At 52.2% G+C, this 113,559-nt stretch overlaps 8 protein-coding genes and 1 non-coding gene across 13 annotated transcripts; 6 read left to right on the top strand and 3 right to left on the bottom strand.

Moving 5' to 3' along the window:
* Window positions 1–3,858: 3,858 nt before the first annotated feature.
* Window positions 3,859–16,622, top strand: PLAUR (plasminogen activator, urokinase receptor). The gene is given in 8 exon segments (XM_045845304.1): window positions 3,859–4,051; window positions 5,695–5,805; window positions 6,888–7,031; window positions 12,650–12,802; window positions 13,788–13,922; window positions 15,074–15,220; window positions 16,230–16,392; window positions 16,394–16,622. Coding segments are annotated over 8 exon segments (999 nt in total). The 5' UTR covers window positions 3,859–3,993; the 3' UTR covers window positions 16,482–16,622.
* On the top strand, window positions 15,615–15,805 carry LOC123823071. The gene has a single exon (XR_006786478.1). It is a non-coding gene; the product is annotated as a U2 spliceosomal RNA (small nuclear RNA).
* A 7,127-nt stretch (window positions 16,623–23,749) lies between the features above and the next one.
* CADM4 (cell adhesion molecule 4) lies at window positions 23,750–37,261 on the top strand. The gene is made up of 9 exons (XM_045845296.1): window positions 23,750–23,877; window positions 33,395–33,541; window positions 33,876–34,028; window positions 34,281–34,415; window positions 34,787–34,951; window positions 35,082–35,172; window positions 35,320–35,492; window positions 36,250–36,378; window positions 36,818–37,261. Exons 1-9 carry the CDS (start codon window positions 23,814–23,816, stop codon window positions 36,925–36,927), a joined length of 1,167 nt encoding a protein of 388 aa, XP_045701252.1. The 5' UTR covers window positions 23,750–23,813; the 3' UTR covers window positions 36,928–37,261.
* Window positions 37,262–40,068: 2,807 nt separating this feature from the next.
* ZNF428 (zinc finger protein 428) lies at window positions 40,069–49,481 on the top strand. Of its 2 annotated transcripts, none has more exons than XM_045845290.1 (3): window positions 40,069–40,511; window positions 43,735–43,933; window positions 48,820–49,481. In XM_045845290.1, the coding sequence occupies exons 2-3, from the start codon at window positions 43,858–43,860 to the stop codon at window positions 49,317–49,319; spliced, it is 576 nt and encodes a 191-aa protein (XP_045701246.1). In that variant the 5' UTR covers window positions 40,069–40,511; window positions 43,735–43,857; the 3' UTR covers window positions 49,320–49,481. The 2 variants fall into 2 exon arrangements, with proteins under 2 accessions (XP_045701246.1, XP_045701245.1); XM_045845289.1 differs by having other exon boundaries at window positions 40,070–40,492.
* A 1,542-nt stretch (window positions 49,482–51,023) lies between these two features.
* IRGQ (immunity related GTPase Q) lies at window positions 51,024–68,983 on the top strand. 4 transcript variants are annotated; one of them, XR_006786448.1, is made up of 5 exons: window positions 51,024–51,110; window positions 59,701–60,072; window positions 60,378–60,909; window positions 62,129–66,728; window positions 67,667–68,983. XR_006786448.1 is itself a non-coding variant. In XM_045845074.1 (4 exons), exons 3-4 carry the CDS (start codon window positions 60,380–60,382, stop codon window positions 63,441–63,443), a joined length of 1,845 nt encoding a protein of 614 aa, XP_045701030.1. In that variant the 5' UTR covers window positions 51,024–51,110; window positions 59,701–59,825; window positions 60,378–60,379; the 3' UTR covers window positions 63,444–66,744. The 4 variants fall into 4 exon arrangements, 3 of the variants coding, with proteins under 3 accessions (XP_045701030.1, XP_045701029.1, XP_045701028.1); XM_045845074.1 differs by lacking the exon at window positions 67,667–68,983 and having other exon boundaries at window positions 59,701–59,825; window positions 62,129–66,744; XM_045845073.1 differs by lacking the exon at window positions 67,667–68,983 and having other exon boundaries at window positions 59,701–59,924; window positions 62,129–66,744.
* Window positions 56,372–59,792, bottom strand: ZNF576 (zinc finger protein 576). The gene is given in 7 exon segments (XM_045845083.1): window positions 56,372–56,786; window positions 56,788–57,028; window positions 57,031–57,066; window positions 58,847–58,903; window positions 58,906–58,935; window positions 59,560–59,666; window positions 59,746–59,792. Coding segments are annotated over 7 exon segments (774 nt in total). The 3' UTR covers window positions 56,372–56,530.
* Window positions 68,984–69,218: 235 nt separating the features above from the next.
* On the bottom strand, window positions 69,219–72,915 carry LOC123823037 (phospholipase A2 inhibitor and LY6/PLAUR domain containing). Its single transcript, XM_045845341.1, has 5 exons — window positions 72,769–72,915; window positions 71,692–71,808; window positions 69,996–70,148; window positions 69,636–69,779; window positions 69,219–69,450 (listed from the first exon to the last, which is right to left on the bottom strand). The coding sequence occupies exons 1-5, from the start codon at window positions 72,836–72,838 to the stop codon at window positions 69,296–69,298; spliced, it is 639 nt and encodes a 212-aa protein (XP_045701297.1). The 5' UTR covers window positions 72,839–72,915; the 3' UTR covers window positions 69,219–69,295.
* A 1,167-nt stretch (window positions 72,916–74,082) lies between these two features.
* XRCC1 (X-ray repair cross complementing 1) lies at window positions 74,083–102,007 on the top strand. Its single transcript, XM_045845367.1, has 17 exons — window positions 74,083–74,271; window positions 74,692–74,784; window positions 85,363–85,473; window positions 94,053–94,211; window positions 95,114–95,188; window positions 95,286–95,391; window positions 95,552–95,661; window positions 95,735–95,846; window positions 96,002–96,260; window positions 96,612–96,728; window positions 99,064–99,157; window positions 99,318–99,450; window positions 99,835–99,889; window positions 99,982–100,121; window positions 101,211–101,301; window positions 101,663–101,738; window positions 101,826–102,007. The coding sequence occupies exons 1-17, from the start codon at window positions 74,221–74,223 to the stop codon at window positions 101,937–101,939; spliced, it is 1,896 nt and encodes a 631-aa protein (XP_045701323.1). The 5' UTR covers window positions 74,083–74,220; the 3' UTR covers window positions 101,940–102,007.
* Window positions 102,008–105,815: 3,808 nt separating this feature from the next.
* On the bottom strand, window positions 105,816–109,103 carry ZNF575 (zinc finger protein 575). Its single transcript, XM_045845060.1, has 5 exons — window positions 108,936–109,103; window positions 108,567–108,811; window positions 108,184–108,289; window positions 107,552–107,659; window positions 105,816–107,044 (listed from the first exon to the last, which is right to left on the bottom strand). The coding sequence occupies exons 4-5, from the start codon at window positions 107,628–107,630 to the stop codon at window positions 106,386–106,388; spliced, it is 738 nt and encodes a 245-aa protein (XP_045701016.1). The 5' UTR covers window positions 107,631–107,659; window positions 108,184–108,289; window positions 108,567–108,811; window positions 108,936–109,103; the 3' UTR covers window positions 105,816–106,385.
* Window positions 109,104–113,559: the final 4,456 nt, after the last annotated feature.

Below are 113,559 nucleotides of genomic sequence, written 5' to 3'. Positions count from 1 at the left end.
ATCACATGCCAAAGACCCTTTTTCTCTCATCAGGTAACAGTCACAGGTTCCAGGGCTTAGCACGTGGATATCTTCAGGGCCACATTCAGCTGAACATACCTCCCCAAACCTCCGTGTCCTCGGCTATAAAACAGGACACTGTGAGGATTCACCAAGGCATGCAGAGAAGGCACTCAGAACAGTGCCCAGCCCCCCACAAGCACGCAACAAAAACGGCAGGGGAGAGCCTCAGTTTCTCCATCTGGAAAACAGGGGGGAAGAGGGGTACGGACTCTAGGGGTTTTCCAGCTCTGTCACTCCCCAGGGTGGTCCCTCTTCTGTCAGCCCGGCTTGTGCAGAGGGATTAAGCCAAGGCCCTGAGAGGAGATAGACACCAGTGTTGCCAACTAGGCCTGGGGTTGGGGAGGAAATGGCCAAGGCGTCGGCCCCGGCCAAAGGCGGTCACTTCCTCAGGGCGGTGGCCAGAGTCCGAGCGGGTCCCAGGTGGGCACTCGCACACACAGCGTCTGTCTCTCTGCATCTCTACTTTTCTCCCTTTGAAGGCGAGTGGTGTCATTCTCTCTAACTCCCTCTGTCAATCTCTGTCTCTCTGTCCCTGTCCGTCTCTCTCTCTCTCTGTGTCCCTCTATTTCTCACTGTCTCTGTCCTTGTCTCTCATGTGCTGTTTTGTCATCTCTATCTCTCTCCCTCTCTGATTACCTCCCCTGTGTCAGTCTGTCTGTGGCCTCTCCTTCGCTTTCCCGTCCCCTCCCCCCCAGGGCCCTCTCTCCCTTTCTCACTGTCCCTCCCTCCTTCTCTGTCTCTCCCTCTCTGTCTCTGCAGGGGGCTCTCCTCTCCTCAGCCCGGGAAGTCCCCCGAAACCTGCGGGCCTCTCCCAGGACCCAGCAGGCAGGTGGGAGCAGGAGAGGCCCAGGTGAATCACCAGCAGGAAAGGCATTCCTGCCGCTTTTCTGGGATTGTGCACAGCCCTGCCCCCTGCCTGCCCTCTCTGCTAACACAGTCACTGGACTTCATCAGGTGTGTGTCACCTGACAAACAGAGAGAACAAGTCACAGAGAGAAGGAAACAGAGAGATAGTAAGAGACAGAGACAGAGAGACACAGAAGAGAGACAAGGGCTTGGGGGGACCAGAGCACTCTGAGGAGGGGATGGGTGGGGTCTAAGATAATTTCCTCATTCTTCAAATGAAAGAGGAAATTGTAATCGAGTGTGGTGAGGTCACCCAGCCAGGAAGTGGTGATTCCAGACCACACAGCTCCTCCGTGTGAACCCCAAATCTGAACTTTCCTTTCACTGAGAGATGCCCCCCACCCTCCCCAGACCCCTATCACAGCTAGGAAAGCAAGGAACAGTGGAGTGAAGCCACCTGCCCATCATCACCCTGGAGCAAGTGGGGAGCCAGCTCTCAAGCCCACCTAGAGCAACACCCCAACTTTCTATTTCCTCTCACCTCCCACATGTTAGTATCTCCTTCAGCCTTCATCCAGGCCCCAGGAGGGGGCCCCTTCCCATGTGAGTAAACTGAGGCTCGGAAAGGAAGCTATCTGTTGGTTCACGGTGGCCCAGGGAGGGAGTGATCAGCATGACAGCTGATGACCTCAGACTCATGACGTGTCTCCACCTCTCTTCCCACCCCACAGAGAGGAAACTAGGGCCAGAGTCTACAGTTGGGCGCGACCACAATACTGATAACAGTTACAGTTTCTCTGAGAGTACCTACTGTGCGCCAGGCGCTGTGGCCAACACCTTGGTGCATCCATCCTCTTTTGTCCCCAGCACACCGGCCCTCAGAGGGAGGCACTTGTTTTCTCTCCTTTCCAGATGAGGAGTTTGATGCACAGGAAAGTTAAGTAACCTGCCCAAGGCCACACAGCAAAGTGAGTACCTGGTATTTGAACCCTCACAATCTGGTGCCATCCCCCACCCCACTCTCTTAATTAGCAGGATATACTCTCTTAGGAGAGAGGATTTCTTCAGGATTCTTCTACCTTATCTTTATGTTATTAGCTTAAGGCTTAGCTGAATGACTAAGAATAACAATAGTTTCATCATTACTGCAGTGGTAGAGGTAGCAACTACTTACTCACTGCCTATTACTGTTTTCCTTTCCAGTTCTGTTCCAGCCACGCTGGCCTCTCTGCTGTTCCTCGATCATCAGGCACACTCCCACCTCAGGGCCTTTGCACTGGCTGTTTCCTTTCCCTGGAACTCTTCCCAGACCATTTGCCAACTAGTCCCCTGACACATTCAGTTTCTGCTCAAATGCCACCTGCTCAGGGAAGCCCTCCTGGATCACCCCCACTTAAGCTGACTGCACCTTACCTGTACCTTGCACCTCCTTCTACCTGGCAGCCATAGATTAGATAACACATATCTACTCCCCCCGGTCACAAGGGAAGGGACTTTGCTTGGTTTCCTGCTGTGACCCAGTCCTGGACCAGTTCCTGGCACCTAGTAAATATTGAAGGAATTTGTTGAGGCCTCCACGTGGGCCAGCAATTGTCCAGAATTCTCACCTGCATTGATTGATCTGATTGGTCAGAAGCATCCTGAGATGAGGACTACCTTGCCTTTGCATTTTATTTTACTTTAAAATATATTTTTAAAGATTTTATTTATTCATTTTTAGAGAGAGGGGAAGGGAGAGAGAAATCAATGTGTGGTTTCCTCTCACATAGCCCACACTGGGGACCTGGCCCGCAACTTAGGCATGTGCCATGACTGGGAACAGAACCTGCAACACTTTGGTTCACAGGCTGGCACTCAATCCACTGACCCACACCAGCCAGGGTTACTTTAAAAAAAAAATTATTGCCCTGGCCACATAGTTCAGTTGGTTAGAGCATCATCCCAATACACCAAGGTTGTGAGTTCAATCCCCAGTCAGGGCACATAAAAGATTCAACAAATGAATGTATTAAAAAGTGAAACAACAACACTGGCTGGTGTGGCTCAGTGGATGAGTGTGAGCCTGCAAACCAAAGGGTCACCAGTTCATTTCCCAGTCAGGGAACATGCCTGGGTTGTGGGCCAGGTCCCCAGTAGGGGGCACGCTGCAGGCAACCACACACTAATGTTTCTCTCCCTCTCTTTCTTCCTCCCTTCCCTTCTCTCTAAAAATAAATAAATAAATAATCTTAAAAAAAAAAGAGTGAAACAACAAATCAATCTTTCCCTCTCCCTTTCTCTAAAATCAATAAATGAAAAACAATTTATTATAAATCTTTACAAACACACAGAAAAGGAGACAGAATGGCAGATAAGTTACCTCTATCTAATTGATACAAATATTTTGCTATTTTGCCTTTCTTTTTTCCTAAAGTGTATATTAAGTACAGATATCAATGACATTAACCTCTAAATATTTCAGTGAGCTATAAAAATTAAGAACAATTTTCCCATATAACCGCAAAATCATTGTCATAGCAGCACTATCTACTTTTTGGCTGAAGTGTTTTAAAGTAAATTAGAGACATGCTATTATTTCAAGCCCAAATATTTCAGCATTCATTTCTAAATGATAGAGACATTTCCCCACAAAACCACAATATCATTGTCCTCCTAACAAAACTAACAAAAATCCTATATCATCTAATAATCAGCCATCAGTTTCTATAGGGACAAATTTTTATCCGGAGAAGTGAGGCTCCCGGCTCAAGATCCCACAGCAGGAAGAGGGCGAACTGGAATTTACACCCCGCGGTCCGGGGACAGCTGTGACCGTGGCCGCGTGAGTCAGAGCAGAGCCGGCCCCCTACTCCCGGTTGGCCACGCCCTGGTAGAGGAAGTTTGGCCTGCGGGCGGGGGGGGGGGGCGGGTGACGTGGGGGAGGAGGTGGGGCGCCCACTCATCTAGGGCTGACTCGCTCTTTCGCAAAACGCCTGGGAGGAGCCCCCGGGACCACAAAACTGTGGTCTCCTTCCCGGGGCCAGACTCTCTGGTAGGGAAGCTGCGGACAGGAGCCGCTGAGGGACGGAGGAGTCGCTGCCGGACATGGGCGCCCAGCTGCTGCTGCCGCTGCTGCTGCTTGTGGTTCAAACCTGCATTCCAGGTAGAGGCACCTGGGTTGGAACACCTGCTCTGGGAATGGGGCCCCGCAGTGCGGACGGGAGAAGAGGGGGACTCAGTCTGGTCAGTTGGAGCAGGAGGGGAGTTCAGTCCCCAGCCCCTCCACTCAAATAACAATCCTCCTGCTGTCTGCAGCCCCTACACGGCACAGTACCTAGCACACAGTAGGTACTCAGGAAGTCCTAGCTGAGCGGAGGAGGCATTTAACCATTTCCACCGTTTACTGAGAGCTGTTTATTCCAGGTCCTCCTCTAAATTCCTTACTTGCACATTTCCAACTGGGCGGGCAGAACTTTATGTTAACCCCGCTTCACACAGAAGGCAACTGAGGCACACAGAGGTTAAGTGACTGGTCCGAGGTCACACAGCCAGTTCTTGAATGAGTGAGATTCTGATCCCCGCAGGGGCGTTCACTGCTCCCTCCTGTCTGTCGAGCCGCCCCCACCACCAGCCCCCAACCCCAGCCGTAGGGAGGACCGTGCATTTTACGCCAGATCCATGGAGAGCCAGGTGGAGCGTCACGGAGCCCGGGGCTGGGGACCCAGAGCTGCCCCTCCAGGACCCTCTCACCTCCTTTCCCCCGGAAAATTCAAGGGGAAAGGGTTGACAAAACTAGAGAAAATAGAGAAGGAACTCAGCCAAGGCGGGGTGGGAGGGGACGTTGTTTGGGGTTGAGGGCTATTTCGCCAATGAATAACCCGGAAAGCCCTGCCGACCGCAGGAGACCAAGAATGAGTAATGACGGTGGAGGACTCCAAATCCAGGGGAGGCAGGGACGCGCGTGGAAGCCTAGTGGTAAGGGAATAGGCCAGGGGTGTCATACGCATTCCCACCGGGGGCCACATCAGCCTCGAGGTTGCCTTCAAAGGGCCGAAATAATTTTAGGACTGTATAAATGTAACTACTTCTTCTTAACTGTTAAGGAGTTGAAAATACATTCGGCCCATTCGGATGATGTGGCTCCCGGTGTGTCTGACACCCCTGGAATAGGCCTTGCGGCCAGGCAAGCTTGCGGAGATATACCTCCGGGCGGAGCTGGTGGGCGAGGAGAGAACCTCGGGGTGGAGCTGGTGGGCGGGGAGAGAACCTCGGGGTGGAGCTGGTGGGCGGGGAGAGAGCCTCGGGGCGGAGCTAGTGGGCGGGGAGAGAGCCTCGGGGCGGAGCTAGTGGGCGGGGAGAGACCCTGGGGGAGGAGCTAGTGGGAGGGGAGAGAGCCTCGGGGTGGAGCTAGTGGGCGGGGAGAGAACCGAGGGGCGGAGCTAGTGGGCGGGGAGAGAACCTGGGGGAGGAGCTAGTGGGAGGGGAGAAAGCGCGCTGGGGAGGCCACAGTGCGAGTTACTAAGTAGTCGGGGTTCAAATTTCCGAAGGGCTGATGGGCGGGGATAGAACCTTAGGAAAGAGATGCAGGGACGGGACTCTGAGCTAGAGATATACTAGAACTGCCGCTAGCCTGAACCCAGCGTTGGAGCCCAGGGGCTGGCAGAACATGGAGCGCAAACCTGAGTGCACAGGGCTGGGAGACCTGGTGGTCCTGGTATTGGGACATCAGCGGAAGGACGAGAGGGGGGATCCTGGCGCAGAGCTATATAATAAAACTCTCTGACTGTCTCCTCCGTCTTTCCCTAGCCACCCGGGGCCTGCGGTGCATGCGGTGTGAGAGAAACGGGCATTGCCAGGTGGAAGAGTGTGCCCCCGGCCAGGCTCTCTGCAGGACCACGGTCCTGCGCATATGGGAAGGTAAGCTCCCGGACTCCAGCGCCACAGGGAACGCAAGGGACCAAGAAACCTTGTTTCACCAGCTATCAGGGAAATGCAAGCAAAAAGACAAGATGCCCTGTTTCACCCCTGCCAGGCTGACAAGCACATAAAAATCTGACAACACTGGGTTTGGTGAGGATGCGGAGCTGCAGACCCTGCTTTTGGGAGTCAAATGGTGCATCCACCCCACAGAGCTATTTGGTAATATCTAGTATAGATGAAGATTAGAGTACCCCCTACCGCCAGCATTTCAACTCCTAGGAACATAGAAACACCGAGGAACCCTGGCCTCGCGTGCCCAGAGACACACACATTAGAACAATGTTCTTAGCAGCAATGTTTGTGAAATGGAAAATGGGAAACACCCTCAAGTCACTCAGCAGCAGAGGAGAAAATTATGGTGTGATCACATAATGAAATACCATGCAGCAGTTTAAATGAAGAAAGTAGACCTGCGGGCATTAATATGGATACATCTCAGAAACGTGAGGGTGAGAGGAAAGACCATGTTGCAGAGTGTGATACCTTTAAATATGAAGTGTAAAATGTGTCAAACAACAGCGCCTGTTGTACCTGCCATTGGCTTCAGACAGGGCAGAGGGGAGTGTGCTGGGGCAGAGGGCTTTCACTCCATCTTTTAAGGTTCGCTTATTTTTAAAATGTCTGAAACAAATATAGGAAAAATGCAAATACTTTATAAAGTTAGGCAATGAATACACAGTCTTTATTATATCATTGTCTCACACTTTTGAGTAAGCTTAAAGCATTTTCCTTTAAAAATTTCCATTAGAGGTATCTCCCTGCTAAGGTCACTAAGCTGGGGGGACAGAGGTAGATGGATCCAGAAGGCCCCAGGGACGGTGTTGTCACTGAGAGAAAGTGGGCTCCCTGTGCGGGGTTCGTGGGAGGGCGGGTTAACGCTAGAAAAGACAGAGTTGGACCCCAGCAAGAGCAGAGGCCGGGACTCAGCCTCAGGAGCAGGCTACCACAAGGCCAGCAGTGGTAGAGGCTGGCTGGGCCCCGGGGGTGCCTCTGGGGTGACAGAGACACGTTCCTCACAGTCAGTGAAGAGCTGGAGGTGGTGGAGACGGGCTGTGCGCACCCAGAGAAGACCAACAGGACCATGAGCTATCGCACAGGCATGCAGGTCATCACCCTGACGGAGGCTGTCTGTGGGTCTGATTTGTGCAACCGGCCCAACTCTGGTGAGTAGGACAGCCCCTGCACCGCACAACCCTCTGCTTTCTGCACTCAACCCCGGCGTCCCCCCTGTCCTATCCTCGGCGCTATGCAAACCCCAGCTCCACGCCGTACCCCACGACCACCCCCAGCTCAAACCCTTCCTTGTCCCAAACACATGTCCAACCCTGACTCAACCGTGCCTCCTATCCCATCCCCAGATTCACGTCACCCCCAGCGCCCTCCGGCTCAAACTCATCCTTATTCCAAACACCTCTCTAACCCCACCCCTAAACTGACTCATCTCAAATGGTCCCCAATGCCACCCACAGACTCACCCCCATCCCTTAACCCTATCCCATCCCATACATGTTTGTCTTTATGGTTGTTATGCGTGAGATGCAACACCTGCCCTGAAGAAGCTACGCACACATCCACCCACTCAAGAGCTAGATGCGGTATCTCACTGATGATGTGTGACTCCTTCCGTGGGGCAGGAGATGGTTCAGCCAGTAGGTGCTAAGGGACCAGGATGCAAAGACCAGAGATACCAGAGACTCATAAGGAAAGTCAAAAAGAAAGGAGGGGATCCCAGGCTGCAGGGGGCTCAGGAAGCTCCCTAACAGAGGATGGTCCTTGCCTTCGGCAGTGAGAAAGAAAGAATGTGAAGAAACCCTTCCATAAGCCCTTGTGCTGAGTTTTGTGGCTTTAGGCTGTGGTCAGTTTAAGAAAAAGATTCCAATTCCTCCAGTTCCCGCAGGGGAGAGAGGGTGGGGAAGGCATCATCCCCGCTGGAGGCGAGCAGAGATTCCTCTTTCTGGCCCTAATGAGGAAGGAAATTGGCAAAGGCCGGTCCTGTCACAGTGCCGTCAGAAAGCAGAAGCCTGTGTTCGCTCTCGTTCTTCATTCATCCTGACCTCAAACTTTATCTGTCAGTGGGAACTGAATCAGATGTTCACTTTCAAGGAAGTCATGAGAGAGGATACTGGCTTCCTCTCTCGGTTAGATGTGCTTAAGGAAAGCATTAATAATTGGGTCTAAGTAATGCTTCTCACAGGGATAATATTCAAAATATTTAATGATACAGGTCAGGGCAGAAGGCATCGGTCAATTGGAAGAGACCTCAGGGTCCCTGCTGGGCCTGGTACTACAAGCTGATGGGTCCTGGGGACGTGAGGATTCTAAAGGAAAAGTTGGGAGTGGCCGGGGGTCCACCAGAGAGCTTGGGGCAGCAGCTGCCAAGTCAGTAATTTAAGACCTGATGTGCCTCTCTCAGGCACATTTCTAATGCCATCTTACCCTGCTTGTGGTGACTGGAATAGTTGGCTAAACCCCACATCCTGTACGTTAGTAATAGGGGGCACAGACGTGACCAGGACAGCCCTGGGCCCTGCCCCTGTGGAGCTCGAGGCCTAGTGGAAGGGGGAGGGTGTGACAGGCACATGGGGACACAGCGACTGCCAGAGCGGTCAGAGCTGGGATGGGAGAAGCCCAGGAAGAGGCGTCAGAACCATAGTGGAGGAAACGGAGACCAGAGGGGTCAGCGCTGCCGTGGGAAAGCCCAGTCCAGAGTTGTCAGGACTGGGGTGGGGAGTGGGGGGAATGGGGCCGGAGCCATCGGGGCTGGGATGAGTGAGAGCTGGGCTGTGGGGCCCTTGAGGAGATGCTCGACTCTGGTTGGGGAAGCTTTCCTGCAGCAAGCAACCGCTAAGATGGATCTTGTGGGACCAGGAGGAATCAGATGGTTAAAAAGACAGTGAAAGGGTTTCCCAGGGAAAGGGAGCTACAGATACAAAGGCCCAGAGGTGGTGGGAGAAAGGGGCAAATGGGGCTAGACAGCCGGTGAAATTGTCAGGGTCGTGTTACACGGGGCCTCCTAGGCTGTCGTGAGGAACACGGACTTCATTGGGGGCGTGGTGGGAGGTCATGAAGGGGTTTTAAGCAGAGGGTTCCAATCAGATTCATATTTTTAATATATTATTCTGACCTCAGAGTGAAAGGGAGCTTGGAGGGATGTGGTGATGAGGGGGTGAGGCGAGGAGGGACACCATGGTGGAGGGAAGGTAGGAAAGGGGAGGGGACCAGCTTGGAGGTGGATGAGTTGTCCAGGTAAAGATGAAGGCGGTCGAGTCAGACAGTCAGCCCTGTGGATGTAGAGGAGTGGATGAATTTGGGGGCTGTTTACCAGCGGATGAGCAAGGTTTAGTGGTAGATCAGACGTGGCGGTGGTTTGTAGTCCTGGTCATGATGGAGTCCATTCTATAAGGCAAAACCCCCACCAGTGACAGCTAAGAAAGCTGGATGAGTTATAAACAGTTATTTGAAGTCACTGGAAAGCAGCCGATGAAGAGAAACAGAGCACGCACAGAAGCCGAGTTCCACAGACAAGCTGGGGTTTTCCTTGAGTGCACTTTCCAATTTGCCGCTGTGGAGGGGAAATTGAACCCACGCAGAAAGAGATCGTCGCTAGACCGAGAAGACAGAGGTGGCACCTGGGGCTCCCAGAGTGTCTGGAAAATGAGAGGCCAAATCCTGGAGTGCGTGGAACCACAGAAAAGGGAGTCCTCACGTATGCAAATGACTTCCTTCAGTCATTGGCAAGCTGAATGTGCGTACGGTGAGATTCCAAGAAGCTCAGCAGCAAATAGTACCTTGGAAGCTGCAGAACTGAGCAAGGATTCCAGCAGGTGCAAGATGCTGGGAAGACCCAAGTTACCAAGCTGGCAGGAGAGGCCTTGGTAACCTTCTCAGGCTTTTCTCTGAGGCCACACTCTCGGAGGCGGGGCAAAACTGAAATACACCAGTCCTAACAATGCGAACTTCCAATCTCCAGCAGAAAGAAAGTCTACCCCTCTTTGGAAGAGGCTACATTGTTCAGAGTCTTTACAAATTTTCATCTGTAATGTCTGGCATCTAATCAAAACTTACAAGGTAGCCTGAAACAAAGAAAACACTGATTGCCCGGAAACCAAGAGAAAAATCCAACAACAGAAACAGGCTCATAAGGATTCAGATATTGGAATTATTAGGGAACTTTATAATACCTGTGATGAACATATTTGAGAAAATGGAGGAAAGGAGGAGTTTTAGCAGAGATCTGGAATCCGTTTTTTAAAAAAATCAAACAGGATGTATAGGACAGTGACGGAAATGAAGAACTCAATAGATGTGCTTCATAGCGATCAGAAATAGCAGAGCCCAAGGATTAAAGAACTAGAGGACAGGGCAGTAGAAGGTCCAGATTGATATCTAGGAGTAAGGAGTTTGCCAAGTGTCTGCCCTGGAGGACAGGATGGGGCCACCTCAGACATGTGGAATTCAGAAGAAGAGCAGGTCTGGGGAGGAGATGGGGAGTTCCGGGTGTGGCATGTAGATTCGGGTGTTTGAGGGATGGCCCGGGGCCTCCAGGAGGCCGTTGGGTGTGCAGTGTGGAGCTCAGAGAGAAGTCCTGCCTGGAGAGAGACTTATGAGTCCTCAGCAGGTAGGCAGAGATGAAGCCACGCCAGTAGGTAACCTCCCCGTAGGAGAGAGTGTGCACCGAGAGAAATGTAAAGGGCCTCAGACAGAACCCTGAGGATCACCCACAGTTAGAAAGGCAACGTAAGCAGAGTCCCCAAAGGAGACCCATGGGTGGTATGAGACAGCTACTTTGGCAGTGATGGCAGTTTGTGTTTTCATTTTCATGGAATTTCATGTGAGAAGACTTGGATTCTTGTTGGCCTTTTAGTTATTTTTCTCTGGCAGGTGGGAGGAGGGTGGATGGGATTAGGCCTTTGATGTAATTTATTTGCCTAATTACAGCTGCTGGCTCCCCAGTTTCCAGCCTTGGCTGAGATGCCCTCTCGTTTCTCTAAGACTTGGCTCAGACTCATCTTGGATATCTGGGGTCAGGAAGGGGCAGGCATGCCAAGCTCGGGGATGGTGTGAGCCAAGGCCTGGGCAGAGGAATGACCAGAGAATCCAGGGAAAGGGAACTCCTTCACTCGGCCTGACCGGAAAGGTCCATGTGAGAAGCCAAGTTATTACCGTTCCATCAAGTGCAGCTTTGATCCCTGAGACACTTGGGTCGGGAATTAATTATCTGTTGCTGCATTACCCCAAAACTTAAAACAAAAATAAATGTGCATTCTTTCGCAAAAGTTTCTGAAGGTCAAGAATCCGGAGTAGCTTAGTGAGAGGGCTCTGCATCTTTCATGTGGTTTGCAGTCCAGAGGCAGCTGAGCTGCAGTCACCTGGAGGCTCCCCGGGAGGCTTCGCCCGCATGGGTGACCCGCTCTGGCGAAGGCCTCGGTTCCCGCCACAAGGACCATGCTCTGGGGCTGCCTGAGTGCCCTCATGACACGGCAGCGGCTTCCCCCAGAGCAAGGGATCCAAGAAAGAGCTGGGGAAAAGTCACAATGTCTCATAATCTAGCGCAGAAATTGCATGCCTTCACTGCCTCAGCATCCTTTTGGTTATACTGGCAGCCCTACTCTTCATGGGAAGGGACCACACGAGGGCAGGACTATCAGGCAGCCGGGATCACTGAGGGCTCTCTTGGAGACCGGCTACCATGGGGAACCATAGAAGGGTCTTAAGTAATCATTCATTCATTCATTCATTCAATGAATAGTTATTCAATATCCTCTCTGGCTCGGGCCTTCTGCTGGGTGGTGTTGGGGTGCAGTAGTGACCAGATAGCCTTAGCTGTACTTTCCTGGGACTCAGAGTCCACTGAGGGAAACAAGCCTGTCACCAGACAGGGATGACCCAGAGCGAGTTAGGCTGGAATTGGAGAACACAGAGAGGCACCCGATGCAGCCTAAAAGGTCAAGGAGGGCTTCTTGGGCGAGGTAAAGTTGAAGAAGATGAGGCCTGGAGAATGAGTAGGAGATGGAGAAAGTAGGGAGCAAGGCAACAGCAGATGCAAAGGTTAGATGCACTGGCATGTGTATTTGGGAACCGTGGGAAGTTGTGTGGAATAGAGATCGAGGAGCTAGTGGATGGAGACGAGGCAAGAGAGGTAGCCAGGACCCAGTCTTTGATGGGCCTTGAATGTCACGCTGACAATCATGGATTTTATGCTGAGAGCACTGGGGAGCCATGGAAGGGTTTTGAGCAGAAGAGAGACAAGTTCAGAGTTGAGTATTAGAAATATCCTTCTAGGGCAGGGGTGTCAAACTCATTTTCACCGGAGGCCACGTCAGCCTCTTGGTTGCCTTCAAAGGGTCGAATGTAACTTTAGGACTGTAGAAATGTAACTGCTCCTTAACAGTTAAGCGAGAGCTCGGCACTGCTGCTGGGTAGAAGCAAGGTGCCAGGCCAGACAAAACAAGGTGGAGGGCCAGATTCTGCCCTCGGGCCTTGTGTTTGCCACCTGGAATCTAGAGCTATGTGGGGACGCACTAGGGCAAGGGTGGAAGTGGCAAGAATGCAAACCGGGAGGCCAGGGAGGAAGCTGGTATTGAAGGAGGTCTGAGCTAGGCCTGGTCATGGGACCAGAAAGGAGGGAAAGGGTTCTAGAAAGATTCAGAATGACCAGGGCTTAGTGATTGTCTGAAGAGTGAAATAGGAGTGATTGATGTTGAGGCGAGTCTTCGAGGGAGCTGGATCTCCAGGACTTTCCCCATGGACTCACCACCCTGCCCCCCCCCCCCCACACCAGGCCGGTCTCCCACCTTTCCCAGAAGCCGGTACCTCGAATGTGTCTCCTGCGCCTCTTCAGACCTGAGCTGTGAGAGGGGCTGGGACAAGAGCCTCCAGTGCCGCTACCCTGGAGAACAGTGCCTGGACGTGGTGACCCACCGGAGTGTGGAAGGTGAGCTCTAACCTGCCAGCAACTCCTCCCTGCTTCGCCCCGCCCCCAGGCTGCACTTCAATCCCCCACAACAGAGATTTAAGCGAGGTGGAAAAGTGGTTCTTTCACGTACAGAAAGTCCAGTGATAGGAAGTTCAGGGCCACAAGGACAGTTCCACGGTCACCAGGAACCCAGAGGCTTTCTCATTTCTTTTTCTTTTTTAAGAGACTCATTATTTTGTTTTGGTTTTTTTATTTTATTAAACTTTTTTTTTTATCCTCACACATTGATGCTAGAGGGAAACATTGGTTGGTTGCTTTCTCAGACACGCCCAGACCAGGGATCAAACACCCAACCGTTTGGTCTACTTGTTGGCGCTCCAACCAACGGAGCCACACCGGCCAGAGCTGCATTCTCATTTCTTACATATTGCTTCCATTCTCAAGATGGCCTCATAGTCCAAAATAGCTGTCAGAGTTCCAGACTTCATGTCCAAGTTCCAGGAAGAAGGAAGGTGAAAAGAAGGGGTAAAATGGGGACACCTCTCCTTTTGTAATAGTTCTTCTAGAAGTCCCTTAAGCCTTTCTTCTTAATGCCCTGGCTGGTGTGGCTCAGTGGACTGAGTGCCAGCCTTCAAACCAAAGGGTCACCTGTTCGATTCCCAGTCAGGGCCCATGCTTGGGTTGCAGATCAGGTTCCCAGTAGGGGGCGCTTGAAAGGCAGCCACACATGGATGTTTCTGTCCCTCTCTTTCCCCTCCATTCCTCTCTCTAAAAATAAAGAAATCAAATCTTAAAAATAATAATAATAATAAAACCCTTGCTACTTATATCACATTGGCCAGAACTTAGGCACGTGACCTTTGGCTAGATATATGACTGCCCCAAAGAAAATGAGGTCCTGCAACAAACAGTGAAGCAGAGAATGACAGATGGCTGCCACGATGGGCAAATCCAGTCCCAGCCCTCCATCAACAACCTGACCTCTCTCCTCTGCCCCCCACAGAGAGTCCAAGGGATGAGCGCCACTCCCGAGGCTGTGGCAACCTTCCCGGCTGCCCAGGCCCCACCGGCTTCCACAACAACCACACCTTCCACTTCTTGCGGTGCTGCAACACTACCAAATGCAACCAGGGCCCAGGTAAGGGGCAGGGGCCCCCAGCGTGAGGTCTGGGGTCCAGGAGGGGAGGTGCTCTCAGGGACATTGCTGCTCTCAAAGGTAAACCCTTCTTATCTAGGTCTCCATTTCCTCTTCTGAAAGACGGACATAGCAAACCCTTCCTCCAAGAAGGATTTTGTGAGAATTCAATGAGTCTAGCAAACCTGCACTAAGACCCACATTTGATGCTTCCATAATTCTCCTGAGTCCTTCCACTGCTCAGCACCCTGTTCTGAGCCACCTTGACCTCTCACTTACATGGTTGCGATAACCTCCTCTCTGGTCCCCCCGAGGCCCCAGGGCCAATGTTCCACACAGCAGGAAGAGAGATTTTTAAAGATGTAAATGAGATCAGGCCACCGTCCTTCCTCAAGCACTTTAAGGACTTCCCCTTGCTCTTAGAATAAAATCCACATGCCCTATGCAATTCGTCACCTACCTGCCTCGCGGTCTTATTTCGTTTCTGCAATTGCCAAACGCCGTACTGCCTCATGGTCGTTGCACTGGCAGTTCCCTCCCTTAGAAACACGTCTCCAGGAAGAGTTCACCTGACCGGCTATTTCTCGTTCATTAGGTCCCAGTCTTAAAGACTCATCCTCATTGAAACTTTCCCTACCCCTCCCCTTCAGCATAATCCAGATCCCTCGCATTACACTGTCTCGATGACACATTGTCCCACCGGACTTTCCACACTGATGGAAGCGTTCTGCCTCTTTACCGTGCGATATGGTTGCCACTGCCACAAGTGGCTATGGAGCACTTGACGTGTGGACGGAATTTTGAATTTTATTTATTATTAATTAATTTCAATGTAGATACAACCACATGTGGCTAGTGGCTACCATATGGGACAATGTCGCTCTAAATTGTAAGTTCTGTGAGGGCAGGGACTATTTCATCTTAACCCAGCTGCTTACCCGGTGCCTGGGCCGACAGGGACTCAGCGGGGCCTGAGAGTTGGGATTTCTCCCGCAGACCCCAGAGAACCCCTTAAGAGAGTGCCATTCCAATGTCGACCACAAGGGGGCCTCGTGACGTCTCGGGCTGAGAGCGGGGAGTCAATGCAAGGAAGGACACACTTCCCGACACCCCCACCTTGTGCTAATTTCGTTGGTCTCTTGTCTTCTCCCAAGTCCTGGAGCTTCAGAACTTGCCATCGAATGGCCTCCAGTGTTACAGCTGTGAGGGGAACAGCACGCATGGATGCTCCTCCGAAGAGACCTCCCTCACCGCCTGCCGAGGCCCCATGAATCAATGTCTGGAAGCCACAGGCTCTGATGGTGAGGCCATTTGGCAGGTTGGAAGGGGTGGGTGTCTGCAAGGGGTCAGCTTCCAGTTTAGCTGGACATCATTGAGGTGGGTGTTCCTATCCTTCAGCTGGGTGCAAATTCTAGTAAGGAATTAGGACTTGTCCTTTAGGAAATGGATCTTTTGGCCACAGAAACGTGGAATTCTTTGGGGGTGGGACTTCCTGTGGATATCCCGGGCTTCCATCCTGGCACATCCTGGAAAGGCCTCTGTTCCAGTAGCTCTCAGACTTTTTGATGTCAAGATTCCTTCACACTCTTAAAAAGAATTGTGTATGTCAGCTATATCTATAGATATTACTGCATTAGAAAGTAAAACAGACATTTTTATAAGATGTATTTATTAATGTATTCTAAAATAATAATTATCACTTATTGGCCTTTTGGCTAAGATCAAGTGTAGTATCTGTTTTTATCAGTTTAATATCTGATATGTTCTCTATCCGAGGACAGTATATTAAATGGATTTTTGGAATTAGGAGATGGAATAGATGCTTACTTCACCCACTCCACGCATCGACCTGGTATTGCAGTACTTCCAGGAATGGTGCACCCCAAAAAATAAAGAAATAAAATAACAATTAAAAACTCATCACACATGAACATATTTTTATTGAAAAAAACCCCACTATATTTTCCAAAATGAAAAAATTTAACGAGAAGTTTGGCATTGTTCTATAGTTCTACATATAAGTCTCTTCACTGTCTGGCTTAATAGAAAACAGCTGGATCTTCCTATCTGCTTCTGCACGCAATCTGTGGCAAGACCACATGTCCCGGCAGTCTGGAAAACCCCACTGTACACTCAGGAGAGCAAAAACGCCAAATGATGTTTTGGCATTATCATGAGAATAATTTTGACCTCCCAGATCCCCTGCACCACACTTAGAACTTCTGCTTTTCCCACCACAAGGTGGCTTGTTGCCCAGTGAGAAGTTCAGGCCCAAGAGCTGGGAACTCACACCATCTTCTCTCTCCTCAGAGCTGGGGAACCCGCACTACACAGTGAGAGGTTGTGCAACGCCTTCATGGTGCCAGAGCCTCCATGTGGCTGAAGCCTACAGACTGACCCATCTCAACGTCACGTGCTGTACTGGAAATGGCTGCAATCACCCAAATGGGGATAGGCAGCCCCGCGTGGGGGGCGCCCCGGGCTGGCCCTGCCCACTTCAGCCTCACCGTCACCCTCCTGATGACCGCGAGACTGTGGGGAGGCACTCTCCTCTGGACCTGACCCCACACTCCGCCTGCCCTGGCTGGATCCAGGGGGCCCCTTCTCCCTTCTCTCTGCTCCTGGTCCTGCAGATGTGCTGTGTGACTTCAGGCTAGTGTGCTGTTTCCTCCAGGCCTCAGTTTCCCCAGCCGTGAAACCACCTGTCTCACAGAGAACCAGAGAACCAGAGGGGGAAAGCCGGACAAAGGCTGCGGGCCAGCAGAAGAGTTCTTATTATTACTAATATTGCCGCCGCTGTTGTTGTTATTATTAATTAATATTTGTGTTATTTAATATTTTATACTTATATAAAGTTCATTTTTATATCAATGAGCAGGGCCAGATCTGCCCTTGTCCATAATGTCTGTCTTTCAAAGGATGCATGGGGGGGGCACCCGACTTCAGGCTCCTGGAATTGGGGGTCACATGGTAGGACCCAGGTGTTTGAGGCCCCCACTGGGAGCTGTCCCGTGTGGGCTTCCACCCTAAGTCACACCCACATCTATTTCTGAGCTCCAAATGCAATGCCTTCCAGCTGACTCACCTAAGTACTAGCCTTCCAGCATCTTCTCCCACACTCCAAAGGTCAAGGCCACTTTGTTGTTCTGTGGAGACATGCCCGCATTTCCTGCAGACTCTGAGACAGGAGATGTAGGGAGATGACCTGCCTGCCCGAACTCCCTTGATGCACTGCAGTGAGAAGCAAAGACAGGACTACATTTCCCCTGATGCTCTGGGGCCAGGAGCTAAAGGTTGGGCTCTATTTCCTAGGATACCCTCAGACTGACCGACAAAAACAGAACTACCATTTCAGTGGCTCTCTTGGAGCACAATAGTGAAGGGGTCACGTTTTCCAGGGTTCACTGAAGCAAACCCACGGGGACAAAACTACAGGGGGCCTGATGGCAAACGAAGAAAAAGATAATCTCCACAGTATTTGGGGTGAGGTGAGGAGCAGGGTTTCTTTTGAGGAGCTCCTCCAAACACACGTCACCGCCTGTCATTGCAGTGGCTGGAAGCGACGGGGTCTGTGTCTCTACCTCCGGAACGTGAGTGGCTCTGCGACTGCTTTGACCAATAAAAGAATGTGGTGGGAGTTACGCCACGCCATGTTCTGGGCCCAGGCTGTCAGGAACTGTCTGGTTCTGGGGAAGCCAGCTGCCACGTCAAAGTCCTCCTGCACTGAGACTGCCATGCTATGAGGACACCCAAGCTGCTCCTGCACGGATGCCATATGGAGAGAGCGCCACACATGTTCCAGCATCTCAGCCCAGGCACCAGACAAGTGGGCGAAGGCGCTGCCTTGGACATCGTAACCCCAGCAGATGTCCATGTGCAGGGGAAGCAGGAAACCCAGCTGCTTTCATTTCCTAGGGCTGCTAGAATAAATTACTACAAACTGGCAAACTGGGTGGCTTCAAACGACGCAGATGCACTCTCTCGGAGTTCTGGATGCTAGAAGTCCAAAGTCGAGGCGCTGGCTGAGCCATGCTCCTTCTGAAGTCTCTGGGGAAGAATCCTCCAAAAGTCTGTAGGAAGAAGCCTCTTCCTAGCTTCTGACAATCCTTGGCTTTCCTTGGTTTACAGCTACATCGCTCCACTCCCTGCCTCTGTCCTCACGTGGCCTTCTTCTTTGTGAGTGTGGCTGTGGGTCCCCAAATCTCTCTCTCCTTGGAAGGTCACCAGTCATGGATTTGAGGTCCTGGCCTAATCCAGTATGACCTCATCCTAGCTATTTTAGAATAAGTTCACATTCATAGATCCTGAGGGTTAGGATTTCAACATATATTTTGAGGGGGACACAATCTGACCCACAAACCCATTAATAGCCAGAACCAAGGTTTCAGATATCTGGCCCCTGTGAGCTACCCTGCCCCCTCCAGCTGTTCCAGACAGCCCACTTTGGCCCCAGTCCATTGTGGAGCTGATACACACTGACCCTGCTATGCCTTGTTGGAATTCCTGATCCACAGAATCACCAACTAAAAAGGTGGTGTTCTACACCTCTGGGTTTGGGGTTATTTTGTAATGCTGCGATGGTTACCTGGAACAGTCATTTGTTTGTTTGTTTGCTAACTTGTTTGTCTTCACATTATAATCCCCATAAAGAGCGAGGCCTTTTCATTTGCTCGCTGCTGCCTTCCCTGTACCCAGAATAGTGCCTGGAACATGGCAGGGGGTGAAGAAAAGAAGGAAGGAACAAAGGGTTGAAAGACTACATCATCTGTGGTCTCTTACAACAAACACTAGGCTAGGATCTATCTCCCATGATTCCCTGCAGCAGAGATGAGGCCAAGATGACATTCTCTGAGATGCTCCATAATGAAAATTGAGAATAGTATCACCTTCACCGTGATTCCCTAGGACAGAAATTGGAGGCTAGAATTGCATCCACCATGGTGCCCTACCAGAGATTGGAGGCTAGCACCACATTTCCCATGATGCCTTTTAGCAGGAATTGAGGCAAGGACTGCATTTCCCATGAGACCCAACAGCAGAGATTGAAGGCTCGGATTACATCTCCTGTGATGCCCTACAGCAGATGTTGAGGCTAGGGATAAATTTCTCATAATGTTCTAAACCACAGCTTGTAATCAGGACTTCATTGTTAATGGCTCCCAAGATTTTGTTCATGGATCTCGGCTGCAAGAAGTAAAATCTATTTAAGCTGACTTAAGCAAAAATGACAACATTATTAGAAGTTTAGAATCCAGGCAAGAGCTAGGTCTCTGGGCCTCACTGGGAACAGGAAATGTAGCTGAAAATCTTCTTGTGAAATTAAGGTTGCCTCCCTTTTGCAAAATCTGTCTGTCTCTCTTTCTCAAAAGTGTAGCTTTCCTCTTGGGCTTTCATTTTTTAAAAAACATTTTATTTATTTATTTTTAGAGAGATGGGAAGGGAAAAAGAAAGAAAGGAAGAGAAACATCAATGTGTGGTTGCCTCTCATGTGCCCCCTCTGGGGGACCTGGCCTGCAACCCAGGCATGTGCCCTGACTGGGAATTGAACTGGCAACTCTTTGGTTCACAGGCCCAAGCTCAGTCCCCTAAGCTATACCAGCCAGGACATTTCACTTTATTTTTCCATCTTTCCACATACTACCTTCTTTTGCTTCACACATAGTAGCCAAAGATGCCCTTGAAATGTCAAGTACCAAGAACCACTGGATGCTGGTTCTAAACTTTCAGCAGACAGACTCTGGTGGGATCTGGTTTGGGTCAGGGCCCTGCCTATGACCCCCTCTGCTACAATGGTCAGGGAAGTTCACATCAAAGCCACTATGTACCGTTGTTCGGGTTGTAAATAGGCACACACAGCTCCTGCAGTTCTCACAATAGGCAGCTCGCTCTCCAAGAGCTGGGAAAACAACCTCTGTGAGAGAGAGCTATCACAAGGATGGGGGAGCAACTGCAAAAGGAAACTCTGTCTTAGAATGTTTTCTTCTGCAAGCAGGGCTGCCTCCATCCATTCTGTGTGACTCACAGGCAAGATGGTGGCCAGGGCTGTATGTAATAGGACACGCAACTCAAAATGATTGAAACAAAAAGGAAACATGATCTCAGAGAACAAGAGATCATGAGTTAGGGGAGTTCCTGGGTTGATTAGTTCAACGTTTCCACTCTCTCCTAAAGGATCCACTTAGGATTGCCCATCTCCTAGCCTCAGTGTGGCTGCCGAGGTTCCAAACATCACACCCACATTTGCAGACAACAACAAAGGGCTATATGTACTTGGGCCACTTTTTTTTAAAACAAAGAAATATTATCCCAAAATTTACAGCCCAACTTGCCCTCACATTTTATTTGCCTGACTTGCTATGTATACCCATATCTATGGCCACCACCGGAAGGAGAAAAGGAACCACAGCATCTGCAAACTATATTCAGACCCCACTCCTAGGGCTTCCCTCACATCATCTGGCTATTAAAGAAAGGTGGGTGCATGACCCAAATTAGAATTTTTTTAAAGAAGGAACATAGGGGGAAGAATGTGTATTAGGGGGAAAAAACTCCCAGTGTTCCTCCTGCATAGGATAAAACCCAGTTCTTCCCTTCTGTGTCTTTCTCCTGTGGGGGAGCGGGGAGTGGTTCTCCATACTAAGACATTCCCTACGACACCAGCTGGACGTTCCACGATTGAACCCAATTCTGACACTATCAACCTGGTGATGACATGAGACCCCACAGGTTAAGGGCCCAGTCCCACAAGACCACTCCCCACTTCAGAAGGCAATGGCAAGACCAGGTTGTCCCCTGTACTTCTGACCAATAGGCTGTAAATTAGAAGTTCCTGTGACGTCCTCTTCAGGGTGGATTAACTTGCTAGAATGGCTCACAGAAGTCAGAAAACAGTTACATATACTGGTTTATTGTAAAGGGATATGAGGAAGGACAGAGATGAGCACCCGGATGGAGAGATGCAGAGCGCAGAGCATGTGGGGAGGGGTGTGGGGCTTCCATACCTTTTCTGGGCACATCACTCTCTCTGGTACCTGTGTGTGTTCACTGACCCAGGAGCTCTCAGGACAGCATACCTGTGGGATTTTCACAGAGGCATGATAGGTGGCCAACTCTATCCTTCAGCTCCATTTCCTTCTCAAGAGAATGGGGGACAAAGCTGGAAATTCCAAGCTTCTAATCAAGACTTGGTCTTTCAGGTGACCGGCTCTCATTCAGAAGCCCAGAGTCACCTTGTTAAAACAAAAGACACTCTTGTCACCCAAGAAATTATAAGGATTTCAGGAGCTCTGTGCCAGGAACCAGGGAAAACAAAGGCCAAGTATATATGTATGTATGTATAAAATCCCCACCCAAGGACATGTTTCCATGGACTTTTAGAGGGAGAGACAGAGATGAACATGAATGTGAAAGAGAAACATGGATTGATTGCCTCCTGTATGTGCCTTACCTAGGGACCAAACCTGCAGCCTAGGTAGGTATGGGCCCTGACTGGGAATCAAATCAGCAACCTTTTGGCTCAACAAAGCCACATGGCCAGGGCCAAATATGTATCTCTATTCTCTCACAGAATGACACTGAATAAACAACTAACAAAGCTGACACCATCCCAGGCTTCAAAAACTCAGGAACACTCAACTCATAATGTGCAGCCCACTCCCTTCCCCCCCAACCCCCCACACAGCAGGCACAGCAGCCGTCTCCCTGAGGTCATTTCTGTTTGAGAAAGCTGATTTCACCTCTGGCCTGGGGTAGGGGGAGTCTTTGGCTGATGTCTGACTCAATCAGCATAATCTCATCTCCTGGACATTGATATTGGTTCCCTGACAGGCAGGTGGCATCATCTGGACCAATGAGGCACAATGAAAGGTTTTTCTAGGGCCACCTGGGGAAAAATACTTCCCCTCTCTCCTGAGGGGGCTCCTCTCTCCCTTTCTCTCTTCCCACCTCAGGCTCTCTCAGTCTATCTCAGTCTACCTCAGGCTCTTCCCAAATGTGAAGACAAAGTGTGGCCCCAGGGGTATTCACCAGCCATCCTGCAACATGAGGAAAGACATGTATCTTAAGGACAAAAATGGACAGACTGTGCTTAAGCTGGCCATGTCCAAGGCTGTTTCTTTACAATTCTCTTTCCTTTAAGCCAGTGGGGTTGGATTTGCTGTCACTTGTGTGAAAACCTCAATGGATAAAGTATCTTGGAGTAAGATGGGGACAGGACCACCACTCCCATGATGTCCTGAGGTGGAAGAAGTGGTGGGACCCAAAGAAGAGAGATGGGAACCAAAACAACAGCCCTCAGGGTGCCCTGTGGCTGGAGCAAGAGACATTAGTTAGAGCCATGGGTTAGGAGACCTGTGGGTTCTTGGGGACAAAGACAGCTATTAGCTGCCCCCTAACCAAATCCAGGTTAGACACCTCCCTCCCACTTGTTTAGCATACAGTGCTGGACGGATTACAGATGGTCTAACCTGACCACCTCTTTTCCCACTTTCCAGAAGTGTAAACAGAGAATGAAAAAGGAAGGGAGTCACTCAGAGTTGCGGTCCTGGGAATACAGAGGTTGATGGGAAATTTGGTCCAAAGAGCAGAGAGGATGCTGGGAGCTGGGTGCTGAGGACAGAAAGGGTGTCTGGTGCTGAAGTCCCTTGGTAGGCCTGGATATAGAATATTTTGGTAGTGATGGAGATGACAAGCAAAGATTTTCATAGTTGGCATGTCTCAGTTTACCTAATTGTCAAAGGAGTGGAAGAGGTTGAGGTCCCCCTCCTTGTGTGATTTCTCACTCGTCTTGGGTTCTACGGTCGATAATCCTGCACCAGGTCTACAAGGTCCCAGCAAAGTGGGCTCAGGGAGACACACTCCCCAGGAGGGAGAAGGGACCCGAGTCTGCAGCGGTGAGTCAGCACCGAAGAGGGGAGAGAAGTGGGAGGGGCACAGAGAAAGACGGACACGAAGAGAGGCTGGGGCAGGAAGAGTAGGGAAGCGGGCGGGGTGGCTGGACGCTAGGGCCTGGGAGTATCCACAGGAGCCTCTCCCTCGCTGAGACTCAGGCTTCCTTCCAGCTGGTTCACTTTCAGGGGGCCCCTCCCGGTAGTGATGCGGAAACGCGGGTTTTCGGGTCAGGACAGGAGGGAGGGTGGGGTCTGACCCAAGCCGCGCCCCGCCCAGCCCAGCCGGGCCCTGGGAGGTCCTGGACCTGCCCTGACGCGAGGCTGACTTCCCTGTCAAGGTGGCTCCGCTCCCAGCCCTTCGTGGGGGCACTTTCACCTTCACTCACCTGTCCACACAACACTTCTCACACTCACCTCTCCCAGGAAACACGCTCCGTCCCTCAGTGCTCACACCCTCTCCTCACACAAGTCTCCCCTCTACACACCCGCTCACACACCCTAACCCTCCCACAGTTACCGCCCCTCAGCCCTGACCCCCACACGACACCCGTCCCTTCGCACAGCCCTCCAACAACACCCTCACACCCTCCCCCTTCACACGCGCGCTCACCCTCACGCACTAACACTTTCACACCATGCTCTTTCCCTCGCACACACCTACACACTCTGACTTCTTGGCTCGACAGCCACCACCCCTGCCCTCACCCAGCACCGCACACTTTCCCCAGCCGTGTCCCGCTCACACACTCCCCTGCACGCCCCACCGCCTCCCCGCCGGTGTCCGCTCTCCCCCAGGGTCTTGTGGCGAGTCCTGGTCTCGTCATCTGCCCCTCCGCTCCTCGGCTCCGGCTCGGCCCCGCCCCGGCCCCGCCCCGGCCCCGCCCCGGCCCTGGAGCCCCGCCTCCGGGCGGGTAGGGGGCGGGGCGGGGGCGGGGCGGGCGGCGCGGGAGGTGCAGGTGCCGGGCCGGGAGCAGGCGGTGGCGGTGGCGGCGGCGGCGGCGGCACCATGGGCCGGGCCCGGCGCTTCCAGTGGCCGCTGCTGCTGCTGTGGGCGGCCGCGGCAGGGCCAGGTAGGGTCGGGGACCGGGCCGGGGCGGGGGGCGCGCCGCGGTGACAGCCCGGCCGCGGCGGGGCCGCAGAGGCCGAACAATGCGCGCGGGGCCGGGCCGGGCCCCCTCCCCGGGACAAAGCGCAGCGCGGGCCGGGAGCCGCGAGCGGGGGAGGGGGCGCGCGCCCCGGCCGCGGTGCCGCAGCTCCCCCACCCCGTACAGGCCCCGATCCCAGCGGGGACAAAGGGCCGGAGACCCCCCCTTCTCCTCCCAGCCCGCCTTCTCCGGGCCGGTCCCGCTGTCCTTCTGTCCGCTCTCTGCGTCCCCCTGTCCGCCTGTCTCTGAGTCCCTCCGTCTCTCTCCTTGTCCCCCTACCCTTGTCCTCTGTCCCTCAGTCTCGAAGTCCTGACCCTCCCTCTGTCTGTCCCTCTCCCCCACCTCTCTATCCTGTCTTTGTCCCCCACCTCTGTCCCTCAGTGTCTGTTCCTTCCTAATGGGTCACTCTGTCCCCCATCATCCTCTTTATTCCCTCTTCTCTATCCCTCTGCATTTCTGCTCTCCCTCTCTGCCCCTGTCTCGTTGTCACCCTTGTTTTTCGGTTCCTTCTTCTCTGTCCCTCCTCTGTCCCATCCCCTTATTGCTCTGCCCCTATCTTTCTGTCATTTCTCTTTCTCCAGCTCCTTCTGTCATCTATCTCTCCCATTCCCCCCAACCCCCTTCTATCTGTCCCACTGTCTCCCTGTCCCCTGTCTCTGAGCCTCCCCTCTCTACCCTTACAACCTCCATCCTGGGATCCCCATCTCCATCCTACACCCCTCCATCTCTCTATCACTATGTGTCCCCAGAGAGGAATTGAGTCAGGCAGGCATCCTAAAGGGCCTTGGAGAAATGTGTGTTGGGGGGCAGGGGGATTAGAACTGTGTGGTGAACCTTGGCATGTGGGCACACACGTGGATTCAGCAGATGCCTCCCCTGTGCCGCCCATCCCCACCCATTCACACACCCAGGCCATGACTTACAGAGAAGCCCCCCTCCAGGATGCCAGGGCGCCATCCACATACCTTTAACACACTCTGAGAAAAGCTGGAGACTTCCAAGACAGGGTGAACCTGAGACTGGGACAAGGTCAGGAAATGTCACTCACACTTTCACACTGTGTGCCTCCAACCTGCCACAGGCCACCTCCTCCCTGGTGGGGAAAGCCACTCTTGGGAGGAACAGAGGATTGGGAGGTGGCTGGGCAGGAGTGGGGAGGCCTGGAGGTTCTGTGGAGCTTTGGGAGAGGAGTGTAACCAGAGGGCACAGGGCTGGGGGCCTGGGTGTAAATCCTGACTCTTTGCCATTTGCCACAGCAACTGATGGCAAACACCCTCCTCTCTCCAGGGCTCAGTTTCATTCTCTATAAAGTATGGATGTTGAACTCAGTGATCTGAAAGGGAAGGAACTCCAGCTTGAACCCCTGACAAGGTGAGGGGCAAAGCTGACCTTTCACCCTCTCTGCCTTGCTTTCTTCCGTATTCCTCTGCCACTGCTTCAGAATCTGCATCATTACCTCCTTTCTTTGCGACAGACAAACCACAATTTCCCAGACGAGCGCTTTGGTACCTTAGCTACATTTCCATTGAATTTTATTTTCCTTTCTTCGTTTTTTAGACCCTAAAATCCAGCCTCAGAATCCTAGCTCCAGCGAATCCAGTAAACAAAGAACCTGAGGGTATTTCTGAACGTTGATATCTTTAGGACTCTAGAATCCTAGAATCTTGAGAATCTTGCTGCCTTTAAAATTCCAGAGCCTTGATAGCATTAGCATTTTAGCCTCTTGACAGCTTTCAAATTCTGAAACCTTGGCCTCTGGGAGATCCTGAATTTTGACATCTTTGACATCTAGAATCTTGACAGCTTAGAATGGTGGGATTTTGGAGTCTCAGAATGAGAGGATAGGCTAAGATGACCACCTACTCAGTTCCAGAATCTTTTATCCAGCACTTCTGGGAGGTAGCTTTACCGGTTTGTCCCCCTCCTGGTACTCTAATCCCGTCTGTAACTTTCTCTAAATCGTGGGGCTTTAAAGTTGGGGGACAGCTGGAGTCAAGGGAAGCACTCTGGGCTAGGAGCCAGGGAACCAGGCCTCTCAGGTGTAATTTTGTATCAGCCCCCATCACTCTCTGAGCCTCGCTTTCCCCTTCTGCAAAGCATGAGGTCAGGGAGCTGGCGTGCATGATCTCAGAGGGCCCTGTCTGCTCTCCTTTTCATTGGCTGTTTCGGAATGGCCTTGGCCACTGGATTTCAAGGAGTGTGCATGGTCCCCGTGTTTCCCTCTCAGCTACCCTCCTACCTCCCTCACCTTGCCCAGCCAGCAAGAGCAGGGACGGGAGATGGCGTCCATTTGTGTCCTTTCAAAAATGTGTTCTCTCTTTCTTGGCTCACTCAGCTGCCACGAATAGCAGAAGATGATGAGACTTATGCCAAAAGAAAGAAGGGTCCAGGTGGGCAGGCGAGAGGAAGTGAGAGAGAGATGGGTTGCTTGCCCAGAGATGCACACGGGCAGACAGACAGGCACAGGCCAGAGCCTGGACCAGAAAGGCGCTGAGGAAACATATCCAAACACAAAGGAGAGAGAGAGAGGCGGTTCGAGTTGAGGGGCTTTGTGAAGGGGGAGCTTGTTGATCCCAAATAATGTTTTCCTCTCAAGTGACTCACTTTTCCCTGCTGAAGTTCTTCTGCCCAGCCACTCTGAGAACAGAGGGGCCTCCCTTCCAATGCGAGTCAGCCCCGAGTACAAGTCTTGAGAGGTTTCTGTCACTGACCCCCACCCACCCATGAGCCAGTTTGTCTGAGTTCCTATAGCTGGGGTCAGATTCTGCGATGGATTCCAAGACCTTAGATGTAGCAGGGCTGGGGCCTGGGTGGGTTAATGTCGTACGAGCCTGGCCTGTCCCCGTCTTGGGGAACACAAAGACAGCTTTCTCTCTCTGGGTGGGGCGGGGGGGACTTGGAGACAGTCAGACTTGCCAGCGCTCACTGGCCTGTGGCACCAGGACCCAAGCACCCACTGGTTCCTGCCTCTGCAGACCCCAGGCCGCTAGGTCCTCTGAGAACCAGGCACCAAGGCTCCTCCACTGGCACCCAGTAGGGCAAGAGGGCAGCAGCAGAGCCGGGCCCTTCTGGGAAGCGGGTGAATAGAGGGCACTGGGGGTGGAGGACAGTGGGCACTCAGTGCAGGCTTGCCCCCTTCCCAGAGCAGGAGTTCCTCCCCTGACCCCCCACCCCTAGGGAATCTCCAGAGGACTCTCCCACCCCCTGCCCGGGCCTAAAGCCCGGAATCCAGGGAGTTCTGAATATCCCAGGAACGTGGGGGCCACAGGGGACACTTTGTGTGTGTGGCTGCTGACTCACCCCTCTGCCTCCACCTGATGCTTGGTCTCCAATAGGAGGGGGACAGGGCTAGGGGAAGGCAGCGCTGGGCTGCTGGGAGTTAAGGACTGCACACCTGGAGTCAAAAGTTTCCAAGAGACGAGGGGCCTGGAGTCCTGAGCTCCTGGGTCTGAGGGAGGAGGGGCTGGGGCCTTAGACTCCTGGGTCTGAGGGAGGAGGAAACTAGGGGTCCTGGACATGTGTCCAAGGGAGGAGAGGCTGGGGGTCCTGGGCATATGTGTCAAGGGGAGGAGAGGCTGGGGGTCCTGGTTATGTGTGTCAGAGGGAAGAAGGGGCTGGGGTCTTGTACTTCTGGTTCTGAAAAAGGAGGGGCCTGTGGGCCTGGACTCCTGGGTTCCATATTCCTAGGTCTTGAGGGAGGGAGGGGTGGGAGGTTTAGACTCCTGAGTCTTGAGAGAGGAAGGGGCTGGGGGTCCCACTCCAGGTTTCTGAGGAGGAGGGGGTGGGACCCTGACGCCTAGGTCCTGCGAATACAGGCGCCTTCAGAAGGCTGAGCTGAGGAAGAATTGATGCTTTGTGCAAGGATGTTCGGACTCCGCCATTGATGGGGGGCTGAGGGGGGGTTCAGTCAGGACGTAGGGATGTACCACCTCCCTAGGGGAGGAAGCAGGGGATAGAGACATGATGCCACAGAGCCTCCTGGGGAGCGGATATGGAGGGGGTGGCTGTGACCTTCCTGGAACCGTGACCTTGAGACTCCCGTGGGTATTCGCTGACTCAGGACCCAGGAAGTGCTCCCCCACCCCACTTAGTTTCCGTGGAAACATCCGCCAGCTGTGTACTCTGGACCCCTGGCTCCTGGGTTCTGAAGGAGGAGGGGGCTGAAGGCTTAGACTTCTGAGTTTGAGGGGGGAGAGGCTGGGCCTGGGGACTTCTGGATTTGAGGGAGAAAGATGCTGAGAACCAGACTTTTGGGTCCTGAAGGAAGAGGGCGCTAGGAGCCTGTGACTCCTGGATCCTGGGAGAGGAGGCAGTTGGGGCTGGATTCTGGGTCTCTACATGTCACCTGCTCAGCCACTCTTTCTCACTCCCTCCCGTCCCTTTTCCAGGCACCATCCCCATGACGACTCCAGGCTGTCAACACAGTTTAAAGGGCCAGTGCCCTAGTCCCAAAAGCTCAACTCCTCTCTGACCAGAAAGTCCCGCCTCACCACCCCCAACCCCGAAACAAAAGCTCCTGGGACATTAATATTCCAGGCACAGACACCGTTGGTTACTGAGTCTTCAGGAGGGGGAGGGAATAAGACAAAAGCCCCCCACCCTCACCCCATGTGCACCCTCGAGCAGAGAACAGGGGATAAATTTGGCAGGGGGACATATCCAGAGATCCTGATGGCTCTCCAGAGATTCTGAGTTTCTGCCACTGTCTTGCCTGGGACCCCTGAGCCTCATTCTCCACATCTGTAAAATGGGGGGCTAGCATTAAGTTGACCCTGAGGTCTGGGATCCATGGACAGCCTTCAAAATGATTTTTGTCTTTTTTTTTTTCAAGCACCAGTTTGAGCAGCCAAGCCAGTTTTCACTGCATAGGCAAGTTTCTGGAGGTTGTAATAATAGCAGCTTTGCAGAGAGGGCTCCCTGAGCTCAAGGCTCTGGGCTAACCCCTATGGGGCTGGCCCTGGCATCATCCCCATTTTACAGGCAGGGCATCCAAGACTCAGAAAGGTTAAGCCACTTGCCCAAGATTGTACAGATGGCAAGTGGTCCAGCTGGGATCAGCCCAGGTGTGTAAGATGAGAATAGTGATGTCGTAGGTTGTCTTGAGGCTGAAATGAGATCCTGCCTGACACATGCCAGTCATTTGTCAACCTCCTGGTCATGTATCAAGTGCCAGGCACACTTCTAGGCACCAGGAGTACAGCGGTAAACCCAATCAATGGCCTATATCCCTGCCTCATACGGTATATATTCTAGTGGTGGGAGACAGACAATAAACAAGTGAGCAAATTAATAAAATAGTTTTGGTGACATTTCCATAGAAGAATAAAACAATGGTGATGAGATAGAAAGTGTTCTGGAGGTGAAGGAATGGGGAGAGGACCTCTGAAGAGGTGTCCCTAGGAGCAGAGACCTGAATAAGAACAGCAGACAGTGCTGGAATGGTGAAGGGGAAAGAACATTCCAGGCAAAGGGAAGAGCAAGTGCAAAGGCCCTGAGGTGGAAACAAGCTCAGTGTGTGTGTAGGGCATCAAGGCCAGTGAGGCTGGGGCGAAGTGAAGGTGATTGGAACTGTGGCCAGAGAGAAGCTCAGCCACAGAGCATCTTGAAGGCTCAGGGAAGGAGCCTACATTTTATTCTAAGTGTGATGGGCAGCTCTTGAAGGGTTTTAAGCAGAGAGGTGACTTGATCTGATTTATCTTTCTGGAAAATCCATCTAACTGCTGCGTGGAGAATGCCCTGGGAGAAGGTAGGCGTGAAAGCAAGAGAACCATGAGTAGTTCTTAAAGGCCCAAGTAAGAGATGGTGTAGTTGGACTAGGGCCATGTTAGAAGAGGTAGACAGCAGTGAATAGATTTGGGATATGTTTTGGAGGTAGAATGGATAGATCTTGCTGATGGAATAGATGTTCGGAATGAGGGAAATGGTAAGAACTTGTATGACTTCTTGTTTTTTGGCCTAAGTAACTGGGTGGATGGTTGTGACATTCACTGAGATTGAGAAAACATGAAGAGGAAGACATTTGGATTGGACTTGTTAAACTTGATATTCCAGGAGGTACTAGATAAACCCCAATAGAGGCTTGAAAACACAAAAAGTTATACTCAAACATAAGAGAAGTCCAGAAGTAGGCATCCAGGGCTTTTATGGGAGCTCTACCTCATCACCAGAGACCCAGGTATCTTCTACCTCTTGGTTCCACCATCCCTACGTCCTTGTCCTCATGGGCCATTATGGCTGCCAGAACTCCAGGCATCACATCCTAGTTCCAAACAGCACAAAAGTGATCTGGTGGACAAGGTACTTGTCTCCCCCTTTTAGGAAATGCTCCTCAAATTATCACATGACACTTCTTCTTACATCCAATTGTACAAAACTTTCACTTGGCCTCACTTAGCTGCAAGAAAGTCTGGGAAATATAGCTTTCTTCTAGGCACAGGGCAACCATAAAATCCAACCAGGGTTCTTTTGCTAAGGAGAAAGGGAAGCATGGATGTTGGGGTAGGAAGCTAGCTCTCTCTGCCTTCATCCCCTGGAATGAATCTTTTCCACCCCTCAGCCCCCGAATGAGGTTACCTATCCTTCTTACAGGGAACAGAACACTTTTGTTGGGATTTTACAGTGAGTTTTGTCTACCTCCCCATCAATCTTGAAAGGCCCTCTAGGACAGGGACCTCGGCTGACTCATCTCTGGGCATCCAGCCCTGGAAAACCTGCCCACTGCTGGGGAAATACTCAAGTAAATGAATGAGATAGACTGTAAGAAACATGAAGCAATAGTTATCCAACATTTAAAAGTAAACAACCAGACGTGATTGTGGCTCTTTCATGCTTCAAAGACCTCCACTGGACTTCAGGATGAAAGCTAATCTCCTAGCTTGGCATGTGTGGCCCTCCACTGGTGCATCCCACAAACCCTCACCTGTGCTGGACCTTGGCACCCAGACAGCCTGGGTGGATGTAGACCTGGGCTGTCGAATCAGAGAGATCTGGACACTTGGGATGGGACCTTGGGCAAGTCATTTTCTCTCTCCGGACCAATTCTCTCATCTACAAAATGGGAATTGGAAGAAAACTGAAGATTGACAATAGTGCCTACCTTCTTCAGATATTGTGATGATTAAATGGCAATTACATAGGTGATGCCCTTAGCACAGAGCCTGGCCCAGCAAGTGCCTGATAAACAGCTGTCATGGTTGTTATTTTCAAGATGAAAGTAACACCATGATGATGGTGTTGCTGCTGCTGATTAATCTCAGCTTTGAGCTTCATTCCAGGTTGTTTCCTCTGCTGGAAACACCCCCTTACTAATTGCCTGCCTTGTTCCTCTGCTGGGTTAATCAGGTTGGTTAACTTCTGTAACAAACAGCCCTGAAACCTCAGTGGCTTTACAAAAAAAAAAAAAGTGTATTTTTCACTCATGTTACAGTTCCATGCAGACAAGTCACTGGGGCAGCCAGGCAGGGGCCCAGGCTTCCAGCCTGTGATCCTATCTTCCTCCGGGCTCCCTGGGGTCCTCTCCATTCAGCCAGTGAGAAGGATGTGAGTAGAAAAAAAAAAAGAAGGAGGATGTGAGATGAGCCAGTCTAGAAGAGGTTGTTTCTCTATTCCACCTGCATCTCCTTGGCCTGAAGTCAGTCACATGGTTAAGTACAAGCAACCCTGGGAAATGTAGTCTAATCATGTGTTTACCAGTTAACTTTAAGGGTGAAACAGACCACCTAAAACATCGTGGCTGTAAACAATCATGTTATTTGCTCACGACCCTGGGGTCAACAATTTGGACTGGATCAGTTGGGCAATTCTTTCCACAACTGGGGTCACTCATGTGGTACAGTCATCTGGTGGTGCCACTGGAGCTGGGTGGTTCAGGATGGCCTCACTCACATGACCCAGGGTTCGTGCTGGCTGTTGGCTGGGCTTCTCTCCCCACCCAGCCTCTTATCCTCAGGGAGGCCAGTCTGGGCATCTTCATCTGACAGTCTCAGGGCAGCCAGAGGGCATGAGCAGAAGCTACAGTCTCTCTTGAGGTCTAGGCCCCAGGACTCATATCAATATAATATCACTTCTAACAAGTTCTGTTGGTAAAAGCAAGTCACAAGACTTGCACAGATTCCCAGGGTCTGAGTGCCTCCTTAATGGGTGGAGCAGCAAAGTAACCTCACAAAGGGCGCATACAGGGACGGGAAGAGCATTGTGGCCACCTCTGTAGACAAGCTACAACATGTGCCCAAGTGTAAAAGATGGGGTCCAGCCCTGGCTGGTGTGGCTGAGTGGACTGAGCACTGGCCTGCAAACCAGTTTGATCCCCAGTCAGACCACATGCCTGGGTTGCAGGCCAGGTCCCCAGTAGGAGTCATGCAAGAGGCAACCACACAGTGACATTTCTCTCCCTCTCTTTCTCCCCCCTTTCCCCTCTCTCTAAAAATAAATAAATTAAATTCCCCCCCCCCAAAGATGGGGTTCAGTGAACACAGAGTAGTTTCCCATGCCTGGTAAACTCCTGTTTATTCATGATCCGGATCAAATAGAGCTTTCTTCCAGAACCTTCTCTAATCATTCATCTCCCTGGGCAGTCTTTTTTTTTTTTTTTAACTTTTATTAGTATTTATTTTATGCTAAATTTACTCCTTGGCCGTAAGTTTTTGTTTCTTCAATTTCTTCTGGAATATCTTTCTCTTCTGTGCAACCTCCTCTTCTGGTTTAGGAACAATCTGTGCTTTTTCAGCTGGGACCATCTCGATGTGGCAGGGAGAACTCCTGAGTGGGTTAACATGCCCATGAGCTCTATAAGTTCAATGCTACATCTTGGGAGCTTTGTTTGCTGGATGTGCTCACTGACCAGAGCATCTATCTACATCTAAACCCTTAAGTTCAGCATTACTATCTGCATCTTTAAGCAGCAAAAATTCAGCAGTCTTTCTGGGCCACTGACCCCTGTGCCCAGCTCCACCGTTTGGCCTAGACACACCTACCAATCCACCATTGTAACGACGGAATGACACACACATTGCTTCTGTAAAGTGACATCCTTCAGATACTTGGTGGCTTTTTGAATATGCACACCCTTAATGGCCTGGGCAGCTTCACCCGTGTTCTTAAAGTGAACGCTAAGATGTGAACCTCTTGATTTGCATAATTTATGGGTTTTCTGGGTCAAGCAAGTAGTCAACCATTTTCGGAGGTCACCTCTGGACACTTTCAGTAGGAGTCCCTAGGCAGCCTTGGTCTCCCTTTCCTCCGGGCTCCCAGTGGGCCCTGTGCATCCTCCAGTAGAGTCCCTCTCCCCGGCTCTCGCCTGCCTGCAGGAAATGTTGGGTGTGATAAAGTGAATGTGAGGGGAAGGAGAGGGATTGGTTTCGATGGGAGAGAAACACGAGAGAGAAAAGATCGAACTGCAGCGCTCAACTAGTCTCCTATTTTGTCTCTCTGCCTATTGATCCAGGGGCAGGACAGGAAGTACAGACTGAGAATGTGACAGTGGCTGAGGGTGGGGTGGCTGAGATAACCTGCCGTCTGCATCAGTATGATGGGTCCATAGTTGTCATTCAGAACCCAGCCCGGCAGACCCTCTTCTTCAATGGCACCCGCGGTGAGTGCTGGGGTCCAAATCCCGTGTCTCGAAGGAGGAGGGAGGGCCGAGGCCTGATTCCTGTGACCCGAAAGAGGGCAGAGCTGAGACTCTGGATTCCCTGGTCTGAGGGAGGGAGGGAGGGACTGGGGGCCTGGACTCATGTAGCATGGAGCTGGGGGTTTGGACTCCTACTCCTATGGGTGGGAGGGCCTGAATTATTTTGGGTCTCCGAGGGAGTAACTAGGTGGGCACCATAGACACATTGGTATGGCTGGACTGTAAGCTCCTGGAGGAAGGATGGAACTCCTGAGGCCAGGATTCCCCAAGCTCACTTCTGGTCCACCTTCTCTAGCCCTGAAGGATGAGCGTTTCCAGCTTGAGGAGTTCTCCCCTCGCAGAGTGAGGATCCGGCTCTCAGATGCCCGCCTAGAAGACGAGGGGGGCTACTTCTGCCAGCTGTACACGGAGGACACCCACCACCAGATCGCCACGCTCACAGTGCTGGGTAACCACCCCCTCCCCTCTAACCCACCCCCTCCTTCTTTCTCCTCTGCTTACCCTTATGCTGAGACCGGTCCTGGCTGTTGTTAACTTCCTGGACATCGAGGCCCAGGCAATATGGGTGGACTTCCTGACCTCTGGGCTCAGTGTTTGACTCTTGTTCCCTTTGATCCCTGGAATCTCGCAGCCTGGTCACTTTGAACCGACCTGGATGCTTTCCCTGACCTCCTCCCTTCTCCCCTTCTTCCTGCGGCAGTGGCCCCAGAGAATCCCGTGGTGGAAGTCCGGGAGCAGGCGGTGGAGGGCGGCGAGGTAGAGCTCAGCTGCCTGGTTCCGCGGTCTCGGCCGGCCGCGGTCCTGCGCTGGTACCGCGACCGCAAGGAGCTGAAAGGTATTACCCAAAGTGGGGTACTAGGAGTAGGAAGGTGACAGCGAGGGGCGGACTTGAGAGGAGGGGTTTCCAGAAGGCGGGGCTTATGAGAAAGGCCGACGTGTGGGCGGGGCGCACAGGTCTGGGAAATGTCATCCACCCAGTATGCAGCTATTGAATAAATTGATAGATGAGAAGGCGTGGGCTTGAAAGAGAGGAGCTTTGGGAAGAGGCACTCGGGATCGTGGAGTTGGTTTGGGAAGGGTAGTGGTTTTGAAACTAGAGGCGAGGCCTGTGGCGCAGGGGCGGAGCTTAGCAAATAGGCTGCTTCGGAATCGGCTGGGGGAGGAGCCGGAACCCTGGACTGAAGTTGTCGGGTCCGGACGTGGCAGGTGTGAGCAGCAGCAAGGAAAATGGCAAGGTGTGGAGCGTGAAGAGCGCAGTGAGGTTTCGTGTAGACCGCAAGGACGACGGCGGTATCATCATCTGCGAGGCGCAGAACCAGGCGCTGCCCTCGGGACACAGCAAGCAGACGCAGTACGTGCTGGATGTGCAGTGTAAGTGCCGGGCAGGCAGGGACCCGGCGGTGGTGAGGGGATCCCAACGCCAGCCGCCCGACCCCAGAAGGGTTTCTAGCCCCTCGTGATGACCCTGACAATCACTCTCCCTTCTCACTTCTACTCATAGACTCCCCCACGGCCCGGATCCATGCCTCCCAAGCAGTGGTGAGGGAGGGAGACACGCTGGTGCTGACGTGTGCTATAACGGGGAACCCCAGGTGAGCTCTGGGGCCGAGACTCCTAAAAGGCAAGGGGTAGTAGGGACCCTCTTATTTGGAGATGCTGCATATCTAGATTCCTGAGAAGTCTGAACTGGGTGCTGGCACCTGCGTCCCTAACTCTCACTGTATTTTACCCCCCTCCAGGCCAAATCAGATCCGCTGGACCCGCGGGAATGAGTCTTTGCCGGAGCGGGCGGAGGCTGTCGGGGAGACGCTTACGCTGCCTGGCCTGGTATCTGCAGATAATGGCACCTACACTTGCGAGGCGTCGAACAAGCACGGCCACGCGAGGGCGCTCTACGTGCTCGTGGTCTACGGTGAGTGGAGGCTTCCTCAGGCCTGGGGGCGGGGTCTCCCGGGTCCCGGCCTTGTACTGGGTGAGCGGGGCTTGTGCAAAGTGATACCAGGGAGTCGACAGCCCACAAAGTTCATACAGTTCTGGTGCCAGACTGACCGTGTGGGTTCAGGTTTGGCTCTGCAACATCTTATTGCGGGTGACAGCCTGCGTCTTAGTTTTCCTTAAAGTGGAAATAAATAATAGCTCCTGTCTCAGAGTTTGTGAAGATTACATGAGCTAAATATATAAAGTGGTTGGAATGGCCCCTAGCAAAAAATAAGTGTTATGTGTTTAGCTCTTCAGACGGTGCCGCAGGAGTTTTGGAAGTGTATGGACCTTATCTAGCATTTTAAATACCTGGAGCATTTTAGACAACATGGTAAGGGACTTGGACCTGAGGTTCCATAGGTGAAAAAAAAAGAGAGTCAAAAGAAAAGAGGTGTGCTGCTTCTGCTCTCTGGGGGTGAGGCGAAGAAAGGAGGCAGGGCCGGTATTAGCAAAATGACACAGGGGCCTGTGGGACAGTATAGTAATCAACACACATTCCTTGAGAAGGGGAGCTTCAGGAAAGAGGGAAGCGGGGAGAAGAGCCCACCAGGTGGCAGTAATTGGAGGGGCGGGGCACGTTAAGTGGCGCGGTTGGAGGTGGTGGACGGAATGATTGAAGAGGTTGGCAGCCATCGGGCTGAGTTGGTACCGTCCCCTGACACTGGTGCTGTGCCCCGTTCCTCTGGCAGACCCCGGTGCGGTGGTAGAGGCTCAGACGTCGGTGCCCTACGCCATTGTAGGCGGCATCCTGGCGCTACTGGTGTTTTTGATCATATGTGTGCTGGTGGGCATGGTCTGGTGCTCAGTACGACAGAAGGGTGAGTGGGGACAGGGTCTGAATTCAGCGAAGGGTGTGGTTAGTTGTGGAATTGGAATGGGGGAGGGGCCTAGAGCCTAAATTCTGGAGAGGTCTATACACCCAGGATTCCAAACCCTGCGGGACCCCGAAGCCAAGGTTCCAAAAGTCTTTAGGACTAAACCCAGGACTTAAAGGAGTGAAACGTTGAAGCCGTGGGTTTCAACTGAACGATGTATCTTTCTAATTGCCGGATTTTCTGGGAACAGAGCAAGGGGCTATCACCAATAGAACGGATAAGGGAGGAACTGAGCTAAGGGAGGGGATAAGGGTTGATCTTTACATGAACTTTTGGCGTCTTCCTAATTCTGCTTTACCTCCTTCTCTGCCCACTTTGCTATTCCGTGTTCGTCTGATATCTCTCGTCTGTCTCCTCTGACCGGGGTTCTGTCACCCCTCAGGCTCCTATTTGACCCATGAGGCCAGTGGTTTGGATGAGCAGGGAGAAGCAAGAGAAGCCTTCCTCAATGGCAGCGATGGACACAAGAGGAAAGAAGAATTCTTCATCTGACCCCTCCTCTACCCCAGGCCTGAGCCTGGGCTGGGGTTCACCCCACTGCCAGCTGCAAAGACATTTACCAGAGTCTGGGATGGTGGGCATCTCTTCCCACCACTAACACCTCAGACGTTTGGGCAGGGATGGGGGTATCAGATGCCTGGGTCTCTGCCAAGGCCACAAGCAAGGCCCCAGAGATCTGGGTCCCCCAGGGGTGAGGGCCAAAGGTCCAGATCCCTCAAGTCCAGGGAGGGTGGTAGGGATTGGGTTGGGGGAAGATAAGGGGGAAGGCCAGGGCCCCTAGGCTGCAGAACCAGGTCTTATGGGGAGGGGATCAGATGCTGGGAAGGGTGGGGTGGGCAGGGAGGGGGACACACAGATTTCTTTGGGGGTCCCAGACCCCATGCCAGCCATTGTAGGAGTTCCACAGAGCTCTGGGCACCTCTTTGCAAAGCCATGTTTGCACGGTGGGCGTAAGGGTGGGGGGGAGGGTATGGAAACAGGGATTCTGTGTCTTTGTGTCATAACTTGGATGGAGGAGGTGAGGGAGACAGCCCCAGCCCTTTTCTCCAGTCCCCTTCCTTCCACCTCCTCCCTCAAAATCTGTCCCACTTATATTTGTCTCCCTGTCTACCCACTCCTGGGGGTGCCTTCCCCATCTCTCCTCCAGGCCCCCAGGGAGGGGAAAAGGAGTTTAAGGGGATGTGTTGGTCTCTATGGTTTTATATATAATATATTAAAAAAATCAAAAATCTGTATGAAAAGATCAGATTATGCCCCCTCCCCCATTCCTGGCTTTTGCCCCCTTTTTCTTGTTCAAAAAAAACCCCCACACACAATATTTTGTACGGGGTGGGGAGGGGAATGGGGAGGGGGTTTGGCGATCCCACTAACCACCATTAAACTGAGGAGAGAACACATTTGGGGTGGCTGTGTGTCTGTCCCTCTGCCCAGAGCTGCACCATGTTGGGAGGGGAACTGAGCTAAGGGAGGGGAGTCACTGGTGAACCAAATAGGCCAAAAGAAGGTCTTTCCCTGACCAATGGCACCTTGACCCTCCTAGAGAGGGAAACGTGGTTTTGTTTTTTTTTCCTAGACACTCCTTCAGCCAAACAGTCACAGAGTCTTATCTCTTCAGTTCGCTCCTGAACTATCTTATCCCCGAGGTCATGGCCTGGACCCCTCCCCTGGCTTACCCCCACCCAAGACACCAGTCTCCAGGGCAGCTTTCTTTCTTTCTTAAAGATTTTATTTAGCCCAGGCTGGTGTGGCTCAATGGATTGAGTGCCAGCAGGGCACATGCCTGACTTTCAGGTCAGATCCCCAGTTAGGGGCATGGGAGAGGCAACTGGTCAACATCTCTCACGCTGGTGTTTCTCTCCCTCTGTCTCCCTCCCTTCTCCTCTTTCTAATAAATAAATAAAAATCTTAAAAAAAAGATTTTTAGAAAGAGGAGAAGGGAAGGACACAGAAAGGGAGAGAAACATCATTCGGTTGCCTCTTGTATGCAAACAAGGACCTGGCAACCCAGGCAGGTGCTCTGGCCGGGAATCAAACTGGTGATTCACAGGCTGGCGCTCAATCCACTGAGCCACAGAAGCCAGGCATAGGGCAGTTTTCAATTAGTCACATATCACTCCTCCTGCCTTTTTCAAAACCTTATCCTATCTCCCCATCACCTCTAGCTAACGTCAAAGCTCCTTATCCCGGTATTCCAGGCCCCTCATTCCATTTCTTTAAATTTCAAATGAGTGATTCTAATTTTAGATTAAAAAAATATATTGCCCCCTTTGTGCCAGGTGCCGCTCGAAAGTCTAGGAGGTGCTATAGTGAATAAAACAGACAAATATTAGGTGTTCCAGACAGTTTAGCACTATCTGAAATGTAATCCCCAAAGTGAGAAAGAATGACTCCATGTTTACCCTCGTGAACCTTTCACTAGGAAAAAAGAACTTAATTTCAGGTTGCCATTAAGAAGAAATGCACAGGAAGGGGGTGTGGAGTACTGTTATATTTTAACTTACGGAAAACTTCAGAGAAGTAGGCAGAACAGGACAATGAACTCCATGCAGTCTCCACCCAAGCCCCAGAAACCAACAACTCACTGCTAATCCTGCTTTATCCACAACCCCATTCACTTCTCTAAAGCAAATCTGGAGGTGTTACTTTAGGGAAAACACAAAAAACAAACAGGGAAAGCTCAGATTGACATCTGCAAAGATGTGGTTAGCACAAGAGCAGCTATTTGAAGATCAGAGGGAAAAGCATTTTTCAGGAAAAGGGAACAGCTATGGACAAAAACCTGGGACGATAGAGACTGGAGTGTTTGATGGGAAGTGGAGCTAGTCTGGAATGGGTAAAGAGAGAGGCGAGTGAGATCAGAGATGAATAGGACCAGGCCTCGTGCACCGCCCCTGGACCACATAGTTTGGATTTTTTCTAAACGTAATGGGATCCCATTGGAGAGTTTTAAGATGGAATGTGAGTTAATTGCAGGAAATCTGGGCCCCCTGTAATACCCTCAGGGTAAAGTCTGAACTCAGACGTCACCTGCAGGAGCCTTTCCCCTACCTAATTCTGGGTTTTAGTCATACTATCTGCTTTCACTTGCTCAATCAAATTACGTACGACGTTTTTTTCTTCTAGGCCTTTGCCTATAGCTGTTCCCTCTGCCAAAGCGACTCGCATTCCAATTGGTTTCTATTAATCCTTGGCTTAAAGATCATCACCTTCTGGAAGCCTTTTCGGGCTAGGGCAGGCACTTCCTCTGGCCCCGACAACTTCCTGTGCTCCCCTCATTCCAAGTCTGACCACTCTGGGTTGTAGTTCTGATTATGTGTGAACTTCTTTTGGTTGCGGCGCCATGAGGCTGGTGGCCAGGTATGTCATATTTACTGCGGAAACCCTAGTACCTGCTAGCAGAGGGCCTGCCACATAAAACAGCAGTAAAGATATATCCTGGTTGTGGGTGGAGAATTGTGAGAGTTGGTAACGACTGTGAGGGTTGCTAAGGGCCAGGCTCTCGGGAAGCAAACTGATCCCTACTGAAAACCCGGCTACCTGCTTCACGCTAGTCTGCAGTCCCAGTGCGCAAGCGCTGTGCTCGGGAGCTGGCCCCCGCCGCAGATATGCTAACCACTGAACGCTGGGGTACTGCCTCTCCTAGGAATATGCAAATCAGCCCCTTTCGGTGCCCAAGGCCTCCCATAGTCCCCTGTTAAGATTATGCAAATAAACAGGCCTCAGGTCCAAGATCCGGATTGAGCTGGCGTCCCCCACCCCCCAGCGCATCCCATCTTCTATAAAGGAACGCACGCGCGAGCCCTCCAGTTTCTGGTTCTGTCGCGTTGCGGACTGTACCAAAGATCTGGACGGTGAGGGGCAAAGCCCGGAACCCCCTGCGTGGGCCTCGTCAATAGCCCCTCTTCACACTGCGCCAGGAATGGTTCTTCTCGGCGCGCAAGCGCCCTAGGCTCTTCACGCCCCTCGCGCTGCTTCGTCTCCTACTTGCAGCGCAGGCGCCGAGCCCGGGCGTGTAGCCGCCGCCGCCGCTGAGCCGGAGCGGGGGCCGCCCTCGCCGGTGAGTGTCCGGGATCAAGGTACGCGGGGCATGCTGGGAAGCGGGCGCTACGGCACCGCTGCATGATGGGAGTGACGGCGCCCGTCACTGAGGAGCCGGCCCCGGTATTGTGCCGTGATGGCCTGAGGGCGAGACCTAGGCTCTCTTCTAACCCCACGCGGCTCTGTGCCCCTCTCGCGCATCCTGGGAAAACAGGACGGCCTGCCCTAAACGTGTGGGAGTCGCTCCGCTAGTCGTCAGGGGCCTGGGGCGTTCTGGGAAGGACTATCCTAGTTTTTTGCAGGGAACAGGCCCCTTTTGTCACACATCCTCCGCTGAGCACCTTGGAAACTTGTAGTGCTTCCACGCAGAGCACCTTGGAAGGTGGTCATTACAGCCCTGAGGCATTACAGCCCTGAGGGAAGAGTTGGTGCAGGGCATTGTGGGGACTGGTCCTTATTGTTCCGTATAACGTTTTGCTCTGCCCGCTTTACCCCAGCATTGTGGGAAGGGTTGCCTATTATGTTCGCGCAGGGTATCTTGGGAGTGGATTGTAATAGGCTCAGGAGATCGTGGGGTCTCTTCTGCATGGTGTGGAGATAGCCTTATTTATGCCCCTCTAAAGTCTTGGGAGCCAGAATGGCCGCCATAGGCATCGTAGGAATGGGACTTGTGCACCAAGGAATGCCTCCGCCCGACCTCTGGAATACTGTGGGAGGGGCCTTGTGTGATGTGGGCTTGGAAAGGGCAGGTTAGACTGGTGAGCAAGGTCCCCTGGTAACCTGGAAGTCCTGATTGTTCGTGGTGCATGAAAAGTAGTTGAAAAACTGGATTTCGGTAAACAAATGTACGTCCCAGATATTACATGGAGTGTAATATACATATAAGACAATTACTCTGCTTACTTGAAATTCAAATTTAACTGGGCATCATGTTTTTATTAACTAAATCTGGCAACCTTATCTTAACATAAAGTAGAATTCCCAAATTAAATGAGGCCCTACAGGCAATAAGGTCTTATGAGAACTTCTGTGCTAATTGTGAATCTTCTCTGCTCTTAAAGCATGTCATATCCAGGTGTCTTTAGAAAACCCCTGCCTTTGATGCCAGCTCTCCCATGCCCCAGCCTTTTTCAGTCATCCTCGTAAGGTTTTCTTTCCAGTCCCCAGCATTAAACTTGACCTCCAGGCTCTGAATTGATGTGTATTTTCCACCATTGTATACCTAGTGCCCAGCATGGGCCTTAGCATAGGAGGGGCACAGCTGAGGCTGCCAGCACATTCCCTAGTTTGCTCTGCCTGGCTCTCCCTATCAGGAAGTGCAGTGGGAAACAAAGAAGTGGTGTGTGTGTGTGTGTGTGTGTGTGTGTGTGTGTGTGTGTAAGGAGGTATTGGTGAAGAGGGAGAGAAAGGAGTTAAGGGAAGACTTCTTGGTAGAGGTAGGCATAGTATTTGAGCTGGAAGGAAGTACAGAGATTCTTGTGTTTGAGGTAAGGTTTGGAGGGCAGGTTGGAGTTCTCCAGGCTGGAGAAGGAGGATATTCTGGATAAGAACAGCAGGATTTGCTAAGAACCACAGATGTGAAAAGTCCTGCATCTTCCATGCACAGGGAGAGGGAGAAATCTGGAAGGGCTGGGGTTCATAGAGTCGAAGTGGGAAGTAACAGCCACTGAGTACCTGACATATATGAGCAATTTATATGAATGAAGGTACTGAATCTTAGAAAAATATTTTCAGCCAAGGGATTGTTTTATGAGAGGTAGGAGAAGATGGCTTCAAATCCTAGCCCGTGTGTGAACCAGCTGGTATGACCTTAGGCTACTTGTTAATCCTCTCTGTCTCAGTATCTTCATGTGTACAAAGGACATAATCTGTTTCAACATGGTATGAGAACTGAGTTAAGTCCCAAAGTGCTTTTTTGAAGAAAACAGGCTTGGTCCTTTGCTTAAAGCTACACAGTCAGAATATGGCAGATTTAGGATTCAGACCTAGATACCTATATGTTACCATGTATAATACATGCTTTTTTGCACCAATTTTTAAAAAGATTTTATTTATTGTTAGAGAGAGGGAGAGAAACATCAATGTGGGACAGATACAATACAGTCATCAGTTGCCTCTCACATGCCCCCCACTGGGGACCTAGCCCACCCCAGGCTTTTGCCCTGACTGGGAATCAAACTGGTGACCTTTTGGTTCTCAGGCCAGCACTCAGTCCACTGAGCCACACCTGCAAGGGCATCCCCAAATTTTTTGAAGGAAAAATAAGGATACACATTACACATAGGTAGTTCCAGTTCTGTATCTACATAAATGTTTTTAATTCTTTTATTTATGCTTAATGCATTAAAAGTGTAATTCTAGAAAGCAATAGTATCTGTATGCAAAATAATCTGGAATATGATAGTTGGTTTTGTTTCTAAAAATTAGTGAATAAAAATTTGAATTGAAAAATTAAAATAAAAGTTTTTTTCCTGAAAGTTTGAGCCAAAAACATGGATGCTTATTATACACGACAAAATATGCTACTGTCTTGCCAGAATGTAAGTTAATACAGAACCACAGCTGACGTTCACAGGCTAGCACAGCCGTACCAAATGTTTAAATATTTAAATACTTCTGGGCTGGTTGGTATATCACCACTTCCCCAAGTAATCCGCACCCCCAACTGTCACTTTGGATACTCCTCTGACTCAGACTTTCCCACAGTCCAGCGACTAACAGATTAATGCCTAGCATAGGACCATATTCCATTCTCAGTTTTGATTCATGCCCATGCTAGTACCCATCTTTAAATATTTGGAATTGCCCTGGTTGGTGTGGTTCAGTGGATTGAGTGCTGGCCACGAACCAAAGGGTTGCCAGTTCAATTCCCAGTCAGGGCACATGCCTGGGTTGTGGGCCAGGTCCCCAGTAGGGGGGTCCGTGAGAGGCAACCGCACATTGATGTTTTTCACCTCTCTTCTTCCCTCCCTTCCCCTCTCTTTAAAAATAAATAAATACAATCTTTTAAATAAATAAATATTTAGAATGTTATCCTTCCCCGCCCCATTGAAGAACCACAGTCAGCTCTGTTGCCCAGATGAGGAAATGAAGACCTACACAGGGGCAGGGCCTGCACCCAAAGCCCAGTGGGGCAGTTGGGGACAGAGCTGGGGCCATCTTTGCTTTGCCTCCATCACTGAGCACATAGCTGAGCCTGGGGAGGCAGATGTTGTGTAAAAATTTATTGAGTCACCACAGGCCTTTCCTTTCCCTATCCAGCATCCCTCTACCTGCTGACATCCTCCTGCATTAGAGAACTTGTGGCCGAGGTGTTTCTGTGGAGAGCTGGCCAGGGAGGGACGCTGCCTAGCTGCTGCTCTGTTCCTGTCTGCTCCTCTGGCCATGACAGAGACCCGTGAGCCAGCTGAGACTGGGGGCTATGCCAGCTTGGAAGAAGACGATGAGGACCTCTCTCCAGGTGAGGCGGCCTTAGAGGTAGTGGCGTTGGCTTGAATAGCATCCTGGCTGGGGGTTGGAGCTTCGCTGAGAAATCCTGAGGGGGAATGGTTCCTTGGCTCACTAGGTGTTGTATTCCGACTGGGACTCTGTGCCCTGCTGGGGGATCCCTTCCCACTGAGGCTTCTGGTAGGGGTTGTTGATTGGCTGTTATCACTCTCTCTGGTGGGGGTTCTAGACTGGCTGTGTACTGACCTGCTGGGGCTTCTGGCTCGGCTGTGATCTCTCTCTGTTCTGGGGGTTCTAGATCGACTGCGACCCCTCTCCCTTCTGCAGGTTCTAGTTCCACTGTGATCTCTCTTTTTCCTGGGGGTTCTAGATGGACTGTGATCTCTTTCCATGTCAGAGCTTCTGGGTCTGCTGTGATCTCTTTCCTTACTGGAGTTTCTAGATCGGCTGTGATAGCTCTCTTTTCTGGGGGTTCTAGGTTGGCTGTGATCTCTTTCCTTCCTGGAGGTTCCCGATTGGCTATGGTCTCTTTCTTCCCTGGAGCTTCTGGATCTGCTGTGATCTCTTTCCTTACTGGAGCTTCCAGATCGGCTGTGATGTCTCTCTTTTCTGGGGGTTGTAGGTTGGCTGTGATCTCTTTCCTTGCTGAGAGTTCGAGATTGTCTGTGACCTCTGCTCCTGCTGAGGCTTCCAGACTGGCTGTGACTTCTTTCCCTTCTGGGGGTCCTAGGTTGGTATTGACTTGTTTTGTGACTGTGGCTTCTAGATTGGCTGTGTCTTTTTGTGTGGCTGGAAGTTTCCCTCCGGGTCCGACTCCTTGCCCTACTTTGATTTCTCTTCGAACTATGACTTCTCACCCTGCTGTGGGTCCTCTTCTGACTGCGACTCCTGGCCCTTCTGGGTGTTTTAGACCGGCAGTGACTTTGGGTCCTGCTGGATATGCTACCCTGGTTATAACTCTTGAGGATGTTGGATATCTTGTTTGGGCTATAAATCCATTTTCTGCGGAGGGTGATTATCTGACTGTAACTTTTCACCCTCCTCCATGATGGAGACTGGCTAAAACCTTTCTCCTTGAAGGGCCTTCTGGTGGAGCTATAACTCTTTGCCCTGCTGGGGGTTACAGCCAGCCTGGAACTCATCCCCATACCCGAGGTTCCTGGCGGGCTGTAACTCTTCTCTCTGTTCGTATTTCTACGCTGGCTCTTACTCCTGTCCTGGCTGCTTGTTCTAGGCCTGCTGTAACTCTTCCTCCCTTTCTCTTTTTGCTGGGAAGTAGTTCTCACCTTGCTGGGTGATGTCTTAGAGTGGCGGCCTCCCCTTCTGCCAGGAGTTCTGCCCCGGCTACGTGTGCCCTTTCGCTGGCGGCGTCTTACTCCGCTAACCTTGCTGGCAGTGCTGGCCCTGGTGTCAGTGCTGGCCCTGGTGGCGGTGCTGGCCTTGCTAGGTGTTCTCGCCCTGCTGCGCACTCGGGACCTGCTACTGGGCTGGTTAGAAGGGGCTGTCTTTGTGCTTTCCCATTTGGTGGACTTGGAACTGCTGGGGCTCATGACCGAGTTGGGGGCTGTTGATGATGGCGTGGTGGGCACTGAAGAGCTGTTGGGCATTGCTGACTCAGTAGCCTTCAAGGAGGGAGGAGGCATGGGAGTGGGCACTGAGGGTCCAGTGGATGCCAGAGACCTGCTGGGCTGTGAGGATCTCGTAGGTGGAGAAGACATGGTGGGGGCCAAGGGGCTGTGGTCCTGGAAGTCTCAGTGGACGTGAAAGACCTGGTAGCCCTGGACGACCACCTGATTGCCTTTCACAGGCCAACTGGGTGAAGTCACAGTGGTCATTGAAGACCCTACCCTGTGGGTGCTGTGAAGTCAGAGGTGGGAGGATATGGAGGGGTGGGACCCTATCCCAAGGCCAGAGAGGTTTCCTCTGTGTTTTGCAGGCATTCAGCAAATCTCTCCTAAGGCTGACGGAGGCTCAGCATTTCTGGGGACAGAGATAGGTAGCCAGATTGTTCTACCTTCTGGGAGTCTTCAGACCCAGGTGGTCAGTTGTGTTAGGGGGGCCCAGAGCAGAGAGACACTGACTGCTAGGGGACCCAGGGAGGACCTCACAGAGGAGGTGATGAGTGAGCTGGAGCCTTAAAAGAGGGCAGGAATTTGCTGCTCAGTATGGAAAAGGTGGCCCCAGGTGGGGGAACAGCAAAGGCAAAGGCCTGGAGGAGAGAGGTCTGGGCCTTGGGGCTGAAATGAACCAGAGAAAAGTCCCTGCTTCCTGTGGGACAGGCAGTAAACACACAAGTAGGTGTTACATAAAGTAAGTTGAGAAAAATAAAGCAGGGTTAGGGGCATAGGAATGCTGGGGAGGGATTGCTGGTTAGATGGAGTGATCAGGGTGTCACTGAGAAGGTAGCACTGGAGCAGAGATGTGGCAGAGGGGCAGGGGCAAGGGCTTAGTCCACTCTAGGAAGGATGGCACGGCCCTGAGGCCAGTGCATGCCTGGGGTGTGGAGGGACAGTGAGGAGGCCCAGGCTGGCTCAGTTGTAATAAGAGCCTTCTGGGCTGCTAGAGAAAACTGAGGAAGAGGGGAGGAAGGGGGGCCAGGATGAATGCAGGGGAAGGCTGTTGCAGCTCTAGGAGATACTCATGGCAGGCTCCCGCCCCTGCATCTAAAGAAGCAGTAATCCCCACACCGCCACCAAAGTTGGGGCTCCTCTTCCTGGACCATTGCTTGTGTGTGCACCCCCATAATGACTGCTGGTGTCACCCTTTCCTGTGCATGGACTTTAAATTGTTTCTTTTTTTCTTTTTTTTTTTTTAACCTAAACTTGTCCTAGACATGTCCTTCACATGCACGCAGCCACAGCCAGCCCTGGCTGGTGTAGCTTAGTGAATTGAGTGCCAGCCTGTGATCCAAAAGGTCGCTGGTTCAGGTCCCAGTCAGCGAGGGCCAGGTCCCCCGGTTGGCAGCGATGTATGCTTGTCTCGCACAACGATGTTCCTCTCCCCCTCTGTCTCCCTCCCTTCCCCATCTCTAAAAATGAAGAAAGTTTTGTTTTTTAATCACAATCCTATATCTATACATACAGATAAATCTTCTAATTCACTTAACTAGACATCTATACAGGCACATGCTACACAATGAATGAAATTTTGGTCAACAACTGACCACATATACTATAGTGGGCCCATAGATCAGAATGCAGCTGAAAAATTCTCGCTGCCTGTGACGTTGTAGCCATCGTGGCTGCGTGGCACAGCACATGAGACGCACCGCTGTACCGCTGCTGGCAGTATTCGGTACAGGCACACGCCGTGCCGGTGTGCGTCCTCGGGGCTAGAGGGGCACCGACTTGGTCGCCCCGTGTACAGTTAGCCCTGGGACCCCGCAGGTTAGACCTGCTCAGGCTCCTTCATGACGAGGCTCTTTCCGGGGACCCTCTCAGTCCAGACCTTCCTGTTCAGAGGTCAGCTGTAGGTCTGTTTTGCATAAGGATTATTTTAAGCTGGTTGTTTCAAGAAATAACTGTTAGGGGGAAGTTCTGAAGACCAAGAAGCAGCTACCCTTTGTGAGAGGCATTTACATTTTTAAGGGAAATTTCCCTTTGTAAGGGTGTGTCAGGCAGGTACCAGGAAGGGGATTACCTTATCTCTAAAAATGTTCCTCGGTGCAGAGACCAGGACTTAAATCTGCTTAACATCCCACCCCTCGGTGACCGGCCTTTTCTGGCAATCTGCCAGAGCGGGCGTCCCCCACCCCCAGCATCTTGGTCTTCAGCTGAAGAGCTATTTAAGGTGGCGGCTCAGCCATGTTGGTGAGTTACTCCGTTTTCCCGAGTCTCTTCCACGTGTACAGGGCTGTGCGTGTTACCCGACTGTTGCCTCCTGTGCTCATCCTCATCCTCCTCCCACCTGACCACCCCCCCGGGAGAGAGGAGGTGAGGATGAGGACTGTCTTTATGAGAGGGGCGTCTCAGCCCAGAGCCCAGGAGAGTCGAGGTAGAGCGATAGCCTGGGTGTGTGTGGTGGGCTGGACGGTCCAGATTTGTGTAAGTGCTGTCTGTCACGTTCGCACAACAGAAGTGCGGCCCTGTCATTGTGTAAAACCACGTACGTCTGTCTAAGTCCACATGTACCGTGTCTTTTCATTGGCTTGAATACCTGCCCCTCTCCCACTGGGGCCACCTTTTCCGTCTCTAGCAGCAAACTCCTGCTCCTCTTTAAGAGTCCAGCTCACACCTCCCCTCCCTGTGAGGCCCTCCCTGACTTCCCCGGGTGCTGGCCGTCCCCCTGCCCTGGCCCTGACACAACTGACCACCTGAGCCCTCACTGTCTGGGTCTGGGGCCTGGAGACTCCTGCAGGGTCTCTGTGTCCCCGCAGTGCTGAGCCTGAATCTGCCTTAGGAGGTGCTTGTTCAAACGTTTGTCTCCCTAAAATGATTTCACATAGGCGACCGCCTATATTTAGCCTTCCCGGTTAGAGCTGTGTGACTCAGGAGTAAGAGCTTGTCACTCAGGAATAATAATAATAATAGTAATAATAATGTCTCCCTCCAGGGTTGCTGTAAGGGTTAGGTGAGTTAATATGTGAGACTAGGGCTCTTCCAAAAGTGATGGGCGCGGCTGCTGCTGCCATTTTTACTGTTCCCACGTTTACTCCTGGTTTGTCTTTATTAGCCCCTAAGATGCTGTTCATTTGCTTGACACGCAGACACTGACCACCTACCACGTGCCAGGCCTGGTGTGTGGGATGGGGAGCCATCTGTTGGGAAGGGCAGGGCTGTGCCCAGGCCACCCTCTCTCTCTGGGGCACTAGCCTCAGCAGGGCTCGGGGAGGGGACAGTCACCTGGGTGTAGCCTTCTGTCTTCTGATGCTGCTGTCTTTCCCTTCCTGTCCCCCTGCAGGCCCCGAGCATTCCTCTGACTCCGAGTACACACTCTCAGAGCCGGACTCTGAAGAGGAAGAAGATGAGGAGGAAGAGGAGGAGGAGACCACTGATGACCCTGAATATGACCCTGGCTACAAGGTGAAGCAGCGCCTGGGTGGGGGCCGGGGCGGCCCGTCCCGCCGGGCCCCCCGAGCAGCCCAGCCCCCGGGCCCCGCAGCCCAGCCCTGCCAGCTCTGTGGCCGCTCACCCCTTGGGGAGGCCCCGCCAGGCACCCCACCCTGCCGCCTCTGCTCTCCTGCCACAGCCCCCCAGGAAGCACCCGCCCCGGAAGGCAGGGTGCTGGGGGAGGAAGAAGAAGAGCCCCCTCGGGCTAGGGAGGGCCGACCCACCGGGAGAGAGGAGGAGGAGGATGAGGACGAGGAGGGCACCTACCACTGCACGGAGTGCGAGGATTCCTTCGACAACCTCGGGGAGCTGCACGGGCACTTCATGCTGCATGCCCGGGGGGAGGTGTAGGCGAGTCCCCACCCAGAAAGCCTGGCAGGAGGGGTTGGGTGGGAAGAGGGGGCTGAGGAAACCGGGTGCTTGAAATGGTCTTTTGGGGGGGGTTACTGCTGATCTGTGTCCTCTTAGTATGTGTGAAGGCCAGAATAAAGCCAGATTCTGTGTGTGTCAGTCCAGCATGTTTGGTGTGTGTGTGTGCTCCAGGCTGTGAGGCATGTGCCTGGGCATCCACCTGCATGCCCCTCACCCCCTGGGCTCCTTCTAGGGGGAACTTTAGGGTAATTGTTGCCTAGGTAATTAACATTTACTAAACACTATGCATTCAGTGTAGTTTCCATAAATTTACTCGTAGACCCCATGATGGACAGGCTCAAACACAACGAAATTTTGTTTCTCACTCACACAATCGTCCAGGGTAGGTGTTTCAGGTTGGCAGGCAGCCCTTCTCCATCTGGCGATGTGGGGACCCAGACCATCTCCTAAGCCTTTTTTCCTCCCCATGGTCATGCTGGGTGGCCTTGGCCTGGGAGCCTGGAGAGCCTAGAGGTGGCAGTACTGCTCCCATTGGCATCCCTTAGCCGAGAAATAGTCACACGGCTGCAGCTCACTGCAAGGGAGTCTGGGAAAGGCAGCCTAGCCAAGTACCCCGAAAGCAAAAAATCTTTTGTGGAGGACAGTTCGTGTTCCCTGCGACTTTGCCTAAGAACCTTCCCAGGACTTGACTTGCTGACCTGGCAGGGTGGCTCAGTTGGTTGGAACATCGTCTTGTACACCTACAAGAGGGTCCCGTCTGGTAGAACCCTCCTACAAGGCGGAGGGTTCTATCTCCGAGGGTCAAGGTGCATGCTGGAGGCAGCCGATCCATGTTTCTTTCCCCTCCCCCACACCCTCTCATTCCCTCTCCCTTCCTCCCTTCCTCCCTCCCTTCCTCTCTCCCTAAAGCCAATAGTCACATCCTTGGGTGAGGATTTAAAAAAAAAAACTTTCATTAGAATCATAGCTGTGCTTCCCGGGTGCCAAGTGCTAGTGCAAGAGCTTTGTACGTGTTGCCTCATAAATGAGTTGTGCATCTAGGAACTGACAAAAATAGAACCTTAGTTATAATCACGGTTGCCATTTTCCCCAGCACTTCCAGAGTTCCGCATTTCATTTGCATGAGATCATCAGGACCTTAGAATAACTCGGAGGTAGGGACTGTGAGCCATTAATTCATTCCACAAATACCTTTGGAGGACCTGTGCGTTAAGCATTGGGAATATGCCCATGAATAGAATAAAATGCTTGTCCTCATGGAGTTTACCTGGGATGGGGCGGAGCAGAAAGGGGCCACCGGTGGGGACAGACAGTAAACGAGATGTGTAGTATATCCCGAGCGGTGCCTGCTGTAGAGGAAAATACAGCAGAGGAGGGAGAAGAGTTCTGAAGGGGGGTTGCGATTTTAACTAGTGTAGTCCTCCCTGTGGGAGGGACAGAGCTGAGGGAGGGAGCCTTGCACTTTGTTGGGGAGAACGGTCCAGGTGGGGTGGGGGGCTCCTTACAGCCTTGTCCAAACTTTGGCTCTTGCTCAGAGATGGGAAGTACTAACTCACAGAAGCTTGGCACCAAAGCTGCTTTGAAAATAGAAGCCTAATTATAATGACAGCTACCATTTACTGAGCATGTGCTACGTGCCAAGCCCTGTTCTAAGGCGCTTTACATGTGTTAACTCATAGAGGCTTGGCAGCTACGAACCTGAATTACCGGCAGCGGACGAGGCCCCGGGCTAAGCACTTTATGTGGACAATCGCCTCGGATTCTTCTGAGGTAGGGACTGTGATTTATTTACTCCTGGTTTACTGAGCACCTGTGAGATGCAGGCACTGTCTGGGGTGCTGGGAACAGACTGGTGAGCATGACGACCAAGGACCCTGCCTTTGTGGACGTTGCCCTGGGGGAGAGACAGATGCTGTGTTAGACACTGAAGTATAACGTGTATGTACTGTCGGACGGTAGTGAATGCTGTGGAGGAAGAGGGAGGGGGTGGGCAGGCTTGTGTGTGAAGCAGTTGCAGATAGGGTGGTCCGCAAGGCTTCACCGGTAAGGGACGCCAAAGCAGGGACCTGGAGGCGGGGAAGGAGTGAGCCTTGCGGCTTCTGCGGGAACAGCCAGCTCAGGGGGCCTGAGGTGGGGGTCCGCTTGGGATGATTGTGGCAGAGCGCACAGGCGAGAGGCTGCTGAGGAATGGAGGGAAGACCGGGGCAGAGGGCGCAGCCACATAGAAAACTACACTGACTTTGGCCTTCTCTCTGTGTCTCAGCCATCGTCATGATCCTTAGAGGTATAGGGTCTGCTGTCATGTCACTTTACAACCACACAGCTGGGGCTTGAGACCCTGAGTTAGCCGCGAGTGGTCACAGCTGGCACCGAGCAGCGCCCAGGTCTGCTCCCAGATGGCTGGAAGCAGGGCACACACTCTTCACCATGGAGCCCCATACCAGCAGTGGCAATCTGGCGGCTGCCCCTGTCCACCGTCTGACCTGCATTTGGTCTCCACGGGGTCATTGAGGTTTTTTAAGTCATGTTGGTTACCACCATTTACAAATGGGCATATTTCACGTAGAAATGGAGTTTTGTGGCTTCTCTTGAGAAACTGTGATATCTGGATTGCTGAGCCCACAGTCCCAGGGGGCAGCAGTTGGCTGGAGCTGAGTAACAGGGCATTCCCTGCCACCATCGTCTGGACCCCTCACGCCTGCTTGTTGCACTGACTTGTTACCCCTCTGGCCCCAAAGAGTGTTTGCATTTGATCCCTATTACAGGCTCTTAGACCAAAGCATCTTTCAAAACCCATACTTCTCATCCTAGAAGCCCCGAATCACAGAACCTGACATTGATCCGCTGAGACTTTCACACCCACTGTAGCTTATACTTAGCATCATTGAATCTTAGAATCATCAAAGCAGAAACACATGGCTCATTAAAACAACACGGATTTTATTTCCTGGGGCAGCGTGTGTGAGGCCTCTTCTGCCCTAAGGCAGGGCTTTCTTTCTGAGCAAACATGTAGAGAATGACCCATTTGTCAGCAAAAATCAATAAGGATCGTGAGAGCCTGGGACTCGAGACTCAGTCTGCTGCCCGTGGGGTCATTCCGAAGTTCCTCAGGCTCACTCAAAGGTAGGAATTCCCAAGAGGACTTACAACACAGGGAACTGGTCACATGAGTGTTGCAAGGCTGGAAGTGCAAACACGAAAGAGTGAAATAACCGTGAAATGTGTCTGCAAGAAGTTCCCACCCCCAGGACCGTGCTACAGAAACAGAGGTGAGGTGACCAGAACCCAACAGGCCATGTGTGGCTGGTGCAGGGACCGGTGATGAGGCACCATGGGCAGGTGCTTAAACTTCAAGAGAAGCACAGTGCCTTGTGTGAGCACAGGAAGGTGCTGGAGGGGTTCCAGCAGGAGCCCAGAGCCAGGCGAGACCCTTTCTCTCCCATCTTCCTTCTGCTCATACCTCTTACGGGTAGGACTTAAGGCAGCCAGCTCTCTGAGGCCGGCGGAGGCCAAGCAACACCAGGCAGACACACAAAGTCAAGGGGTGTCTTTTGAGTGTCCTTGGTAAGTGCCATCCCAGGTGCCAGGGGTGAACAGTGAGGAAGACATGGCACTTGCCCTTGGGAGCTTGGAGTCCAAAATGAGGACACCGATAATGAAATAGACAAGTGTGATGATGACTCCAGGTGTTGAAGAGTGCTGAGAAAAGATTAGAGTAAGGGTTAAAGGTGCTACTTTAGCCAATCGGGTCAAGAAGGACCTCTCTGAGGAGGTGGCACATGCTGAGACCTGAATAATGAGGAAGTGGCCTTGTGAAATTATGGGTGAGAGTCCTCCAGGCAGAGGGCACAGCAAGTGCAAAGGCCCTGAGGCAGAAGCCAGCCTGGCATCTGTGGCTGGACAGCAGTGAAGACAGAGTGAGGAGGGAGCTGAGGTTGCTGAGTAGGCTGAGGCTTAGTCGTGATTGGGTTTTGAGGGCCTGGGTGAGGTCTTTGGAAGTTATTTAGGGGATTCCTTTGCAGGGTTTTAAATGAGCAGGGTGTAAGCTGATTGACATACGCACAGGGGATGTTCTGTAGCAGAGACTGGAGGGGCATCCTCAGCAGGGGAGCAGTTAGGAGAGTAGGGCTGGGGGAGAAGTCGTCAGATTCTTCAAGAAGTGAGTAGAGTGCAGTTTGTGAATATGGTGGCAGTTGTGGTGACCCATGTTAGGTTTGCAACTCCATGTATTGTCCAGGTGGCTGTGTCTCATGGGGGGACATCTGCAGTTTGGGCTGAAGGTAAAGATTTGGGAGTCACCTGTGATGCTGTGTGAAATCTTGGGAGCCCATGCCGTCTGCAGTGTGGAGAGAACAGGAAGCCAGTGGGTACCTGGGTGGGCAGCTGTCTGTCCTGAGAACACGTGTGGGGTGGGATACTTGAGTTTGGGGCAGGAGAGGTATGAAACACCTGGGTCAGAAACTTCTGGGCTTTCACCCAGTGCCAGAGGAAATGTTTGGCTTTGGTGAAGTTGGTATCTTAGAAAAAAGTGATCCCCCAGCAGAGCTCCAGGCTGGCCAGGCCTGCCCCAAACACTACGCACACATAACCGTGCTAGAGGGGATTGTTCCCAGGGTGGGAATCCTGCATTTGGGCTCAGAGTAGGTGTATGTCTGTTAGCTGGACAAGGGGTCAGCACGCTTTTACTGTGACAGACTACATGTTAGCTGTTTTAGGCTGTGTGGGCCATATGATCTTGGTTGCAAGTACTCAGATCCTCTGTCCTATGTGAAAACAGCCACACACAACATGCAAGTGAACGAGCATGACTGTGCTCCAATAAAACTTTATTTGCAAAACCAGGAGGCAGGCTGCATTTGGTCCTAGTTTGCAGAACTCTGCCTTAGGTTGTAAATTATGCTGCATGTGACAGAGGCCCAAACTAATGGCAGCTTCAGCAAGGTAGAGACTCATTTCCTTACATGACGGTAGAGGAGTGGGCATTCTAGGGCTGATATGACGGCTCTGCTGCATGATGTTGACCGGGGTCCAGACTCCTGCTGTCTTGTTACTCTGCTATCTCTCCTGTTGCTCTCATGGTCCAAGATGCCTGGATATTCACATTCCAGGCAGGAAGGTGGAGGAAAAGAATGTTCCTTTCTGAAGCCTGAGGACTCTACCCAGGAATTTAGCCAGAACTCTGTCCTTCACGTAGCCATAGCTAGCTGCAAGGGAATCTGGGAAATGTGGTCTTTGTAGCCACCATATGCCTAGCTAAAAATTGGGAGACCTCCATCAGTCTACCACATCCATCCCATCTGTGGGCTTTAAAAACATCCCTCAATTTAAATGAACTTACGATTATTGTATACCATGCATCAACCATTGTCTCTAGGGGCAGGTAATACAAGGGAGTAAAACTGGCCTGGTGGGACTCAGCCAAGAGTGAGCTTTTCAAGAGCTAAAATAGGGTCTGAGTGGGAAATCTCCCAATGTTGGGCAAACACAATAGGAAACAGGAGGCATCTCTGTTTGATTACAAACCAGTTTCCTCACAGTGCTGGGGCGCTTTGCCCTGAGCTCCCTCCTTGTTATGCCAAGAGCCAAGGTCCACTCCACACATTGCCTGCTGATTCCAAAGAAAACCCAGAGGACTGGCTGTGAAAGACGTGGGTTTATTTAGACTTACATGTGCATCCGTGGCGGCCAGCTGGTGAAGTCTGCCCCAACCCAGGCTTTCCCAGCACAGGGATATATAGAACACAGGAAACAAAGCAGACTGGGTGGGCAGAGCGCTCGTGTGCAAGCTGTGAGATCAAAACACTAGCTGTTTCCCCGAAGTTGTTTACAGTCTGGGCTCACATCCGAAAACAGTTTGTCTTTGCTCATTTCTTGACTGAGGAGCTGGCCAGGCTCCCGAGGTCAGCCCCACGGTTCGCTTACAAATGGCCTTCCTCATATTCCCACAGGGTGGGAGGGGGGCTAGAGCTTGGGGAGGGACCCATGTTCTCACATCCCGTACACCTCTCCCCGTGCCTTTCTTATGTGTGCTGGAAATTCCTGCTGACAAGCCAAAGTTCCTTGTTTAGGTATCTGAATATAGAGCTTTTCTGTTTTTAGATACTATTTCTGTTAGCTTATTCATGCCATCTCACCTGCACGTATTAAATATTCCATGGCCAGAAGGGTACATAAAGTTATTTAAATGGGTAGTAAATTACTGGGGGGAGGGGTAAACAAAGCCACCCAATGCCATGGCACTCCCCAAGTGGTAAAGGCAGGCAGAGTGTGGAAAGGAGACAGGGACTTGAACTGCTACTGCCACGTGACTCAGGATGGCTCCTTGACTTTGCTATGTGTCCCCAAAGGCCCAAGCTACTCCATGTCTGGGACTGATCGGGTGGCACTGGAGGCCAGCAGTACATCTTCCCTGCCCCCATTCGAGCACAAATCCAGGGCGGTTTGTTCCTGCAGCCCATGCCATCCATCCAGGAAGAATAAAAGGTGGCTCTGCAATTTGCAGCTACTTGTGATTTCAAACTATTTATTTGGGAATGAGGGAGATACAAATAATTTTCCCTTTCTCATTTTTTAAGAAAATATGTATATATGTATATATGATTCTAGATCACATATCTTGATGGCGGCAATAGCACTAAATTCTTTTTTTTTTTAAGGTTTATTTATTTTTAGAGAGGGAAGGGAGGGGGGGAGGCAGAGAGAGAGAGAGAGAGAGACATCAATGTGTGGTTGCTGGGGGCCATGGCCTGCAACCCAGGTATGTGCCCTGGCTGGGAATCAAACCTGCAGCACTTTGGTTCGCAGCCCCCACTCAATCCACTGAGCTATGCCAGCCAGAGCCCTCTTTCTCATTTTTTAAAAAGACGTTATGGATTTATTTTTAGAGAGAAAGGAAAGGAGGGGGAAAGAGGGAGAAACATCCATGTGTGGTTGCCTCTCACACACCCCCTATTGGGGACCTTGCTCAAAACCCAGGTATGTGCCCTAACTGGGAATTGAACCGGCAACTCTTTGTTTGGCAGACCAGCACTCAATCCACTGAGCCACACCAGCCAGGGATATTACTCTTTTTTTTTTTTTTTTTTAAACAAAACATCTGACTATTGTCTGGTTTCCCTGATTCCCCAAAGGCCTTTCTGTTCTCCAAAAACTGAAGCTCTAAATGAGAAACATCTTCTGGGCCCTACTTCTCAATAGCCCTTTGCCTTTCCTGGGAGGAAAGCAAATTCCAAGGGCCCATCCTGTATCAGAAGAGGGTTCCACCAGCCATAGAACCCCCAATGCCCTAGGGAGGGCTGAAGCTGCACTCCAAGCTCCCCACGGGCATGCCGGATGTAGTGTAGATGCAGCCCGGCTTCCCGGGCAAGGTCCTGCCCACACTCTGTGCAAGCACAGAGGCCAGGAGGGGTGTGGGCCTCACTCACCTGGCAGTGCCACCTCAGAGAAGGCCTGCCTAAAGGTCCTGCCAGTCAGAACAGAGGAAGGTGGGCTGAGCAGTGGTGGTACAGCCGGCAGGGAGGGCCTGGTGGTGGGACCATGGCTGCGCTGGTGGGTGATCAGGGCCTTGGATAAGAGGAAGGAGCAGCTGCAGGTGAAGCAGATGAAGAGGGTCCCCTGCAGCTTCTGGGCTGTGCTTGCTGGGTGCTCCCATTTCATGTGATGCTGCTGGAACTTGGAGTTAGCGAAGAGATGAGGCAGCGGGCGCACTGCAGGGCGCCCAGATGGTCTGAGGGCCGTGGGAGACCAGCAAGAGTTTCCAGGACCTCCCATGCCCCAGGATCATGACAACAATGAACAGTGCTTATTATGTGCCAGACTGTATGCCGGGGCTGGACAGCAATGCAGACAGATCATCACTGGGCCTGTTTTATGGATGATCAGACTGAGACTCAAAGAAGTTAGGGTGCTCTCTAACCCACAGTTATGAGATTAGGAAATGAGATGGAGTCAGGACTGGAACCCAGGGAGTCTCTCCTTCCATGAGAGCTGTGTGATTAGAGCACAGCCTCTGCACCAGATCGGCTCTACTATTTCCCAGGCAGGTACAACAGCTTCCTTCCTGGAAAATGGGGTCATAACCGTATCAGTATCTGCCTGATAGGGCTGTTGTAAACAATAAATGAATGGATTTATAGAAAGTGCTTAGAATACTTTACACAGTGGTTTGCAATTATTACTATAAAGGAAGGGAAAAGCAGCCCCACAGCCGGGAGCTGGCCTGGCACTCACAGGCAGACTCTGGCATTTTGTTGAATATAAACAATTCCACAGAGTGTCATCAGACAAGGCCACACTGACGGAATCAAGACACCAAAACTCTGCCATGACAGCATCTGAACAGACAAACACGAACATTGTCCAAGCCACAAAAATGACCAGGCACCCTGTCCTAGCCAATATGAGTGACGGCAGCTGCCGTACCAGTCACAGCTTGTGCCTGCTGTGTTCCCCTGCCTTCTAGATGAGAATTACTAAGATAGCCAGCCACAGAGCTGCCAGGCTTCCTGGCACCATCCAGTCCAGAGCAAAACCCCTGTTCCTGGAGCACTTCCCAACATCACCTACCACAAACCCAAATCCTATAATCAGTCCTTTGTACAAAACACTCCAGCCCTGGCTGGTGTTGCTCAGTGGATTGAGCACTGGCCTGTGACCCAAAGGGTCACCAGTTCGATTCCCAGTCCAGTACATGCCTGGTTTGCAGGACAGGTTGCCAGTAGGAGGTGCACAAGAGCCAACCACACACTGATGTTTCTCTCCCTCTCTTTCTCCCTTCCCCTAAAACTAAAATTAAAAATAAAAATTCTATTAATGAGATGACTTGAAGTGCCCCTATGGTATGTGTGCTTCCTCAGTGCGGTGAGCAATAAACCCATTTGTTGACTACAAGTGTGTTCCTGGAGGTTCTTTGGCTGGAGGACACTGACACTGGCTGTCATTGTCACAAATACATGATCTGTCTTTGCCTCAGCTCCCTCCTCTGAAAGTGACAACCAATTTCATAGGGTCTGTTCGGAGGACTGAATAAGGTAACAGGTGTTAATGTTCTAGCACATTGTGAGTGTTCAGTAGGAGCTGTTGCTACCTTCGTTACCCTCACGCTTTCCCCTTTTCTGCTGCCAATCCCTATAACAGCCCTGGGAGGTAAGTAATGGCAACCCCTTGTCACAGGGAAACCAAGGCCCAAGTCCCACCAAAAGTCTAGGGCAGAGTTGGAAGTGGAACCTTAGGACTCCTCTCAGTTTCTGTTCTTTCCCAGCCACATCTCCCACCCCACGCCCCTCCGGATGACACTCTGCCCCTCTGAACTGCACCCATTCACATTTAGGTGGACAGAGCAGGGTGGGGACATCTGAGGGTGTGATCAGGGTAAGGATGGGGAGTGGCAGTTCCTGTTAGGGCAGCTCCTCAACAGGCAAGTTCCTGCAGCGCCCTGGACACTGAAATGCCATAGAAATCCTTTTAGCATCGGTTCCTGACCACACCCTCCAGCCAGCTGTACTCACAGATGTCAACTCCTGTACCGCAAGGACTCCTCTCTTTGGAAGAATCCTGCTGCTCCTGGTCTCCTTAGGAAGCGGGTCCTCTATGGTGACTAGGGATCCCTCTGGTCAAGAGAAGTGCCTACATGATAAAATAGTAAATCAAACTTAGTCATTCATCTGTCGCCAGCCTTAGAGAGCCCGCTTTGACACAGAGGCTGTCTTTGCCAGTCTTTGACCCTCCGAGATACCATGTCCCTGAACTCTAATCCAATGGAGCTCTTACCAGAGAAACTTCAACCCTCCCAAAAGATTCGACTCCCTGGGTTTGTGACTCTCCTTAGAGCCGTCTCACCTGTGTGAGATCTAAGACCTACATTAAACTAGCTCTCTGAACTCAAGAGTGCGGAACCCTTGATCTTTGAGACCATCCTCGTTCCCGTCTCTCCCACGTGTCTTGGAGCAGGTAATGGTACCCATGTTTTAGCCCGCCTCTTCCTGGGAAGACAGCGTTCTCTGACACCCTGTAACTCTTGTTCCACCCAGAACCCCCGCCTCCCACGCGCACTTTCAGCAGCTTCCCCTCAAGCAGGTCTGGCTGTCTCAGCATCGACTTCGGCTCTCCCTTCTCCAGGAGGGTAGCCCAGGTCTCCGCTTTTTTTCCAAGCGGCAGAAGGCTGCCTTTCGTTGCGCCTGTCAGTTGCTCGTCACCCGGAGGGAAGCAGGGTAGGGCCCACCGGGTCTCAAGATCCCGGTGGTTTCCACGCCCTTTCTCCTGATGAGCCTCTTGAAGCCGAGCTCCGGAACTGCCGTCCGGCAGTTACACAGTCGTGCCCACTCAGTCCTGAAAATAACGGAGGGCGTCCTTCTCTGCACAGGGGCGCGTTATGATGACGTCTCGAGCCGTACCAGTCTAAGTTTACGGCGCAGAAGTGTAGGCGCTCCCCGTGCGCAGGCGCTCTCGCTTCATTGTTCAAGGTCCTGCGGCGGCCAGAGTTGGAGAGTGAGTTCCCCGGGACCGTTCTGCGCAGGCGCTACGGAGGGCTGAGTCCCTGCGATCACGCTTCCTAGACACACCCCCTTCTAAAAAGAGTGACGTCAGGTTAGAGCTCCGGGAACGCGTCTGGTGGTCCCCAAATCCCGGTGCTCCATCCTCTTCGGCCTCCGTCTGCCGACTCCAGGGGCGGAGCTTCTCGGAGGCGGACGAGCCACTAGCAACAGTACCCTCCCGTGTACCGGCTCTTTGCTCGGTTGGTAATTTGGAGGAGGGGTGCGGGTAAAAACAAGTGCGTCCCTGAGGGAGGAGGTGGTTGGAAGCCGAGTTTCTCAGTTTTTGAAGCAGAAAGGGAAACGCATCCATAAAGAGGACTGGCCAGGACTCCGGGGCCCTGGGGAATAGGGTCTAGGCACCAGATTTCTAGGTCCCTGGGAGTGACACCCGGGAATGGAAGGAGACAGGGTGGAGGACCGAAATCTAGGACGAGAGTGGAAAGACTAGGAAATAAAACGACTAGGTGCTCTCTGACGTCAGGCTTCCCCATCTCTTGCTTTGCAGCTATGCCTCCACCGCGGGGTGACGTGACCGCCTTGTTCCTGGGGCCTCCCGGCTCGGGAAAGTCCTCACTGATTGCAGCTCTGTGCAACAAGGATGTGGAGGTGGTAGAGATCCCCGATGGACGGCCAGACTCCGGGATCCCCAGCCTGCGAGCTGCGGGCCCAGGCCTCTTCCTGGGCGAGCTGAGCTGCCCACCAGCAGCACCGGGTCCCTGGGCAGCGGAGGCTAACGTGCTAGTCCTGGTGCTGCCCGGCCCCAAAGGGAACGATGAACCCTTGGCACCAGCGCTAGGGGACGCAGCGCGAGCCGCACTGGCCCGAGGAACCCCGTTGCTGGCTGTGCGGAACCTCCGTCCTGGGGATTCACAAAATGAAGCCCAGGCCCGAGATCAGACTGTGACCCTGCTGGAAAGTGCGGGGTTGGGAGCTGTGCCTCTCTATGTGCTGCCCGAGGACTGCAGCAGCAAAGAGGGCTGCGAGGAACTGGAGCGCCTGCGGGCGGCGTTGCGGAGCCAGGCGGAGGCGTTGCAGAGGTGAGCTGCTCGTTTCAGGGCCGGTTAGGGAGGGCTGGCCCTTTGTCTAGACCTCGCCCGCAGGTTGTTTAAGGTCTTCCGCCCCCAGTGAATTTAGGGCAAACCTTAATGGGATATCTACTGGAGGCCATGCTCCTAAATCCAGTCCCACCCCTCAGAGCAGATTTTGAGGTCAGTGTTGCTCCAACCAAGCAAGCCATCTGTGCTTGACCGTATTCTGTCATCTAGGCCCCGCACTAGCCAGGGGTCAGCTGGAGGTACTGACCTGTCATCCAGGTCCTGTCTCCTTGAGTGCTCTGAAGTCACAAACCCCACTCCTTAAAGAGAGTTCTAGAAGAGGCTGGGACCTATCACCCAAATACTGCCCCCAGGCAAAAGTTCGGAGAAGGGTTCACCCTGTCACACAAGCTTGTGATCCTCACGAATGTTTTAACCTGAAAACTTGTAGTCTCATCAGCTTGGTTGTCAAGTGACCCCAGTCGCCCTTTTCACCCTTGGTGAGCTTCGTTATTTCTGGGTGCCCTCCCCCACTGCCTTTCTCTCATCTCCTCTTGTTTTTGTGCCCACTTGCTGGCTATGTCCTGAATTTTCACCCCCAACTCCCAGGCGCCACATTTCATAGACGCCAAAATGAGGCTTGGAGAGCCGCAGTTTCTCCTCCAGGTCCACTGCTCTCTGTTTTCCTTAGCCACGTCCCCCTGGGAAGAACTAGTAGATGAGGCTTTTCCCCCCATCTCTACTCCTCTCCCTACATCCAGTGTCAGAAAAAAGCCCTCTTGCTGACCTTGCCCACGTTGAATAGTGAATAATGCAGGCCTTTCATGTAGTCTACAATACATTTGTGGTTCTGTCTTTGCTCCAGGCCCCACCCTCTGTTTTGCCCCACCCAGAACGGCCTTTTCTTAACCTAGCAGATTCCCGGGAACAGCCTCCTCGCCCACACAGACTATTCCTGGGAAAACAAGCTAGGTGTGGTTCTAGGCTCTAACCTCATTCAAGCTGCCCTATCCTTGCTTTAAGTTTCTCCCCTTTATTCATAGCCCTGGTTTCTATTTGCTGGGCCACCAGCCGGCCCTCCCCCTTTCCTGCTCCTGCCTTACTAAGGATTATTCAGAAAGCTCCACCCTTGTTGTCATAGCCCAACCCGGTCCCCCTAGCTCAGCTCTCGGGCCTTTAGCCTTTCTTCTGCCTTTGACCCCATCCCTTCCTGTCCCTGCAGGCTCCTGCCACCGGCTCAGGATGGCTTCGAGGTACTGGGAGCAGCTGAGCTGGAGGCTGTGCGTGAGGCCTTTGAGACCGGTGGCCTGGAGGCAGCGATGTCCTGGGTTCGTGCTGGCCTGGAGCGACTGGGCAGCGCGCGGCTGGACCTAGCCATAGCTGGCGCCGCTGACATGGGACTTGTGCTGGACGTGTTGCTCGGGTTGGATCCTGGGGACCCAGGTGCTGTGCCTGCTTTGGTGGCGCCTGCGGGCCCCACGCCCTACCCTGCTCCAGAGCGCCCCAATGTGGTGCTCTGGACCGTGCCTCTGGGCTCTGGGGGCAGCGCTGCCGCCCGCCACCCAACCCACTACGACGCCCTCATCCTCGTCACCCCTGGGGCCCCCACTGAGGAGGACTGGGCCCAGGTCCGGCCCTTGGTGCTACCGGATGCCCCGCTGGTCTGCGTGCGAACAGATGGCGAGGGTGAAGATCCGGAGTCTCTGGAAGAGGAAAAAGCAGAGAAGTCCCTCGGCAGCGAGAGCTTGGAGAACGCAGGCGGAGAGGGGTTGGAGAAACATGTCAATGGATCTCAAAAAGCAGGCGATGGGGGAGTTTCAGAGAAAGCAGGCAGGGAGGGTTTGCAGCAGGTTGGCGCAGATGCGCAGCAGTCTGGCAGGGGGGACACTGGGCGTGTGGCTGCCTGGAGCCCGGAGGACGAGACCTGGGAGGTGCTGGAGGAGGCGCCGCCGCCGGTGTTCCCCCTGCGGCGAGGCGGACTCCCAGGGCTTTGCGCATGGCTGCGGCGCGCGCTTCCCCCAGCCCAGGCAGGGGCGCTGCTGCTGGCGCTGCCTCCCACGTCCCCGCGTGCAGCCCGAATCAAGGCTGCCGCGCTCCGGGCTGGGGCTTGGCGCCCGGCTCTGCTAGCTAGCCTGGCGGCAGCGGCCGCACCAGTACCTGGGCTTGGCTGGGCCTGTGATGTGGCACTTCTACGCGGTCAGCTGGCAGAGTGGCGGCGGGCACTGGGACTCGAACCCGCAGCGCTGGCCCGACGCGAGCGTGCTCTGGGCCTGGCCCCTGGGGAACTCGCGGAGCGGACGCGCTTCCCTGGCCCAGTGACACGCGCAGAAGTGGAGGCGAGGCTAGGTGCGTGGGCCGGGGAGGGCACCGCAGGGGGCGCAGCTCTGGGTGCGCTCTCCTTCCTGTGGCCTGCGGGTGGTGCAGCGGCCACCGGTGGCCTTGGCTACCGCGCGGCGCACGGCGTCCTGCTGCAGGCGCTGGACGAGATGCTGGCAGATGCAGAGGCGGTGCTGGCACCCCATGCGCCTGCGCAGTGAGGGGTGGGGTGAGGGCCAGGGCTTCCAGGGTGCTCTGCATGCTGGCTGCTTGGCTGCGCCAGGGGTTGAGGACTTCACGTCCTGTTTAGAGGAACGGGGTTGAGGGGTCCAGACTCTGGCATAGGATGTGTGGGTCTTTGAGATAACAGAGCAGGTGTGTTGCCACTCTAAATCCTGGGTGCCTAAGGGGGATGAGACTTCTAGTCGTCTAGGTTCCTGGGTTTTGAAGGGGTATAGAACCTCGGGGTCAGGACTCCTGATTTCTGTGGGATCACAGGGCAGCACCCCCAGACTTGTGTCTTGAAGGGAGTTGAGGGGTTGGACTTTTAGAAGGGGATATATTTTAGTTGCCAGGGGAGTAGAAAGTGTGTATAATGGACATCTGGTCGTCCGGGGATGGGGGGGGGGGCAGGGTTCAAAGCCCTGATTCCTGATGGTGAACGTCTTCCTTGTGCTGGGTGCTCCAGGGAGATGGAACTCTTGGACTTATGAGCCACAAAAGGTTAGGGATAGGATAGGGGTCTAGGTTTTCTAGGGGGAAAAGATCTGCACACAGCCTCTCAGTTCCTCAGGAGGTGGTGGGCTTTGAATGTTCACGTGGGTAGGGGGAGACAGGGCACTCTCTGGGGTCTCAGGCTCCTGGCTCCCAAGAGGGCTGTGGGCCTTGGTTCCTAATTCCTGGGTGGTGGGCAGTCTGCTTCTAGAGGAGGGAACGGGTGGCTGCAACAGAGCTAGAAATCTTTTTGGTGTCTTGGGGAGTATAAAGATGTTTAATATTTGCTCCTAGTGGGGGGAACCTGGTGACAAAGACCCATTTCCCTGCTGTAGTGGGGAGGATGGCCACACAGAAATGAGGGGAGGAGGCAAGGGGGGCATGGCGGGCCCCGGGGGCAGCCAGACACCAGGAGTGAGACCGTCTGGGTATGGAAGGGCAGGAACCCATAGCTCAGAGGTATCTCCTGCAAATCCCTAATGGATTTCGGTCCTGGAAACTGCCCTTCTCTCTGTGACTGATTGCTCCCATGTCATAGGTGCTGAGGAGCTCTCTGGGGAGTCTATTCCCTCTACTGCGCCCCTTTAGCGGTTTCTACTTTTGGACTTGGTTTCTTCTGTCATTAAACCTGAACCCTTTCCAGCCCTGATACTTTTGTATACCTGCCTTTCTGGAGAAGCAGCTGTACGGCTGCACTAATCCCAGTGTTTCTGTGTTGGCTCCCATGGGCGTGCTCAGAAAGCACTGCCTTGTGGTGTACACAGAGGCTGCAGTGAGCAAGGGACCCAACGGACAGTGGGGCGGGTGTTCCTGCCTGTGGGAACGTGCCACGTGCCACAAGGGAAAGGCAGAAACCACAGTGCCTGGGAAGTTCTAGGCTGCTGCCTGCGTGCAGAGGCACAGGCATAGGACACAGAATTCTTTGGTGTCAAAAACAGAAAGGGGGCGGGGGGCTGAGAGGCCATCCAGCAGAATCCCTTTTATGATGGTTGAGGAGAACAGAGTCCAGAGAGGGCAGGCTCTAGGCCCAACAGCACACAGCAAGGCCCTATATGGTCTGGCCCCTGCCTGTTCTCATCCTCTGCTCCATCCCATACCCCAACCAGCTTGCTGGGTCTTCCTTCCGATGCTTGAGTGGGCCACCTTGGGTCCTGCCTCAGGACCTTTGCACTTCCTGTTCATGCTGCCTAGAATGCTCTCTGCCCACCACCATTTCCATGAGTGGCTCATTCTGTCGGGTCTCAATTCAGATGTTCCCTCAGAGAGGCCTTCCCTGAGCACTCTAACTTTGGTAGCTCATACCTCCTGCCGTGCCCGCCCCCCGCCCCACCATTCATCCCAGCAGATTAATTTTCCTTGTAGCAATTATGACTATAGAGAATTATTTATTTATTTACCTATTTATCGGCTATTATCCCCTTGTCTCTCTTGGTCTCTACTATAACCCCAGCACCTAGAATGGTAATTGACACACAGTAGGTGCTCTGTAAATATTTTATTTCATTGCCAGTGGCAGAACTAGGGCTGACATGTAGATTGTCAGCCTCTTGCCACACAACAGGGAAAAAAATTGAGACGAGGGGAGAAACAAGCATCTAATGGCAGACATAGTGCCTGTCGGAGAGGTGATGGGCCTGGAAAGCAAGCACAGCTTTGCCATCGTCACCCTGGGTGACTTGGACCAGTGCCTTATTTTCTCTTCTGTGAGATTTCCTGTGACAGCTGCAGGCAAGGGTGACTGAACTGAGGCACAGACACAGGGGGCAGGGGGCTGGCTACCCATCCCCACCTTGAACTATCTAAGCAGAGATGGCCAACATGGGAGAAAGCATTTGGCTCCACTGAATGGTTCCAGGAATTGCGAAAGCTTTCAGCCTCAGGGGAATGAAATTCGATCAGTACAGCACTAGGGTCAGACAGTCCTGCTGACTTTGGGGTGACCTTGGGCTAGTCACCCGGCAAATGGTATCTACCTCACAGGGTTACTGTGAGAATTCAGTGTATGTACCCAGGTACACACTGCAGCCCCTCCTGAGAAGCCTGGCGTACTGGGAGCTTGAGAGGTAGCGTGCGTGCCCTTGCCCACACGCCCTCAGCCCCAGGCAGCACCAAGACAGCTCCAGTCTGGGCGTCTTTGCTCACAGAATGCCCTCCTCTTTGCCGTGTTGACACCTCCTCTGATTTGGTCCTGTCTGACCTCACTCCCCTGCTCCCCATTCCCTCTGCCCTTATGCCAGTGGGGTTCATGCCAGAGATGGGACCTGGGAAAGCAAGCCCCGCCCCGGTTTTGTTTGCATGCGTCTCTGCTGTTGGGAGTGCTGATTGTCTTACTGTATATAACTGTGCATTGGCACTTGTGTGTGTCACAGCTACCTTTTCGAGTGGTTGTCTTTTAAGTCATGACTTTTGATGGCATTGACTTTTAGACTTTGTGGAGCCATAAGGTTGCTAGTGAGGCACTTGTCTGTGGGAGCATCCAAGTAGAAAACACTGAGTCTCCCTTTTGGACAGATCATTGGCTGCCATTAGGGTGTGTCTGCATGCACCTCCAGGCTGGAAGACCCTCAAAGGCAAGAATCCAAGGAAGTGTATGATGAATCTTGGCATCGCCATTGGTCAGAAACAGAACAGGCACAAAGAACTGGAGCGATGAGACATCTCATCATCCGAGCCGAGTTTCCTGCATTTCTGCATAATGATAGAGGGACTTGTGTCCACTGAGGTGGAGAACCATAAAAGGACGAATCAAGGGTGTGGCTGGCCTGCGTTGCTGTTTGGAGGAGTGAATAAAAGTGAGTAGAAATGTCATTCTGTGTCTCTTCTTTTGGGATTTGAAGGGGAAAAAAGATAGTTGGGATTTTAACTGGAGCTGAAAGCCCGGCCTCCTGGGTCCAAGGGAGGGGGACTGGGGGCCTGGACTCCTGGTTCCGAGGGAGGAGGGGGCCAAGGGTGGGGACTCCTGAGTCTTGGGAGGGGAAGGACAGGGGGGCTTCTGTATAAGAAAGACTTCCTTGGGCTGGAATCAAGAGACTTTATCTGTATTGGCGTTTTGCCTCCCTGGGGGTTGGGGTGGACCAGTGACTGTTTTGACCTTGGGGCCTTGTGATGGTAAACCATGTTTGATCTGGAAGCAGCTGGGCGCATTAATGGCTCCAACTTGTTCAGCCTCTCTGTAGCCATGCCATTAGACGGCCCTTGTCATTCTGACCCTAGACCTGGCCATGCGGTCTGCTGGGCCACTGGGACAACAGGAAACACGGTGGCAAGCGGAGGCTTGGGAAGCGCTCGTGCACTGGGGCTTCTGGGGACCCCTGCCACCGCTGCCATGTCAAGCGGTGCCCCAGGTAATCTGCTGGGCAATAAAGAGATGTGGCCCAGTCAGCTTTGACACCCTAGCCTGCAGCCAGCCAGCCCTCTGAAACATGGCCACCCAACTGACGGCAACCGGACCCAGCAGGGACCTGCAGAAGAACCATTCAGCTGATCCAAGACTGAACTGCTGACTCATAGAATCATGAGCAAAATCAAAGGTGATAGTTCTAAGCCACTAAGGTGGTTGGTCATGTGGCAAAAGGTAACTAATACAGGCTTGTTCCCTCTCTCTGTGATGTGGTCTCTCTTCCCCCTCAACACAACACAATAAATACAATCTTAAGTGCTGCCACTTTTAGCTGTGTGACCTTCAGTGTGACATCCCTTCTCTGAGCCTAGTTTCTCTCCCTGAAAACAGGAATGGGAATACTGGAGCCCATCACATGGATCCGTGAAGACAAAATGAGGAAGTGCCCCTAAGAGGCCACGGTGGCCATGCATGCTGCTCATGAAACTTGTCGCTGCCTCAGGGCAGAGTGGCACTTCCTGGTCCACATGCTGTTTGGTGGGGCCACGTGGCCAGCTCCATTCAATGAGTTGTGTTAAGTCACTTCTGAGCCACAGCATGTAGTCACCCAGGTGAGACTGTCCTGTGCACAGAAACGGGCAGTGTTCGGTCAGCGGCGGCTCATGCTGGTGATGAACAGAACACCTGTGGACAGTGCCAGACGTGTGGGACCGGGGTGAAAGAAGAATCAGCCTGTGGTGACTTGTTTAGTGAATACCATTCCTCTTCCTCCCACTGGAGGGGGAGGAAACTTCCCTGCTCCCAAATGCTGGCTTTGACCGGGTGATTTGCTTTACTCAGTGGAACATTAGCAGCCCTGACCTCCGCGAGGGCCTTCAGTGCACTTGGCTCTTGGGCTCCTGTGATCTGCCACGGAGCCACTGATCCCAGGAGACTGTGCAGCCCTCAAAACTTGAGTCCTCCTTCCAACACGAGAGCCAAATCGAGCCAATCCATGACCAGAAGCAGAGCCACCCTGGCCACCCACAAATGCTTAAGAAGAATGCTTGTTGTTATAAGTCTGTTTTGAAATGCTTTGTTACACAGTATTATTGCTGTGAGTTGACTAATACAACTTTGTTGTTGTAAACCACTGAGATCAGGGACTTCTTTGTTACTGTAGCATAATCTAGTCTGTCCCGATCCAGAACAATGTTTAGCACCTGCCAACTAATGGCCGTTTCACTAAGTGGCACCTATTACAGTGATGACTATTTACTCAGACTGTTGTCTCTACAATCACCACTATCTTAAAGGTGGTAGGCACTGCATAAGCACTTTTTTAGTTTTCTTTCATTTGACTCTTACAACAACTCTATGAGTTTGTTACTATTGCTGACAGGAAAACTGAGGCAAAAAAAGGGGAGGTGACTCAGGAGCAGCAATCACAGCCTCTGGCCTCTGACCCCCCCCCCCCAGCGGTTTGCCCCAAGGCAAATGACATCACCGTGTGTACTTCAGTTCGTCCACCTGTGAAATGGGGATACTAATAGCAACTTCGGAGCTGCTGTAATTATGAAAAATGAAGTACAGCACAGAAAACATTTAGACAGGGGCCCAGCAGGGAGTAATCCCTTAATGAGCTCTGACTGGTGTGGTTCAGTTGGTTGGGCGTTGTCCCAAACTCAAAAGGTCCCCAGTTTGATTCATTCAGGTCAGGGCACATGCCTGGGCTGCAGGTTCCCTCTGTCCCTGGTTGGGGTGCATGCAAGAGGCAGCCAATTGATGTTTCCCTCCCTTCCCCTCTCTCTAAAAATAAATAAATAAAATCATTTTTTAAGGTAGGTTTTTCCCTCTCTTCCTTGCAAAGAGGGGGTTCCCTAAGGTTGAGCCTCCAGCTTCCTACAACCCACCCCCCCGAGATGCATCACATCACAAAGACTTGCCAGACTTGCATGGTTAATCTGCTTGCTTTATAGGCACACAGGGAGCTGCAGGCTGAGGACAAACGGGAACTCGAGCCGCAGGTTCCTCAGTTCCTCACTCGGCTCTGCCAGGGGGCTGGGGGGCGGGAAGGCAGTCTGCTCGGCGCAGGAAGTAGAGGTAGGAGGCTGAGGGCACCTCGGCCCCGGGCTTGGTGTTGCAGGCAGTCTCTGTCGCACAGCCTCGGGTGGCAAACTTGGTGTTGATGATACCTGGGAGGGGAATTTCAGAATGGACTCGGAGCCCCCAACCCCTCCTTCCTTGTGACCTAAGGATCTTGATCCTGCTACCTCCTCACCCAGGCCTTTGGGGCCACCATCTCCCCTAGAACCTGCAAGCATGGGCTTCCAGTTCTGGGGTCCCTGTGCCCTCCTCCAGAGATCCAGGATCCCCTCACCAGCCTGCACGTTGCCAGCGAAGTAGATGCAGTGGGTTTCCTGGCCAACACAGCGGGCCACCTGGGTCCCCGGGCACGTCTCGTGGAAGGGCACGATGCAGGAAGGACACAGGAGGCCATTCTCAGTGCGATTGTTCTGGGGAGCTGGGCATGAGGGTGGGGTATAAGGTGCAAAGAGATGTTAGATTCTTCCCCCAAACTTACTGGAACCCTGGGAGGCAGTGGCTGATAGTGGGCACTGCATTTACAGGAGTGGGAACTGAGGCTCAGCGGGCAGGGTGCCTGCCCAGCGTTCCCGCGCACAGACAGGGGGTGGGCTGGAAGGGCCCCCCCTCCATGCTGGGCTGTGTGGGCACTTACGGGGCACGGAGCCGCGGTTGCAGCCGTCGCTCTGGCAGCAGTTCGTGTTGGACACCATGTAGTCCCTGGGGCCCATGGTGGTGGACACGAAGCCCGAGTAGCAGTCGCTGAACTTCATGCAGGCCTTGTAGGTGTTCACGGAGTGGTGGCCCTCTGCAGGGTGGGGCCGGGGGAGGGGGCTGGGTTCTGGGGGCCCCACCTGGGGTCTCTCCCCGCCAGCTCCCCCACCCCATGACTCTCTAGGACAGCCTCTTCCACCCCTCCTGAAACTGTACCCCCTTATCTGCCTGGGGTGCAGTCTGGTAGACTGCAGTCTGGTAGATTAGGTAGCTCCCCTCACCCCTCACCTCACTGCCCTAGCCCCTGGTCAGCCTGTGGTGGTCACTTGCTGTTCCCCATTGCCAAGCTGGGCCTGCCTAACACTGCCCCTTCCACCCCATGGCCACATCACAGCCACCCTCTAAAGGTCCTGTGGACTGTGGTCTTTCCCAGGTCACCTGTGGCTGCCCTGCAGCTGTGTGAGATGCTGGCTTCCAGCCTTCCTAGGTGAGGGGGTCACTTCCCACAGACCCGGCCCTCACACTGCCACCCTGCAGCACTCCCAGTCTGTCTAGGTGGTCTCTCCCAGAGTTCCCCACGGTCTCTCCCAGACCTGCGACCCATCGGCCCACTGCCACCCTCTCTGCTACCCCCAGGTCTTGCCGTAAGTGGTCTCTTCGGGTCTCCACCGCCTTCCCTCCTCCCCACATGTGGCCTCTTCCAACCCAACTGAAAGGTCTCCCTTTGTCACCCCACCAATGGGCTCCCGCCCCATAATTTCCTCTCCTCCCCCTGCCCCAGGGTGTGCATCTCCTTCCCACATGGGAGGTGGGTGTCTCTTCAAGCCTTTCCGGCCCTTCCCCCGCCTGCCAATGCCGGATAGGTGAGTAGGGCAGCCTGCAAGCTCTCTCACCTTCCTGACACGCCCCCTCCAGCCGGATCGTTCCTACCTTCCACGTTGCCCTCCACCTGCTGTCACAGCCTTTCGTTTGCACACGGCACCCCATATCGCCCCCCACCGCCCCTTCTGTTCTCTCCCATTGCTCCCCATCTCCCCCATTCTGTCTCAGGCCTGGGATGTTCCCTGCCATTTAGGCCTTCCCCTCTTATCCATCCTGCTCACCAGCCTTCCCTCCACCCCATCTCTACTTCTCCGCCTGCTCCGGGATTATCTTCCCTGTCCCTTTATTTCTCTCCTGCTACCCCAACATCATCCCTCCTCCTTCTCCGGTGGGAGAGGTCTCTTCCAGCCCGCACTATCCCCTTGATCCCTGGGGTAGTCCGTTTCTCCTTCCCACCCGCAAGGCCCTGGCTGGTTACATTACTCCCAGCCCACCCCGCCCCTTCCTTGTCCTCCATCCGCCTCCCACCTCCCAACGCCCATTAGATTCTTCCCCTCTCACTACTTGCTGCCCCGTCCTGTCCTTTCCTCGCCTCCTCCTGCCTGAAGAAGCCCCCGTATCTGCCTCCCACCCCCACCTTCTCTTTTGGAGAGTCTCTTTCAGAAATCCCTGACAACAAGGATTTCCATAGCTCCACTGGATTCACGTCCCTCCATCCACCTCCAGACAGTCCTCCTCTCCCCTGTCCGCTCACCACCGCGATGGTCCCTGCCCGCCCCAACCGCCTCCCTGGGGCTGACGCTCCGCGCTCTTACTGGTGCTGGACTCCCCCACGATGACCACGCAGGCGTCCTTGCCGGCCTCGCAGGTCTTCATTTTTCCGCGGCATGTGGGACCAGAGCCCCTGCACACTTCGCAGCTTAGCGGGCGCCCTGCAGGGCAGAGGGAGGGCCAGGCTGTGGTCCCGGATGGTGTGGGCTAGGGATCCCGGAGACACCGTCGCGGGCAGGGGCGGACTTTTGGGGTCTACGGGAGGAGGGACGCGAGTCTCCCCTTTCCTGGGCGGGGCGCTGACCGCTCTCCAGGGAGCTGTCCAGCGCTCTACCAGGGACGCGCTAGTGATGCCAGCAAAGCTGCTTCCTGGGGCGGGAAGCGACTCTACCACGAGCCTGTTCACCTAATTACAAGGCTGGGAACTTTGGACGCTCGGGTCCTCAGAGAAAGCTCGGGGACAGGGAGGGGTCCTGGGGGAGGTTTCCATGGACTTTTGTGAAGTTTCCAGCTGGTTCTTGGGTGTGGGACCCTCTTTGGAGGAGCTGTGTGCATGCAGGTCTTGTAGACAATAGGAGCTCAGGCAGGGGTCTGCACCCCTGTTCAGGAAGGAAGAGCGAGGACCAGAGGGCTGAGGGCATGGACCCCTTCATCCTGACAGATGGGGCAGCTGGGGGCCCAGACCCCTGGGACCTGGGGAAGGAGGCCTTGCCTGAACTCCTACCTCTAAGGGAGGAGGGCCCGGGGACTTGAACTCTCGAGAGTCCAGGAAAACAGACCTATCCCCTCCAGTGTCTTGTTTTATTTTTTAAAGACGTCCCTTTGTAGTCATGCCCTCATTTCCTAGAATCCAAATATCTTATTTTGAGACCCCTCCTGGGGGACAGAGGATTCATAGCCCACCCTGTCCCTTCCTTCCTTTCTCAGAAATCCAATCACAACAGCCTTTGAGCTTTACCTCTCTTGGGGTCCCAGTCTTTCTCTTCCTTTAGCCTGTGCCTTCATCATGAACCTGAATTCCCAGGACACCTCCTCTTTCCTTCTGGAGGACCTTGCTGAATGCTCTCTCCTAGTCCTCTCTTTCCTGAGAATCCCAGGAGTCCAAGCCTCTGGTCACTTACCCAGACCCAGCAGGGTGCACAGCAGTGCGAGAGCCAGCAGGAAGGTCCTCAGTGTCACGGAGGGCCTCATGGTGTGTGGCCCAGCCGTCCCTGCTTCCCAGCACTTATAGGAAGCTGAGGAGGGGCGGGTCTGGACCCACCTTCACCCTGGGGTGAGAAATAGCTGAGGTAAGATCTCCTGGGCAGGCCTCTGCGGCTCTGGGTTGGGGAGGTGGGACCAGAATCCAAAAGGGACAAGGGCGTCTTGTACCCAGCCCCCTCCTCCACAGGGACCCCAGGAGTCTAGCCTTCCAGTCGCCTCTTCCATCAGGACACAGAAGGGCACTTTCTTGTTTTTTCACATTCCCCTCCCCTCCCCCTTTTTTTCTGGCCTGAAGCCTAAGGTCAAGGCCAGGTCACCTAATTCCATGTAGGGGTAGAGAGGCTACAAAGACTGACACCCCTTCTCCTGTCTCTTCCCAAGGAGGCACCTGTGTGGGTGTGGCCCTACCTGGGAGCGCCCAGCATGTCCAGGCTCGCTCTGCCTGCGAGCCTTGTCTTCCTCTGCACGGGCTTGGCTCATACTCCCTGTTCTGTGTCCGGGCCGGCTCCATATCCTACCCCCGTGGAGCTGTACCTCTGGGTCTCGCGGGGACCTAACAGAGGGAGTGCCTGTCAACCCGTAGGGATGGACGAGGCAGGAAGGAGATAGATGCGCTCAGGTTCCATTGGGAAACTGAGGCGTGGGTGGAGGCACTCTAGGCTGGGTGTGTGTGTCTGGTTTGGGCTCCTGCTGTGTGTTTTATTTAGGTTTTTGACCCACTCTCTCCTGGCCTCAGGAAAAACCCTGACAGAGATCTGAGATTTTTTTTAATCCTCATCCGAAGATATGTTTATTGATGAGAGAGAGAGAGAGAGAGAGAGAGAGAGAGAGAGAGAGAGAGAGGGAGAGATTTGGAAGAGAAACATCGATAGGTTGCCTCCCGGACGATGTGTGTGTGGTGAGGAACCTGGAGCGGGAAGAGTGTAGCTGCACAACCAGTGGAGTGGATCCTGCAGCGGTCGGCTCCAGGTTCTCGGCAAAAATCCACTCGGACTTGCATGCGTTTAGCTTTCTAGGCTCCAGTTTGGGCGGTGACTGTCTCGTCCAATGAGAATGGCGAATTTCTCCTAGGGACCAATCCTGAGAGCGCTCCTGTTGTTAGCCCTCTCCCCCCTCCCGAAGACAAGGCGTAAACCTCACGTGGAGGAGGGTCTAGAGAGAAAGCTTGTTGCTAGGGAACTCTGCGCCTCCCTCGGGAGAGACACGACTGGGCTTGCGCGGAGTTGACGCCAGTGCCGGCGCGCCGCGGTTTGAAAGGCCCGAGCCTCGCGCGCGTGCGCACTTCAGCGCGCGCTGGGAGCCTCCGGGTCCCGACCCCCAAGTCGGACCCTGCTTCATCTTTTGGGTCCCGCGCGTCCCACGACGTTGACATGCCGGAAATCCGCCTCCGCCATGTGGTGTCCTGCAGTAGCCAGGACTCGGTGAGAGCCTGGCGTGGGGGAGGTTGGAAGACGTAAAGGGATTCGTGAGTGGCCCCCACGAGAACTTATGGATTGTAAAAGGGAACTTCATGGAAGTCTAAGGAGTAAGGAGGGGGTCATGGGGGCATTTCCAGGTTATAAGGGAATTTTGAGAGAGATGTGAAATGAGGGCACTTCCGGGAATCTATGGAAGTGCTGCAGAGAAAGGAGGAATAGGGGAGCTTCCTTGGAGAGCTCATAGGTGAACTTCCAGGGGAAAGTGTTGTAGGGGACTCAAGGCGGGGGGCGGGGCGGGAAAGGGGAACACTTAAATCTGGGAGATCGCAGAGAGTTTGGGAGGACTCAAAGGAATAATCTGAGAGCAGGGGACCTAACTCTCATCTCGGTACCCTAACTTTCCCTTTCCCGTCTTATCTCCAGACCCATTGTGCAGAAAATCTTCTCAAGGCGGACACTTACCGAAAATGGAGGGCAGCCAAGGCAGGCGAGAGGACTATCTCTGTGGTGCTCCAGGTGATCCTGCCCTTCCGCTGTCTCCTTCCGACCAGGTGGCATTGGGTTGAAGCATTTTCCCTCTGGGCCTCAGCTTCCTTACCTGGAAAAAGGGCACTGTGGTTGCCAGAGGAGAAAAGTGATCCAAGGATTAGGCCAGGGATGGTCACAGGAATTAGCGTGTGGCCGGGTAGGTTGCTTCTACTTTCTGGGCCTCAGTATCCTCAGCTGGAAGAGAATGAATCATTTCCTGGTATCCTGCCTTCTAGTCAAGCTGTTCAGGGTGCGAAGGTGTCTCGGGAGATCATCTAAACCAATCAACCCCATTTTGAAGATTGGGAACCTAGCACATGGAGGGGACGAGTGAAGTAGCTAGTCTAAACCACTATTTGTGCAATGCTGGTCAGGTTCTGTTTAAGTATACAGTCCTATGAAGTTGGAGGGAGGCAAACAGGAAAGGGTGGTTTGACCTGAGATGGTTACAGAATTCCAAACAGGCTATTCCTGTCAGGAATAAGAAACTGGTGGGAGAAGAGAGCTAAGTGTGTTTTAAGCATCTGCTCTTTGCCAGGTGCTGGCCTTGGTGTTTTATTTGCATGATCTTGCTCTTCACAAGGGCAGCGTGGTGTAGGGGCCGTTATTAGCAGTAATCAATGGCAGTGCTAATTGATTAGCACTGAACCCACAACTGTTGAGTGTTGGTGCACATAACTGCTTGAACCCACAACTATTGAGTGTTGGTGCACATAACTGCTTTGTCATACTGGAGAAACATCAAATTTTTCCTCTTACCTAGGCACTCATTGGTTGTTTTTTTTTTTTAAAGATTTTATTCATTTTTAGAGAGGGAAAGGGAGGGAGACAGAGAGGAAGAGAAACATCAATTGCCTCTCCCTCTCATGCACCCCCTACTGGGAACCTGGCCTGCAACCCAGGCATGTGCTCCGATTGGGAATTGAACCTGTAACCCTTTTGGTTTGCAGGTTAATGCTCAATCCACTGAACCATACCAGCTAGGGCTCGTTGGTTGATTCTTGTATGTACCCTGACTGGCGATTGAACCCACAACCTTGGTGTATCGGGATGATGCTCCAACTAACTGAGCTAACTAGGGCCCGGTTTTCTTGGTTTGGGCCATATTCCTTATTTCTGAGGTGTTTGGGGAGGTATGCTGGGGGCAAGGCTTATGTGATTATGTTTGATACTGAACATATCCTTCGTCTCTCTTGTGCAGTATTTCTGAAAAAGTTTTGGGTCACAAATCCTTTTGAGAATAGGAGAGAAGCTGAGGATTCTCATTCCAGGAAAAAATACACAGATCTACAAAATTCTGGTTGATTTTAGGAGTTTAAATATTTCATGATTCCCTAACACAATAATAATAATGTCAGCTAACATTTATTCAGTGTTACAACTGCCAGTCACCATCCAAAACACGTCATGTGGATGAACTCGTTGAATCTTTAAAATACCCCATGACCTAGAGTCTATTATTATTCCCATTCTACAGATGAGGACACTGAGGCCCAGAGAAGTTACACAGCTTTTCTAGACCAAATGTTTTAAACTGAGGGAGATACAGGTTGCTGATGGCTTAGTCTTGAGAACTGCATTCAAGCCCCTAGTTCTCCCTGTTACTCACTCTTTGACCTCAGGCAAATTGTTTCATTTCTCTGAACCTGTTTTCTTATCTGTCCTTTGGGAATAATGAGACTCAAGCCCAGGGTTAGTGTGGTGTTGTGGTGACATAATGTCTGCAAAAGGGCTCTGTCAGCATGTTGGTATTTGTGTGAAGGGAGGGACTCGTGTGTTTGTTACTGTGTGATGGTTCCGCTGGGCTCTCTTATGATCCCGGGAGAATCTCCTGTGACCCTAGGAGAATCACATCTCATTCTGTGCCTCAGTGGCAGTGGGGGCAAGGAGACTGAAAGCAGAAAAGACAGAACATGAGGGTGAGGGATTTGAGGGTCAGGACGAGGCACAGGGTTCTCTGACCCGGGAGACTGAGGGAGGTGGTGCTACTGTCACCGAAATGGGGATCTGAGAGAAGGGGCAGCTTGAGAAGGTGAAATGTCCCATTGGCATGTCTAGGCTTGGTAGGGCTGTGGTATATCCAGGGGGCAGCATCAAGGGGACAGTTAGGGATCGGACATGGAGCTGGAGACAGCTGTCGAAGTTGTTAGCACAGCACCTGTAGATTCAGGAGTAGGTGGGTTCATTTCTTTATAAATGCATTAAATGTTTATGAAGCACCTTCAATAGGTCAAGCTGTTTAGCTTTGGGGGCCATATAGTGGTGGATAGCATAAGATATAAATATGTCAGTCCTGTGGAGCTGTCATGTTAAGTGGGGAAAGTCAAAAGTGAAACATCAATCAGCTGATGAGTGTTGTGGATGGAAATCAGACAGTTAAGCCAAATGGGGAATTCCCCAGCTGGCGGAGGAGGCAGTGGCAAGAGGTTTTTGTTTAAATAGGGAGCCGGGGAAGGCCTCCCTGAGGTGACGTGTGAGTAGAGTGGGCTATATAGTGAGCTGTGCAGATTTCTGGGGAAGAAGCTTGGGCTCCTAGCAGGGAGGCCCATGTGGGTGGAGAAGAGTTAGCCAGAGGGGAGAGGTTGGAGATGAGCTGACAGGGTGGAGGTAAGGCCCCATGACACTGAAGGCTGAAAGCCTGTGTAAGGACCTAAGCGTTTGCTCTGGGTGAGACGGGAGCCGCTGACGGGCTCTGAGCAGAGAATGGAACCTAGCTTAGGTTCTCAGAGAGTTCTGGTTTCTGTGTTGAGAATAAACACTTGCAGGGGCAAGTGTATGAGCAAGCAGCATTGCAGTGGTAACCTGCCTGCTGTCAGAGGTCCTTTGGGAAATCTGATTGCTTCTGGCAGATGCCAATATGCAGGCTGACTCCGTATTCACCAAATACTGATTTTGGTTCTTTTCAAGTGATGAGGCTGAAATTTCTGCACATCAAGACTCGCAGACTAATCTGTGTTGCTTTTTCCTGCTACCCTGTGTTTTTCCTCCCAGCAATATTATGCCACATCAGGATAGTCCCACACGGGGCTCTGCTCCTGACAGCCCCACACGCCACTGCTGTTTGTCAGGGCCCCAGAGTCTCTGTTGCCAGCCCATGGCCTGCTCCCAGGAGGGGAGTTTCCATCTCTGTGCTCACTTTTCCTGGGCCAGGGGGTGGCTGGGACGTGGTCCAGGTGGAAGTCCAGTGCCCCATTGGAGGTGCGTCCTTTAGGAGAGATGTTCAACAGCAAGGTGGCACATGTTTCTTTCTTTCTTTTTTCTTTTCTTTCTTTTTTTTTTTTTTTTTGCTTTTCAGGGGTTTTCTGATTGCTTGGTTTTAAATTGGTTTTTATCTTCTTTTAATGTGTCAGATGTACAGCAAAGCACACAGTTCTGTGAATCCTCTTGGAGTACAACGTGCGCGCCACACTCAGATCACGTGATAGGGCATGCCCCTTCCCCAGGCCCCTCCTGCTCCTCCCAGTCACTGTCTCCCACAAGGGTAACCATTACTCTATGTTTTTTAAAATATATTTTATTGATTATGCTATTACAGTTGTCCCATTTTCCCCCTTCACTCCCTTCCACCCTGTATACCCTCTCCCACCCATATCCCCCTTTTTAGTCATGTCCATGTGTCATACTTATAAGTTCTTTAGCTTCTACATTTCCCATACTATTCTTACCCTCCCCCTATCTATTTTCAACCTACAATCTATGCTACTTATTCTCTGTACCTTTCCTCCTCTCTCCTCCTCCCTCTCCCCTGTTGCTAACCCTCCATGTGATCTCCATTTCTGTGGTTCTGTTCCTGTTCTAGTTGTTTGCTTAGTTTCTTTTGGTTTTGCTTTAGGTGTTAATAATTGTGACTTTGCCGTCCTTTTATTATACGTGTTTTGTCTTTATCTTCTTTTCTTAGATAAGTCCCTTTAACATTTCATAAAATAAGGGCTTGGTGATGATGAACTTCTTTAACTTGACCTTATCTGAGAAGCACTTTATCTGCCCTTCCATTCTAAATGAAAGCTTTGCTGGATAGAGTAATCTGGGATATAGGTCCTTGCCTTTCATGACTTGGAATACTTCTTTCCAGCCCCTTCTTGCCTGTAAGGTCTCTTTTGAGAAATCAGCTGACAGTCTGATGGGAACTCTTTTGTAGGTGACTGTCCCCTTATCTCTTGCTGCTTCTAGGATTGTCTCCTTCATTTTTACCTTGGCTAATGTAATTATGATGTGCCTTGGTGTGCTCCTCCTTGGGTTGAACTTCTTTGGGACCCTCTGAGCTTCCTGACTTCCTGAAAGTCTATTTCCTTTGCCAGAATGGGGAAGTTCTCTTTTATTATTTGTTCAAATATGTGTTCAATCTGTTGCTTTTCCTCTTCCCCTTCTGGTACCCCTATAATTCGGATGTTGGAACGTTTAAAGATGTCCTGGAGGTTCCTAAGCTTCTCCTCGTTTTTTTGAATTCTTATTTCTCCATTCTTTCATGTTTGGTTGTTTTTCTTCCTTCTGGTCCACTCTATTGTTTTGAGTCCCAGTTTCCTTCCCATCACTATTGGTTCTCCATGCATCTTCCTTCATCTCTTTTATGGTAACCTGCATTTTTTCATGTAATTTGTGCCCAAAATCAACCAATTCTGTGAGCTTCCTGATCACCAGTGTTTTGAACTGTGTATCTGATAGATTGGCTATCTCTTGGTCGCTCAAAAGGATGAGTCCTGGGGGCATTGATCTGTTCTTCTGTTTGAGACATGTCTCTCTCTCTCTCTCTCCTTTTTGGTCTGGTCACTCCTGTTACGGTGAGGGGCAGAGCCTTAGGTGTTCACCGGGGCTGGGCACCCCAGTGCTAGATTGTGACGTTGTATGTGGGGGCAGGGGTGGGAGGGAGGGAACAATGGCGGTAGCTCCATTCTCCTGGGACCTCAGTCCCTTCTCTGGGATCCCAGGTTGCTCACTCTTCCGCAGTCCACAATTGCCACCTCACTGGCAGGTCTGCCAGCTGCCGCTTGCGTACTCAGGGTCCACCCGCTGCAATCTTGTACACCCCTGATGCCTTATGTGCTCCTGGTTGCCTTATGCGCCCAGTTTTCCCTGTTCTCTGTGCGCCACGACCTGCGCCGGGCTGCTTTCTTTGCCCCTCCTACCGGTCTGGATGAACGGGTCTACTTCAACTTCTTGGCTGTCCAACTTCCATTCAGATAAACTCTCTGTCAGTTCTGGGTGTTATTCTGCCTCTAAATTGTTGTTGTTCTAATCTTGGTTGTGCGTGGAGGTACGGTGCGTCCACCTATGCCTCCATCTTGCTGGAAGCCCATTACCCTGATTTTTAACAGCATCGATTTCTTTAACAGCATCGGTTTGGGATTTTATGTAAATAGAATCATGCAGTATCTACTGTTGTGTCTGGCTGCTCTCACTCCCTAGTATGTTTGTAAGTTTCATCCATGTTGGGTGTAGCCGTGGATGGCTTATTCTCATTCTATAGACTGTTCCATTGTTGGAAATAACCATTGTGGTTTTCTTAACTTTACTTTTTGAATGCATAGTATATGCATATGGTGCAAAATTCAAAAGGCATAAAAAGGCACAAACTAAAAAAGTCCCCTTCCCCACCCGCTTCTATCCCCTCCCCCACTTCTGCTACCTGGTTCTTCCCCCCTGAGGCAGCTACTGCTAGCAGTTTCCTGTGTGGCCCTCCTGGGTCATGTGTACACATATAAACATGTATATCCACCCCTGGCTTCCCCTTTTTAAATTACAGGGTATTTTTTCAAATAACAGTATATCTTAGAGATCCCCTGTTACTGCACAGAGTTCTACCTTATTCTTTGAAATGGTGCATAACATTGCCTTTCATAGACATGGGACAATTTTTTAACAAGATGTCTCTTAGGAACGTTGCAAACCGACCATGTGCCCTTTGTCTCATTGTCACGAATTGTGTCCTCCTGAGAAAGGGGCACACAAACGTGGCCACAGACGACAGTCATCTTGTGCTTAAGCCCTTCTCCTAACAACTGACACTTACTGAACACTCTTTTTTCTGAGGTGAAATTCACGCAACATAAAATTCACCATTTTAACCATTGAAAGTGTACCGCTCAGTGGTTTTCAGTACATTGACAATGTCCTGCAGTCATCGTCACTAACTGAGGATATTTTCATCACCCCAAGAAGAAGCCCCATAGCTCGAAGCAGTTGTGCCCCATTCCCCCTCCCCAGGTTGGCCCTGACAGCCACCGGTCTACTTTCTGACTATGGACTTGCCTATTCTGGACATTTCATGTAAATACAATCATCCCCCTGGCTGGTGTGGCTCTGTGGATTGACCGCTGGCCTGTGAACCAAAGGGTCACCAGTTCGATTCCCTGTCAGGGCACATGCCTGGGCTGGGGGCCCAAGTCTCTGGTTGGGGGTATGAGGGAGGCAATCAGTTGTTGTTTCTCTTACACATTGATGTTTCTCACCCTTCTCCTTTCCTTCCCCTCTCTCTAAAAGTAAAATAAATAAAATCTTTATTATTTTTTAATTTTTAAAAAAGATTTTATTGATTTATTTTTAGACAGGGGAAGGGAGAGAGAAAGAGGGAGAGACACATCAATGTGCGGTTGCCTCTCACATGTCTCCTACTGGGAACCTGGCCCACAACCCAGGCATGTGCATCTTTAAAAAAAATAAATAGCCTCTCTCTCCTTCCTTTCTCCTCTGTCTAAAAATAAATCAATAAAATCTTTTTTAAAAATTCATAAGTCTGTGGACATTTGGGCATTTTCCATGCACAAACATTTTTATAAGAAATGTTTTATTTATCAAAAAAAATGAGAGAACAGAGGATCAAGTCAGAGAAACACACTCTGACTCACCTGGAAGAAGCGGCAGACGTTCATGCTCTGAACGGCGATGTGGCAAGGAATGTGGGTGGCCCCTGGGACCTGAGGGTAGCACCCTGTCAACAAGGAGCAGGAACCTTGGTCCTTCGGCCACAAGGAAGTGGATCCTGCCGACAGCCAGTTCTCTTGAGAGAAGACCCTGAGCCCCAGATGAGAACCACAGACCCAGCCAGCACTCCGATTTCAGCCCCTGAAACCCTAAGCTGAGAGTCCAGTCATGCTGTGTTAGACTTTTCACCCATAGAAACCGAGATCCTAAATGTGTGTTGTTTAAGCTGCTAACTCTGTGGTGAAAAAAGAAGAAGAAGAAATACAAGGGAGTCTGTGTGTGTAGAATAGAAGTAGTCATAAGAATCATTCATTTAAAATACAAATATATACATCCTACCAAATATAGGGCCTGGTACTTCATAATGTGGGAGAGGTAAAAAGGTTGTGCTTTTAAAAAAGATTCTATTTATTTTTAGAGAGGGGAAGGAAGGGAGGAAAAGAGGGAGAGAGACATTAATGTGTGGTTGCCTCTCATGCACCCCCTACTGGGGGCCTGACCTGCAACCCAGTCTTGTGCCCTGACTGGGAATGGCACTGGAGACCCTCTGGTTTACAGGCCTGTGCTCAATCCACTGAGCCAGATCAGCCAGGGAAAAATGTTGCATTTTAGCCTGAAGGGTTGAAACAGGGAGTTGAGAAGAAGCGTTGGTTTATGGTCAGAAGTTAGGTCCAAATTTCTCTGCCAGTCATCAGTTCTGTGTGACATGTGAGCTACTTATTTAAACCGAGCCTCAGTTTCTCATCTGTAAAGCCTGGACAGTAACAGACCCTTCCTCCTAAAGTGGTTGTGAGGATTCAGTGGTGCCTGGCCCAGGAAGAGCGTCACCAGCAGTGGAAGGCAGAGAAACGGCCCCCTACAAGCTGTCCACATCCTAATCCCCAGAACCTGTGAATTTGTCAGTTTACATGGCAAAAGGGACTTTGCGGATGTGATGAAGTTAAGGATCTTGAGATGGTGGGATTAAGCTGGATTATTTGGGGGAGGCAAGAACAATGTAATCATAAGGGTCCTTATGAGGGAGAGAGGGAGGCAGGAGGACCCAATTCGGAGGAGCGGTTGACCACGGAAGCAGAGGTTGGAGCGACGACCTTGCTGGCTTGGAGGCTGGGGGGAGGGGCTACAATCCAAGGGAGGCAGGTGGTTTTGGGGAGCATGGCAAGGAATCGGCTTCCCCCCTAGACTCTCCTGAAGGAACGCAACCTTGCTGAGACCGTGATTTTAGCTCAGACCAGATTTCACACTTCTGACCTCCAGATCTATGAGATGTGCTGTTTGTAGCTGCAACGTTCAGCAATTTGTTAGAGCAGCAGAAAGAAACTAATATACCAAGCACCTGGCCTGCCGAGACAATCCAAGAATGTCAGCCTTGATGGTTCCTTTGTGACAGTTGAGGAAACTGTGGCAAGAGACTCAACCAAAGCCACTTAGTCAGGGACAGTCGAGTGAGAATTACAATTCAGGGCATTTGCTTCTTTAGCAAATGGTCACTGGGGGCTTCCTGTCCATCTGTTCATTCATCCGTTAGGAATGTATTGAAGGCCTTTTGTGATGATGAGATCAGCTGACGTTTATGGAGCTTTGCTCTGTGGCAGGCACTCTTTGGGGGCTTCATGTGCGTTCCTTGTTTGAGTCTTCCCAACAGCTGTGTGTGGTAGAAGTTATTTCTGTCCCCATTTTATAGGTTAGGAAACTGAGGCCCAAAGGGTGCCATGAAACCATGTGCTCCAGGACCACACGGCAGTAAATAAGCAGAGCAGGGAAGGATCAGGTGCTCGCTGTTCTTGGCATTTGGGACACAGTGTAGGGAATGACTCATTGTCCCTGCCCTCTGGAGCTTAAAAGTCTGGTTGGGAGAGAGAGGCTAGGCAAATACAAATAAAACATATAACTATATAATATCCAGTGGTGATAATGGGGAAAAACAAAGCAGGCGTAGGAGTTAGAGAAGCCTGGCGGAGGTGAGGGAGGCCACTCTGCTTGGTCTGAAGAGGTGGCTTCTGAGCAGAGCCCTGCAGGAGGGAGGGAGCCAGCCAGGGAAGGTGTGGGGCACTAGTAGTCTGGGCAGGGGGAGGACAGGCGCAAAGGCCCTGAGGTGGGAAGGCGCCAGCCTGTCCTCAGGACAAAAGGAAGGCTGGCCTGGCTGGCAGAGAGCCATCCAGTGTGGCGGGAGGCTGAGAAGTCAGGCTGGCATTGTGCACCGGGACAGCAGCACAGGCAGGCAGGGTCGCCAGGAGGCCAGTGCGCCTCAGCCTATGGAGGGCCCTTCCCTCATCGCCACCCCTCCAGCACACCCACCTGATGGTGAAGGAACCCGGGGCTGTGCTGCCTCTAGCCAGGCTGCCTGGGCTCCTGTCCCAGCTCTGCCGTTCACCAGCTGTGTGATCTTAGGGAAGTTACATAACCACTTCCTGCTTTGTTTGCTCAAGTGTAAAATGGAGATAATAATAGCCCTGCCTTGCAAAGCCGTTGTGAGGAGAGAAGATGCATGCGTTATGTGTCTGGCACATTGTGGGTGCTTAGATGTCTGCTGCAGTGTTGTTATGGGTGTTATTTTATTGTCTGTGTCATCTCAGCTCCCTGCAGAAGGAGGGTTATTATGAGGACCCTCCCCTTGCACACGTGAGTTAGCTGCTTCCCAAAGAGGTTGTACATCACCCAGGGTTGCAGACTTGGAAATGGCAGGGCTGGATTTGAACCTAGGCTTGCCCCACCCCAAGTGTGGGCTCCTTCCTTCCATGTGGGGGTGCTTCCATATGTAGCTGTGTGTAGGTGGTGTCGGGGCGACTTCTTGACTGGGAGGTGGCAGAGCAGACTGGAGCATCAGATGACTCTGGTGGCCGGGGCAGTGTAGGGTGGTGGACTGGGGACATCTGAGGGTTGGAATAATAACCTGTCATTCTGGGATCCAAACTAGAAAGCAGGAGGCTTGCCTCAGCCATTCCCAACTGCATTCCCCTTTCTGCACCCCCCCACATGGCTTTCCATACCCTTAACTGTCAGAGGGGATGGCGGGTCTTCGAGGGAAGCCTTTCTGCAGGTAGCTCTTACCTGCTTTCAGCAGGTGACTACTAAACATTGACTATTAATGCCTCCTGACTGACCATGGTAGAGTGCCGATTACGTACCGGACACTGTGGCTGTAGTATTTATGTGCATAGATACAGTTATCACCCCCTTTTTCTGGTTGAGGAGACTGAGGCTCCAGGGTGTTAGAGGCTGTATAGCTAGTGTTTGGCAGAGCTGGGATTCACACCCAGGGAGCAGTGGTGAGAAAACCAGACCAGGGTCCTACTCTCAGAACAGGTCCCCAGAGTCTGGTGTGATTGGGGGTGGTTAACTCTGGTAAGTGTCCTATGAGTTACCTTGAGAGAGCTCCTTGGTAGCAGGTCCTATGTGTATTTGGCAGAGTTTTGAGGAGTCAGGAAAGTGGGTGTGGAGGTTTATGCATTCAGTGAATATTTTTTGAGTTCCTACTGCTGCATGTAGGGGAAAAGGTGGCACCACTCAGTACTGGCCACCCACTTGTCACAGAGTTGACATTGCAAAGAGATAGGGTGGCTCAGATGTGGGTCATCCCACTCCCAAGGTCCCACAGCGAGCCCAGGGCAGAGCGGGCACTGACAGTGGGCTTTCCCTCTCCCGCAGCTGGAGAAGGAGGAGCAGATACACAGCGTGGACATCGGAAATGACGGCTCAGCCTTCGTGGAGGTGCTGGTGGGCAGCTCAGCTGCAGGGACTGGGGAGCAAGACTATGAGGTAAGCAGGGCCTTGCAATGGGCCCCAGGCTGATCCTTGCCCCGATGCCCTATCACCGCTTCCCCTGGGGCCTCCTGGGCGCCAGACCGGGGCAGACATGCGTCATGCTCACTGTTGCCCTCTGGAGGAGCCCAGTGTAGAGAGACAGGTGATAAACTGTGTACAGCTGGAAGGAGACCCAGTTTGTATTGTGGTGGCATAAACAAACAGAGTCATGTGTTTTTTCTGAGATTCAGTCACTGCTGAAGAGCAAAACTACTTTATTCAGCTCCAGGGCTCTCATAGATGTCACTGCAAATTGAGATTTCACATTGTGTGGGATAAGCATCCAACACGATGTTAGTCACTTCATTTACAACAGATGTTTAGAGAAGGAATGCCTTTTGCTCTATTACAAATACTTTTAAATGTTGGCACAATCCTTTTTTTTTTAACTGGTTGAATTAATTAGAGCTGGATTGATGTTATCATAGTTAGACAGCTAGTTAATCAACAAAATGTTTTTGGGTAAAAATAGACCTACTGTGACAAAGAGAGTTTAATTATAAGTGAACAGACAAGCTTTCTACAAGATATTTTTTTTCTTGCAGTTAGAATTTTTTAAAAAAGATTTTTATTTATTTATATTTAGAGAAAGGGGAAGGGAGGGAGAGAGAAAGATCACTGTGTGGTTGCCTCTCACATGCTGCCTACTGGGGACCTGGCCTGCAACCCAGGCATGTGCCCTGACAGGGAATTGATCTGGCTACTCTCTGGTTTGCAGGCCGGCACTCAGTCCACTGAGCCACACCAGCCGGGGTAGAAATTGTTTTTAATTGAGGTATATTTTTCATACAATAAAATGCACAGATCTCACGCCCTGGCTGGTATGGCTCACTGGACTGAGTGCAGCCTGCAAACCAAAAAGTTACTCGTTCAATTCCCAGCCAGGGCACATGCCTGGGTTGCAGGCCAGGTCCCCAATAGGGGGCATGGGAGAGGCAACTGATCAATGTCTCTCTCCCTCTCTTTCTCCCTTCCTTCCCCTCTCTCTAAAAATAAGTGAATAAAATCTTTTAAAGAATGCACAAATCTTAATGCAGAAGTCAAAGAATCTGACAGATGTATGTATACACCTGTGCAGCTGTCCCCCAGATCAAGACACAGAGCACTGCCAGCCTCGCTGAAAGTTCCCTTGTGTTCCTTATCAGCCCTCCTTCCGCCCTCCCCTGGCAGCTCAGGCAACTCTGACTTCCTTCCTGCCACTGGAGATAGTTTTGCCTGTCCTAGAATTTGACGTAAATGGAATCTTACAGTATGTACTTTTATGTGAATTGTTCTGTTTTATTATTAGTTATTGTTAGTCTCTTACTTTGCCTAATTTACAAACTAAACTTTGTCACAGTTATGTATGCATAGGAAAAATAGTATATATAGGGTTTGGTGCCGTCCGAGGTTTCAGGCAGCCATTGGGGTCTTGAAATGTTCCCCCCTTAGATAAGGGGAACTACTATACATACTTACTTTATACGTATTCCTTACTTACCTGAAAGTAAGTTACATACGTGATGTCACTTTACCCCTTTATCATACTACCGTGGGTATTCCCTAAAAACAAAGATGTTTTCTTCATCTCAGTACAGTCATCAAGATTAGGAAATCATCATTGATACAGCATTCTACTGTCTGATGTTAGACCTTATGTGGATTTCTTTCGTTGTCCCAATGATGGTCTTTATAGTAAAAGAAAATTCAAAGTACAGCACAGGAAATACAGTCAGTGATAATGTAATAGCTGCATAGGTGCCAGCTGGATGCCGTGAATATCGGGGGGTCCCTTTGTAACATATATGATTGTCTAACCACTGTTCTGTACACCTGAAACTAATACACAGTAATATTGTATGTAAACTGAGGAACTGAAAAAGTTTTTAATTTTAAAAATAATAATAAAAGAAAAAAATCAGAATCACCCATTGACTCGTCACATCTCCTTTGTTCCCCTTCACTGGGAACAGTCCCCGCAACTGTCTTTGCATTTCGTGCCGTTGACACTTCTGAAGAGCGGAGGTCGGGGGGTTTTGTAGACATCACTCACTGTTCAGGACGTCTGTGTCTCCTCACGGTCAGGGTTAGGTCGCACCCTTGGGGCCAGGGTGCCATGGAGGGGATGCTGTGTTCTCAGCACATCGGGTGTGCAGCCCTGCTGCTGCTTCTTTGCAGGTGGTGTCAACTGATCACTCGGTTAAGGTTGTGTGGCCCAGGTTTCCCTGCTGTAAAATCCTTCTTTGTGGTTTGTAATGAATTAATAAGTGTCATGTGAAGAAATACTTTCAGACTATTTAAGTATCTTGTTACTCCTGAAATTGGACTCACTAGTTTTGGCATCTATTATTGATTCTTGCCTAAATTATTGATGCTATTTTTTTAAAGATTTTATTTATTTATTTTTAGAGGGGAAGGAAGGGAGGGAGAAAGAGAGGGAGAGAAACATTGATGTGTGAGAGATACTCCGCTGTCGGGGGACCCAGTCCACAACCCGGCAACCGGGGACCTGGACTCAGGTGTGTGCCCTGACCAGGAACCAAACCAGTGACCCTTTGGTCTGTAGGCCAGCACTCAGTTCCCTGAGCCACACCAGCCAGGGCTTATTGATGCTATTTTAATGATATTTAAGAATTTCCAATTGCTGATAGCATAATAAAAATACAGTTGATTTTTTTATATTGACCTTGTATGTTGTGATCTTGCTAAATTCACTATTAATTCTTATAGGGGAATCCCTTGGGATTTGTGTAGATCCCTGGATTTTCTATATACACAATCATACTGTACTGTCTGTGAATAAAAACAGCGTTTCCTCTTTCCACTCTTCATGCTTTCCCCCCTTTTTTCTCATTTTACCATACCGAACAGTGTCTCTAACACAGTGTAGAATGGAAGTGCTGAGAGTGGACATCCCGGTCTTGCTCCTGATCTGAGGGGTAAGGTGTTGAGTCCTCCACCACTAACTGTGATGGCAGCTGTGGGTCTGTGTGTGGCTGTCCTCTGTTAGGTTGAGGATGTTCTTTTCTAAACCTGCTTTGTTTAGAGGCTTTTTTCAGGAACGAGTGTTGAATGTTATCAAGTGCCTTTTTTTGTTCTACAAGGTAGATTTTGACAAATGATGTTTTCTATTAACAAACATTCATATTCACAAGATTATATGAGATGTCAGAAGGTAAACTGGGGCACTTTACATTTTGAAGACTTTATTTGAGCAAATGATTTAAATTGGGCAGAGGTTTTTTTTGCTTTTGTTTTTTTAAAAGATTTTATTTATTTATTCTTAGAGAGAGGTGAAGGGAAGGAGAAAGAGGAGGGAAACAACCCTGATTGGTGTATGTAGCTCAGCGGATTGAGCACGGGCTTGCGAACCAAAGGGTTGCTGGTTCGATTCCCAGTCAGGGCACATGCCTGCAACCCAGGGCAGGTCCCCAGTAGGGGGCATGCGAGAGGCAACCACAATTGATGTTTCTCTCCCTCTTTGCTTCCCTTGCCCTCTCAGTAAAAATAAATAAATAAAAAAGAAGGAAAAAAAACATTGATGTGAGAGATGTATCAATTGGTTCCTTCTCACATGCCCCCAAGGGGACCTGGTCTGCAACCCAGGTATGTGCCCTGAGTAGGAATCTAACTGGTGACCTTTTGGTTCACAGGCCGGCGCTTAATCCACTGGGCCACACCACACCACAACGGCCAGGGCTGTGGCAGATTCAGGTTCCTGGGGTCCGTGGCGTTATGGATGAGACGAGACAAATTCACACAGACTACCGAGTCCTGTGGAGGAAAAGGGGTGGCATGGCCACTCTCTCAAGGGGAGAGCACCTCAACCCTTGCCTTGACAAGCTTTTATTGGGTTCAGTTTGCACAGGAATACAGGGTGTATATGTAAAGCTCATTAATCATTGTCAGGCAGAAATGATTAAACAATAGATAACATTCAGAGAACTCTGAGGGCTTATTCTGAGTCAGGGTCAGATAGTTAAAGGGCCATAAAATTTTGGGAAACAAACTCACTTCCTGCTTGGACTCTTTTTATTTAAATTGAGGGTATTAGCAAAGTAGGTTTCATAGGATTTTATGCATTCTTTCTTAGGCCTGATTGCCCTAGGAAACCTGCCCTTTCCAGCACAGGGTTGCACTCAACACCAGCATTGTTTCAGGCTTAAGTCAGACAGGGGAAGTAAGGCAGCTGAGAGATTAAGAGACTTCTTGCAGACAGAATGAGGACTCAGGCTATGTCAAAGCTGAGGGGTGAGGGTCCATTACCCCCTTTTGTTATAGCCCCCCAAGTTCTTCCCAGAGGGCCCCTTTGCGACTATGCCTGTCTTAGGTCGTTCCTCTTGAGGATTCTTACTCGTCATTGGCTAACCAGTCATCTGCCTGGCACTAAGCAGGGTGAAGAGAAAGAAGGCAGAGGCCCATGCCCCTAAAGGAAGCTAAGCTTTGTCTCCTAAGTGGCTTATGGTCCCAAGGTCCTTTACTCAGCCTTAGCCTCGGGGGATTACAGCTTCTGAAACCAGGCAGGGCATGTTCCCAACACAGGGCAAAATTGATGTATTGTGTACACCAAGATTTTGTGTAGCCATTTTAATACTGAAGAGGGAAGAAAATACACAACATTTTCAGCATATAATGCTTTATTATTTCAAGGAAGGTTAAAAACACAAGGTGATACACAAAGTGATACACAAGGTGATACACAAAAAAAGATTTGCGCAGTGTATGGAGAGGGTGCTGTGACTGAATGTGTGAAAAGTGGTTTGTGAAGTTTTGTGCTGGAGGCTTCTGGAGGGACAATGCGCTGCAGTCCGGGAGACCACTAGAAGCTCAGAGCGATCAAATCGGGACATTAATTGAGAACAATCAACATTACACCATGAGGGAGATAGCCAACATACTCAGAATATCCAAATCAATAAGATTATTGATGAGCATGTAAAACGTGTCTTTTATTTTGCAGAAAAAAACTAAACAGACCTCTTGGCCAACCCAATAATACTGGCTACTACCCAGAGGCTAGGTAGGGCTGGAAAAGACAAGAAAAATAAGGGAAAAGGGCAGAGCATGCTTGTCAGAGTACATGTCACCTTTATAGTAAGTCCTCTCACCTCACACAGTCAGTAGGTTCTGGGACTTTAAGGGAAACAAAAGGACATTGTAACAAAGCCATTTTCACCCTAGGCTAATTGATGTCAACAAGAGTTGAGTCCTTGTGGCATTCCCTCAACATTACAATGAAACAATGTTATTTGAGGACCTGCTGTACAAACCAAGTGTGAACCACACGTTGTAGTAGGTAGTAGGTAATACAGTTTTCTACACAATCAACATGTTCTTTTCCCCCCTTCAGATTCTACTAAGGAGATTCACAAGCTTCTGAGGCTAACGCCTCTAGAGAGTAAAGGCTTAGTCCTGGAGCCTGAAGGACAGTGTTGGGGAAGACAGCGGTCTGGTGACTGGTTTTCTCTGTACAGGGAGTGGGAAGACAGTCTAGTCTGTTCAGAGGAAGTCGACCTCCTAGTGTGGGCAGCAGCCACCAGCCAGTTTGCATTGCCCCTTAATTTTAGTCTCTAGCTGATAAATTCAGCTTCTCTGTTAGCTGAAAATCAGGTTTTTTATAAACAATTAGAGCCAAGGCCAGGGAAAGGCTTCTCTTCTGTATAATTGTCTTTGTCGTTTCCTTTTCATAATCAGAGTTGGGCACAAAGAGACATATAATGGTAGTCTATATTTCTTCTCAGCAGAAGAGGCTTTTGGTTTTTAATTTCACAAACTCATACCTTGTCAGTTAGAAAGAGACTAAGTAACAGAATCTACCCAACTAAAAGTGGGTCACTGTATAAGACTGTTGTTTCCTAGGAGAGGAGCCTAGCATTAGGCAGATCCAGAGTTGATCTGGAAGCTTCACAAAGTCAGGGTGCTTGGTGGGCACCTCTTGGTTCTTTTGGACTTGCCCTCGCAGTCGCAGTATGGCTGCCGCTGCTCCTTCCATCACCCAGTGGCATCCAGAGCAGGAACTGGAGAAAGTGAAATGGCAGAAGTTCAGTGGTCCTCTTCCATCCTCTGTTTCTCTTTAGCGGGGACAGGAAATCTTTCTCAGAAATCCCCAGAAGCCTCCCTCTTTTTTTTTTATTTAAAGATTTTATTTATTTACTTTCAGAGAGAGTGGAAGGGAGGGAGAAAGAGAGGGGGAGAAATATCAGTGTGTGGTTGCCTCTCACGTGCTCCCTACTGGGATCTGGCCTGCTACCCAGGGATGTGCCCTGACTGGGAATCGAACTGGCGACCCTGTGGTTCACAGCCTGCACTCAATCCACTGAGCCACACCAGCCAGGAAAGCCTCCCTCTTAATATCATATGGGCCAGAACTGGGTCATGTGCACATTCTCGGACCAGCCAGCAACAGAGGGGATTGGATCACTTATTGTTGGGTGTGAACTCTGATTCTTTTTCAAAACTGCCTGGTCATTTTTTATTATTATTTGTTCCTTTATCATACTGTCCATTTCTTTCTTTAAACTATTGAAACTACTTCTCTATTGTGTGTTTGATATTTTCAGTATAGGCAGCCTTCGTGGGCCTTAGTCTGCGGTCTGTGGTTTCTGTGAACCTTGGGTCATGGCAGCCTGTTTCCTCTTGCCTCTCGGGGCGGGTGGGAGGGGGGGTGGTGGGAGCGGTGATGTCTGTGTATGTAATTGCTAACTTACATTCTTGGGGATGTATCTGTTGGAGCTCTTGGAGGACTGGGCTTGGAGTATGTTCTTCCAAAGAGGATTTGCCCTAGCATCAGTTGGCACTGTGTGCCTGGGACCACTTAAAATTTTCAGCCTGCCCTGGCTGGTGTGGCTCAGTGGATTGAGCTCCAGCCTGCAAACCAAAGGGTCACTGGTTCAATTCCTGGTCAGGGCACATGCCTGAATTGTGGGCCAGGTCCCCAGTAGGGGGGTGCACAAGAGGCAACCACACATTGATGTTTCTCTCCCTCTCTATCCCTACCCCTCTGTCTAAATATAAATAAATAAAATCTTTTTAAAAAAAGTTCAGCCCGTGTCTTTTCATGCAGATGCTAGTATGAGTTTTGCTCTAAATCCTTGAGAGTACAAACTCATGGTTAGGGGTTGTCCAGGAATAATTTGTCGTCTTTTCTCTGGTGTCCTCCAGAGTTGATGCCTCCCACTGTCTCTATAAGGCACATTGACCTCTGATTTACCCACAGAGGAGGGGCCTAGGTCTATGTGATTTGCTGATGACCTCCAGGATGCTGTTTTTCCTGCTTGGAGTTCTGCCGCCAACCCCTAGGGCCCTTTACAGTCAAGCTCTGTGTGCCACATGGCATCAGCGCCAGGACAGACACTACATCAGTGCTACCTGCTGTGTCAGTCAAGGTCCTGCCAGGAGACTGAACCACCCCTGTTATTTTAACAGAGAGCCCTGGCTGGTGTAGCTCAGTGGACTGAGCATGGGCCTGGGAATCAAACGGTCACTGGTTCTATTCCCAGTCAGGGCACATGCCTGGGTTGCAGGCCAGGTCCCCAGTGCGGGGTACATGAGAGGCAGCCACACACTGATGTTTCTCTCTCTCTCTCCTTTCCTTCCCCTCTCTCTAAAAATAAATACATAAAATATTTAAAAACAAAAACAGACTTAGTGACTGATGAGGCAAGAACACTAAATTATGGTGTGGCAGCAAGGGTGGGGAGCAGCTGCCACCCCTAGGGTTGGGGGAACAAAAGAAAAAGGTTGGAATGATGGAAACATAGATGCTTACAAGTTGGAGATAGGGTTCCATAGAGCTGAAACTCAGACCCTGAATGGGATGCCCACCAGCTGGTACCAGTGTCCCTGAGAAGGGCTGGATGAGGCTGGTTCTGGAGTGCTGAGAATCTGTGAACTGGATTCATCTGGTGCCCCAGGGAGGGGAGCCTGGCTGCTGAAGAAGCAGAGGTGTGCCTGGGGTGTTGCCCACGAGATCCCCAACAGGAGCTGATCTTGCCTCCTTCCTCCAGCTTTGCTGCCTCTCTCTAGCTCCTCCTGTTGGCAGAGCCCGATAAGGAGCAGCTGGAGAAGCAGAAACATCCAGGCCCAGCTGGGTGGGCTTGAGCTGTGAGAATTACATTAACTGGTGCAGCCCTCCACCTCTTTGGATTCTGCTCTCCCGTTTCTGGCCGATGAGAATTCCCCTCACCTTTCTGCTGACACAGCCGTGTGTTTGCAAAAGGTGTTTGAATACTGTGCCGGTCATTGTGAATCTTCTCTGCTGGGAGGGTTTGTTTCTCAGGCCTTGTGGCCCACCACATGGCCAGATATAGCAGGCTCTGTGCAAGAAGGATCATTCTGATCTGGACATAGGAGGATTCCTCTGGGGCCTGTGTCAGGGAAGGATGGACCGGGGCCCCGAGGCAAGAGGGGTCTACACACCATGAGGCAGGTCGATGTGCAAGCTGGGTCTGGCGACTCCTTAGCTTCTTCGCAGGCCCCCTGCCCTCTTCCCAGCCCCTAGGATGCGTCGTTTAAACCAGTCAGCCCTGGTCCTCATTCGTTGTGCCCTCTCCCAGGTCCTTCTGGTCACCTCGTCTTTCATGTCCCCTTCTGAGAGCCGCAGTGGCTCCAACCCCACCCGTGTTCGCTTTTTTGGGCCTGACAAGTTGGTCCGGGGAGCTGCCGAGAAGCGCTGGGACCGAGTCAAAATTGTTTGCAGCCAGCCCTATAGCAAGGTACCTAGGGTGGGAGCTGGGGTGCCGGGTGCTTTGTCCTGGGCCAGGAGGGAGCTCAGGGACCAGCACTGAGTCACAGGGCTGAGAGGAGTGGACAGCGGTTATCCCCTCGGGACAGTGAGGAGGCTGGGTCCCTGCTTTCCCTGAAGTGGGTTTGGGTTCCCCTCTAGCGAGGTTTTGCTTCCCAGAGGGTGTGGAGGGCTGGTGAGCTGCAGCAGCTCAGAGGGGAACTGGGGGGGTGGACAGCTGACTTGTTAGAGGGGTGGCCTAGGGGTAAACATCAAGAGAATGGAGTCAGACCCTGGGTGTGAGACCTGCTATACCCCTTCTTAGCTGTGTGACCTTGGGCCAGTGACTTACCCTTTCCAGCCTCGGTTTCTCGATCCTTGTAGGGTTGCTGTGAGTCAGGGTGCTAAGCTGGAGTAAGGAGACCCAGATGGTAATGACACCACACGGTGAGGGAATCCTTACCTGTGGAAGCGTCCTGGGGGGTGTTCGCCTGGTCATCCAGGGACCCAGGTTCCTTCCATCTTGTGGCTCTGCCTCCAGCTGGCAGAGGTGGCACAGCCCGGAGCATTTCTGTGTCCCCAAAGTGGCACCAGCACTGCCTCCCGTGCCCCCGGCGGTAATTCGGGTGTGCAGGAGAGGGTTTGCTCGGACACCTGGCAGCCTCTGTCAGTCTCTCTGAGGTTAAGGGGGCTAATGCACTTAAAGGCTTCGAGCTGTGCTGACCCAGAGCCGGGACTCCTTAGCAGCTAGAGGTTTTTGTTTTTGAAATTATCCTACAGGTACCTCGCTAGGTGAGGGAAAGAGCCAGAGAGGGGTTTCCTGGAGTTCAAGGGGTGTGGGGCCAGGCTTTGGTCCTTGGCTGGACTCCCCGACTCCCACCCCTTCTTTCCCAGGACTCCCCCTATGGCCTGAGTTTTGTACGGTTTCACAGCCCCCCAGACAAAGATGAGCCAGAGGCTTCCCCACAGGTAAGCTCTACCTGCTACTCCCTAGAGCCTTCTCCCTACCTCTTCACCCCCCCTGCCAACAGTCCACACCCATTGCACTGATCTTGCGGGACCCTAGAAGGTGACCAAGCTTGGCCAGTTCCGTGTGAAGGAGGAGGATGAGGGTGCCAGCTCCCTGAGACCAGGCGCCCTCTTCTTCAGCCGGATCAATAAGACCTCCACTGGTGAGTGTGGAAAACCCGAGTCCTGAGTGAGTACGGGCTGGGGGCCTGGCCTCCTGGGTCATGGGCAGGTCTGGGGAACGCCCCTCTGTGTCACATGGACAGGAGCTGAAGGTCTGAGGGCCCAGCCTGCTCATGCTGGTTCTACTTTCTCCCTCCGTAGCCACAGCCAGTGACCCAGCAGGACCCAGCTATGCGGCTGCCACACTGCAGGCCTCCAGCGCCGCCTCCTCGTCCTCTCTGGCCTCCAGGGCGGTAGGCAGCACCTCCAAGGTGAGAGGGGCAGCCCCTGGTGAGTGGAGAAGGAGGAGAGGAGCTAGAGGCCTCAATTCACCTCACCCCACAGCCTCAGGAGTCCCCCAAAGGGAAGAGGAAGTTGGATTTGAATCAAGAAGAAAGGAAGACCCCCAGCAAACCGACAGCCCAGCCCTCACCACCCACCCGCAAGAGACCCAAATGTGAGCAGATTGGGTTCCTTGTTCCCATGAGGGGCCTGTGCTCCTGTGTCGAGGGGTGGAGAGGACTGGGGGCTGGGACCCTGGACCTGAGGGGGGCAGGGGCTCAGGTTTTAGTCCCAGCAGTGCTAATGGAGCCTCCTCTTTGGCTTCCTCAGTGCCAGCACCCACCAGTACCCCAGCCACCGCCTCAGCCCCTGCCCCAGCTCGGGGGGCAGCGCCAGGGAAGCCCCGAGGAGAAGGCACCGAGCACAGGGGTCCCCGAGCTGGCCCGCAGGAGCTGGGGAAGATCCTTAAGGATGTGGTGGTAGTGCTGAGTGGCTTCCAGAACCCCTTCCGCTCAGAGCTCCGGGACAAAGCCTTAGAGCTGGGGGCCAAGTATCGGCCAGACTGGACTGCAGACAGCACCCACCTCATGTAGGCCTGCGACCTCCCCGCCCGCCTCCCTGCTCCCGCTCTCCGCCTCCCACCGCCTCCCTCTGCCTTCTCTGTCTTGCCTTCCCTCTCCCTGTCTGCTCATGTGTGTGTGTGTGTGTGTGTGTGTGTGTGTGTGTCGTCATCGCACTGTGTGCGAGCTCTGCCTTGTTTTCTCCCTGATTCATACGTCTCTCACTACGTTTCCCTGTGTCTCTCTCTGCTTCTCCCATGTCTGTCCCTTTTCCTTTCTTACTCACCCCTCCTTCTTTCTCTCTCTGTCCTCCTCGTCTCCCTCTGCCCCTTCACCCCTCAAATCCTACCTGACTGACCCGTCCATTCTGCTCCCCACAGCTGTGCCTTTGCCAACACCCCCAAGTACAGCCAGGTCCTAGGCCTCGGAGGTCGCATCGTGCGTAAGGAGTGGGTGCTGGACTGTCACCGCATGCGTCGGCGGCTGCCCTCCCGGAGGTGAGGCCTCACCGCACACTTGTGGTACACAAGTACACACACGTACACGCACCGACCCTGCTGCCATCCATGTGTTGGGCAGTGCTAGGGATCTGGAGAGAAATCAGACCGAGGGCTCCTAGTGGAGGATGTGGGCTGGGAGGGGAGACTGTCGGAGGCAGTGAGCACTCGCCTGGGGGTTCATGGAGGGCTCTGTGAAGTCTGCTTGCGGAGAAGGAAGAGAACAGCACAGGCTGGAGAAACAGCACGTGCAAAGGCTCGGGCAGGGGAACGGTGTGATGGGGCCTGTTTGGATTCATTTAAAGCAAGACCCCGAAGCCACTGCTTGGTGCCAGGCGGCCTGTGCAGTGGTGGGCGCCCAGACGTCAGGTCCTGCCTTCGACAAGACCTCTCACTTTGATGAGGGGCCAGGCTTGTTATGAAACAGAGGGAGGAAGCCCAAGGAGAGACCACAGTCAGTAGGGGTCTTCAAGGACTAGAAGAGCTTTACCAGGCTGACCAGAGGCTGAGAGCCCACTGGGCAGAGGAGCCAAAGCCGAGGTCAGCCTGATGTCTGGCCAGAGGAGCTACAGGTGGGCCTCAGCTTGCAGTCAGGCAGCAGGTCGTGGGAAAATGAGGCCGGGGCAGCGGGAGCCACAGAAGGCTGTGGAGCTGGGGAAGGACAGGGTCAGATCTGAGGCCTGCGGTCGGAAAGGGGCCTTGAGTTCTACTCTGAGGGAGAGAAGACAGGCCTGAGTGTGTTCAGAATCGGGGCCGTGCCTGGTGTATTTGAGAGACACCTTTGTCTGGGGAGAGGTGGAAGATGGGGAGCGGGTGGGCCAGCTCAGAAAGGGCTCCTGTGTCTGGCCGGGGGCTGGGCTCCTCCCAGCTCCACAGACCCCTCATCGGTGGTTCAGGAATCCAGATGCCTCTGGAACCAGAAGTGTTTTTCTAGATTTAGCACAAACCCACTTGGCTGCATGAGCATCCTGAGCTGATGTGAGGTTATTTATGAACTTTATTCTGTGAAGTGTGTCATCATGGTTATTAGAGAAATATTCATAGTTTCATTGACAAGGCACATCCTCCTCTGCGCCCCACCCCCTACCCGCCCCGGGAGTGATATGTAACAGTGTTCCTGGCATTTGTCTCTCTGAAATCTGAAAAATTCAAAATCCTGAAACCTGCCTTGGTCCCAGGGTGTCTCCTCTGTGAGCAGCAGGGAGCTGGGAGGCGTGAACGGGGGCGGGGTGTCACGGGGAGGCTGCAGGCGAGGGCCCTGGGGCGAGGGCCCTGGAGCGGCTGGGGCCTCGGGGGTAGAAACAGAGTGGGTCGGGGGTCTGCATTTGGACCCTGTCTGCCTGGGGGAGGTGAGAGTACTCGGAGGAGAAGGCAACAAAACAGTGTCAGATGTGCAACCGGGTTTTGACTGAAAGAAAAACAAACCTTTAGAAAGCACTTCGTGTTTCAAACAGCAGATGACAAAAGGGTGATTCCAGATGGATGGCTCTCCCCACAGTAATCACAGATTGAGTTTTCAAAATCTTTTAGCTCAAAGAAAAAATAGTAAATCTACCATTGGTGGTTTAATGAACTGTGACACTTTAAATTCTCCGAATTTCCCATGAGACACTGCTTTCTAGAGAGTGTTGTGACTTACCTAGTGGTGTCCACCTGCTTTGGAAAAACCCAGCTGTGTGCAGAAGGGTCTCTGTGCATCAGGAGCGCAAAGCCAACACGTTGATTTGCTTCTGCTGTGTCCTGTGTCCTGGGGTCGGGCCACGGCAGTGATCTCTCTGCTCCCTCATCCGGAGAATGGGGCTGAGAGACCGCCTGCCTCAGGGTGCAGTGCGTGCATCTGTCGGGTGCTGGGAGTGGGCCTGGCACACGGGAGTCCAGGTGAGTGTTTGCCGTCATTATTACCAGAACAGGAGGATTCTTCTGGAGTGTCAGCAGCTTAAGGATCCATAAATGTAGAGCCACGGTCTTAAAACAGCAAAATGTATTTGCTTTTGGGAATTTTCCCTTAATTGGTAGGCATTCTCCCAGTGAGAAACTGACTTTGGTTCTCAAAGGGGAAAATTATTTGTTTTTTAATGCTTTCAGCAATGGAGCATTTCTTCCCCAAGAGGGAGGGGCAGCCAGGGAGGGCCCAGGTCTCCCGTGTGGGCGGCTGGAGTGACTGGGGGTCAGCAGGGTCTTCCAGAGCTGGGAAGCAGAGCAGGCTGCAGGAGCGGCCATGGTCGTGACCCTGGGTATGTAGCAAGCGCCAGTGGCTGCTGCGTCCCGAGCACCCTCCCTGCAGGCCCTGGAGGACAAAATGTGCTGTTTGTCTGAGGCCCAGTTCCTCCCCCAGGTACCTCATGGCAGGGCCCGACTCCAGCAGTGAGGACGAGGGGGACCCTCACAGTGGCAGCAGCGGGGATGAAGCCCCCAAGCTTCCCCGAAAGGTCCGCTGTCCCCTGCTTGGGTGTGGGAGGGTGTATTGGGAGGAGGACGTGGGTCTGACATGGTCCCCAAAGTCTCCTGCCTCCTGTGGGCACACCTCCCCCCACACACTCCTGCCCACCCTGTCCCTTTCCTGCTCACTGACCCACCCTCTCTCCTCAGCGCCCCCAGACCAAAACCAAGCCCCCTCAGGCAGCAGGATCCAGCTCACCTCAGAGACCCCCAACCCCAGGAGAGGGCAAACCAACCTCTCCAGGATCCCAGGAAGATATCCACATTGAGGGGGAGTGCTCAGGTCGGAGCCTTAGGGGAGGAGGGGCTGGGGGTCTGTACTCCTGGTCTGAGGGAGGAGGGGTTGGGGGCCTGGACTCCTGGGTCTGAGGGAGGAGGGGCTGGGGGCCTGGACTCCTGGGTCTGAGGGAGGAGGGGCTGGGGGCCTGGACTCCTGGGTCTGAGGGAGGAGGGGCTGGGAGCCTGGACTCCCGGGTCTGAAGGAGGAGGGGCTGGGGGTCTGCACTCCTGGGTCTGAGGGAGGAGGGGCTGGGGGCCCCTGAGAAACTGGATCTGGAGGGGAATTGAAGTTGGCGTTTGGGATGCCTGTGTGAGGACTGGGAGGAGGGTTACCAGTCTTCCCAGAAGACACGGCAGACACCTGTGTTGACTGAGCTTCCACTCACAGAAGGACAGGACAATGGGGCAGAAGATTCTGGGGACACTGAGGATGAGCTGAGAAGGTAGCACTGGGGCTGGGGGCTCAGGGTGGGCCCAGCCTCGGGTGGGGGGACCTGGTCTGCATGCCCTCCCTCCACCCTCTCCGCTTCCCCAGGGTGGCTGAGCAGAAGGAACAAAAGCAGCCCCCGCACCAGGGGGAGAATGGCCAGGACCCGTACGCAGGATCCACAGATGAGAACACAGACAACGAGGGGCCCCCCGAGTCTCCCAGCCTGCCGGTTCCAGAACTCCCAGGTGGGAAACCTCTCCCTCCCTCCTGAGGGCGGATCTGTCCCTGTCAGTTCTCAGCTGTGACTCGGTCCAGCCAGCCTGAGATTGCTGCTTCCCACCCTGTGACTCACCTCCTGGTCACTTCCCTGCCACTGCCTGCATTTGCCACCTCTTTGTTCTCTCAGTCCTGTTCCTGTTCTTCCTGTTCCCTCTCTGTCCCCCTCCTGACTGGGCTGTGAACACCTCCTCACAATCCAGCGTCACCGTCCGCTGTGGCTCCACTGCAGGCGAGAACGGCCCTCCCTGCCGTCAGGGCTCAGCCCTCCCCAGGCTTCGGGAACCCCATGGGGGCCCTTTTCAGACCTGCAGATGCCCAGGGTCCTTCATTCGTGTGTTATGGGGGGAGAGCATACGGATGATTTCTGTGGCGGGGGGGGATCCGAGTGGTGGTGGTGGTAGTGGTGGTGTTTGTCGCCTCAGCCATGAATGCGGGGGTGGGATGGGGGCGAGCGTCAGAGCCCCTGCCGATGAGAACGGAGGGAGAAATGGAGGGAGACGCCTCTGAGGGCTCAGTGGGGGTGAGAGGCAGTGACCACTGGAGGAAGCCGTTTCTGCCTGTTTTTCCGTGGACACAGGCAGGAAAACAATTTGATCCTCCAAAGCCCCCAAAGTGGTGTCAGCGGATCAATGGCTTGGAAAGCCAGGTTAGAATGGACTGAGGAAAGAGCCTTGCTAGAGACCAGGGCCTGCCCCAAAGGGAGCGAGACAAAGCAGGCGGAGGAGTGGCTGGTGGGTGGGCTGGTTTTCCACCTGGCCAAGTTCATTAAGTGGCAACAGCTCACCTGTGACTTACCTCGTGTAGGAAACACATTAGAATCATTGGCACTGTGTCTTTTACCATTAAAGAAGGCAAGACTCCAAACTCAGGCTTCCCAGAAGGCTCTGCTGCTGGGCCTGGCCAGGACTGCTGCTGGTGGTCACTGTCCCGCGCTGGGCCTGAACGCTCCCCGTCCAGCCGCTGCCTGCTGGACGTCTTGCCTCTAACCGTTCTGTGGCTCCGGGCTGGTGCCTTGGCCTCCAGGGCCTCACCGTGGCTCTCCCCTCGTCTCCCAGACTTCTTCCAGGGCAAACACTTCTTCCTGTACGGGGAGTTCCCCGGGGACGAGCGGAGGAAGCTCAGCCGCTACGTCACAGCCTTCAATGGGTCAGTCTCTGGGTCCCGGGGGCAGGGGCGTGGCAGGCTGCGGAAGGAAGGCACATGGGGGGAAGGGGTGTGCCCTGCTGGAGGGCGCAGGCCCCGGAGTTCAGTGCCAGCACTGCCGCACAGCTTCCCCTGGCTTCACTCTAAAGTGAGGCTCCCCGCCACCCTCTGAAAGGGTTGGTGACAGTGTGAGCTGCTGGTATGGTGGCCGTGGCAAGACTGGCATGTGGGAGAATGGGGGGTCCACAGGCAACCTCTCAGGGACATGGGTGGGGATAGGAGAGGACGGCCTTTGAGAACGGCTGGGGAGTCAGATGTCAACAGAGGGGACGCTGATTCTTGGCTCCTTCTCTTCTCCCGCCAGGGAGCTCGAGGACTACATGAGCGACCGGGTCCAGTTTGTGATCACGGCACAGGAGTGGGACCCCAGCTTTGAGGAGGTGGGTCCTCAGGGGCAGGGAAAGGGAGACCCAGCTGCCCTCGAAGCCCCTGCGTCTCCTCTCACATGGGCCCCCGGCCCCCTGCAGGCCCTGATGGACAACCCCTCCCTGGTGTTCGTGCGCCCGCGATGGATCTACAGTTGCAATGAGAAGCAGAAGCTGCTTCCTCACCAGCTCTACGGTGTGGTGCCCCAGGCCTGAAGTGTGTGCCCGTGCACACGCATGTGCGTGCACACACAGCTAGGTTTAATAAAGCTGATAGGTTTGGAGCCACTGCCTGTCTCTCTCAGGAGTCTCCCAGAACACCAAGACACTCCTGGCTGTTTCCCAGCTGTCTGCCTTATCTTTGGGTTTTGTTTCCCCTCTGAGGGCCAGGTCTCTGACTGCCCGAGACTTGTCCTGGGGTCCTGGAGAGAATGCAGGGCTCTCTGTCAGGGCTCTGGTAGAGAAGAGCCCTGGTAGGGAAGGAACTGTTAGTCACTTCTCCCTGGCCCCTTGGCCCTGTGGTGGCAGGTGCCAGGAAGTTGGGAATCTCACACCCTCTGAGCCTGTCCCTGGGTCTAAGCAGTCCCTCTGTGGGTCCTGGGCAGGACGTCCGGCTGCTCATGAGGCGTGCCTCTCGAATTGTCAGCTCCCTTGGCCACAGACGTGTCTTTCTGCAGGACTCCCAGAGCCCCTCTGACTGGCACCAGCATGGTTGTGCATCATTGCTGGTTGAGGGGGAGGGGCTCATTTTAATCAGCCTGCCAAATCCTGGGCCCCTTCAAGGCTCCAGCACATTTAAGGCAGGAGCTGAGCCCAGTGTCAGAGAATCAGGGCAGAGGGTGGGCTGGCGTTCTAGACAGGGGCCATGGCGTGGCCAAAGGCCCGGACGTGACAGCTAGCCTGGTGTCTGGGCAGAGCTGAAGGAGCACTGCCACCTTCGGTGAAGAGGCTTTAGGAGCAGATCTGACCGGAAAGTGGGCACAGTCCTTGCAGCTGTACTGTCCAGTGCATTAGCCAATGGAGGGGGGGTGCTATTTAAACTACCATGAAATGAGAGGGAAAGCTCACTTCCTCAGTCACACTGGTGCCATTTCAATGCTCAGCGGCCACCGCACTGGACAGCGGTGATGGAATATTTCCATCACCATGGGAAGCAAAAGGACAGGGCTGTCAGCACCCGGCAGAGAACCTTGGACTTGCCCTGGGGGACTGGGGGCTGGGGGGCCCGGAAGGCCCACAGGGCTGGGGTCTCTGGGTTTGAGATCTGCCCTTTGGGTCATCTTTTCTTGGACATTCCAAGCCCTCTCTTGACCTCTGTTTCTTTGTGAGAAGAAGGTGGTGGTAAATTCTGCATCTACTCATTCATTTCTCATTCATTCACACACGCACTGATCACTCAATTACTTCCTACTGTTGCTATGACAAATTACCACAAACTTAATGTCTTAAAACAACAGAAGTTTGTAATTTCCTAGGTCTGAAGTCTCACTGGGCTCAAAAACCACGGGGTAGGCTGGCCTTCCTTCCTTCCGGAGGCCCTGGGGGAGGGTCTGCTTTCGGCAGCAGCCCACATCCCCTTCCCCTCCACAGTCAAAGGCAGCAGAGGCCAGGGGAGCCTGTTCCATGCCTCATCATGCTGACCCTGACTCCTGTCTTTCTCGTTCCATTTGAAGTTTGTGATTATATGGAGCCTGCGTGAATAATCTGGGGTAATATCCATTTTAAGGTCAACCAATTAACCTTAATTCCTTCTGCTATTTTAACTGTCCTTTGCTACATACCATATTCTCAGGTTCCAGGGATTAGGGTGTGGATATCTCTGGGAGGCCATTGTTCTGCCTACCACACCTACCGTGAGAGAGACCCTGGGGCTTCAGTGTGAGAAAAACACACAAGGCCTCACTGTCCCGGGGCTGACGATCTGGGGGCGGGGGCGGGGGGGAGATGGTGAGTGTGTGCTATGATACTGGGCAGTGATAAACGCCAGAGCCGACAGAGGAGGGCAGTGTTACCCAGTGATGGGAGCCATAGGGCAAGGCGGGGGTGTTTCCCTAGAGTCACAGGACTTCCCCCTCTGCAGAGACTTGGGAAGCCCAGGCCTGGGAGAAGCAAGGGCAAAGGCCTTCAGGCAGGACCTGTGTGAGGAACAGCAGGGCCTGACAGCACTTCCCCATTGGTTGCAGGCCAGTCCCATCCTGTGGCCTCTTTCCCCACCTGTACATGGTGTGTTTAGACTGGATCATGTGAGTCTGTGCCCTTGAAACTTGCATGGCGGTGTGGTTGTCTTGGAGGAGCTCTTTCTGGACAGCTCTGGAGGTGCACATGGACATGAATCAAGCTGTCTGGTTTGGGGGAGGAGCCTGAATCCCTACCGGCCCCCAGCCCTCCCTCCAGGCTTTGCGGAGTGGCCTGCAGTCCTGCAACCTGCTCATTTCTTTACTCCTCCGTCCCACCCCTTTGCCTGGGGACTCCACAAACCATGTCGCAGTCCATCCTCCAGACAGTTGAGGTCTCAGCTCATACACTGCTTGCTCAAGAAAGCCTTCCCTAACTGCCATATAACCATATACAATACACGCTGTGTCATATTTCTAATGGATTTGTTTATGGTCAAACTTCTCAGTTTTTTTATAATTTGCTTTTTTTGTGCCTTAAAGGTACTTTCTCTACCTCTGAGGTTACTAAGATACTCTCCTCTATTCCCATCTAAACAGATGTAAATTTAGATGTATCCATCTTAGTTTTGTGCTTCACATTTAGATTTGAACTCTCCAGGAACTAACTTTTGTGTGTGGTGTGAGGTAGGGATCTGCGTTAGTTTTCTGTTGCTGCTGTAATAAATCGCCAGAAGCTTTGTGGCTTTAAACAGTACACATTTATTTCTTTACAGTTCTGGAGGTCGGCAGTCCAAAGTCAGTCTCTGGGCTAAAGTCAAGGTGGCGGCAGGCCGGGGTTCCTTCTAGAGGCTCTAAGGGAGAATCGTTTTCTTGACTTTTTTAGCCTCTAGAAGCTGCTGAATCCCATAATTCCTTGGCTCGTGGCCCCACATCACTCCAGTCTCCACTTCCATGATACATCTTCTGACCCATTTTTTCCCTTTCCCATCTGAGGGATTCTGTGGTTACACTGGGCCCACTGGAGTAATCAGGATAATCTTCCCACCTCAAAATTCTTAATCACATCTGCGAAGTCCATTCTGCCATGTGTAAGCTAACACACAGATTCTGGGGATTAGGATGAGGACAATTTAGGGGGACCATTCTGCCCACCACAGGGTCCCACTTCATTTTTTCCCATCTCAGCTCACAGATTAGTCTGTCCTTTCTCCACTCATCTACAATGGGGGTTGGCAAGCTGTAGCCCATGGGGAAAATCTAGCCCACCTGCTATTTTTGTAAATAAAGTTTTATTGGAACCCAGCCACGAATTCACTAATGTATCATGTGTGGCTACTTTTACGCTGTGGTTGTGGCAGACACTGTATAGCCTGCAAAACCTAAGAATACATACTATCTGGCCCTTTCCAGAAAGTTTGCCAACCCTGGTCTACAGGGGGTGGGGTTGTCACATGTCAGGACCAAGGGTCACCTACTTGTTATTCAAAATGGACTTGGCCTCTTCCCTCCCCCCTGCCCCCACCACTACTTGGTTACTGCCCACTTCCTTCACTAGACCAGGTCTGCCATGTTTCCTGCTGTGTTCTCAACACCTTGTGCAGGTCCTAGCGCATTAGGTGCTCATGTGTAGAACAAAGAGCAGTCCAATGTTAGCTTGATCGTCTGATTTTAGAGTGGGAGAACCTAGCCCCAAGGAGGACACTGACCTTGCCTGAGATGGTGATGCTTGCACCCCGACACGGGCCTTGTTACAGGTAACGCTTCCGTTTCACAGATACGGCTTCTGAGTCCAGAGACGAGACAAAGGTTGTCCAGGGCCCCTGGGCTGTACCTAGTGGGTCAGGCTGGCTCCAAAGTTTGGGCTTTACTTATGTTTTTATACTCTCAGTAATATAACCCTTGTTCTTGATTTTTATCATTTATGTTAGGAATCTTTCCATGCTCGTACCTGTAGGGCTGACTTTTTTTCCTACAGCTACACCTTCCATTCTGCGGTGGTGCTGTCATTTACTAGCTGGTCTGGTGACGAACACTCAGGTTCTCCCCCCCTTTGGGCACAGCCACTGCGATGCAGTGAACGTCCTTGCCCTCGTGCCTTGCTCATGCACTTGCATTTATACGATAAATTCCTAGAAGTGGAATAGTTGACACGAGCATGTGTGTGTTTCAGTATTTTACAGATACAAACGGCCAACATAGAGGCGCCAGTTAACTTAAGGACAGAGCCTGTTTCCCCGAACTCCTCACCAACCCACCATGCGAGCAGACTTCCTACCTTAGCCAAATCAATAGTCGGGAACAACCAGAACCAATTTGTTCACACCACAGCTCCAGGGCCACGCTGGGGCGGATTAGCTCCCAGTGGGTGACACCTTCCCTTCCCCCAAACGGGTGAGCAAAGTGTTTCTTTGCCCTTTAAGTCAGCGCAGTGTGAGGCGCCAACCTCGCGGTCAACTAGAAGAGGCAAGTCTGTGCCGCCCGGTTTAGAACCACCTCTTTATTTCCTCGGGCCACCGGCAGAGGGGGCCAGTGAGCCCAGGGGGGCTCACTCCCGCTCCCCCTGACTCTCGGCCGGGTGGTGGCTGCGTTGGTGAAGGAGCAGGAGGCGTCTCTGACCAAAGGCCTGGCCACAGCTGGAGCAGTGGTGCCGGGCGGTGGCCTGGCCACCCGGCGCGGTGGGGGGGTCGTGACATAGGCGATGGGCGGCCAGTTTGGAGGGGAATGAAAAAGCCTTGGGACAGTGTGGGCAAGGATAGGGGCGGGCGTCCGTGGCATGGTGTGTGTGTCGGTGGGCAGCTAGTTTGGAGGGGTAGCAGAAGGACTTGGAGCAGTCAGGGCACGGGTAGGGGCGGGTGGGCGCATGGGTCCAGAGGTGGGCTGCTAGCTTGGATCGGTGGCCAAAGGCCTTTGGGCAGTGAGGGCACGGGTGTGGGCGGGCGCCGCTGTGCGTGAGGCGGTGGGCTGCCAGCTTGGAGGGGTAGGAGAAGGCCTTGGGACAGTCGGGGCACGGGTGAGGGCGGGCGCCTCCGTGTGCCAACCGGTGCGTGGCCAGCTTGGACGGGTAGGAGAAGGCCTTGTCACAGTCGGGGCAGCGGTGCGGGCGCTGGGGCGGGGGCCGCCTGCGGGGTCGAGTCGGCGCCCCCGAGGATGCAGCAGGCCCTGTAGCCGACTTGTGGGGCTTCTTGGACGAACCCTGGTGGGGAGCTAGGGGACAGTAGGGCTGATGGGCTCCTGGCAGCAGACAACTCCCTAAGTCTAGGCTAGGGTTCCCCCACCCCAGCCCACTTTGATATTCGAGTGTATCTGGGCACTCAAGTGTCATACTGAGATTCCTCAACTGTCATGTTCCTGCTCTCGACCCCTGTCATCTATCATCCTAAGGGATGCCAAAGCATTACCTACCTGTATCCCCAAAGCTAAGGCTTTTCCAAAGCTACTTAGGTGTCTGCTTCTCTATCTTCCCAAGTGATCACCCTGAAATTCTGCATGTTATGTTCCTTGTCCCTCCTGTAATTCCCTGGGCCCTAGAAATGGTCACGAGGGTCCCCCTAAGCCAACCAGGAGGATGCCCAGAACGTCACATTTTGGGGATCCCAAATTGTCATCACCCTGGGCCCTCAAATTTTCACCCTGAGACATCCTCAAAATGCGATTCTCTTAGCCCAGCTCCTAGAGAATGTCCCCCACCCACACAGCCGTGGCCGTTCTCACCTCCTTTGGTCACTAGTCCCTTGCCGGCAGGACTAGGATCGGTGGCTGCAGTGGCGGGCTCGGCTTCTCGTTCCAGCATCTTGCTGGCCCAGAGACCTAAAGGAGGACCTGGGGGCGGGGGCAGGGAGGAGCGTCACTGGTGATTATCAGGCTAATGAGGATAGGGCTGCAGGGCCTAAAATCAGGGGTTAGTCTGTTTAGGGGTCTGTTTAAGTCTGGGACCCTAAATTGGAGGTGGGAGTTGCAGGAAGGCGGAGCCTAAGAGCACCGTGGGCGGGCCTATGCAAATCCCACGCAGATACATTCCCTTTGCCACTTAGACCCAGGGTTGGAACCTCGGAACCGAGTACTACCTAGGCCTCTACTACTCACACTCAGCAACGATCCTGGGCGTGGAGAGGGCGGAGCCTATGCCCACAGTGGGCGGAACCTCCCCACCAGAACCTCCCAGGGAGAGGTACTTATGACCGGAATGGCCGGAGCTACACTAGTAGGACCCCAAGTCGCCTGCTCTGAAGCTCAGACCCAGAGAAAGGGCGAAAGAACTCAGTAGGCGGGTCTTCTGCGACTTTCCCAGGGCAGGGGCCCCAGAGCTCAGTGAGTGGAATTTCACGTCGAAGAGAAAGCTTTACCTCGGTTTAGTCTCAATCCATTGACGCCTGGACCGCTAAATTTCTTCCTTGCTGAGGAATTGCATCCCCGGCATGGAGTTGGGGCCGTGGAGGGTAGAGGAAAGACCTGGAGGAAGATACAGAAAGAACGTGGCGTGTGTTGTGATCCAGAGTCTTAATGGACCTCTCACTCCAGATCTCAAGCGTCTGGGCCTCAATGCACCCCAAGGGATCATGGCATTCGGGCACCAGTGCACCCTCCCAAGGCTCAGACATCTATGCAGTCCCTCCGGAACCTATGCATCAGCATCCTAAACGATCCCACTCCGGGAGATCCTAGCATTCTGCCCCTAATCCCTGTCCAGGAGACCGAGGTGTCTGGATCGGGGCGCCAGCATTCTCACCTGCGGACCGCCCCTCCCTGGGGGCGGGGCTCTGGGCTCCTCCCGCGGTGGCCTCTGTCGCAGCCGCGCTGCCCGCGCTGCCCTTCCACACGGAGTTGTTGCAAGCCGCGTACCCAGCGACCACAGGGGAGGGCGGGGAGTGCTCGCGAGCGGCTGGGCCCAGTCTCATTTCCACTCCCTCCTCCCACGTTGTGCCAGTGGGGGCGTCAGTACGCATGCGCAATCGCAGTCCGAGGAGGCAGTGGCTGCCGAGACAGAATGGATGGAAAGAGTGGGTGTGAAAGGCTGGCAAGTCGGTGAGCGAGCGCAGAGCCGCGGGCGGAAGGACCGTAGGCAATAGGAAAGTGTAGAGAGGTTTGCAGGACCTACGGTGGCTGACAGGAGTCAAGAACGTGCAGGAGTTAACATGGAGAGCTGCGTGTACACCTCATTGAGACAGCTCCCAGCACTGGCACCTTCCCTTTTCTGTGTCCTACTTCCTTTCAAGCATTCCGCTGGGAGCCTGAATTCCGTCTCCGGAGGCATTTCAAGAGCCGGTTGCCCCATCCACCCTTCACTGCGTTTCTAATTCCTGGAGAGAGGGCGGGGCGGGGTGGGCTCGGGGCGGAGCTGATGCCCAATAAAAAGCACATTATTTGCATAGCTCCCTGGCACCCTTCGTCATTGGGTTATTCCAGATTCTTTGCCCCTCTCACCCCAATGGCATGACCCAGGGGAGCGGGGATGAGGGAGGGGTTCTCGAGGTACCCTGGCTGATAGGTGTTCCCAGAGGGCCTGAAACTCCTGATGCCACTCCTGGGGTGGCATGCTTTGCATCCTTCCCCGAGCCGTAATAGTGCACCTTTCCGCCGAGCACAGGAATGACCATGAAGTGCCCATAAAAATACCCCGCATGAGTGGTTCTTCAGCCTGATAACCCACAACGTCTGGCGAGCTGTGGGAGTTACCCCAGGGGTTATTTGGGCTCTAGAGACAGATTACCTGGGTAACTCGTTTGGAATCTTGGCTCTGTAACTTTCAAGCTGTGTGACCTTGGGCAAGGACCTAATTTTTCTAGGCCTCAGTTTCCTCATATATGCAATCAAGCATTATTAGTATTAAATTCGGTAATAAATGGAAAGTGTTTATAACAGTGCGCACAGTGCCAATAAGTGTTACCAATATTCTTGTTCTTATTGTGCATTAAAATAGACCATGACAGGGTCCAGGTTGTCTCAGGAACAGCAAGTGAACAGACCTCAAGGTGGGAAGGAGCGGTCTGTGTCCCGAGGATCTCTTTTACCCTGTCCTGCCTTGCTTCAGACTCACTGACCTTCCAGTTCTTGTACGTGCTGTGGTCAGTCCTACCTCAGGGCCTTTGCACCAACTGTGCCCTCGGTCCCCAAGGCCCTTCCTCCATCACTTTGCTTGCTGATTCCCCAGTCAGATCTCAGTTCAAATATTACCACTGCAGAAGTTCTCCCCTGCCCACCCTATCTCAGGGAGCCCCTTCCCTCCATCACTCTGCTGTCTCATTCCCTTTGTATGCCCTTAGCATTGTATACCTGTCTTCTACAATGTGTGCTCTGTTAAGATGGACAATATGGACAACTTGTTTATCTCGTTCATTTCTCTGTCCCCTGCATCCAGAACAGGGCTTAGCTACATATGTGGTGTTCAAAAAAAATTATGTCAAGCGAATGCTTGAAAGAATTAACAGCCAGAAGCCCTCTCTAATGAGAAGGTAGATGATGGGGAAAATGAAGAACAGGAAGTCAAGGAGTTGGCAACAGGCCTAAGCTGAACAGGAAGCCAAGCGAGGGTTTTAAATACATGAAGTGACATGAACTAGTTTAGATTTTTATCCACTTTATTCTTTAACCATATTTCTAGGTCATGGAAAATTCTCCAACATACACAAAAGGAGGAGGGGAGGAGTGTAACTAACCCCCATATACCCATCACCCAGGTTCCACAGAGCCAGTTTTATTTCATTGTCCCCTCAGTGACCCTCCTTGAGCTCACTGAACTACCGGTATTTTAAAGCAAATTCCATTCCAGGTACGTCTCCCAGAAATGCTTCAGTCTGTGTCTCTAAAAAAATAAGAACCTTCACCCTGGCCAGGTAGCTCAGTTGGTTAAGAGCATTGTATGGATCTGCCAAGGTTGCAGGCTCAATCCCGTGGTTACGGCACATACAAGAAACAACTAATGAAAGCATACATAAGTGGAAAACATCCATATTTCTCTCTCTCTCTCTAAAATCAATAAATTAAAAAAATTTAAATAAGAACTCTCTTTTAAACATAGCCACAATATTGTTGATGGGAGAAACCTGGTTCTTCTTGCCGACGCTGTAAAGAATTACATATCAGCAAATTTGTTAGTGTGCAAGCAGGGTTTATTGGTGATATGTTCTCAAGGAAGAGAGCGGGCCTTGTCCAGGTTGGGGCGGGGGAGGCATAGGTCCAAGGCAAAGCAGGGTAAGGGCGGCAAAAGTAAGGTCAGCCAAAGGGCCAGGGTGGCAAGCGCCCCCAGTCCTTTGTTCTGAGGACTTACATAGGTGGTGGAATGGGGTGAAGAAATTACATATTGACAGGTAAAGGTGGTGGCAGTGTTCCTGGAGGGGTGGGCAGGGGGGATGTGACTACCCAAACTTAGGTTTGTGTGGGGGTCTGGTAACCCGAATCCTTATCTTGTTCCAGACTCCATTTGTTCATCTTGTTGTAAAACAGATACATGACAGGAGGCAGTTAATTAAAGTTGGTGTAGTTACCCAAAGTTATTTATGGGCTCTTTCTGTAAGCATTAGGGACTCCATCCTAAAACAAATAGTGTCCAGAGGTAAGCAATTAGCCAAAGTTGTTTCATGGGCTTCTTTGGGTACTAGGGACCCTCTCCCGCCTTTCAGGCCTTATAATGAAAGCTTAGTTTCAAGGCTTTTTTCCCAGAGAGTGGAAATGCTACATAGAATTTCAATGACTTTGATAGTTAGTTTCAAAAACTAACATAGTGTTTCTTGTGATGTTGGAACACCTGGCATTATTATTGGAACAGGCTCAGGACTGCTGAGTTAGTGGGTGAGACATGTCTCCCTCCTCCTCCCTTCCTTGGTTTGCTATTCATTCTACCTAAGTGCTAAGAGGCGTTTCCTGGCAACCAGGATGCTAGACACCTGCCAGTAACAGCAGCACAGTCTCAGAGTTCTTCCTATGCTGTCTTCTGCCTCAGTATAGTTACCACGCCTTCCAAAATTCAGAGTTGTTTCTATGTTATCACAGCCCACAGTGTTCAAACTTCCCCCATGGTCTTGAACAATGTGAGTTTGAACTGAGCGGGTCAATTTTTTAAAAATCCACATGTAAGTGGACTCCACAATTCAAATCCCTGTTGCTCACAGGTCAGTTGTGTATCTCATTTTTTCCTTTTCCAATGTTATACTTTCTTTCAAAGATTCAGAGCATTTGAGAGAATAAAGAACTGTTCTCTGCATTAGTAACAGAATTGGCCAAGGTCAACAATTATCCAGTCATGACCAGTGTCATTTTATTCTCATCCTGCCCCCAAATAATTTTAAAGTGATATGCCAGACATCATAACCCATAAATATCTTGTTGTTACACTTCCTTTTTTTGAGGGTTGCTGCATGGAAAATGGATTGCAGGGAGGCAGAGTGGAAGCCAGAATCCAGTGAGGCGGCTGTTACATATTAGTTATAATATAAACTATCAGCATTTAGTTAGCTTTATGTATACCAGAAACCATTCCGAGTGGTTTATATGCATTCATTCATTTAATCCTACAGTGACTTTTTAAGAGGAGGCACTACTATTATCCTCATTGTACAGACAAGGAGAATGAGGCACAGAGGGGGGAGTTTGCTTATCCAAGGTCCCACGAGGCCAGGTGTTGAACCCCTGCACCCTGGCCCTGGAATTCAGGTAATTTGCATGTTCCTTTGCTGCTTGTTGATTGGACCAGAGGATATGATGCTGGGAAAGTAGCCTGATTGGGAGGTTCACTCTATAGGGCCTACAGTGATGAATTGGGAGGTGGTGGCAAGATGAGGAAGGAGTGAAGGGTGGAGATGAAATAATGATAGCCAGCTCCCACTGAGCGCTTGTCCTATGCCAGGTGCTGTCCCAAACTCTTTACATGGGTAAACTCACTGAATCTTCACATTGAGGAAGGAATGATTTCCAACCCCATTTTACAGAGGAGAAAACTGAAGCCCAGAAGAAGGTGAGGTTTGAGCCCGAGATTACACAGGTAGGAAGAATGATGCCAACCTTTCTAACTGAGAACACTTCACTGCTAACCCTATGAAAACCCCAAAGAGGGTGCACACCTTCAAGGAACAGGTTAACCATCTAACAATTTTGTAAAAACATCAGGAATGGGCACCTCAGGGGTGAGGAGGTCTTATTTGCAGGGCCTCTGAGCTCCTGGAAGTCGCTGTACCTCCCCTTGTTTTAGCCTGATGTCTGTACCTCCCTCCCCATCCAGACTGAGGACTCACCTCTGAATCACTAGCTTCACCCAGCTTGGGCCAGGCATGTGGGAAACCTCAAGGCAGGGGAATAAAAATGAACAAAGTTCTCTCCTTGACTTTGAGCTTTTTTGTAAGCCTCACTTGAGGATGTTTATTGGTTTTTTGGAGACAGAGAGAGGAGGGTAGGGAGGGGGAGAGAGAGAGAGAGAGGAGAGAAACTTCAATTGGTTGCCTTTGCATTGGAGGCCAACAGGGGTTGGGGATGGAACCGTAAGCCGGATATGTGCATATGTGCCCAGGCAGGGAATTGAACCCGCGACCTTTCCATCTACTGGGGGACGCGCCAACCAACGGAGCCACACCGTCTGCGGTGCAAAATTATGTTTTGAAAATGCTCTTCCTGGAAAGGAATAAACATTCTTGAAAAAATACTTATGCAATTTTAAAATAAATGTTAATGGCATCAAGTGTTGTTCTGGGAGCCATGCACCCACCATTTCTGAAGTGACCTGGAACCAGACT

Source organism: Phyllostomus hastatus, unplaced genomic scaffold (assembly GCF_019186645.2).
Source record: "Phyllostomus hastatus isolate PE091 unplaced genomic scaffold, TTU_PhHast_1.1 phas_contig_468, whole genome shotgun sequence".
Classification (NCBI taxonomy): Eukaryota; Metazoa; Chordata; class Mammalia; order Chiroptera; family Phyllostomidae; genus Phyllostomus; species Phyllostomus hastatus.
Note: the sequence above shows the minus strand (reverse complement) of the source record. Positions and strands in the feature narration are given on the sequence as shown.

What these genes read in the sequence shown, in the direction of transcription:
- ZNF428 (XM_045845290.1), top strand. Translation starts at nt 43,858, where the DNA reads ATGACAGAGACCCGTGAGCCAGCTGAGACTGGGGGCTATGCCAGCTTG. An exon ending in CGATGAGGACCTCTCTCCAG is followed by an intron (nt 43,934 to 48,819) that starts GTGAGGCGGCCT and finishes GTCCCCCTGCAG; the next exon opens with GCCCCGAGCATTCCTCTGAC.
- IRGQ (XM_045845074.1), top strand. Translation starts at nt 60,380, where the DNA reads ATGCCTCCACCGCGGGGTGACGTGACCGCCTTGTTCCTGGGGCCTCCC. An exon ending in CAGGCGGAGGCGTTGCAGAG is followed by an intron (nt 60,910 to 62,128) that starts GTGAGCTGCTCG and finishes CTGTCCCTGCAG; the next exon opens with GCTCCTGCCACCGGCTCAGG.
- ZNF575 (XM_045845060.1), bottom strand. Translation starts at nt 107,630, where the DNA reads ATGCTGGAACGAGAAGCCGAGCCCGCCACTGCAGCCACCGATCCTAGT. An exon ending in GGGACTAGTGACCAAAGGAG is followed by an intron (nt 107,045 to 107,551) that starts GTGAGAACGGCC and finishes ACTGTCCCCTAG; the next exon opens with CTCCCCACCAGGGTTCGTCC.
- CADM4 (XM_045845296.1), top strand. Translation starts at nt 23,814, where the DNA reads ATGGGCCGGGCCCGGCGCTTCCAGTGGCCGCTGCTGCTGCTGTGGGCG. An exon ending in CGCCACGCTCACAGTGCTGG is followed by an intron (nt 34,029 to 34,280) that starts GTAACCACCCCC and finishes TTCCTGCGGCAG; the next exon opens with TGGCCCCAGAGAATCCCGTG. An exon ending in GTACGTGCTGGATGTGCAGT is followed by an intron (nt 34,952 to 35,081) that starts GTAAGTGCCGGG and finishes TTCTACTCATAG; the next exon opens with ACTCCCCCACGGCCCGGATC.
- XRCC1 (XM_045845367.1), top strand. Translation starts at nt 74,221, where the DNA reads ATGCCGGAAATCCGCCTCCGCCATGTGGTGTCCTGCAGTAGCCAGGAC. An exon ending in AGCCAGAGGCTTCCCCACAG is followed by an intron (nt 95,189 to 95,285) that starts GTAAGCTCTACC and finishes GCGGGACCCTAG; the next exon opens with AAGGTGACCAAGCTTGGCCA. An exon ending in CGGTAGGCAGCACCTCCAAG is followed by an intron (nt 95,662 to 95,734) that starts GTGAGAGGGGCA and finishes CTCACCCCACAG; the next exon opens with CCTCAGGAGTCCCCCAAAGG.
- LOC123823037 (XM_045845341.1), bottom strand. Translation starts at nt 72,838, where the DNA reads ATGAGGCCCTCCGTGACACTGAGGACCTTCCTGCTGGCTCTCGCACTG. An exon ending in CGTGGGGGAGTCCAGCACCA is followed by an intron (nt 70,149 to 71,691) that starts GTAAGAGCGCGG and finishes CCCACCCTGCAG; the next exon opens with AGGGCCACCACTCCGTGAAC. An exon ending in CAACCGCGGCTCCGTGCCCC is followed by an intron (nt 69,780 to 69,995) that starts GTAAGTGCCCAC and finishes CCTCATGCCCAG; the next exon opens with CTCCCCAGAACAATCGCACT.